The sequence below is a fragment of the Salmo salar genome, chromosome ssa19, assembly GCF_905237065.1.
Source record: "Salmo salar chromosome ssa19, Ssal_v3.1, whole genome shotgun sequence".
NCBI lineage: Eukaryota > Metazoa > Chordata > Actinopteri > Salmoniformes > Salmonidae > Salmo > Salmo salar.
This window is the reverse complement of record NC_059460.1, coordinates 76,680,627-76,804,277: the sequence shown is the minus strand read 5'-3', so window position 1 is coordinate 76,804,277 and position 123,651 is coordinate 76,680,627. Positions and strand designations below refer to the sequence as shown.

The 123,651-nt window shown below is 42.4% G+C and overlaps 2 protein-coding genes and 1 long non-coding RNA gene across 8 annotated transcripts; 2 read left to right on the top strand and 1 right to left on the bottom strand.

The window, feature by feature from the left end:
- Positions 1-11,757: 11,757 nt before the first annotated feature.
- Positions 11,758-18,221, top strand: LOC106579637 (uncharacterized). Of its 3 annotated transcripts, none has more exons than XR_001322699.2 (6): positions 11,758-11,994; positions 16,138-16,234; positions 16,416-16,574; positions 16,944-17,513; positions 17,720-17,815; positions 18,102-18,221. It is a non-coding gene; the product is annotated as an uncharacterized lncRNA (long non-coding RNA). The 3 variants fall into 3 exon arrangements; XR_006760798.1 differs by having other exon boundaries at positions 17,723-17,815; positions 18,102-18,161; XR_001322698.2 differs by having other exon boundaries at positions 16,944-17,815; positions 18,102-18,166.
- A 13,885-nt stretch (positions 18,222-32,106) lies between these two features.
- On the top strand, positions 32,107-101,088 carry LOC106579638 (guanine nucleotide-binding protein G(olf) subunit alpha). 4 transcript variants are annotated; one of them, XM_014159739.2, is made up of 13 exons: positions 32,107-32,963; positions 44,424-44,496; positions 45,576-45,630; positions 45,851-45,970; positions 57,091-57,188; positions 93,304-93,358; positions 94,455-94,528; positions 95,100-95,158; positions 96,175-96,295; positions 97,264-97,394; positions 97,561-97,629; positions 97,977-98,044; positions 99,649-101,088. In XM_014159739.2, the coding sequence occupies exons 1-13, from the start codon at positions 32,534-32,536 to the stop codon at positions 99,793-99,795; spliced, it is 1,500 nt and encodes a 499-aa protein (XP_014015214.1). In that variant the 5' UTR covers positions 32,107-32,533; the 3' UTR covers positions 99,796-101,088. The 4 variants fall into 4 exon arrangements, with proteins under 4 accessions (XP_014015214.1, XP_014015215.1, XP_014015216.1 ...); XM_014159741.2 differs by lacking the exon at positions 32,107-32,963 and adding an exon at positions 43,396-44,185; XM_014159740.2 differs by lacking the exon at positions 97,561-97,629 and having other exon boundaries at positions 32,181-32,963.
- Positions 101,089-102,642: 1,554 nt separating this feature from the next.
- Positions 102,643-117,942, bottom strand: mppe1 (metallophosphoesterase 1). The gene is made up of 9 exons (XM_014159744.2): positions 117,268-117,942; positions 116,392-116,500; positions 112,016-112,119; positions 111,733-111,813; positions 111,433-111,541; positions 110,971-111,051; positions 105,214-105,336; positions 103,895-104,035; positions 102,643-102,913 (listed from the first exon to the last, which is right to left on the bottom strand). The coding sequence occupies exons 1-9, from the start codon at positions 117,501-117,503 to the stop codon at positions 102,731-102,733; spliced, it is 1,167 nt and encodes a 388-aa protein (XP_014015219.2). The 5' UTR covers positions 117,504-117,942; the 3' UTR covers positions 102,643-102,730.
- Between the last annotated feature and the right edge of the window lie 5,709 nt (positions 117,943-123,651).

Genomic DNA, 123,651 nt, shown 5'->3' with positions numbered 1-123,651 from the left:
CTGCAATGGGATATGGCTTAAACGGATGTATCTTCCTTCTAACGGAACTATTGCATTTAAACGGTCTTGTCCACCAATTATCTAGAATAGGCCAAAAGGTTTTTCAGTTTATTCAGGGCAGCTTAGCTGTCATACCTCCAAATGCATTTAAGACCGTCTCTGTTCAAATCAAATCAAACTTTATTTGTCACATGCGCCGAATAAAGTGTAGACTTTACCGCGAAATGCTTACTTACAAGCCCTTAACCAACAGTGCAGTTCAAGAAGAAGAAAATATTTAGTAGACTAAAATAAAAAGTAATAATAAAAAGTTAAGAATAACAATAACGAGGCTATATACAGGGGGCACCGGTACCGAGTCAGTGTGCAGGGATACAGGTTAGTTGATGTAATCTGTACTTGTAGGTGGGGGCGAAGTGACTATGCATAGGTAGCAAACAAACAGCGAGTAGCAGCAGTGTATAAAATGGACTGGGGTCAATGTAAATTGTCCAGTGGCGATTTTATGAATTGTTCAGCAGTCTTATGGCTTATATAAACTAAGGCGATATGTTCGTGATATAAGTAAATGTTAAACTTTTGTAAATTGAAGCTGTTGAGCAGCCGTTTGGTCCAAGACTAGGCACTTTGTTATATTTGCGGTTGGAATATTTTAGAAATTCACACACACACACACACACACACACACACACACACACACACACACACACACACACACACACACACACACACACACACACACACACACACACACACACACACACAGAGAGAGACACACACACACACACACACACAGAGAGAGAGAGAGAGAGAGAGAGAGAGACACACACACACACACATAAATGAACTGAAACAGGCCTCTAAAGACCTAGGCTATATGCAAACCCTTTGCCTTCTTTTTTTGTTTAAACCAGCAATTTCCTATGTGACCATTACAACACCTTGCGATCTTCAAGAGAACACCTGCCAACTTGCTCTATGTCAACACCATTGCATAGTTAAATGACTTCATATGGGGCTTCATTTGAATAGGCAAACTTCCACCTGTCACACAAAATGTCCATTAACCAATGCATCCAGCTTCAAGCTGTGGTTGTTGATTTGACAACACTTTGCATTGTGCCAAGTGTTACCATAAACACATTCTCTATGGTGTCAGTCAGTACAGTTCCAGCTCTACAAGTCAATTACAATGCTGTATAATATATTAGCCTAATATGAAAGATATTATTATATCATGTTAACAGTTTATGATTTATTTATCAAATAAAATATGTAACATGATGGAAAGTGTGTGAGAAAACATTTACTATATTATTAGTTATATTTGTTATTCATAAAGTATGTGTAGGCCTACCACTAGGTCTACGTAAATGCTGCAGTGCATGCTGGGCTGAATTGTGTGTGAGCTGATGATAATGCTCGGAGGTAATCTACACTGAGTGTACAAAACATTCTCTTTTCATGACATAGACTGACCAGGTGAATCCAGGTGAATGCTTTGATCCTTTATTGATGTCACTTGTTAAATCCACTTCAATCAGACTAGATGAAGGGGAGTAAACAGGTTTAAGAAGGATTTTTAAGCCTTGAGACAACTGAGACATGGATTGTGTATGTGTGCCATTCAGAGGGTGAATGGGCAAGACAAAAGATTTAAGTCGCTTTGAACGGGGTATGGTACCAGGTGTCAGGGCCACCAGTTTGAGTGTGTCAAGAACTGCAGGGCTGCTGAGTTTTTCACGCTCAACAGTTTCCCGTGTGTATCAGGAATGGTCCACCACCCAAAGGACATCCAGCCAACTTGACACAAAGCATTGGAGTGAACGCTTTCCACACCTTGTAAAGTGTATGCCCTGACGAATTGAGGCTGTTCTGAGGGCAAACGGGGGTGCAACTGGAGATTAGGAAGGTGTTCCTAATGTTTTGTCCACTCAGTGTATGATCTGTAGCTGTGGTGGTGCTGCCGCCATGTGGATATGTAGCTGAAGGTATTGTGGTGGTTACCAGTTGACACATGCGTTGGAAGTGAGGCTAAATTAACTGTTTGGAATTAAACTTAGCCTGGTCCCAGATCTGTCTGTAGCCTGGTCCCAGATCTGTCTGTAGCCTGGTCCCAGATCTGTCTGTAGCCTGGTCCCAGAGCTGTCTGTAGCCTGGTCCCAGATCTGTCTGTAGCCTGGTCCCAGATCTGTCTGTAGCCTGGTCCCAGATCTGTCTGTAGCCTGGTCCCAGATCTGTCTGTAGCCTGGTCCCAGATCTGTCAGTAGCCTGGTCCCAGATCTGTCAGTAGCCTGGTCCCAGATCTGTCTGTAGCCTGGTCCCAGATCTGTCTGTAGCCTGGTCCCAGATCTGTCAGAAGCCTGGTCCCAGATCTGTCTGTAGCCTGGTCCCAGATCTGTCTGTAGCCTGGTCCCAGATCTGTCTGTAGCCTGGTCCCAGATCTGTCTGTAGCCCGGGCCTAGATCTGTCTGTAGCCTGGTCCCAGATCCGTCTGTAGCCTGGTCCCAGATCCGTCTGTAGCCTGGTCCCAGATCTGTCTGTAGCCTGGTCCAAGATCAAATCAAAATCAAATCAAATCAAATTTATTTATATAGCCCTTCGTACATCAGCTGATATCTCAAAGTGCTGTACAGAAACCCAGCCTAAAACCCCAAACAGCAAGCAATGCATGTGAAAGAAGCACGGTGGCTAGGAAAAACTCCCTAGGAAAAACTCCCTAGAAAGGCCAAAAACCTAGGAAGAAACCTAGAGAGGAACCAGGCTATGAGGGGTGGCCAGTCCTCTTCTGGCTGTGCAGGGTGGATATTATAACAGAACATGGTCAAGATGTTAAAATGTTCATAAATGAACAGCATGGTCAAATAATAATAATCATAGTAGTTGTCGAGGGTGCAACAAGCACGTCCGGTGAACAGGTCAGGGTTCCATAGCCGCAGGCAGAACAGTTGAAACTGGAGAAGCAGCACGGCCAGGTGGACTGGGGACAGCAAGGAGTCATCATACCAGGTAGTCCTGAGGCATGGTCCTAGGGCTCAGGTCCTCCGAGAGAAAGACAGAAAGAGAGAAAGAGAGAATTAGAGAGAGCATATTTAAATTCACACAGGACACCGGATAAGACAAGAGAAATACTCCAGATGTAACAGACTGACCCTAGCCCCCCGACACATAAACTACTGCAGCATAAATACTGGAGGCTGAGACAGGAGGGATCAGAAGACACTGTGGCCCCATCCGATGATACCCCCGGACAGGGCCAAACAGGCAGGATATAACCCCACCCACTTTGCCAAAGCACAGCCCCCACACCACTAGAGGGATGTCTCCAACCACCAACTTACCGTCCTAAGACAAGGCCGAGTATAGCCCACAACGATCTCCGCCATGGCACAACCCAAGGGGGGGCGCCAACCCAGACAGGAAGACCACGTCAGTGACTCAACCCACTCAAGTGACGCACCCCTCCCATGGACGGCATGGAAGAACACCAGTAAGTCAGTCACTCAGACCTCTGTAAAAGGGTTAGAGGCAGAGAATCCCAGTGGAAAGAGGGGAACCTGCAAGGCAGAGACAGCAAGGGCGGTTCGTTGCTCCAGCCTTTCCGTTCACCTTCACACTCCTGGGCCAGACTATACTTAATCATAGGACCTACTGAAGAGATAAGTCTTCAGTAAAGACTTAAAGGTTGAGACTGAGTCTGCGTCTCTCACATTGGTAGGCAGACCATTCCATAAAAATGGAGCTCTATAGGAGAAAGCCCTACCTCCAGCCGTTTGCTTAGAAATTCTAGGGACAATTAGGAGGCCTGCGTCTTGTGACCGTAGCGTACGTGTAGGTATGTACGGCAGGACCAAATCGGAAAGATAGCTAGGAGCAAGCCCATGTAATGCTTTGTAGGTTAGCAGTAAAACCTTGAAATCAGCCCTTGCCTTAACAGGAAGCCAGTGTAGGGAGGCTAGCACTGGAGTAATATGATCAAATTTTTTGGTTCTAGTCAGGATTCTAGCAGCCGTATTTAGCACTAACTGAAGTTTGTTTAGTGCTTTATCCGGGTAGCCGGAAAGTAGAGCATTGCAGTAGTCCAGCCTAGAAGTAACAAAAGCATGGATTAATTTTTCTGCGTCATTTTTGGACAGAAAGTTTCTGATCTTTGCAATGTTACGTAGATGGAAAAAAGCTGTCCTTGAAACAGTCTTGATATGTTCTTCAAAAGAGAGATCAGGGTCCAGAGTAACGCCGAGGTCCTTCACAGTTTTATTTGAGACGACTGTACAACCATCCAGATTAATTGTCAGATTCAACAGAAGATCTCTTTGTTTCTTGGGACCTAGAACAAGCATCTCTGTTTTGTCCGAGTTTAAAAGTAGAAAGTTTGCAGCCATCCACTTCTTTATGTCTGAAACACAGGCTTCTAGCGAGGGCAATTTTGGGGCTTCACCATGTTTCATTGAAATGTACAGCTGTGTGTCGTCCGCATAGCAGTGAAATTTAACATTATGTTTTCGAATGACATCCCCAAGAGGTAAAATATATAGTGAAAACAATAGTGGTCCTAAAACGGAACCTTGAGGAACACCGAAATTTACAATTGATTTGTCAGAGGACAAACCATTCACAGAGACAAACTGATATCTTTCCGACAGATAAGATCTAAACCAGGCCAGAACTTGTCCATGTAGACCAATTTGGGTTTCCAATCTCTCCAAAAGAATGTGGTGATCGATGGTATCAAAAGCGGCACTAAGATCTAGGAGCACGAGGACAGATGCAGAGCCTCGGTCTGATGTCATTAAAAGGTCATTTACCACTGTCTGTAGCCTGGTCCCAGAGCTGTCTGTAGCCTGGTCCCAGATCTGTCTGTAGCCTGGTCCCAGATCTGTCTGTAGCCTGGTCCCAGATCTGTCTGTAGCCTGGTCCCAGATCTGTCTGTAGCCTGGTCCCAGATCCGTCTGTAGCCTGGTCCCAGATCCGTCTGTAGCCTGGTCCAAGATCTGTCTGTAGCCTGGTCCCAGATCTGTCAGTAGCCTGGTCCCAGATCTGTCAGTAGCCTGGTCCCAGCTCTCTCTGTGCTTTTGACTACTCCACTGTCATCGTCAAGCCTAACATGTTTGCATGACAAGTCCATGAGTTGGCAAGAGAGCAGTAACAGACTGGCAACTAGGCTAGGGTAAACTCACCTGAATAATTATTCATATTTGTTCACGTTAGTTTATATTTATTTGTCCTCCATTACATTCAATTCAATGCTCACGCTTTGTTTTCATTTGAACAAGAAGAAGTATGCCTTGACTTGCAGAACTCAGGCTTGCATTTACGAAATGTCTCCACAAGACATCGTTTAGATTAGAACATGCACCAGTGATGGCCTCACCGCAGACACAGAATAGCCATTCCAGGGGAACTTTGTACTTTTGTGACACACCACGCTCTCTGCACTGGCCCATCCATAAAGCAGTGTTCCTTTTCCAAGATACGATTCATGGTTACCAATCAACGGGAGTGTATAATGTATATTCATGGTACTGTCTTGATAAGGAAGCTATGGCCCCATGGACTCTTTCTGAGAACTCAAGATATCCAAAGACAATATATCATGTCATACCATAATGTTCTGGTAAAACACCCCCAATAAATGTACAGTCTAATGCAGAGGCGTGCCTTGCCCCCTTAGATTTGTCCCGTAAAAAAAATGGGGGGGAAAATAAAATGACTCTGTAATCCTACTAGCCACTTAGCAGTTTTATGAAGTTGGCTTTAGCTAGCCCAGATAGGTTCCCAGTCTCCCAACCTCATAACTAGCCACCTAGAAGCTATTTCAGGCGATAAAGTTAGAGTAGCTAGCTTGTCTAACTATCTTCATGCTAAGGTTGGTAGACTTTAGAAAAGTAAGCAATAACTAAATACTGAGTAAGACTCACATTCCTTTCAATCTTTTACCCAGATTTTTGTGAAGATGCAGAGAAGCACATTTAATTTCATTAACAGAAGAACCACCAATCAGGAGGAGATAGAGAGCTCAAGAGGTATGCTTAGATATGCAGAATAATCTATATATATATATTGTTTTACATAGAATTAAGCAGAATAATTATGGCTCTAGATTGCATGAAAAATCTGTTTCAGGTCTTTGAAAAACGCTAAGTTCTCCAATTTATGGAGGGGAGGCATAGCCCCCCTGTGGACCAGCCCCAGCCATCCTCACGTACTTTCTTCCCCCTCAGATTTTGGGGTGCATAACATCCCTTGTCTTATGTGGAATATTAATTGGTGCCAACCACTGACTCATTTTTGAGTGCTTAGAAATGTTATATCCAAAGACATCAATGATTAAGTCTTTATACCAAAACATTTTTAGTTCACTTCATATTATACTTCAATTTTCCAATCTTTTGAACCTTCAGTTTGTTCTTCAATTCATACACCTTGGTTGAACTGTGAGATAGAGGCAGTATACTTTCCCCATTTCTACACAGACAGGCTGAGTAGTACTTCATGTATTCTCAGACCTCTTCCGGACAAAGCCAATATTTGCGGGTTCAAGTTTCTCTACTTGTCAGACAATCTCCACCTGCACAAAGCCTGCCCTGCGTTACACAACCAGCCACGCTGCACACACTAAAAAGTCAAGGTAGTAGACTAGCCATAACGTTATCGATATCTCTTTTGAGTAAAGTTCATAGCCAAGTCATCCATTCAACAGCTATCATTAGTTAGTTGCTGACACAATCTTATTACCACTACAATGTACAGTCAGCCTACTTCAGCCCTGTGGTATCAAATAGGCTTTATTTATGAACTGCCCAATAAACGTTTAGATCACCATTCAAGGCTGACAGCCCATGCTGGGCTGGGGGTGAACATTTGGTAATTTGCTGCTGTAGGGATGTTGCAGGTCTACACAGGAATCTAGACTCTTATTTGTAGTGAGAAGTGCCATTTTAGTTTTCTGGTAACATTTTACTGTATAATGCATTATGATGCTGTAATACAGAATCAGTCAAATGTTTGGACACACCTACTTATTCCAGGGTTTTTCTTTATTTTACTATTTTCTACATTGTAAAATAATAGTGAAGACATCACCACTATGAAATAACACATATGGAATCATATAGTAACCAAAAGTGTTAAACTAATCAAAATATATTTTATATTTGAGATTCTTCAAAGTAGCCAATCTTTACCTTGATGACAGCTTCGCACACTCTTGGCATTCTCTCAACCAGCTTGATGATGTAGTCACCTGGAATGCATTTCAATTAACAGATTTGTTGAAAGTTAATTTGTGGAATTTCTTTCCTTCTTAATGGGTTTGAGCAGAAGATAGCCCTATTTGGTAAAATACTAAGTCCATATTATGGCAAGAACAGCTCAAATAAGCAAAGAGAAACGACAGTCCATGAAAGTCAGTCAATCCAGAAAATTTCAAGAAATCTGAAGGTTTCTTAAAGTGGTCTCAAAACCATCAAGCGCTATGTTGAAACTGGCTCTCATTAGGACCGCCACAGAAATGGAAGACCCACAGTTACCTCTGCTGCAGAGGATAAGTTCATTAGAGGTAACTGCACCTCAGAAATTGGAGCCCAAATAAATGCTTGACAGAGTTCAAGTAACAGACATCAACATCAACTGTTCAGAGGAGACTGTGTGACTCAGGCCTTCATGGATGAATTTCTGCAAGGAAACTACTACTAAATGACACCAATAATAAGAAGAGACTTGCTTGGGCCAAGAAACATGAGCAATGGACATTAGACCGGAGGAAATCGGTCCTTTGGTCTGGAGTCCAAATGTGAGATTTTTGGTTCCAACCGCCGTGTCTTTGTGAGACGCAGAGTAGGTAAACATATGATCTCCGCATGTGTGGTTCCCACCGTGAAGCATGGAAGAGGAGGTGTGATGGTGCTTTGCTGGTGACATCGTCAGTGATTTATTTAGAATTCAAGGCAAACTTAACCAGCATGGCTACCACAGCATTCTGCAGCGATACGTCTTCCCATCTGGTTTGCGCTTAGTAGAACTATCATTTGTTTTTCAACAGGACAATGACCCAACACACCTCCATGCGGTGTAAGGGCTATTTGACCAAGAAGGAGAGTGATGGAGTGCTGCATCAGATGACCTGGCCTCCACAATCACTCAATTGAGATGGTTTAGGATGAGTTGGACTGCAGAGTGAAGGAAAAGCAGCCAAGTGAAAAGCAGCCAACAAGTGCTCAGCATATGTGGGAACTCCTTCAAGACTATTGGAAAAGCATTCCAGGTGAAGTTGGTTGAGAGAATGCCAAGAGTGTGCAAAGCTGTCATCAAGGCTTTGAAGAATCTCAAATATAAAATATATTTTGAGTTGTTTAACACTTTATTTGGTTACTACGTGATTCCATATGTGTTATTTCATAGTTTTGATGTCTTCACTATTATTCTACAATGTCGAAAGTAATAAAAATAAAGAAAAACCCTTGAATGAGTAGATGTGTCCAAGCTTTTGGCTGGTACTGTATATATTGTGTGATTTGTCATAACCATGTATGACAGCCATACTGTCTTTATATCATCTCATAACGTGTTAAACAACAGCTTTTTTCAGATTTTTACCTCTGGGCCAGGTACAAATGGAAACTAAACAGGCAACAGGAAAGCTGATGATCTCTCATCCAAGATCGTATTGCTGTGTGTGTGTGTGAGGTTGAGTATTGTGACAGCAAAATTATGAATTCCCATTGAAAAATGGGCAGTAAAGTATCTAGTCTGTTCTATTATATGGGCCTATGACTAGGTTTAGAAAAAGATAATATGGGCTCATACAAATAACAAGTTATAAATAATTGTATTTTTGTATGGAGGTCAACGAGGGAGTGTTAAATTTGGTTAATTTGATCGAATAGAAGCTTCGTAATGGTTAGGTTGTTATGCATGCACTGATATACATGGAAGCACGTGGCAACCCTGTTGTCATAGAGATAGATAGAGGACTCAGATATAACCCATTTTAGCATTGCCATTGAGGGCTTCAAACGTTTTAAATTAGTGAACTGGGTGGGGATTCCTATGAGTTGGAAGCAATCAGTCAATGAAGAAGAAGAACAGTTTTATTTACTGGATATTTTAGAAATGTACAACCAATATGCATTGATGTGATTAAGGCTTCCACCAATGGTGCTCAGAATGACAGAAATTACATATATTTTATGGTAATTCCTCTTAACAGAACATGCAAGTCGAGGATGCAACAATGTGCATCCTCCTTACCGAATTCCGATGCACACTTTGAAGATTTTAGAATAACTGTCCACATTTACTTTTCCTCAGCCAACAAGACAGGTAACGAACAGCAAAATCACTAGCCTATGTCAATCTACTATCCCCTATAGTAGAAAAATGATCATATTCTATTGGTCATCTTGTGGAGAAAGAAAAAGCCTATTCCAAACAGACTCTGGGACAGTTGTGGGATGATAGATCCCTAATTCATACAACCAGTAGGCCTAGGCAACACAAACAAATAAGTTAAAAGCAATGAGTCTGATGCAACAGATCAGAATGTTTAGCTTAAAATAAACTATTATTTCTTTACATTATAAACGTAGCAATGCACAGAAGGCAGTAGGCTACTCATGAATGTTCATCCCATTATGCAATTAGTGGGAAAATATCATTGTCAAAAGCGCAACATACATGCGAGTGGTTTCATGTGACAGAGATGAAAATACCGAAAGAGGGGAGATTTAAAGATGCAACAACTAGCATGGGTTTCTAATATGACTAGGATTGTGCCTTTGTCTACTGGACAATGAAAGAAAGAACAATAGAACAGGAGATAAATAGGCTACTGGTTTCAATGGCATATGAAAGTACAGTGGCTTGCGTAAGTATTAACCCCCCTTGGCATCTTTCCTATTTTGTTGCCTTACAACCTGGAATTAAAATATATTTTTTGGGGGGTTTGTATCATTTTATTTACACAACATCCCTACCACTTTGAAGATGCAAAATATTTTTTATTGTGAAACAAACAAGAAATAAGACAAAAAAACTGAAAACTTGAGTGTGCATAACTATTCACCCCCCCAAAGTCAATACTTTGTAGAGCCACCTTTTGCAGCAATTACAGCTGCAAGTCTCTTGGGGTATGTCTCTATAAGCTTGGCACATCTAGCCACTGGGATTTTTGCCCATTCTTCATGGCAAAACTGCTCCATCTCCTTCAAGTTGGATGGGTTCCGCTGGTGTGCAGCAATCTTTAAGTCATACCACAGATTCTCAATTGGATTGAGGTCTGGGCCTTGACAATTCCAAGACATTTAAATGTTTCCCCTTAAACCACTTGAGTGTTGCTTTAGCAGTATGCTTAGGGTCATTGCCCTGCTGGAAGGTGAACATCCGTCCCAGTCTCTAATCTCTGGAAGTCTGAATCAGGTTTCCCTTCAAGAATGTCCCTGTATTTAGCGCCATCCATCGCTCCTTCAATTCTGACCAGTTTCCCAGTCCCTGCCGATAAAAACATGGTGTTCTCGGGGTGATGAGAGCTGTTGGGTTTGCGCCAGACAAAGTTTTCATTGATGGCCAAAAAGCTCAATTTTAGTCTCATCTGACCAGAGTACCTTCTTCCATATGTTTGGGGAGTCACCCACATGCCTTTTGGTGAACACCAAACATGTTTGCTAATTTTTTTTCTTTAAGCAATGGATTTTTTCTGGTCACTTCCGTAAAGCCCAGCTCTGTGGAGTGTACTGCTTAAAGTGGTCCTATGGACAGATACTCCAATCAGGTTATCGTTGGTCTCTTTGTTGCCTTTCTGATTAATGCCCTCCTTGCCTGGTCAGTGAGTTTTTTGAAACAAGTAATTTTTTTTCATTTCACTTCACAAATTTGGACTATTTTGTGTATGTCCATTACATGAAATCCAAATAGAAATCGATGTAAATTACAGGTTGTAATGCATCAAAATAGGAAAAACGGGGGGTTGAATGCTTTTGCAAGGCACTGTATTTTCCAAAGTAATTGCTTCTAAGAATATGGTTGGATTTTGCCTAGGCTACTTTGAAGCAATGTAAAACATGCCTCATAATATGTAGTAAAAAGTTAAGGTTTCAAACAATTAAGTATATGTTTTCCAAATGCATACTGCCTCCAGCTTATTGCAAAGTGGTGTGTGACGCGCTGATGAAGCCTGCCTTCCGTTGCCTATGCATTTCAATGGCAAATGGGGAAGCATGCTTCAATTACCAGTTGAGAAATAAAAACAGTAGCTCTTTTTATGGCCATCAAAACAAGCAATTACATTTATAATTTTTGCACAAAGATTGGGCTTATAAAATCACTTTCACTCCAGGTGCAAAGAACTAGCTATTTGAGGAGCTGTAGCAGCAGCTATTGAGCTGTCTGACAGATTTTCTCTCAAAGGCTCTGTATATGTATGTTGTAAATGTGTGGTAAATAAGATACATAACGAATATACACACCGCCAATTTAATTTCACAAAATGATGCATGACCATTCAAATGTATTTACATCGACTGGTATTTACATCAATGAGTAGGCTAAAAAGCATTATTTCGCAATGGGATTATTTCCTTTGCCCGGACAATTCTATTTATCGGCTTTGCAATTTTGTTATTGGCCAGAAGCCGGCAATTACTGGCTAACGGAAACCATAGCACAGATACAAAGATGAGTCTTCTACCTAGCTCTATGGCCTGTTGTTGACACATGTATTTGCCCTCTCGTTGGCTAGAATGGTCCCACCTGATCTCGCCTCCTCCCGTCTGCCTTCCATCTTTGAGGAAAGGTATTTCCATTGTCACTTCACTATCTTGTCACTATAATAGACCATATTTCTTTTAACACTGAAGCCTCACACGTGAGGGGGACGCACACACGCTGCATTTGAGTGGTAAGGCTGAAGCAATCGACTGTAGACATAAGCTGAGAAGTGAAGTCGGGGAGGTGCATCTGCTACAGACGAAAGTCGGACACTGATGTGGTTTTCCAACGGTAAGGCTCAGTGCAACATGGCAGTGTTGCCATTGCTAATAAAAGTAATTTTTAATGTCAAAATAAACATGCCTTCAATCCCCATATCACACAAACTGTAAATATATCAGTTGGGGAGAGAGAGATTCAAATATCACATTCATTTGTACATATCCACTGTATAGATATGAATCGCTGCAGAGAGGAAGAGGTGAAGCGAGAGGATTTACTCCACCCATTATCTGTCCACGTGAGATAAGCTCTGTATTGTATGGAGGTCTATGAGAGTGTTGAATTACGTGAGGCTTATTTGATCGAATAGAAGTTTCGTAATGTTTAGGCTGTCACACATGTACTGATATAACTGAATGCACGTGTCTTTCCGGTAACTTTGAGAAAAACATGTTAGCTGTGCTTGTTGTTCACATGCTTATGTGCCCTCTCATTGGCTAGAATTGTTCCTCCTGATCTCGCCTCCTCCCACCTGCCTTCAATCATTGATGACATGTATTTCCATTTTTAGAACGGTCACTCGGTTATATTGTCAATATAATAGATAATCTTTGATCGCGGCAAAGTTGCTTCCTATTTGATTCAAGTCTTCCCGTTCGCGTGGGTCAAACAAACATTCAAATGATTAGTTAACAAATAGTGCCTCCCTCAATGCAGGCTATGGCTGCAAGTTGCAGCGGGTGAGGAGCAACTGCAGAAAATGTAAGTAAACTGCAGACGAAACTTCATGACCTTTGGTCACATGGGTGTTGTAAAGTGCATGCAGTCCACATCAGTGGAGGCTGCTGAGGGGAGAACGGCTCATAATAATGGATGGAATGGAGTATAATGAATGGAATGGTATCAAGCCCATGAAAACCATGTTTTTGATACCATTCCATTTACTCGATTCCAGCCATTATTCTGAGCCATTCTTCCCTTATCAGCTTCCACTGGTCCACATATAGGAGCAAGTCGGACAATCTTTATCCCCATATTACAACACCCTTGGTCACCGACTTGACAAAAGTGAGCCACCCACACTCTCCCTTGTGTATTCTTTGGGTTGTGCTATATATTTATTTACAGTAGCAACAACGTCGGCAACTACAATCAGGTGATCCAACCAAGTGGCCAAGATTCTGGTTAGAAAGCACTCCATACCATGTACCTAGAGGAGACTGGCAGTACTGCACTTTAACGGACGCTGAGCCCAGAAAGACCATTTCCATAGAGAAGTCTGAAAATCACCTTTGTGCCAAGAATATCATAGAATTTTTCCATGAATTGTCTTCGAGGTCAATTTTCTTTCCATCGCTCACAGCCGAAGTTATTTACGTTTTATATTCATGCTGTTACGTGGATGAGCTTGTCACATGCAATCACAGAAGGAAAAACTACAGAAATCACTCACACGCTCTCTTCTGGGACCTGCTCGTTCAAGGTGCTGGATTCCTTATGCTTGAGTCTAATGACGTATTTGCAGGTATTTCAATAATGTTCTCATAACATTGTTGAAATAAAATGTGTATTTTCTTTAGTGTGTCTGTGTCCATTTATTCTTAACTGACTTGCCTAGTTAAATAAATAAGTACAAATGTGTGGGTGAGTGAGTGCGTGCGTGCCTGCTTCCAGTGTAAATATGCTTCTAAACTAAGTGTAAATATAAACATGTACAGAGTTACCTTTTTCCATCCTTTACTGGTCTCCAAGCAATGGAAATGTTCACTATATGTTGACATACAAATTGGAGTAGAATGAGTATAATGCTTGTCAACCTCAATCTATGTTAAAGTTATCATTACCAATCAACTGCATTACAGTTAAAAACTCCTCATTACCACCATTGATTTGTTTTGCATACTAGCTTCTAAACCTGATTTCTAAGGACAATTTTATAAATGTTATGCATTGAAAACAGCCAAACATACCCAAATCTGACTTCAGTAACCATATTGTGGGCCTGTTGCTAAACATAAATCATGACGGATTTGACTAATATCTACTTTGTTACATTATATTTGTTGAATGTGAGTCAATGATGGCATCCTGCCTTTCCACTGACATCTTTACCACATCTACTATGCTCTTAACTAACATTGTCTTTGTCTACTAACAACACTCTTAACTAACATTGTGTTTACTAATAACCCACTCTTTGTAACGATGACGCTGTGAGTCGAGAAGCAGGTGCAAGTGAAACGTTTAATGAAACAAACATAAAACAAGACAACGTAACAGAAGCGAGATAGCATGAACACAGGATCAATACCAACTGAGAAATGAACAAAAGGAAGGGACCTATAAAAGGGAGGTAATGAGGTCCAGGACCGGTGGTTAGTATTCCGGTGATGTCGCACGCCGAAGGGAAGGAGAAGTAGACGTGACACTCTTAACTAACATTATCTTTACTAATAACCCACTCTTAACTAACATTGTGTCACGGGCGGATAGAACAGTTTAAGGGTGAGTCAAGCGCAGGAGACTGAGGTCCGTTGGAACAAACGTGATTTAATAAATCCAAGGGCAAAATCCATATAAGGCTGGGAGCACAACAGTCAAAAGGAAGCTCCGCTCAAAAAGGCAGACGGGGCGCAGCCCGGCAACCCTAATGCCTAGACAATAAGTAGTAAACCAACGACATAAAACGAACACCACCTCTACCACACGTAACAAAGAACAATCCCGCACGAAGCCTAACTAAACACAGACAGACTAAATACCCCCCCACTAATGACAAACACGAAACAGGTGCATTCAAAAAACAGACATAACTAACAGACACTGAAACACAGATCGGTGGCAGCTAGTAGGCCGACGACGACGAACGCCGAGCACCGCCCGACCGAGGAGAGGCGCCACCTTCTGTGGACGTTGTGACACATTGTCTAATAACAACACACTCTTAACTAACATTGTCTTTACTAACAACCCACTCTTAACTAACATTGTCTAATAACAATACACTCTTAACTAACATTGTGTTTGTTTACTAATAACCCACTCTTAACTAACATTGTGTTTGTTTACTAATAACAATACACTCTTATCTAACATTGTGCTTGTTTACTAACAACACACTTTTTTTCCTTCAGATTGCAACCTCTCACTTTCGGTTATCTCCAAAATATTCCTATTTTTAAAACAAGCCTTAGAAAGTTGGTTGAAATTTCAGTTTAATTCACAAAAAAAGACAGAACAAATATTACCACAAATATTATGGTTAAACTCCAAATAGGGAGGGATGGTAGGGTTAGGAAACTGGCTCTAACCAGAATAGAAAGAGGAGTGGGAGGCCCCGGTGCACAACTGAGCAAGAGGACAAGTACATTAGTGTCTAGTTTGAAAAACAGACGCCTCACAAGTCCTCAACAGGCAGCTTCATTAAAGAGTACCTGCAGTCTCAAGGTCAACAGTCTCAAGGTCAACAGTGAAGAGTCGACTCCAATTAAAAGAAAAGATTAAGATAGGCAAAAGAACACAGACACTGGACAGAGGAACTCTGCCTAGAAGGCCAGCATCCCGGAGTCACCTCTTCACTGTTGACGTTGAGACTGGTGTCAGTCTTTTCTTGGTAATTTCTCGCATGGAATAGCCTTCATTTCTCAGAAGAATAGACTGATGAGTTTCAGAAGAAAGGTCCTTGTTTCTGGCTATTTTGAGCCTGTAATCGAACCCACAAATGCTGATGCTCCAGATACTCAACTAGTCTAAAGAAGGCCAGTTTTATTGCTTCTTTAATCAGTTCCAACAGTTTTCAGCTGTCTTATAACAACCAATTCTTAACTGACATTGTCTAATAATAGCACACTCACGGCCTGTACCTTGACATGGTGAGTGGGCTTCAAAACAAGACAAGCCATTGATTTCAGCATTTTTTTTTTTAAATGCTCAGATAACCACCTGTGTGGACACCTGCAGGACTACTTTCTGTATGGATCCAGGTGTGAATGTCACAGCTGCAACATAGCTTTTCAACATGACAGAGTGACTAGTTATTGGACATGGAGTGTGTCTGTCTGTCTGGCCTTACTGTCTTTGAGTTGGGTTTAGTTCTGCATTGATTGAATATATCTTTATCATTGAATTTAGTTTTGCTCTAAATACATAGAGTAAATGACATGTTCAGTGTTCTAGTGTCCCTGTGTTGTCTGTTCCTACTGTCACTATGAGGTTGCTGAGCCGCTGGTGAGAAACGGGGCATCGGTCAATGTAACTAATTGATTTCACCCCTCTCTTTGAGGCTGCAGCCAAGGGCAATTAGCTCAAGGTTAGTCTTCCCACATTTCATAAAGGCTCTTCAAAAATAATTGCATTTGATTAACTGATGGCTACTAGGATGCTTTTTTTATAGTCAGTACCGTGCAGTATGTATAATGATAACTTTTTACTTCAAATGCTTCTCATGCATTTGAATTACTCATCTGTCTGTATGTATCCTCACCAAGAAGAACTGTGATGGTAACATGTCTTTGGGCATGGTGAAGGAGAGAGACAAGGGCATCCTGGACATGCTGGAAGGAGATGCTGCCCTCCTGGAGCACTGGGATGACAACAACGCTCAGGTCAAAGGAGGCCTCATCTCCCTGCACAACGCAGACTCATACGGGGTGAGTCCATACAAAGATTACATCAGGCCTTTGACAACATTTTACATGCTGTACAATTTGCCATAAGGTTTTTACATAGACATAGACAATGCATACAAAACACATATTCTGTGACATTGAGGCCTATGTAACAGCTTGGATGTCATCAGGCTTTAGAATATATTGTATGAATTGTTTAGTTGACATAACCTTACAGAAAACCATACATCAAATAAAATAACTCTCACTGTGATGAAAGAGACCTAGTGGATGTTCTACAAATTTATTTGTGTGGATGTCATCAGTCTTTGGGCAAATCATGAGGATGTTAAATCATGTCCTCTGTCTCTCTCGCTCCTCCTTTCTGTCTCTGGTGTCTCTCCACTACAGCACATGCATATTTCAGTCCTCCTGATCAACTTTCATGCAGTGGCCCAGCACCAGTCAGTATGTAGCCTGACACCACTGGAGGTGAACTGATGAACAATGGCCCAGCACCAGTCAGTATGTAGCCTGACACCACTGGAGGTGAACTGATGAACAATGTCCCAGCACCAGTCAGTATGTAGCCTGACACCACTGGAGGTGAACTGATGAACAGTGGCCCAGCACCAGTCAGTATGTAGCCTGACACCACTGGAGGTGAACTGATGAACAGTGGCCCAGCACCAGTCAATATGTAGCCTGACACCACTGGAGGTGAACTGATGAACAGTGGCCCAGCACCAGTCAGTATGTAGCCTGACACCACTGGAGGTGAACTGATGAACAGTGGCCCAGCACCAGTCAGTAAGTAGCCTGACACCACTGGAGGTGAACTGATGAACAGTGGCCCAGCACCAGTCAGTAAGTAGCCTGACACCACTGGAGGTGAACTGATGAACAGTGGCCCAGCACCAGTCAATATGTAGCCTGACACCACTGGAGGTGAACTGATGAACAGTGGCCCAGCACCAGTCAGTAAGTAGCCTGACACCACTGGAGGTCTTGATGGTACAGTATTTGTGTAGAATAAGAAAGAAAACCAGTAGGTGACCAGTAAAATGCAGACAACTTTAGTGAACTATTTAGACATAACATATACACAAGAATCCAGTATAAGTAGGAGCAGATCAGTCTATAGTTTACAGCAACATGAACATGACCATATCCCTGTCCAACGGCAGTAGCTCAGACACCTCCATCCCAACGCCGATGTCCACGCACCCCAGAAATCCCTCATCCTCATACCACTCCTCTTCCTCCTGCATGTCCAGCTGATGGTAAGTTGGTGGTTGATGATATCCCTCTAGTGGTGTGGGGGCTGTGCTTTGGAAAAGTGGGTGGGGTTATATCCTGCCTGTTTAGCCCTGTCCGGATATCGGATGGGGCCACAGTGTCTCCTGACCCCTCCTGTCTCAGCCTCCAGTATTTATGCTGCAGTAGTTTGTGTCGGGGGGCTAGGGTCAGTCTGTTATATCTGGAGTATTTCTCCTGTCTTATCCTGTGTCCTGTGTGAATTTAAGTATGCTCTCTCTAATTCTCTCTTTCTTTCTCTCTCTCTCGGAGGACCTGAGCCCTAGGACCATGCCTCAGGACTACCTGGCATGATGACTCCTTGCGGTCCCCAGTCCACCTGGCCGTGCTGCTGCTCCAGTTTCAACTGTTCTGCCTGCGGCTATTGAACCCTGACCTGTTCACCGGACGTGCTACCTGTCCCAGACCTGCAGTTTTCAACTCTCTAGAGACAGCAGGAGCGGTAGAGATACTCTCAATGATCGGCTATGAAAAGCCAACTGACATTTACTCCTGAGGTGCTGACCTGTTGCACCCGCGACAACTACTGTGATTATTATTATTTGACCATGCTGGTCATTTATGAACATTTGAACATCTTGGCCATGTTCTGTTATAATCTCCTCCCGGCACAGCCAGAAGAGTACTGCCCACCCCTCATAGCCTGGTTCCTCTCTAGGTTTCTTCCTAGGTTTTGGCCTTTGTAGGGAGTTTTTCCTAGCCACCGTGCTTCTGCACCTGCATTGCTTGCTGTTTGGGGTTCTAGGCTGGGTTTCTGTACAGCACTTTGAGATATCAGCTGATGTAAGAAGGGCTTTATAAATACATTTGATTTGAAGCTCCCTGATCTGACTCTTCTCCTCCTGTACTCTGGCCTCTAGCGACGCCAGCACCTTGTGGTAGAAGCTTGGGCTGTAGCGGGCTTGACTAGGTGAGGCTGGGGCTTGACGAGACGCTCATACAGGGCCTGGAGACTCCTGCTGGCTACCAGGGCTCCGATGTACCTGTCTGGAGGTGAGAGGTGCACCAACTTTTAAATGTAACAGGCACAAACTATTATGTAGGACCAACATCTCCAACAGATTCATTTACATTTGTGTCATTTAGCAGAGGCTCTTATCCTGAGGGACTCATAGGAGAAATTAGCCTTGCTCAAGGGCACAGACAGATTTTTCACCTAGTCGGCCCGGGGATTCGAACTAGCGACCTTTCAGTTAAGTTCAGATTTTATCAATAGAAATAGCAATACATGGCAAGCATCAAATAAAAATGTCTGAATTTCTTGACGTAATGACATTATTTGGAACCATTGACTTCACAGTCAGTCTTCCAGTTTCATCTTCCAATCTCAGGAATTCTGCACCTTGAAGGAGCAGGTCCCCGGACTAGAGCCAGTGAATGATTTCCTCAGTTTGTCCTTCTGTGATTGTATGTGACACAAGCTCATCCGTGTAACAGCATGACTATACAACATTAATAACTTTGGCTGTGATCAATGGAAAGAAGATCAACCTCGAAGACACTTCATGTAAAAATTCAATGGTTATTTTTGGCACAAAGGTGATAACGAAAGTTTTTTTTATCTTTATAGACTTCTCTATTGGAATTGTCTTTCTGGGCTGGAGTGTGGAGGGGCAGCGCTCCCTCACTTTTTTTTCGATTTGAGAATACAAGGAGCTGGTAAAACTATTTCAGGAAAATGTATTCTGATAAATTCAAAATAAATTATATTTAATTACCACTTAAATTCCATGAAAGATGATGACAAACCAAATAAATATGTATAGCAGCCTAGAGGTAAATTATGGTTTCTTCCCCGTCTTCTCTCTGGTGGTGGTAAGAACTATGTAGGCTACCTGTTATGAAGAACTATGTAGGCTACCTGTTATGAAGAACTATGTAGGCTACCTGTTATGAAGAACTATGTAGGCTACCTGTTATGAAGAACTATATAGGCTACTTAAGAACTATATAGGCTACCTGTTATGAAGAACTATGTAGGCTACCTATTATTAAGAACTATATAGGCTACCTGTTATTAAGAACTATGTAGGCTACCTGTTATGAAGAACTATGTAGGCTACCTGTTATGAAGAACTATGTAGGCTACCTGTTATGAAGAACTATATAGGCTACTTAAGAACTATATAGGCTACCTGTTATGAAGAACTATGTAGGCTACCTATTATTAAGAACTATATAGGCTACCTGTTATTAAGAACTATGTAGGCTACCTGTTATGAAGAACTATGTAGGCTACCTGTTATTAAGAACTATGTAGGCTATCTGTTATGAAGAACTATGTAGGCTACCTGTTATGAAGAACTATGTAGGCTACCTGTTATGAAGAACTATGTAGGCTACCTGTTATTAAGAACTATATAGGCTACCTGTTATGAATAACTATATAGGCTACCTGTTATGAAGAACTATGTAGGCTACCTGTTATTAAGAACTATATAGGCTACCTGTTATTAAGAACTATATAGGCTACCTGTTATGAAGAACTATGTAGGCTACCTGTTATGAAGAACTATGTAGGCTACCTGTTATTAAGAACTATGTAGGCTACCTGTTATGAAGAACTATGTAGGCTACCTGTGTATTCTGCAGAGGACCATCAGAGGCTTGACCACCGTGGCCAATCAGAACATTGAAAAAAATATATCCTAATTCACCGTGTGTTGACCCCCTCTTGAGCAGTGGAACCCAGAACCATGTGACCACTTGGTAATGGTGACACCTTTCTGCCAAGGACACCCAAACCAGAGTGGGCTCCGCAAAGCCCAAGGAGCCTGACCCTCTGGAAGTTGCTGTAGCCCTGCTTGGGATACTTAGTCTACATTGGCTATTGGTTGCGATGCAGGGCCCGTTCTAGCTTGGCATGTCAGGGTGGGTAATTGGAAATGTGAATTTGGCCAAGTTGGAGGTAATAATGCATTTAGATTCTAGTTTATTGAGATGCATGAATACACCATACAAAAAGGTTGACAGCTGTTTTAAAACGGATTTCCTACAATTCTACATAGTAATGATTTCTGTTCACTACTTTGTCAATTGATTTGATAGCATGTTGAATCGATGCAAATACATTCCATAAATTGATAGTTCACCTCTGTTTTTTATTATCTTGTAATAGGGTAGTATTGTAACCATGTGTTCAAGCTAATCAAATCAAAGTTTATTTATGATACATCCTGTAAGCTACACAATACAAAGACATCGACTCACAAATAAAGCTCTCCTCTTAAACAGTGCAATGATATTAAGCTATATGTATTTGTATTTACATTAGGCTGTAGTGTACAAATGGCTATACCATGTAGTCTTAGACCTATTAGGCTTCACTGCAAATTATTGTTGTTTGTTCCTGAACTGGCCGAATGGCAGAGCTATTGTTCTTAACTGACTTGCCTAGTTAAATAAAGGTAAAATAAATATCATTCAGATATCCTTCAGCACCACAAGTTGGTTCAACTTCTTTAATAACCTTTTATTGCAGTGGGCTAAATCAGGGTCACAAAAAGTGATTCTAGGTATTCTTAAGCAAATCTACTTAAAAAAATAAGACACCTGTACCATGTCAGATATAGAGTTGAAATTGATCAAATGTTGAGTTTACATCCCAATATTACACTTTATATACATCACAGAAGACTGAAATATAACAAAACATTTTGACATAGAAACACCGGATTTGCATCTTTAAAAAAAAAAAATCTTTATTAATGATGAAATTCTGAAAAATATTAATAACATTCCACCCATGAGGCCAAAGAGGGCGCTTTTGGTCAATGACTGCAGGAAAGGGATCTATATTACGCAATCCTGACACTGTCCTTTTAGAACCCGGAAGGGTGCTCCAACGGTTTAAAATAACACTCATCAAGACCTGTTGCCTACTCCTAACAGTCCTACTCATCCCCTATTATTATTATTATTACTACAAATAGAAGATTATCACTTCTCACAATGCTGCTCGTTTAGTAAAGTTAGATCAAAGCTGAATCAATGTCTCACAAGGTCACATAACGACAAATTAGTATTTTACATAACTGAATATAATAGCATAGCTAGTAGGCCTATAACGCAGGGGCAGGAAATCCCGGGGGGGACACGACCCCCCCATCCTGGGAAAAATATGATTTGTCCCCCCCAATATATCACTGAAACATAACTATGTAATTTAAATAATATTAATAATACGCAATGAAAGCAATTGTGCTGATTATAGACACTTAATAGCGCGTATTTAAGTTTCAAAAGATTGCGACACCCCCACCCTTTGCCTCACAATGGTTTGATCCACTGCCAGTTCCTTAGCTTGCTAGGTAACAGAGAGGTCGTATCTACTGTCTGAAAGGCACTCAATGAACGTAACTGACGTGAGGTTAGCCAGTCAATCGCGCACACACACTAGCTGAATATGCAGAGGTAGCGCGCAAATATGAACTATTAAGCTAGCTAGTACCTATTCCATTTATGTGGCCTCGTCAAAGATGGAATCTTTGCTATCGTCAATTTATTCCGAAATCAGCATGCAGATGATGTAAGTTAGTGCTTCAAAGTCCCTGATAAGGTTAGCGATAAACTGAAATCCAAACTGAACAGGTTCTAATTTTAAGACAATGGTCTTAAATATATTTAATGGTCTCGTTGCAAAAGCTAAATTGTCGCAAGGGAACTTTTATTTATTTTATTTCAACTTTATTTAACTCGGGTAACAAAGATTATAGCAAACACCACTGAAACGGAATTGGCGCTCACTAGCTTTGCAAATTCAGCTATTGTTGGAAGCCAGCCAATATGAAACAAACTATTAAAATTACAAAAGGTTGCAGCATATGTTGTGTAAATGGTGAACTCATACAGCTGTCAACTCTTGTCATTTTAATCCGTTTCACATTTGCTAGCTACCTTTTAGATCGAAGTCCATATAGAATGATAGAAGATAAGATGATAGAAGCCCATCTCCTACTGTAAATAACCTACACACTGTGTGTGTAGCCAGCCAGCCAGCCAGGTAGAAAAATGGCAGAAAAAAGACGGACATCAGAGTATTTTTCAGTACACCAAAACGCAAAGTAAGAACCCTAGTAGCCTAATATCTCAAAGACTAGTTGATAAAATTTTAATAAGAAAGAAGTGAAATGCTAATAGAAATGTTTCACATTGATGTCATTAGGCAGAGCAGGCAACAGATGGCACACAGACAGCAGAGTTGGGGACAGATATGCAGGGACAGACTGGCAGAGACAGGGAGTCTCAGGTAAGTTTGTTGAGTCTTTGTTTGGCAATATTATGAAAGGTTCAAATTTTTTTGTTATCTTGTAAAATAGGGACATAATTGGAAAATGCCATAGATACCCCCACTCTCAACTTAAACTGGTGACTGAACTAAGATTTGTTTAAGGCAATGGTATTGCTGTTTTGATTAATTGTGTAGTTTTGGGTACCGGTAGTTAGGAGTACAGAATGAAATTCTGAACATCATGGCCAATACAGTCATTCAAGGCATTGCAGCTGAGATTAGGTCTCTTCCGATTGTACAATTTTCAGTAATTGTTGATGGTACTCAAGATGTCTCTGGTGCTGAACAGGAGAGTGTCTGCCTGCGTTATGTTGACCATGACCTTGTCCCTCACAAGGAGTTTATTGGGCTATACAGGGTGTCGGAGACAACAGGCGAGGGCATTGCGAAAGTGGCAACTGATGTGTTGTTGAGGCTCAATTTGCCCATGTCTGGCTTACGTGGGCAGAGCTACGATGGTGACTCTAAACATGGCAGGAAAATACACAGGTGCACAGGCAATTGTGAGGAGGCAGCAGCCATTAGCCCTCTATGTGCATTGTGGAGCACACTGTGTAATCTGATTACACAGGCTGGCTGCACAGCCTCCCCACTGATCCGGGATTCCCTTTCTTGGGTCCATCAGTTAGGTGTCCTCTATGGCCAGTCAGGAAAGTTTAAGAGCATGTTTGAATCAATTGCCACGTCCAAAGATACAAATCTGACCACCCTGAAACCCCTATGTCCAACGAGGTGGACTGTGCGGAATACTGCTATTAGAGCTGTGCTAGGGCAGTATGAGCGGGTACTAAGCAGCCTAGAGGAGATGGCAACAACTGCATCCAAGACAGCTTCAACCGCCAGTGGCTTATTTGAGCACTTCAGCAAAGGCAAGACTGTGTTGGGCCTCACACTTGCCTCTGCTGTTCTTGGAGAGCTTGAATGTCTAAACATTTCACTGCAGAAGAAAACTCAGACTGTCTCTGGTATGCAGGCTGCAGTCGAGTGTGTGCGGTCATCTCTTAGGGGCAAGAGAAATGACGAAAGCTACCTTGCACTGTATGAGAAAGCAACAACATTGATTGACTATTGAATCCATTGAGACACACTCAAGACGATTTGCTGGCAAAGCAGTGGATCACTATAGGGCAGAATTTTTTTGTGTTGGATGGTGTGGAGGTTCAGTTTGGCGACCGTTCTGACCAGGACAGTCTAAACGTCCTGCAAAAGTTGGAAAGAGCGCTTCTCACGGGGGAGTTGGATGAGTCTCTAGATCAGTACCCAGAGCTAAACATAGATTCTCTTTCAGTGCAGATCCCTCTCTTTCACAACAAATACCCCTGTAGCAGCAGTGGAGAGGCAGCAGAGGTCCTCAGGAGGCTTTAGTACATGACAGTACACTTACTAATTATTTATTTCATGTTATTTTATTTAAAATGTCATACTTTGTGTGACATACTTGTCCATAGCTGCTGTTTGAAGAGTTGAGACACAGACTGAAGGATATTTTGGTTGATTTATTTGGGTTATTCATTGAAGTAGTTATTTTGCTTTTAGAACTGTACTTATTTTTAGCTTTTTGTTCTTGTAAAGCTATTGTAGTAGACTCAGGCCAGTGGCACATATTTAATGACTTTATAAATGTATCAGAAAAAGTAAAATTAAAAGGTCAATTCAATACGGAGAACAACTTTGTGATGTTACTCAATGGAGATTATTTTAGACGAGATCACACCATGTTCATTGTATTTACGAAAACTGCACCCATACAGTGTACAGTACCATTGCCACCTACTGGCTTTTCTTGGTATTGCTGGTTGTAAATACAAATACCTGCAGACATACTGGACTGATAAGGAACACTGCTATAACTATTATTAGTAGTAGTATTATGATGATTTAAACATTTGAACAAGTTGGGACAACCCTTCTGTTAACTACTGTACCTATCAATTATCCAGTAGTAGTAAGTATGGTTCCTCAATATACATTTAACATATTACAACGTAGGCTATGTGTTACAGCACTACTTTTGGTGTCCCCCTCAAGAATTGCTCTTGAGAAAATTTAATGTAATTGTCCCCTCCAAAGTTGATGTCAGATTTTTGCCCCTGCTATAACGTACTGTTAAACTAAAAAAAACACCTAATTTCGAATTAGATTTTAGGATTGCCACTACGATGATGTCTGCTTTGATTTAAAACAAAAATACAAGGCTAAAAGTTTTAACATCATCTGCTCTAATTGACTCACGAAACAGTAATTCTAGAAGATGGAAATGCATAGGCTGTTCCCATGAAACTGATCGAGATCAATCAAATGATTGGCATGCACATGCAGTTTCACCGGTAAAACGATTTACAGTGATTATGGTCTATTTTGAAATGAGGTATGTAATTATGTGTTTGAGGGTATTAAAAATAGACAATTTTCTTGTTGAGACAATATGTGTGGGCACAGGCAGACGTTGCAATTAGAGGATGCATTTAATGCAAATTCTACAGCAGGGCTGTCCAACCCTGTTTCTGTAGAGCCCTTTACAGCAGAGGTATTCAACTCAAAGCCAATTTATGCTTGATCTGAAAATGTGGTCGGAGGCTTCATATGGAGGGTGTGACGCAATTTCGGAGCCTCTGGAGGCATGCAGAGGCCAAATCAAGCTCTGTACTGCATGGCCATGTGCCTCTCAAATGTTGTAACAATGTGGAGGGCTCCATATAGCTCCGCATTGACATGATTGGTTGACTGTAGGTGATGGCGGGAGGTCCTGTATTAACACAAACTCATTTCCTTGACAACTTCCACAACAGCTCTGCTCTGCTTCTTCCATTTAAGAATGATGGAGGCCACTGTGTTCTTGGGGACCTTCAATGCTGCAAAAAAAATGTTGGTACCCTTCCCCAGATCTGTGCCTCGACACAATACTGTCTCTGAGCTCTACGGACAATTCCTTCAACCTCATGGCTTGGTTTTTGCTCTGACATGTACTGTCAACTGTGGGACCTTATATAGACAGGTGTGTGCCTTTCCAAATCATGTCCAATCAATTGAATTTACCACAGGTAGACTCCAAGTTGTAGAAACATCTCAAGGACGATCAATGGAAACAGAATGCACCAAAGCTTAATTTTGAGGCTCATAGCAAAAGGTCTGAATACTTATGTAAATAAGGTATCTGTTTTTTTAATACATTTGCAAAAAAATCTACAAACCTGTTTTCACTTTGTCATTATGGGGTACTGTGTGTAGATTGATGATTTTTTTTTATTGAATCAATTTTAGAAAAAGGCTGTAAAGTAACAAAATGTGGAAAAAGTCAAGGAGTCTGATTACTTTCCGAATGCACTGTATGTACACTACCGGTCAAAAGTTTTAGAGCACCTACTCATTCAAGGGTTTTTCTTTATTTTAGTATTTTCTACATTGTAGAATAATAGTGAAGACATCAAAACTATCAAATAACACATATGGAATCATGAAGTAACCAAATAGTGTTAAACAAATTGAGATTCTTCAAATAGCCACCCTTTTCCTTGATGACAAATGTGCAAACTTTTGGCATTCTCTCAACCAGCTTCACCTGGAATGCTTTTACAACAGTCTTGAGTTCCTACATATGTTGAGCACTTGTTGGCTGCTTTTCCTTCACTCTTCTGGTCCGACTCAAACCAAACCATCTCAGTTTGGTTGAGGTCGGGGGATTGTGGAGGCCAGAACATCTGATGCAGCACTCCATCACTCTCCTTCTTGGTAAAATAGCCCTTACACAGCCTGGAGGTGTGTTGGGTCATTGTCCTGTTGAAAAACAAATGGATAGTCCCACTAAGGGCAAACCAGATGGGATGGCATATCGCTGCAGAAGGCTGTGGTAGCCATGCTGGTTGAATTATAAATCACTGACAGTGTCACCAGCAATGCACCCCCCACACCATAACAGCTCCTCCTCCATGCTTTACAGTGGGAAATACACATGCAGAGATCCTCCGTTCACCCACACTGCATCTCACAAAGACACGGCGGTTGGATCCAGAAATCTCCAATTTGGACTTCAGACACATTTCCACCGGTCTAATGTCCATTGCTCGTGTTTCTTGGCCCAAGCAAGTCTCTGTCCTTAGTAGTGGTTTCTTTGCAGCGATTTGACCATGAAGGCCTGATTCACACAGTCTGATTCACACCTCTGAACAGATGATGTTGAGATGTGTCTGTTACTTGAACTCTGTGAAGCATTTATTTGGCCTGTAATTTTTGAGGCTGGTAACTCTAATGAACTTATCCTCTGCAGCAGAGGTAACTCTGGGTCTTCCATTCCTGTGGCGGTCCTCACAAGAGCCAGTTTCATCATAGTGCTTGATGGTTTTTGTGACTGCACTTGAAGAAACCTTCAAAGTTCTTGAAATGTTTCATATTGACTGATCTTCATGTCTTAAAGTAATGATGGACTGTCGTTTATCTTTACTTATTTGAGCTGTTCTTGCCATAATATGAAATTGGTCTTTTACCAAATAGGGATATCTTCTGTATACCACCCTTACCTTGTCACAACACAACTGATTGGCTCAAACGCATTAAGAAGGAAAGAAATTCCACAAATTAACTTTTAAGAAGGCACACCTGTTTATTGAAATGCATTCCAGGTGACTACCTCATGAAGCTACCTCATGCCAAGAGTGTGCAAAGCTGTCATCAAGGCAAAGGGTGGATATTTTAAGAATCTCAAATAAATAATATATTTTGATTTGTTTAAACACTTTTTTGGTTGCTACATGATTCCATATGGGTTATTTCATAGTGTTGATGTCTTCACTATTGTTCTACAATGTAGAAAATAGTAAAAAGAAAGACAAATCCTTGAATGGGTATGTGTTCTAAAACTTTTGACCGGTAGTGTATATTTAGAACCAAATACTTTTACTCAAGTAGTATTTTACTGGGAGACTTTCACTTGAGTCATTTTCTGTTCATGTATCTTTACTTTTACTCAAGTATGACAACTGAGTACTTTTCCCACCACTGAGTGTATTGAGAGTGACTGTGATTATACAACGGGTGGGTCTAATCCTGAATACTGATTGGTTAAAACCGCATTCTAGCTGGTGTCTATTCCACAAGTTACCAACAGCTAAATCTATGACGTTAAGATGCCCATTTACTCTGTTCAATCTGACTGCGCAATCCACGGTCTCATTATCCCAGCCAGGCAATTTATAAACTTGATCTCCACTATAAAAAGCATCAAGACATTACCGTAATTTCCGGACTATTAAGCGCACCTGAATATAAGCCGCACCCACTGAATTTTAATTTTATTTTGAACATAAATAAGCCGCACATGTCTATAAGCCGCAGGTGCCTACCGGTACATTGAAAAAATTAACTTTACACAGGCTTTAACGAAACACGGCTTGTAACAAAAATAAATAGGCTTTAACGAAACACGGCTTGTAACAAAAATAAATAGGCTTTAACGAAACACGGAATGTAACAAAAAATTAAAAATTAGCAGTAAGCTTTAGTTGTCTTTTTGCACTGAGTCAATTCCTCACGCTGCTGTTTCCAAAGTCTTATCATCGACTCATTAAGACCAAGCTCCTGTGCAGCAGCTCTATTTCCTTTTCCAACAGCCAGATCAATCGCCTTCAACTTGAAAGCTGCATCATATGCATTTCTCTGTGTCTTTGCCATGATGAGGGTGACAAAATGACTACCATAATCAGAATGATGGGAAGTTTGAGAGCGCTCGATTTAATCTAAACAGTAAACAAAAAAGTTGTTTGACCTTAACCCGTTCGGCAATTTCATTGGTCTAATGAAAGCTTCATGCCGCCAAAAAACTGAGCACGTCACAGAATGTGTTTTTTTGGAGAAAAAAAATTGAAAGCGGGACAAATCCATATATTAGCCACGTCATTGTTTAAGCCGCGGGGTTCAAAGCGTGGGAAAAAAGTTGCGGCTTATAGTCCGGAATTTACAGAGCTCACATTTCTATGTTCGATGTATTCAGATAAAGTCAAAACAGACATAAATATGCCCTTAAATCAGAATGTACTATTCTGCATTAAATAATGACTGTCTTCTGCATGGACATACAAACTTCTGAGCCTGACAGATTCTCTCCAGCGCAGTCTAAGGATGAAGGATATATAACCAAATTGAATCGTTTTTTGTTCGTATAAACATGTATCATATCTAGATATCTATTGGATCTTCCTGAAAGAGAAAGATACCCCCCCCCAGTGGATACATAGTGTTTTGAAATTAAAATTGTTTACCTATTAAGGTTACCCAGAGTAGCTAATGCTACAATTAGCTGCTAGAGAAAAAAAATTGCTAACGAAAGCTAGCTACATAACTAACGTTAGTTAGCTACACGCGCGTACACACCAATGATTAGCTAATCCCCAGCAGTAGCTACAGTTGAAGTCGTAAGTTTAAATAAACTTAGGTTGGAGTCATTAAAACTCATTTTTCAAATACTCCACAATTTCTTGTTAACAAACTATAGTTTTGGCAAGTTGGTTAGGACATCTACTTTGTGCATGACACAAGTAAATTTACCAACAATAGTTTACAGACAGATTATTTCACTTAATTCACTATCACAAATCCAGTGGATCAGAAATGTACATACACTAAGTTGACTGTGCCTTTAAAAAGCTTGGAAAATTCCAGAAAATGATGTCCTGGCTTTAGAAGCTTCTGATAGGTTAATTGACATAATTTGAGTCAATTGGAGGTATACCTGTGGATGTATTTCAAGGCCTACCTACAAACTCAGTGCCTCTTTGCTTGACATCATGGGAAAATCAAAAGAAATCAGCCAAGACCTCAGAAAATAATTGTAGACCTCCACAAGTCTGGTTCATCCTTGGGAGCAATTTCCAAATGCCTGAAGGTACCACGTTCATCTGTACAAACAATAGTATGCAAGTATAAACACCATGGGACCACGCAGCTGTCACACCACTCAGGAAGGAGACGCGTTCTGTCTCCGAGAGATTAACGCACTATGGTGCGAAAAGTGCAAATCAAATCCCATAACAACAGCAAAGGACCTTGTGAAGATGTAAAGGTACAAAAGTATCTATATCCACAGTAAAACGAGTCCTATATCGACATAACCTGAAAGGCCGCTCAGCAAGGAAGAAGCCACTGCTCCAAAACCTTCATAAAAAAGCCAGACTATGGTTTGCAACTGTACATGGGGATAAAGTTCTTACTTTTTGGAGAAATGTCCTCTGGTCTGATGAAACAAAAATAGAACTGTTTGGCCATAATGACCATCGTTATGTTTGGAGGAAAAATGGGGAGCCTTGCAAGCTGAAGAACACCATCCCAACTGTGAAGCACGGGGGTGGCAGCATCATGTTGTGGGAGTGCTTTGCTGCAGGAGGGACTGGTGCACTTCACAAAATAGATGGCATCATGAGGAAGGAAAATTATGTGGATATATTGAAGCAACATCTCAAGACATCAGTCAGGAAGTTAAAGCTTGGTCGCAAATGGGTCTTCCAAATGGACAATGACCCCAAGCATACTTCCAAAGTTGTGGCAAAATGGCTTAAGGACAACGAAGTCAAGGTATTGGAGTGGCCATCAAAGCCCTGACCTCAATCCTATAGAAGATTTGTGGGCAGAACTGAAAAAGCATGTGTGAGCAAGGAGGCCTACATACCTGCATCAGTTACACCAGCTCTGTCAGGAGGGATGGGCCAAAATTCACCCAATTTATTGTGGGAAGCTTGTGGAAGGCTACCCGAAACATTTGACCCAAGTTAAACATTTTAAAGGCAATGCTACCAAATACTAAATGAATGTATGTTAACTTTTGACCCACTGGGAATGTGATGAAAGAAATAAAAGCCTAAATAAATCACACTACTATTTATCTGACATTTCACATTCTTAAAATAAAGTGGTGATCCTAACTGACCTAAAACTGAGAATTTTTACTTGGATTAAATGTCAGGAATTGTGAAACACTTTAGCCAAATACATTTAAACTCAGTTTATGTAAACTTCCGACTTCAACTGTAGCTATCTAGGTAAATACATTTGGCCAACTCATTGTCTTCATCTCCCTTCTTAGTGGCTTATTAATGCCCCTCACAAACTATGATATCTAGCTATTTAGAAAGCTAGTTAACCCATACAGCACGTTAGATAGCTAGCTGATTTGCTAACTATGTTTTCCCGCCTTGTATCTAGTCTAGATATTTAGCTATCCACTTCTGTCTGTGTTGTAACGTTAGCTAGCATCTGCATTCTAGAGAGAAGTCTAGTTTGCGACCTGAACAGATTACAAAATGTTTAGAAAATTATTCCGACAAAAATGTGTAGTTACAGTCCCCACTCACGCTTGTCCTCAACCTTTTAAAAGTCGTCGCTGTGCTGTATGGCTACTGTGTGGTCGTGAGAGGAGTAAAAGGTGCAAATGTCTCCAAGTCGCGTGTCCCCCTAGCACTTGTGCAGTAACGTTGTCAAAGAAGAAATGGCGTTTAAAATATCTAATTCAAATTGTTATACATTCAGTTGTTAAATTGTGCACTCATAAGATTACAGGCTGTTTTCAGTCATATTCTGCCTGTCAGAACATGTGACAATTTAACAAGATAAATATTATTTTAAGATTATTTTACTGTGGATATATCCATTAAGACACCATAATGTAATCAATATAGGCAATGCAATAAATTATTATTTTATGGATCTCGTGTTTTCAATGAGCACAGTAAACTAGCGGATGAACTAAACATAGACCAGTTTGGGAAACTGCGACCAAGACAGACGGATCTAATAACACACGTAATTCTATGTCCATGGACGTCAGGTGCTGAGTGGAGTAGCTCTCCAGGAACAGGGTTGGAGAGCCCTGTTCTATAACGACATGCTGTTAAATAGGCTATATCTGTCGGTACAAACTTTGATTGAGGAAATGATGGCATCATTTACATTTTAAAAATGTGTCACTACACCACTGGATCCACTAACTCTGCTGGAATGCAGTCCCTACTCCTGCAGGCGTTGGGTTCTAGCTGGGCTTGGCTCCAGTGCTAGTGCGCATGTACTAATTGGCTCCTGAAACCGGAACTAGCAAGATGTCAGCCCCCACGAATCGCCGTATGGGACACTGAGTAGAGTACTTGAAAACAATGGTCGGCCATCTTGGAGGCTGTCTCTAGTTCTTATTATAGCTCAGCGGATCCAATTACGGCCTGACTGTCATTAACAGACGGGACAAAATGCAATATTGTCCAGAACCGTGATTAGATATCATCTCCAGTTGAAATTCCACACACATCCCAGGACGGGAAATACCGCAATGAGTACAGGAGGACAGGTGTCATCTCTTGAGGAATTTTTTGCTTTTCATCTGATTTATTCGTTTCCATTTTACTAAGGAACAAACACGACAATGGGACTGTGCTATAGCCTGCGTCCTAGTCTTGACGAACCCGGTGATAACGATCAGGCGGTGGACACCTCTATACCGTTACGCTCCAAGGACCTTGTTCACGAGGATACAGAGGCATATAATGACTTGTCACCGTGCCGTCGTTGTTTGTGTCACCGCAGGGGCCCTGGCAAAGGCAAACCATTTGCGGGAGATGCCGGTCGAGGGGACACGACTGACGGCGTGCCCATACAGAATGGGGGCGGTGGGGGAGCAGACCGCAGTCAGCGACAGCAATTGCTGCAGAAAACGCTCAGCAAACAGACAAACAAGGACAAAAAGTTATCGGAGGAGGTCAAAAAACAGGCGAAGAAAGTCAGTAAACAAATCGATCTAACTCTGAAGGAGCAACAACGGGAATACGAGCAGACTCATCGTCTGCTTTTACTTGGTAGGTGGGAGATGGTAAGGTTGGGGCCAATAAATTGACCAGCCAAGTGCTCTTGTGTATCACATTTCAGCCCTGAAATAACGATTCCCGCATTTAACATTTAATTTCGGATGTCCTGACTTAGGTCAGGTGCGAACGGAAGGCTGTAGGGTAGGCTTATGAGGTATGCTATGTTATCCTTCTGCAATCAACGTGCCACAAAATCAAACCAATGAGATATATGATTTGACTATATTAGCTCTATCAAATGGAACAGATTAGACGTATGGGTGTGAGTAGCTTCTGCCTATCATATCCGCATATCCAGTTCGATAACCTCTCAACCCTGGGCACAATTCGCGCGCTATCAAGATATGGTACACGTCTCGGGCAATTAATGCATGGGCTACCTCTAACACGTGGTGTCTTGATGGTCACTAGTTCTCCTCTACCAATTAATGAATCTGTTATATTCAAAATATGTAGCCTACCAGTGATGTACTTGGAGTTAAATGTAACAGGCCTACATAATGTAAAGGGGTCATCATTGTCAGTGCACCAATGCTATACAAGAGGCAACAGAAATAAAGAGACACTTCACCCAGCAACTTGAAATAATATTTTCAGTCACTGAAGCCCATAAAGATCATAATTATACCCTGAAGTTGTGGCAGAGCCTTATATTGACTATGTATATGGCTTAGCCTAGTGGTTAGAGCATTGGGCCAGTAACCGAAAAGTTGCTGGATCGAATCCCCAAGCTGACAAGGTAAAAATCTTTCTTTAAAAATATATATATTTAACTAGGCAAGTCAGTTAAGAACAAATTCTTATTTACAATGACAGCCTAGGAACAGTGGGTTAACTGCCTTGTTCAGGGGCAGAATGACAGATTTTTACCTTGTCAGCTTGGGGATTCAATCTAGCAACCTTTTGGTTACTGGCCCAATGCTCAAACCACTAGGCTGCCTGCTGCCCCTGAACAAGGCAGTTAACCCACTGTACCCCGGTAGGCTCTTTGTAAATAAGAATTTGTTCTTAACTGACTTGCCTACTAAAATAATAATAATAATAATAATTTTTAAATATAAGGCTCAGTGTTTCCCCTATATTCATTTAGCAGCGAAATCGTTGCCGCCACTCCCAAAAATATGATCATTGTTTGTAGAATTGCAAAAATAACAACTTCGAATCTTGCAATACAGACATTTGGAACATCGCGCTAAAACATGCATTCAAATTAATTAAATATATCGCCCAGCCCTACATGACAACATGCGTGCCACTTTTAAAGTATTTCAAACTTAATTTAAAACCAAAGAACACAAGACTACTGTAGCCTACCACATGCATCCACACAGATACTTTCATCCAGTCCCATGTATTCCAAATCAAGCATGGAATCAGTGCTTTCTAACAATGTCACAATGACAGCCCCTTGTGTAACCTAGCCTGGTCCCAGATCTGTTTGTGAAGTCTTGCCTTAATGTGACAATGATCATATCGGAGTTGGCAAGACTGCACTGACAGATCTGGGACCAGAATATGTGTAACCGTCACAGTGGTATCTCAGCATTCCAAAATTTTGTTTATCAAAGACCAAGAGGCACACATCAAATGCTGCTTAACTAGCAGTGGTAGTAGGCCCAGTGAATGTGACCAGCAAGTGTCCTGGAACGTCAGTCAGTCAGTTCCCCTTATAACCTCAGATGTAGTCTAGATTTCAAATGAGGGTAGCAATCTGTATTTGCTGTTTTTGAATCAAAAAGTAATTTGTTTGTCCAATGACAGAATTATCCTTTTTATTGACAGCGGGCAGTAAAGATCTGAAAATACTTGCTGACCATAACACTCACAACTATCACATGATAGTTGATGTTATTATACAGTGTAAGCTGTAGCAGTTTACTGCTGAAACGACAAGCACACTAGATTTGACACCATTCCGTTGCTTTTTATTTGGAAGGGAAGTCGAAGGAAGGTGAGAACTTCACTTAGGGTTATATGACTGGCGCCTAGCAACCAGAGGTATCAGGGTGTGTATTAGTCTAAGGAATTTAACGTTTAGGTAGGTCGGAGGTGATCACAGCTAACAGTCAGGTAATGTTTTGACCGTGTCAGACTCACAACAGCATCAGCACTGATTCTAATCAAAAGTGTGTGTGTTATTCACAGTCACACTGAGGCATCCTATTTAGAATGTCAGTCAGTTTGCCATGGTAGTTTAGTTTTATTAAAAGGCAATCAAAGTTTTAGGCCTACCAATGGCAATTTCTTTGAATGATTACATAAAAGACAATCGGCATCTTCTTGCGTAACCTTCAATCATCCTGAAGTATTCCAGCATTCTTGATGGAGGCTGATCATCATTGGGAGCGCAGGCATCATATGCCCAACACTCATCTGCTACATAACCCTTTCCACACTACTGAGCCAAGCTGAGCTGAGCCAAACCAAGCTGGACTGTGCAGGCCTGGTTATGTATTCACCATAGTTGCTGAAACTGAACAATGTGAAAAGAAAACGTCACAGTATGGTTCGTGTCAGCATAAAAGTGTGAAAATGGTACGTGACCTGTTGGTAGTTTGCTGCTATCCAATCTCTGGGCTATCCTATGTGCATCTGAGCCAATTTTCAACCCCCACATGTACTTCCAGGTGGGGGACCAAGGCCTCGAAAGCAGCCTCTGGGAAAACGGACAGAATTTTGAATACACACACACACACACACACACACACACACACACACACACACACACACACACACACAGGCGTGTCCAGATTCTACTACCCTGCTAGAACTCTATGATCATGTATTTAGGTACTACCCTTCACAGCATACACTTGCCCTGGCAGGTAGTATCACAGTTCTACAAATATGAATATTATACTTTGCTACTGCTAGAGTACTTTACTGCTGGCATGTTGGTCTGTTTATAACCAAATAAGGGCTGAGATGATTAGGATTAGTTCTATTCTCTCCTTGACCAACAACTCCTAACTCTTCTACTGTATGTACGTCTCATCCCATCTTATGATATCCTGTTTATTGAGAGTGAGGTCCATCCTTGTGTCAAGTTGCCATATATAGAAGCAAGTGGGAATAGTCCAAAGTCTGTGCTATTTTTGCTGCCGGTCCGTCCCATAAAACCTTCACTATCTTGCTTTCTCGGTCTCGTGGCCTGATTATGGCAGCCACGTTTTCAGGTATTGGGGTATTTCATTTCTGGGATGGCCAATGATAAGAGATAGAGGGAAAGGCTTTACCTTAGAGCACCGTATGTTCATTGCTTATTCATACAGCACGTATCCCTTAGTTATGACGATGGGAGAGTTTGAGTTCAAGTGGTGTGTGTGTGTGTGTACATACGTGTGAGTGTGGTGGAGCAAGTTTGTGAGGCAGCAAAAGGAAGTGTGCACATATGTGTACAGTGTTACATGTCTCTGTGTGCATGTTAGTTTGTTTGTGTGTTTTCTGCATGCTAAGTGGCAGGTTGGCTCTGTTATCATTCCATATCAGAGCAGCAGTGAGAGGCACAGAGCGAGAGAGACACTCTCCAGGAGGCTATTTTTAGCCCATATTCAGATAGAATCTGGGTTACGGAATTTCAAGAAATGGAACAGAGATGCTCTCAAGCAGGTTCAGGTTCTATCCAAATATGCATATGTTCTGAGGTCAGTGGGAAAATATCCTACGCCCTCAAGTAGCTGTGATTCACCTGAATGGATATAGCGGCCATCTTTTGAAAATGTAACACTAAAGTCATATATGTTGCATTTAACCTTCTACGTGAGTAAGAATTCCACAATTGAGAGCTCTTAAAAACATGATATCTTCAGGGTTAGGGTAGCCAATCAGTTCCGTTCTTCCCGTTTTCACCTAAGTGTAATATTCATTAAGGATCATTCTGAGGTAAGAACATGCCGTGTGAAAAGGCCAAACATGTCCCCAAAAGGTTTTATCTACAGTACCAGTCAAAAGTTTGGACACACCTACTCATTCAAGGGTTTTTCTTTATTTGTACTATTTTCAACATTGTAGAATAATAGTGAAGACATCAAAACTATGAAGTAACACATGGAATAATGTATTAACCAAAAAAGTGTTATATACACTGTTCAAAAAAATAAAGGGAACACTTAAACAACACAATGTAACTCCAAGTCAATCACTTCTGTGAAATCAAACTGTCCACTTAGGAAGCAACACTGATTGACAATAAATTTCACATGCTGTTGTGCAAATGGAAAAGACAACAGGTGGAAATTATAGGCAATTAGCAAGACACCTCCAATAAAGGAGTGGTTCTGCAGGTGGGGACCACAGACCACTTCTCAGTTCCTATGCTTCCTGGCTGATGTTTTGGTCACTTTTGAATGCTGGCGGTGCTTTCACTCTAGTGGTAGCATGAGACGGAGTCTACAACCCACACAAGTGGCTCAGGTAGTGCAGCTCATCCAGGATGGCACATCAATGCGAGCTGTGGCAAGAAGGTTTGCTGTGTCTGTCAGCGTAGTGTCCAGAGCATGGAGGCGCTACCAGGAGACAGGCGAGTACATCAGGAGACGTGGAGGAGGCCGTAGGAGGGCAACAACCCAGCAGCAGGACCGCTACCTCCGCCTTTGTACAAGGAGGAGCAGGAGAAGCACTGCCAGAGCCCTGCAAAATGACCTCCAGCAGGCCACAAATGTGCATGTGTCTGCTTAAACGGTCAGAAACAGACTCCATGAGGGTGGTATGAGGGCCCGACGTCCAAAGGTGGGGGTTGTGCTTACAGCACAACACCATGTAGGACGTTTGGCATTTGCCAGAGAACACCAAGATTGGCAAATTCACCACTGGCGCCCTGTGCTCTTCACAGATGAAAGCGGGTTCACACTGAGCACATGACAGACGTGACACAGTCTGGAGACGCCGTGGAGAACGTTCTGCTGCCTGCAACATCCTCCAGCATGGAAACCGGTGGGTCAGTCATGGTGTGGGGTGGCATTTCTTTGGGGGGCCGCACAGCCCTCCATGTGCTTACCAGAGGTAGCCTGACTGCCATTAGGTACCGAGATGAGATCCTCAGACCCCTTGTGAGACCATATGCTGGTGCGGTTGGCCCTGGGGTCCTCCTAATGCAAGACAATGCTAGACCTCATGTGGCTGGAGTGTGTCAGCAGTTCCTGCAAGAGGAAGGCATTGATGCTATGGACTGGCCCACCCGTTCCCCAGACCTGAATCCAATTGAGCGCATCTGGGACATCATGTCTCGCTCCATCCACCAAAGCCACGTTGCACCACAGACTGTCCAGGAGTTGGCAGATGCTTTTGTCCAGGTCTGGGAGGAGATCCCTCAGGAGACCATCCGCCACCTCATCAGGAGCATGCCCAGGCGTTGTAGGGAGGTCATATAGGCACGTGGAGGCCACACACACTACTGAGCCTCATTTTGACTTGTTTTAAGGACATTACATCAAAGTTGGATCAGCCTGTAGTGTGGTTTTCCACTTTAATTTGGAGTGTGACTCCAAATCCAGACCTCCATGGGTTGATAAATTGGATTTCCATTGATTATTTTTGTGTGATTTTGTTGTCAGCACATTCAACTATGTAAAGAAAAAGGTATTTAATAAGATTATTTCTTTCATTCAGATCTAGGATGTGTTGTTTAAGTGTTCCCTTTATTTTTTTGAGCAGTATATTTTATATTTGAGATTCTTAAAAGTAGCCACCCTTTGCCTTGATGATAGCTTTGCACACTCTTGGCATTCTCTCAACCAGTTTCATGAGGTAGTCACCTGGGATGCATTTCAATTAACAGGTGTGCCTTGTTAAAAGTTAATTTGTGGAATTTCCTTCTTATTAATGTTTGAGACAATCAGTTGTGTTTGTGACAAGGTAGGGTTGGTATACAGAAGATAGCCCTATTTGGTAAAAGACCAAGTCTGTATTATGGCAACAACAGCTCAAGTAAGCAAAGAGAAACAGAACAGTCCATCATTATTTAAGACATGAAGGTCAGTCAATCCGGAAAATTTAGTTCAATTTTTTTGTATATCGTTCAAGCCTGGGTGGCATTTCTCTGTTTGGTAATAGGAAAACTAGGACTATCATTCTCTTTACATTTTGGTCAGCAGACACTGGTCAGGTTATTGGGACAAAAACCTCCTCCTAACTACTGATCTCTGCTAACATCTTTTAATGTTCCTTGACGGCAACGTCCCTAATCAGTTTTCTCCCTCAGTCACTAGACCAGTAGATCTGACCTGGGAGTTTACTCAAAACCGGAGAAAATGATTCACTATATAGAGTGGCGAAGTCAGCAGCCAAACGTCTGGTGGTTACACTTAACTGGAGACATAAGTTACAAGGGTTACATATTGCTTTTATAATAGTGATGTAACAGATTATTTTTTTTGTGTGTTTGTCAACTGACTCATCAGATAAAATGTCACGAGGTAAGCAAGTTGGCTATCGTTAACCTTAGTTTATTTCCAGTTTATTACCAGTCCAGCATCCAGATATATTAATGACATCCGTTGCATAATTACCACGACATGTAGCTCTTTCTACAAAGGGTTCAAGTTAAGGTGACTTAATTATGGTGTGCTGTTTGTAAAGATATGTCATTCCTGGGAATGGTTTCACTTGCTCAGTCCTGTGTCCAACTCTGGCCAGACAGACAGTGGTGGTGATGACCTCATCAGACCTCTCTTACACCTACTGTTATCTGGGGAGAAAATGTGCGTCCTGTTTTCTGGCCATATTTTTACTCTCGCTTTCTAAATTGGGCCCCACCGTCCTGCGGATACTAGCCCGGGGCTGTCCAGCGGGATTTGAAAGTTCATCTTGAACAAAAACAAAAAGAAAGATCACACACCAGGAATGTGTGACAAAGGACAGTAATATCCCAAACTCACTCATTTTGGCCACTAGCCTACTGACAGACCGCACTGTTTTTAGCCTACTGACAGACCGCACTGTTTTTAGCCTACTGACAGACCGCACTGTTTTTAGCCTGCTGACAGACCGCACTGTTTTTAGCCTGCTGACAGACCGCACTGTTCTTAGCCCGCTGACAGACCGCACTGTTTTTAGCCTACTGACAGACCGCACTGTTTTTAGCCTACTGACAGACCGCACTGTTTTTAGCCTACTGACAGACCTCACTGTTTTTAGCCTACTGACAGACCGCACTGTTTTTAGCCTACTGACAGACCGCACTGTTTTTAGCCTGCTGACAGACCGCACTGTTCTTAGCCCGCTGACAGACCGCACTGTTTTTAGCCCGCTGACAGACCGCACTGTTTTTAGCCCACTGACAGACCGCACTGTTTTTAGCCTACTGACAGACCTCACTGTTTTTAGCCTACTGACAGACCGCACTGTTTTTAGCCTACTGACAGACCTCACTGTTTTTAGCCTACTGACAGACCTCACTGTTTTTAGCCTACTGACAGACCTCACTGTTTTTAGCCTACTGACAGACCGCACTGTTTTTAGCCTACTGACAGACCGCACTGTTTTTAGCCTACTGACAGACCGCACTGTTTTTAGCCTACTGACAGACCGCACTGTTTTTAGCCCACTGACAGACCGCACTGTTTTTAGCCCGCTGACAGGCCGCACTGTTTTTAGCCCGCTGACAGGCCGCACTGTTTTTAGCCCGCTGACAGGCCGCACTGTTTTTAGCCCGCTGACAGGCCGCACTGTTTTTAGCCCGCTGACAGACCGCACTGTTTTTAGCCCGCTGACAGACCGCCCTGTTCTTAGCCCGCTGACAGACCGCCCTGTTCTTAGCCCGCTGACAGACCGCCCTGTTCTTAGCCCGCTGACAGACCGCACTGTTCTTAGCCCGCTGACAGACCGCCCTGTTCTTAGCCCGCTGACAGACTGCTCTTCTCGTAGATGCACTCTCAACTCGCTTTTGCAATTTGCAAGTTTACCTGATCAATAGTAACCTGCGGATCTCCTGGGTCGAGTTCAGTAGGGCACACCGTAGCGAAGTGTTTTGGAAAAAGAAGTCTGATAAGTAACGCAAATTTTGGTTAAGTCCAGGTAGTCCCTCCCTGTGTCAACCCGTTTTCTTCCATTTGGTGCCTAAAGAATATGGCCCTGTACTGGGCCTGTTGGGAATCTCATATGGATAACTTTTAGAAAGCTAGTTAGCATTCCAGATATCTTCTTAATCTCTAACCATCTCTGTGTACTCACTGGAAACAGAAAGAATGCACCTGACTAAAGATAGACTGGAAACCTGTTTTCCAGTCTAAGGTAGCCTATGACCTGAACATATATTAACCTCATACCCAATACACTTTTATCCAGGTAACGAGGAGGAGGAGGGAGGGGGAGTCATACAATCATGGCTCTCTAGTAAAGGACCCCTGTTTTTCTTGACCATTTCCTTGTTGTAAATGCATATTGTCATCATGCATGCACACACACATTGAAGTGTAGTATTCATGCAAACCACAAGAGGGAGACAAAAGCCAATCTAAGACAACATGCAATGTGCTGATTTACATTGACACTGGCATTAAATAGATGTGTTTTGTTACTTAACTCCTTGTGCCAAACAGGAAAAAAACTTGGGCACCGTAGCACACATAGTTGTATCGAAAAAGGTGAACTAAAACCAAAATGAGTGACAGCAAAGATTGTCTTAACTTCCCATGACCACTGTAGGGAGACATACAGTACATGACTCACTTCTGAATACATCTCTCAACAGTGCACTCAACCAACACACATTAACAGTTAGGAAGCTCAGTGGGGTAAATTTGCATCCAGAGGAGCCACATGCTGGTCAACTCACCCTATAAGATCACATTTGCATCTTGTTTTCATATTTTGTTTTTGGTACTGGAAAATCTTTCAATTGTTCTGGAGGCTGTAATGTTCTCGCCAGTGACACATCACGACAGATAACCATCTGGTCTCGGTTGACAGTTTTCCTCACACTACTTTTGGTATAATCCATGTTTTGATATGAGGTCTGAATTCTGTTTTTGTCTTTTTTGGAAATCAATCAATCGTTCAATCGATGTAATTCATTCTAGTCCTTCTGAGTCTAGTTTGCCACTGAAACGGTCAAACACATCTACCCCACTTACTTCAGATCACAAAGTACTACTTTAATCAGTGTACCTGTTGTCTTTTCAATTAGTTCACTACATTTTATTGGGGTTTGAAAGGACTTCGTTAGTGATTCATTTCCACAACAATGCTTTCCTTTGAGGATGGCTTTTATTGGTTGTCAGAACATTTGTCTATTCATCCAACCTACCCTTAAAATGACCCAGAAAGCTCCTCCATCCTGTCATATTAGGAGGTTGTCTTGGGCTCTCACTCACTACATGGATATCTGCTGGGACACTGATATGCAAACTCCAACTTGTTTGAATATATTTCATTACATTTGCATTATGTCTTTTTTTTTCCTCAACGGTTGAGGTGCTTTTTCTGTTATAGTCAACCTTTACATTCTGTAATATTATTATTGTTTGCCGTTTTGTTTTGCTACAGATTGAAGATCATATACAGTAGTAGGCTATAGTAGGCCTATGGCAACTTAATACTTCAGAGAACTTTGAATAGCAGCCAACTATACTTTTTTTTTCTTTCTTATTTGTTCAGATTTTGTAACTGTGTTATCATTTGGTCTCGTAATTTCAATATGGTTTGTGTGGTTATGCGTCTGATGTGTGGCTTAGTGATATCCGTGATCCTTGGGACGTCCCTACCCTAAACGCTAACCTTAACCCCTACCCATACCCTTTCCATAACCCTTCCCACTGGGCATAGATGTCAAGGTATAGTTGTGGTTGACATTTGGTTGAGTTGTCAACTAACTTGAATTTAAAGTGAAATCAACAAAAAAATGCGCCATGCCATTGGATTTAGGTTAAAAGTTGGGTAAAAAAGAGACGAAATAACCTTATGATGTTGACTTTTTGCAAATCCAATCAGTTTTCCACGTGAGTTAACTTAAGCATTTGAAATTACGACTGCAATAGAGTAGGGATCCTGTATAGTGTGCAGACCTGTCTGGTCGCGCGCTCTAGTTTAGCTCCATTTACCGGTGTTTGCGGGCACCAGTGAAATGATTTACGCGCGTGAAGTGTATAAGGGAAACTATTTGTGGAAAACGCCATCAAGTGTCTGTCTGGTGCATCTTCTATTCTAGGTAGCCTATTCAATAATAACACAAATATAAACACGTTTTTGTCAACTATATTTAACTATATCAATTACCATTTTTTTTTATGTTGAACATTCATTAGGCTATCAGATGGGCCATTAGAGAGTTTGCAATACATTCATCAAGGCTTTGAATTATTCTCATGTTATTGCAGCCAATGTTTTTAATAGTGTAAATATGTAGGCTATATGTAAATACATGATATCATTAACATAATATATAGATAGACCCGCCCATTAAAGAACTAAAGGGAAGCCAATGCCCCTCTATAACAGAAAGAGGAAGGCAAATATACAAACCATATCAACGGATACTCTTAACTTTCCCTGGGGCCCCCATCCTATTGAAGCGAAAGCTTTTGACGCACATTTACTAGATTAACGTAGGCTGTCATTTTTGTTTGTTCTACCGGTAAAAATCAAGATAAGATCGTCGATAATTTTTTTTGTTAAACTGGGTATTCAAACAGTGGTATGGTGGCGCGCGCTTTGAGGTGTTTCTTATTCGGTTCTGTGTGATTTCCTGGTGCTACAGAGAGAGGCAGTGCTGAGTTAAAAAGACAGAAACACAAACAGCATTTTAGAAAGGAAAAATAGAGAGTGGGAAGCAGGAGCGAGAGAGAGGAGCAGTTGGCTGTCTTCCAGATTCAGCCCCGCTCCACTCTTTGCATATTTATGAAATTAATGTATCTTTTTGTTCTATTTATGATGCACATATTTATTAGAATCGACTGAATCTACTGGATTGGGTTTGACAAGGGGTTAAAACGAAATTGTAACGGGAAGGTTTTTCTCTGAGCGACGGAGAAGTGGCGCACGGATTTTTCGCCCCATTTGTTCTCATTTTATATTGAAAGAAGGATTTACATTAGCTGTTATTTTATACTTTCTGTTTACGAGAAGAGGTCAGCGGAAGATGGGTTGTTTGGGCAACAGCAAGACTGAAGATCAACGCATCGATGAAAAGGCACAAAGAGAAGCGAATAAAAAAATAGAGAAACAATTACAAAAGGAAAGACAAGCATATAAAGCCACACATCGACTGCTTTTATTGGGTAAGGTCCAGAAGGTGGATTTGATAAATGATATGTATCATGTATGTTTTCAGAGATTCGCACCCCAGCCCACATACGTTGACAGGTCTCGCAAGCGAGCGCTGACTGAATCTTCAGATGGATTGTAGCCTAATTCTCATGGATTTTAAACACCAGCATATGCGGCACCCAAGTATATTTTTTTATATTTTAGTGATATCTCCAGGTCCTTACGCTAGATCTGTGTTTTATGTCGAAGGGGCCGGAGAGTCTGGGAAAAGCACGATTGTCAAGCAGATGCGGATTCTGCACGTCAATGGCTTTAACGCAGAGTAAGTACACGTTCTTTCATATATTTGACCGCATTTACGTGCCAAATGTTGACGTATTCCTATTCTATGTGGATACTGTTGTGTATTAGAATATGTTTTCTTGTGGTCATTTCAATTTGTTCCATGCAAGATAAGAAAATGACCGAGTGTTGGTTAGACGTTTCTTTGCGCTGTAGCACTGCAGTGTCCATCGGGAGTCATCGGGCCCAATGGTTTTAACAACAGCATGGCGACCAGCCTGCTATGTCCAACTGATTTCTAATATCTGTCACAGAGATAAAGACGTCATATTATGTGGTCTAGATTCTGTGTGCCAAAACACTGCCAGATAAATGTTAGTCTTACAGTTGCTATTACATTATAATGCGCAAGCCAACAAAAACATCTAAAAACTGAATTCATTGGCTGAAAAAACGGTTATACAAAAGTAACGTGTGCAGTGGTATTTTACAACGATGCTGAAACAATGTATCTGTAAGCCTTTCTATGGCCTATAATATCCCATCTAGACTTGGTTACATTATCGTTTGATTTGGTTACATTGTGCAATGTAGTATAGTATTCTGTATAGACTGTAGAGGTGTAATTAATACGTTTTTTGAAAATCTGTCCCCTATTTATCTATGTAATAATATCTTTGATATTATTTCAGCAAATGGACCAAGAGACATATAGTCAATGCTTAATGTCCATCCACTTTTGTTGCTGAATGGTACAAATCTCTCAGAATATTGGTGTAGCGCTAACAGCCCACTGAATCAACTTGTTTCAAAATGACTTTGAACCAACGTGGAATAGACGTTTAATTATTGTCTGTTCCCAGTGGGAGGCTACTGTAATAGTATTAAAAAGTAAACTTTCAAATAATATTTTAGCCCAATAACATAATTTCTGTTAATTTACAAATGGTAAGTATGACCTAACAACCTATTATGTCTCTGATGGTTTACATTAGTGGTCTGTGAGACATCTTCTTTTTACAGGACAGCATAAAGGTTCCTTTAATGAATCCAGTCACCACTTTCCCACTTTTCATTAATACCTAACAGTCCTAATTGTATATGTTGTTTCTCCACCAGAGAAAAGAAACAGAAGGTCCTGGACATCCGGAAAAATGTGAAGGATGCCATCGTGGTAAGATGTAGGCTGTATGTAGGCTGTATGTAGGCTGTATGTAGGCTGTATGTAGGCTGTATGTAGCCTACTCAAATAAAAAGATGTGCTGAGATTTGTATGATATAATGTACATCGTCACACCCTCTGAGACTGTTTCCTGCAATCCCATTTGACTGAGACTGGCTTTTCCCATGTATCCGGCTTGATGTCTGTGTTTTTGTTTTTATCTGCTTTGTAGACGGTAGTTTCGGCGATGAGCACGTTAATACCCCCAGTTCCAATAGGTAACCCAGCGAACGAGTCCAGAATTGACTACATCAAAAGTATAGCACCTCTCTCGGACTTCGACTACACAGAGGTAAGGGGCGACTGTCTGTCAAACTCTGACTGATCTGTATATACATACATACATACATACATACATACATACATACATGGAGAGTGAGCTCTTTACAGCTTGTTAGTTATGCCCTGAGAAGCAACCTCGAGGTATTGATCAGGTCTTTGCTATTCATAGATTCATAGTGTATCCAACTCTGATTTGAATTTACTCATTCAGTGGACAATCAAATACAAATGTTGTCTAAGTCTATTTGTAGTCAGGTAGTTTAAAGTGGAGTCTGTTTAAATGCTGATGCCAAATATACTGTGACTATGAAAAAAGTTATCTAAAAAAAAGCCACATTCACTAGTGTCCACTAGCTCCATTTGCAATTTCTTCCTGGAGGAAACAACGAGAAGCGAGGGATTTTACGTTTGTTCTGAGAAATGTTCAGATCCTACATACAAAGGATAAGAGTCCATTCAAAACCATCACCTACTGGGACATAAGCTATATGATTAGGCAATTTAGAAATGAATTAACCATGGCAGGGTTTTAGTATATTTTTGAAGTTGTAAATGCTTTATTAAATTGTGAAATGTGTATGATTACCTGAGCTCTGCAACACGTTCTGCAAACACCCAGTAGTAAGCCACGGTGGAATTACCTTAGATGATTTCTTTACTTTGGATTTGATTGAAAGGGCCTGACGTGGGCAAATAGATGTCATTACTTCTGGTGTTTGCTTCCAGTGATATCGCCCAGCTATGAATAGAATTTTATGAGTACACAATAAAACAAATACTTTGCTATCTTTGACTACCTGGAAATATACACTACATGACCAAAATGATATAGACACCTGCTCGTCGAAGATCTGATTCCAAAATCATGGGCATTAATATGGAGTTAGTCCCCCCTTTGCTGCTGTAACAGCCTCCACTCTTCTGGGAAGATTTTCCACTAGATGTTGGAACATTTCTAAGGGGACTTGCGTCCATTCAGCCACGACCATTAGTGAGGTCGGGCATTGATGTTGGGCGATTAGGCCTGGTTCGCAGTCGGCATTCCAATTCATCCCAAAGGTGTTCGATGGGGCTGAGATCAGGGCTCTGTGAAGGCCAGTCAAGTTCTTTCATAGCGATCTTGACAAACCATTTCTGTATGGACCTTGCTTTGTGCACAGGGGCATTGTCATGCTGAAACAGGAAAGGGCCTTCCCCAAACTGTTGCCACAAAGTTGGAAGCACAGAATTGCCGTATGCTATAGTGTTAAGATTTCCCTTCACTGGAACTAAGGGGCCGAGCCCAAACCATGAAAAACAGACCGAGACCATTATTCCTCCTCCGACCAAACTTTACAGTTGGCACTATGGCTTTGGGCAGGTAGCGTTCTCCTGGCCTCTGCCAAACCCAGATTCCTCCGTTGGACAGCCAGTTGGTGAAGCGGGATTCATCACTCCAGAGAACGCGTTTTCACTGCTGCAGCGTCCTATGGCGGCAAGGTTTACACCACTCCAGCTGACACTTGGCATCTGCCATGGAAATCCATTTCATGTAGTTCGTGACGAAGTCTTGCACTGACGTTGCTTCCAGAGGCAGTTCTGAACTCGGTAGTGAGTGTTACAACCGAGGACAGCCTATTTTTACGCTCCACAGTTCGGCAATCAGTGGTCCCGTTCTGTGAGCTTGTGTGGCCTACCACTTCGCGGCTGAGCCGTTGTTGCTCCTAGACGTTTCTACTTCATAATAACAGCACTTACAGTTGACCGGGACAGTTCTAGAGGGGCAGAAATTTGACTATGACTTGTTGGAAAAATGGCATCCTATGACGGTGACACATTGAAAGTCACTGAGCTCTACAGTAAGGCCATTCAATTGCCAATGTTTCTCTACAGAGATTGCATGGCTGTGTGCTCAATGTTATTCACCTGTCAGCAACAGGTGTGGCTGAAATAGCCGATACCACTAATTTCAAGGGGTGTCCACATACTTTTGTGTATATATAGTGTATCTACACACAATATACCCTGTAAGAGTTCCTATTGTCTGTTGGTCTTTGTTATTTTTCACTCCCATTGGAATGTCCACAAAATCGGACATGGGTCCAAAAGTTTGCTCCAATCAGGAACCTTGTTTTTTCAGACAGTGAATAAGGGTAAGCTAGCCCAGTGCGCAATCTGGACACATCTGTTGGACTAGATAAATACTAATCAACTGTTACATGATGAGTCGGCTTGCTAAAAAAAAAAGCTTTTAGTAACCTCATTTTCTGTTTTGGGGGGAGGGCGGAGTTTGGGGGAGCGCATCATTAGCAATTTAAATCAAAGCCGTCCCTTCTCCCTCAAAAGGAATTGTTTGATGCCTTTTCTGAGTGCAGTGGGTCAACACAAGGCAGACAAAGCGTTGGTCTGTTTGTGCTGAGGTGTTACGAAAGATTCCAAACAGTCGATTCTTTTAGTGTCTCAGATTCCCTGTGTTGGGTCAGCGACGCTGCAGACGACATGAAACCATGATGAGAATAAGGCCAGGGTTTGTTGATACTCTGTTATCTAATGCTTTTAACTGTGTACTCTGCAAGCACTGATGAAGGTTGTTGTGATGTTGACAGTGGATTGCTAATAGTAAACACTGATTTGTGAGTGGACCACAAACATGAAATATGGGACTTTCAAAAGTTTATTTGACCCCGAGATGAGGAGATCTGTGACGTACAAGCTTCCATTTCCACTGTGCAGATTTTTTTTTTATTTGCTTTTTATAAGGGACCAATATAAGAAGTAGTGGTACATGAAGTTTATTGCGTTGTGTGTGAAAAGATCCTCCTTAATGTTGTTTTGAGTTAGATCTGGTGCTTTTGCTTTAACGTTCAAACTAATTAGATGTAATTCATTAATTTATATCTTTTTTTGTATTTCTTTAATTAGTTGAATTAGTCCTATTGTCTCTGGTTTTGCCCAGTTGTTGGAGGTCTCTGTCCCGTCTCCATCCATCTATCCTTTCGTCTGTGTATTCATACTAGTGGCGATCCATACTGTATACCAGTCGGTCAAAGATGGACAGTAGAAGCACTAGATGTATTGGCAGCAACACATGTTTTCATTAATTAGGCCTGTTATGTAAAGGCACATCGATTTCTGTTAGTAAACCAGCTGGCTAGTGGCTCAGACATGTGGACAAAGAGAGGCCCTCACAGCATTCAAACAAATGAATATTTTCCTCTAAAGCAGGTCCGTGTTTCATATATGGCTTCCTATGTCACATGTAAGCCCCTGTTTCTGCCGGGACTCAAAACACCCTTTGTCTACCACAGCAGAGATTTCAAAATACAACTTCCCCACAAACCGTATAGGAAAAAAATGACAAAGAATAACTTCTAGCCTTGGCCTCTGCTGGCGATTTGACATTTGACGTGATGCCTTTGCGGCCATGCTATGCTACCTTAGGCAAATGTAGATTGGTATCATTGCCACCTGCATGTGTAACTTGTTAATGTTGCAACAAAAAAAGGTGCATTTCTAAGAAGAGCACTTGTCCGGTGTTTAAGTTGTTTAGCAAATGGGTTTGTTTAACCTCACGTTTTGTTGAATTCCACTTGAATTAATGAAATTATGCAGAGAGAGAGAGAGAGAGAGAGAGAGAGAGAGAGAGAGAGAGAGAGAGAGAGAGAGAGAGAGAGAGAGACTTTCAAAATGGTTCCCTTCAGATTATTAAGACAACAACAAGTAGAGTTTCATACCATATGCTTTAATCACTACCCACCTGCACTCGTTGGTAATTGATAATCACAACCAGTTTATCATGCAGCATGATAAAACAGAGTGAATGTGTCTTTATGTCTATCTCGTTTTTCAGAGATTGCTTGGCCATTATTTAGGCTAAAATAAATATGGCAAAATCTATGGCTCGTGTTGCTGCTGCCCCGGCTCAATGCTTATACTGGCAGTAGATGACATACCCCTGGTCATAAAACAATGCATCAGCAGTTGATTGCGGTTACATAATTGAAAAGCATACTTTTTTTTTTTTTTTCATCCATTCCAGGATTTGTTGACATGGTGCTAGTAGCAGCTAGACTAGAATAATCTTGGATTGTTTTGGGGCCTGCCACTTGGCTCCAGTACATTCTCATGTCTTCTGTTTACTAGGCCTTTTTTCATCTGCCCAAAGCTGACGTTTTGACACTTCAATATGCAACATCACAACTATTCCTTCAAACATTTCATCTACTTGTGTCTATCTATTCTATGTAAACTATTTATGCCAGATGCAGGTATTAAACTGTAACAATCAATTATATAAAACACACACTCCTGTTAATATCTCATGTAAATGATGGCAGCTACCAATGAAGACATTTACCTGAGACGACTACGGAAATGTCAGTACATTGGATTAATAAGGTTTGGCCAATATGGTGAGAGCGCGGTATAAGGCCATAGGTATGAAACAGTTAAGGACCTGTTAGTTATGTGCACAACGTCCCGGTTGCACTCTTTCATGGGCCAGTCCATTAGAGGCAGTAAACTGCATACTGCATTTATTCACACTGTGTCATGAGCCTCCCTGAAACTGAGCCCTGAGGAGTGTCTCCTGCATCTTTATATACACTGCTCCAAAAAATAAAGGGAACACTTAAACAACACATCCTAGATCTGAATGAAAGAAATCATCTTATTAAATACTTTTTTCTTTACATAGTTGAATGTGCTGACAACAAAATCACACAAAAATAATCAATGGAAATCCAATTTATCAACCCATGGAGGTCTGGATTTGGAGTCACACTCAAAATTAAAGTGGAAAACCACACTACAGGCTGATCCAACTTTGATGTAATGTCCTTAAAACAAGTCAAAATGAGGCTCAGTAGTGTGTGTGGCCTCCACGTGCCTGTATGACCTCCCTACAACGCCTGGGCATGCTCCTGATGAGGTGGCGGATGGTCTCCTGAGGGATCTCCTCCCAGACCTGGACTAAAGCATCCGCCAACTCCTGGACAGTCTGTGGTGCAACGTGGCGTTTGTGGATGGAGCGAGTCATGATGTCCCAGATGTGCTCAATTGGATTCAGGTCTGGGGAACGGGCGGGCCAGTCCATAGCATCAATGCCTTCCTCTTGCAGGAACTGCTGACACACTCCAGCCACGTGAGGTCTAGCATTGTCTTGCATTAGGAGGAACCCAGGGCCAACCGCACCAGCATATGGTCTCACAAGGGGTCTGAGGATCTCATCTCGGTACCTAATGGCAGTCAGGCTACCTCTGGCGAGCACATGGAGGGCTGTGCGGCCCCCCAAAGAAATGCCACCCCACACCATGACTGACCCACCGCCAAACCGGTCATGCTGGAGGATGTTGCAGGCAGCAGAACGTTCTCCACGGCGTCTCCAGACTCTGTCACGTCTGTCACGTGCTCAGTGTAAACCTGCTTTCATCTGTGAAGAGCACAGGGCGCCAGTGGCGAATTTGCCAATTTTGGTGTTCTCTGGCAAATGCCAAACGTCCTGCACGGTGTTGGGCTGTAAGCACAACCCCCACCTGTGGACGTCGGGCCCTCATACCACCCTCATGGAGTCTGTTTCTGACCGTTTGAGCAGACACATGCACATTTGTGGCCTGCTGGAGGTCATTTTGCAGGGCTCTGGCAGTGCTTCTCCTGCTCCTCCTTGCACAAAGGCGGAGGTAGCGGTCCTGCTGCTGGGTTGTTGCCCTCCTACGGCCTCCTCCACCTCTCCTGATGTACTGGCCTGTCTCCTGGTAGCGCCTCCATGCTCTGGACACTACGCTGACAGACACAGCAAACCTTCTTGCCACAGCTCGCATTGATGTGCCATCCTGGATGAGCTGCACTACCTGAGCCACTTGTGTGGGTTGTAGACTCCGTCTCATGCTACCACTAGAGTGAAAGCACCGCCAGCATTCAAAAGTGACCAAAACATCAGCCAGGAAGCATCGGAACTGAGAAGTGGTCTGTGGTCCCCACCTGCAGAACCACTCCTTTATTGGGGGTGTCTTGCTAATTGCCTATAATTTCCACCTGTTGTCTATTCCATTTGCACAACAGCATGTGACATTTATTGTCAATCAGTGTTGCTTCCTAAGTGGACAGTTTGAATTCACAGAAGTGTGATTGACTTGGAGTTACATTGTGTTGTTTAAGTGTTCCCTTTATTTTTTTGAGCAGTGTGTGTGTATGTATGTGTGTGTGTATGTGTGTGTGTGTGTGTGTGTGTGTGTGTGTGTGTGTACACACACACACACACACACATACATATATGTGTATGTATGTATGTATGTATGTATGTGTATATGTGTGTGTGTGTGTGTGTGTGTGTGTGTGTGTGTATATACACACACACACACACACACATATATATGAGTTTGATCATAGTAGGCCTCCTTTGTTAAGCTGCTGGAAGAGGAGAGAGCCATTGACGTTTCTAAGTCTTTTTCAGCTTGACGGCTGGACGAACCCGCCAGAGTTTAGTGGACAGGGTTGAATGGCGGACGAACCCACCACAGTGTAGGGGACAGGGTTGAATGGTGGACGAACCCGCCAGAGTTTAGGGGACAGGGTTGAATGGTGGACGAACCCGCCAGAGTGTAGGGGACATGGTTGAATGGTGGACGAACCCGCCAGAGTGTAGGGGACAGGGTTGAATGGTGGACGAACCCGCCAGAGTGTAGGGGACAGGGTTGAATGGTGGACGAACCTGCCAGAGTGTAGGGGACAGGGTTGAATGGTGGACGAACCCGCCAGAGTGTAGGGGACAGGGTTGAATGGTGGACGAACCCGCCAGAGTGTAGGGGACAGGGTTGAATGGTGGACGGGATTAACACCATACACTACAATATGGAGTAGTCTGGCTCTCTGTGACTTCATTTGGCCGACAGCATACATAGCATTTGTAAACAAAGTGAGATCAGTTATATGTTTTAGTTAGTAGGCCATTGATAGCAAGATGAAGACCGATAGGCGTTTTAATCCAAATTAAATGGGGCAGCAGGGAGCCTAGTGGTTAGAGCGTTGGTCTAGTAACCGAAAGGATCGAATCCCCGAGCTGACAAGGTAAAAATCTGTCGTTCTGCTCCTGAACAAGGTTCTTAGGCCGTCATTATATTTGTTCTTAATTTGTTCTTAACTGACTTGCCTAGTTAAATAAAAATTAAATAAAACATTTAAAAATGATAATTTGAGTCGCAGACCTCCAGTGATTTCTGGGTAAGCCCGCCCTTCAGACAGACCTCAGCAATGACGTTTTGTAATGCTTGCTGAAGACACTGAATGCTACTGTGTAACTGTCTCCCCACCCAAACATCCTTAAACCAAAATAGACCATTGATAATTGCAGATTAATCCGATATTTATCTGTTTTAGTTCTAAGAAGCTTCTCTGAAATGCCGTGTGACATGTTTGTCAACTTTTTTGGTGTATGGGGTGTTTATTGTCAGGCTAGGATTTCAATACATTCACAGATACAGTTTCTGATCCATTCTTCTCTTTGTCAGCCAGTGACAAAATAATACAGCAGAATTGGTAACAGGACCAGATTTTCTCTTTCCCTTTCTTTCTTACTCTCTTGTCTCACTTGTTCTCTCACTATCTCTCTGTCTCTCTCGCGATCTCTTTCGGTGAATCCTTTGTCTGGGGCTCATTTGCTCTGGGCTGCATCACCATTTCCTAACAGCAGAGATTTAGACCAGATTAGTCTACTCTACAGCATGGCATGGCACAGATAGGCAGGCAGTCAGGCAGGGAGTCAGACAGACAGACAGACTTGCAGGCAGGGAGACAGGCAGGCAGGCAGTCAGACAGTTGAGATTTGCTTATGTTTTTCGATCAGAAAGTGGTGTGTTGTGTGTGTGTGTGTGTGTGTGTGTGTGTTTGACAGGAAGGGAGGTTTTGAAGTGTAACAGGACGTAGCTGAGAGACGCAGGATCACGCCTCACTGGCGTTGTGACCAGCGCTGTGTCTCCCCTGACGATCTTGTCTGATGGTGTGTGTGTTTGAGAACTATTCATTCTGTTGATGACTCATCGTAGCCTTATGTATGACAGTAAAGCTATACCTGTGCCAGAAACTCAGGCTCTGTAAAATTGCTTAGTGCATAGCTGTGCATTGGAAAATATATCTAAGAATCCTTTCTCTCCTTGTGTTCTCCAACTTGGTTTCTAAGGTGAAATACATTCAAGGGGATCATTCATGGGACTTGATGAACCATTGTATTCAAAAAGGGATGACCATGAATAACAATGTGGATATTGCTGCATTCATGGTTTATGGAATATGTATCCACACGCACAAACTGAAACACTGGGGCATTTAATGGAGCGTTTAGTGACAGCAAACCGTAGCTGACAGGCAGACTACCCAAAGGGCTTCATCGAGTGAGTTGATTACTCTTTACACGTGACTGAGAATGTCGTCTCAACAGAACTTTGTCTTTTGATTTGCCTGTGGTTACCATAACACAAGTGTTGCAGAAGACACAGGAAGAACCCCCCCCCACACACACACCAACACACACACACACACACACACACACACACACACACACACACACACACACACACACAGTTGTTTTGAGCTGAACGTCCACAGCCTCCCTGTGTTCTAGGTCAGGTGTCAGACCACCCTGAACATGGCCTTTACATGACTGTGATGTCACCCATCACCTGGACAGAACTGTGGCCCAAACAACTAACAGTCACATCCACCATAGATTGACCCTGTGTTGTGGCACTAAAGACAGCGGTATTCTAGCACAATCTCCCTCTCTGGTCCAATGGTGGGTATACAAGGGATAGAGTTGATACCCAGGGGTGGGTGAGTGTGCCCAGGGAATCTGAGGTGATCGCACTGGTAGCGGTGTGGAGGGACTGGAGGATGCCTGAAAAGCAGCCAGGGATGTCATTAGCCACAGCCCCATGGGCTAGCTGTTTCTAACCTAACTGCTAATGACTCTTTTTTTGCCTTCGCCGCGTCACTAATGAAGGCTTAGGTTCAGTAAAGGACGTGCTGGTTAAATGCAAGGGCTCCTAATGGGCTTCAGTGTTTTGTTTACGTGTTTTTGTGTCACCAGGTGTTCCCCAGGGCTCAGTGTTGGGCCCTGTGAGTTTTGACTGTGGGGAACCGCAGGGCTGCTTTAGTATTCCCCATCCCTGTGATAGGCTGCCTGTCAAGTAGGCTACATAGGTTCTCTACAGCTGTTTAGTTTTTTTGCTCAAGTGTTTTCTTTCTTCAGGAATTGAAACTGGTGCAAATTTTGGATTTCATAGTGGTGAATTTCACTTTATTATCGTGGATTTCAGTAGGCTGGGTACCTCCCCTTTTTTACACTCCACAATTAATTAACCTTCTTAGACAATTTTGGGGTTTCAAAATTGTAGAAAAGTATAGGCTGTGTGCTTGTCAGTAGTTATAGAACGTTCTAGAGCACCCTCATTGCAATCCCTGTGATACTGACAGTCTTAGGTTGAGTCGACAACAGTGCAAGTAATGACTCATATGGGGGAAAAACATCCGATTTTCCTCAGTCACGAGACCAACAGGACCTGGCTCAGTGTTATTGTAACGTAGTAACATGGCACACGTTAAAGCAACATCCCCATATCTTCTCCATTCTCCCTGTAAACACATAGTACAGCAGCGTCTGGACTGATACGGGCAGCAGAGCAGATGAACTGTCTCTGTGTCCTCCTCTCTGCTTAGCGACTTCCTGTTCTCGCGGTGAGATCATCAGCCTTGGCCAGGAAACTGCCCTGGCAGGCAGACACACTCTGCTTTGCATGTGGAGAGAGAGATCCTGACTCGGTGCATCAAAATGTCACCTGTAACTAATGGGAGCAAAGAGGAAGTCCGAGAGGTGCGGTTGTGCTCATATACACAGCTGGATTTCAGTGTGTGAAGGGAGACATTCACAGTAAACCTGTTAAGTGAAGCTTATTAAGATGTAGTTTTGAGGTGTAGGTTATTACCATGAGAACTATCTTGCATATTTTGCATATTACAGTGTGTGGAGGAATTGTTTTTCTGATGGTAGAATTGAGGTGTGAAAGTAAAAAAGTAAACTGTCAAAATCAGTAAATGGCCTCCTACTGTGTTTTGTTTCTAGAAAATGGTTGACACATTTTTGACAATAGATACACGGTCGATACTGCACAATAGTTCAGCGCAGACTGTTTAGCTGAATCGTGAACAAGCTGCCATTTACAGGGTTGTTCAAACTTCACTCAAGGCGTTGTTGCATCTGCGTTAGCGACTTTAGCGTCTGAGTTTGTTTTGCATCTCTGTTGCCATTTGTTTGCCTGTATTGTGGTTATTATGCGATGACCCTACCAGGGGACTAATTATTGTAAACCCAGCTCTCGGCTCTCTCTAAGGAACAAGCGGGTGGGAAAACAAGTCTTCTCTTTCTTAGAACCTCACTCCCTCTGTTCGCCTTCCTGCCTCCACTCGTCCCTCCCTCCCTCTCTCTTTCCTATTGGTATACTTCTGAGGCAGAAGACGGCAAACTGTTTGTTTGTGTTGCATCAAAAAAAGCATTTTGGATTTTAGTGCTGGTTGGTCCCTAAAAGTTCAGCTTTATATTGTCATGTCTTTCTCAGTTTGGATATTTAAAGTTAATCTTTATATTGGCATGTCTGTGGCTGTCTAGAAGGCACCAGTGCCATGTTAGATTAGCCCGGTCCTCATATGAAACAAGTTCCCTTCCCACCCTCCTCCACTACACACCTTCTCTCCATAGTGGAAGAGCAGTCTATCATTGAATAGGTATTTATGGGGACGTTCTTTCTCAGGGAAGGGTATAATTTCCCTCCCCCTTATTCTTGTTTTTTGTGTTGACGTCGTGAACGGATCAGACGTTTTCCACCGTAGTTGTATTTGTCATCCTATAGGACCAGTCAGTTCACCCGCTGCAACTCCTGAGTAATGTACAATGATTATCTAACATGCTGCTACAGAGGACACACATCAAATGTACTTTCATCTATCATGCAAATGTACAGCAAAGCCAACGTGATGACAAGTTCTCTCTCTTGTCTGAAACCAAAGCTCCTGTTGAAGACGCCGTGCTCCCTGAGCTGTCACGTGTCTCTCCTTCTCCTAACCCCGTCTCTCTCTCTCTCTTTTCTTCTCTTTCATGAACAACAGGAGTTCTTCGAGCATGCCAAGCAGCTGTGGGACGATGAAGGCGTGAAGGCTTGCTTCGAGCGCTCCAACGAGTACCAGCTCATTGACTGCGCACAGTAGTGAGTACCCCCTGGGCCCCAACCCCATCTCTCTCTTCCACTCTCACCCTTCTTTTCCCATCCACCTTTCTCCTCTCTACCCTTCTCTCCCCCACGCCCCTCTCCACCCTTCTCTCTTCCTCCCTGTCCATTTTCTCCCTCTGTCCTATCCCTTTATCTCTATCTCCCCCATCCCCTTTTCTCTTTCCATTGCTCTCTCTCATCCCCATTCCCCTTTCTCTTTCCATTCCTATACCTCTCTCCCCATCCCTCTTTCTCTTTCCATTCCTCTCTCTCATCCCCATTCCCCTTTTTTCTTTCCATTCCTCTCTCTCATCCCCATTCCCCTTTCTCTTTCCATTCCTATACCTCTCTCCCCATCCCTCTTTCTCTTTCCATTCCTATACCTCTCTCCCCATCCCTCTTTCTCTTTCCATTCCTCTCTCTCATCCCCATTCCCCTTTCTCTTTCCATTCCTATACCTCTCTCCCCATCCCTCTTTCCATTCCTCTCTCTCATCCCCATCCCCATTCCCCTTTCTCTTTCCATTCCTCTCTCTCATCCCCATTCCCCTTTCTCTTTCCATTCCTATACCTCTCTCCCCATCCCTCTTTCTCTTTCCATTCCTCTCTCATCTCATCCCTCTTTCTCACTCTCCATTCTTCTCTATCCATCCATCCCTCCTTTCCGCTTTCCTCCTATATCCCACTCTCCCTCTCTCCCCATCCCTGTGGACTCTCCATCTCTCCACTGAAGTTGCGTGTCCTGCAGTCTGCTAACCCGAACCCCCAGAAGCCCACGTGCCAGGTGCCCTGTTGTGACGACCAAAAGACACGCACAGTTGTGTTCAGATAGTACCCTTAAGACCATATGTGGAGACGCACGCTCCCGGTGAAGAGAGGAGAGGGCTTTTAGCGTTGTTCACAACACGTGTCTTTTACCCTCCACTGAGGTAACCGTGCTTTCAGGCCATTTCACCCAGTCACATTGATGTCCCCAGTAAGGTAGCGCTACCTGGGGTTTAACATGTAGATCTCTTGGAAGCTTGGTCCATATAACAATGTTTGTGTTCCATCTCAGGTTGCTGGCAATTACCGACTGAAATTCATACCACCCCAATATCATTTTTCTGGTTAGCGGTGCGTGAAGAAAACACACGCAGGCACACATGTATTGTTATGCATAACTACTCATCCCCAAGTAACAGGTGACAACCCCTGTTGGAAGAATCCAGTGGAGAGGTTGTTGAAAGTACCTTAATTAAGCCAGTCCAGTTGTTTTACGTGTGAGGATATTCATTGTGTGTTACTCAAGCTTCCTCGTTAATGAAAGGTGGATCCCTCTGAGAGGCAATTTCCATCCCATCACAGCCCTGGTTGCTCTCTCAGCCAATGGTGTGTCTCCGTTGACTCTCCTCATGTGTCCTGGGCATTCTGATTGGCCTTTTAGACCTCATAAAATCACCCATGGAGCTCAGACAAAGTCTTCCAAGTCCTCAGAGGTGCTCTTCAGGGAGTTTAATGGCACATAATGTTTTGTATGTGTGTGTGTGTGTGTGTGTGTGTGTGTGTGTACACAGTACCAGTCAAAAGTTTTGACACACCTACTCATTCAAGGGTTTTTCTTTAGTTTTACTATTTTCTATGTTGTAGAATAATAGTGAAGACATCAAAACTATGAAATAACACATAGTTGTAGTCGGAAGTTCACATACACCTTAGCCAAATACATTTAAACTCAGTTTTTCACAATTCCTGACATTTAATCCTAGTAAAAATTCCCTGTCTTAGGTCAGTTAGGATCACCACTTTATTTTAAGTGAAATGTCAGAATAATTGTAGAGAGAATGATTTTATTTCATATTTCATCACATTCCCACTGGGTCAGAAGTTTACATACACTCAATTAGTATTTGGTAGCATTGCCTTTAAATTGTTAACCTCTCTGGGGCGTCCCACCCGCGGGACACACTATTCAACAGCCAGTGAAATAGCAGGGCGGCAAATTCAAAACAACAAAAATCTCATAATTCAAATTTCTCAAACATACAACTATTATATCCCATTTTAAAGATACACTTCTCGTTAATCCAACCACATTGTCCGATTTCAAAAAGGCTTTACGGCAAAAGCATAACATTAGATTATGTTAGGACAGCGCTGAGACAAGAAAAACCACACAGCCATTTTCCAAGCAAGGAGAGGCGTCACAAAAACCAGAAATACAGCTAAAATGAATCACTAACCTTTGACGATCTTCATCAGATGACACTCCCAGGACTCAATGTTACACAATACATGTATGTTTTGTTCGATAAAGTTCATATTTATATCCAAAAAACCCATTTTACATTGGCGCGTGATGTTCAGAAAATGTTTTGCCTCCAAAATCTCCGGTGAATGAGCACATCAATTTACAAAAATACTCATCATAAACTTTGATAAAATTTACAACAGTTATTGAAAGAATTATAGATACACTTCTCCTTAATGCAACCGCTGTGTCAGGTTTTCAAAATAGCTTTACGGCGAAAGCACATTGTTCAATATTCTGAGTACAGAGCTCAGCCATCAAAGCAAGCTATACAGTTGCCCGCCAAGTTCTGGAGTCAACAAAACTCAGAAATAGTATTATAAATCTTCACTTACCTTTGCTGATCTTCGTCGGAATGCACTCCCAGGACTCCCACAAGAAATGTTCATTTTGTTCGATTAAACTCCATATTTATGTCCAAATATCTCCGTTTTGTTCGTGCTTTCAGATCACTATTCCAAAGGCATAATGCGCGAGAAAAACCCGAGACGAAAAGTCAAAAAGTTCCATTACCGTTCGTAGAAACATGTCAAACGATGTTTACAATCAATCCTTAGGGTCTTTTTATCATAAATATTCGATAATATTCCAACCGGACAATAGTGTATTCATTACAGAGGGAAAAATAAGGAACGGCGTGCTGGTGTGCCTGCGCAGTAAACAACTCATTGGTCTCAGGCAGTCCACTTGTTGAGTCAGCTCTTATTCTCTCCCCAGTAACAGTAGAAGCATGAAACAAGGTTCTAAAGACTGTTGACATCTAGTGGAAGCGTTAGGAAGTGCAAAATGAACCCTAAGTCACTGCATACTGTATAGGCAATCACTTGAAAAACTACAAACCTCAGATTTCCACACTTCCTTGTTGGATTTCTCTCAGGTTTTTGCCTGCCATATGAGTTCTGTTATACTCACAGACATCATTCAAACAGTTTTAGAAACCTCTGAGTGTTTTCTATCCAAATCTACTAATAATATGCATATACCTTCTGAGCCTGAGTAGCAGGCAGTGTACTACGGGCACGCCTTTCATCCGGACGTCAAAATACTGCTCCCTACCCTAGAGAAGTTAACTTGGGTCAAATGTTTTGGGTAGCCTTCCACAAGCTTCCCACAATACGTTGGGTGAATTTTGGCCCATTCCTCCTGACAGAGCTGGTGTTACTGAGTCAGGTTTGTAGGCCTCCTTGCTCGCACACACTTTTTCAGTTCTGCCCTCAAATTTTCTATAGGATTGAAGTCAGGGCTTTGTGATGGCCACTCCAATACCTTGATTATGTTGTCCGTTAGCCATTTTGCCACAACTTTGGAAGGATGCTTGGGGTCATTGTCCATTTGGAAGACCCATTTCTCACCAAGCTTTAACTTCCTGACTGATATCTTGAAATATGAAATAAATCATTCTCTCTACAATTGTTCTGACATTTCACATTCTTAAAATAAAATGGTGATCCTAACTGACCTAAGACAGGGAATTCTTACTCGGATTAAATGTCAGGAATTGTGAAACTGAGTTTAAATGTATTTGGCTCAGGTGTATGTAAACCTCCGACTTCAACTGTATACTGTACTATTTACTGCATTTACTGTTTAGTACTGTAGTGTTTCTGTGGAAGGTAGTATTTACGGTAGTGTCTTTGCAGAATGTAGTGTACTGTAGTATTTACTCTAGTATACTGTAGTGTTTCTGTGGACTGTAGTATTTACGGTAGTGTCTTTGCGGAATGTAGTATACTGTAGTATTTACTCTAGTATACTCTAGTATACTCTAGTGTTTCTGTGGACTGTAGTATACTGTAGTATTTACTGTAGTGTTGTTGTGGACTATAGTATACAATATATGGTCTATACTTGCCATGTAGGTTTCTATGTGTGGAACATATTGGGATATGGGGAGGGGAATGGGCAGGGTATATGCAAATTAAATACTACAGAATTCTATAGTAAGTACTGTATTATTCTATAGTAAACGGTAGTGTTCTATAGTAAGTACTGTAGTATTCTATAGTAAACTGTAGTATTTTTTTTGTGGGTCTGCAGAACCCGACCCCTTATTAGATCATTATTTGACCCTCATTAATAACCATGCCATTTCCATAGGCGACAGTAATGCCTATTATGTAACATACAGTGCAACATGTTGTTGTCAATGATGTGCTTGAATGAGAGTAGACAATATGTGACTCAAGGTTATGATTTCCATAGCTTTTGTTTAAGAGGAGCACTCCAGACACCACTTGGCTTGCTGGCTGAGTTCTAGTCTCTGATTGTGCTCCCCTCTTCGGTGTGAAGCAGTGTTTTATACCACCGGCAAGTTCTGTGACCATGAAATACACACAAGTTGTCCCTTTTCTAATCTCCAGTCAGTCAGAACGTGGCTGTGAGGTGATTGGAGTGGCATGAAATATGTGACGTCAGACCCCCTTGTTGTTCCTCTCCCAGGAAGACACACATTATGCTGAGGCTTACAGAAGGCAGACACACACCCGTCTAGTGTTTGTTCTGGCTAACTGTGTGTGTGTGTGTGAGTGCGCATGCACATATCGCTCAATGCCATGACGCACAGTAACTCCACTGTATCCATGTTTAACAGCTCTATCTCGTTTCCATTGACAATATCTCTGCCTTCTGTATACTGAAACAAAGTGACACCCGTTGGGGCTAGGAGGAGGAAACTGTTATCTGTCAGGGTCCATAACTGACGCTTAGCTCTAAGTTAGCATGACAGCGCATTTCAACCTCTGTTCCTGTCCATTTAGCCGTAGCTAGCATGATAACGTGTTGTTTCTAGTCTGCTCACTTTGTTTCGCCTCAAAGGTAGATTCAGCGATATGTCATTGTACACAGCTGGTGGACAAATGTCAACTCTGCCAAGGCTGCCACTATTGGCTGTTTAAAATCTGTTGATATAGCGGTAAGCACTAAGTCGCTCCTCTGTTTTGATGATGTCATATTGCTGAGTCTTCCTTTAAGTGGTGATTGTCCATTGGTGGCTGGTTCAGAGCCACCATCAGAATGGTGCTATTCTTAGGTCCTCCAATGAACGTGTAAAGCAATGGAAACTGCTGAGCAATCAGTGCTCACTAGCACCCCCTTGTTCAGTTAGCCGCTGCCATCTCTCCAGCCCCAATTGAAACTCAAAATGATTATGGGCCGATCCAAGTGCTTGTGTCAAAGAGGAGGCCCATATTGACGTTCCACAATCCTATAAGCCAGTCAATACCGACTGTATATTGTACATGTAGGGCTGTTTTGGGAGGAGGGGTAGATCCATTTTCAGCATTTGAATTGATTTCAATGTTCTGTTCCATTGCCCAGTCCGTTGGAGCCTTTGGGCCATGCAATGAAGCATCGTTGTTTGGAAAAGCCCATAAATGTCATGGAATGGCTCGTTTGTTTCATTCCACTTTGTTTACTCATTAGTGTTTTGTCCAGAGTTTGACTCAACTTGTTCTAAAGTAAAGTGTCTTGACGTTTTAACTTGTAGCACCCTGTATCAATACAAAACACTGTCAGCTGTGGGTATGTTACACTGTATTAAAACAGTCAACTCCCGAGATAAGGCTGGTGTAACCGATGTGAAATGGCTAGCTAGTTAGCGGGGGGCACGCTAATAGCCTTTCAAACGTCACTCGCTCTGAGACTTGGAGTAGTTGTTACCCTTGCGCTGCATGGGTAACGCTGCTTCGAGGGTGGCTGTTGTCGATGTGTTCCTGGTTCGAGCCCAGGTAGGAGCGAGGAGAGGGACGGAAGCTATACTGTTACGCTGGCAATACTAAAGTGCCTATAAGAACATCCAATAGTCAAAGGTATATGAAATACAAATCGTATAGAGAGAAATAGTCCTATAATTCCTATAATAACTACAACCTAAAACTTCTTACCTGGGAATATTGAAGACTCATGTTAAAAGGAACCACCAGCTTTCATATGTTCTCATGTTCTGAGCAAGGAACTTAAACGTTATCTTTCTTACACATATTGCACTTTTACTTTCTTCTCCAACACTTTGTTTTTGCATTATTTAAACCAAATTGAACATGTTTCATTATTTATTTTAGGGTAAATTGATTTTATTGATGTATTAAGTTAAAATAAGTGTTCATTCAGTATTGTTGTAATTGTCATTATTACAAATACATTTTAAAAATCGGCATTGGCTTTTTTTGGTCCTCCAATAGTCGGTATCGGTATTGACGTTGAAAAATCATAATCGGTCGACCTCTAATACACATAACAACCATATGTTGTACTCTCAAATCTACACGGTAACTCCTGTCGGCTGTGTCACTGATACAGGTAGCTTAGTGGTTAAAGCGTTGGGCCAGTAACCGAAAGGTTGCTGGATCGAATCCCTGAACTGACAAGGTAAAAATCTGTTGTTCTGCTCCTGAGCAAGGCAGTTAACCCACTGTTCCCCAGGCCCCGAAGATGTGGATGTCCATTAAGGCAGCGCTCCCTCCGCACCTCTCTGATTCAGAGGGGTAGGGTTAAATGCAGAAGACACATTTCAGTTGAAGGCATTCAGTTGTACAACTGACTAGGTATCCCCCTTTCCCTACTCATGTGGTCATGTATTCGATAGCTACCACCTCCAAAACATTAGCGCTAGCATGGTAAGTGTTAGCATGATAGGTGTCATCATTAGCTTAGCACAGTAAAGCTGTGTGCGCTAACTGCAGATCCTGGTTTGTGTGCTCATTAGCATTAGCATGCTAAAGCTGTAGATCCTGGTGTGTGTGCTCATTAGCATGCTAAAGCTGTGTGCGCTAGCTGCAGATCCTGGTTTGTGTGCTCAGTAGGCAGTAGGAAGCAGAGGACACTGTTGATGTTGCAGACTGATAAGGCCTTAATATAGTCCTGTGGGAGCACAATAGGTGCCCTGTTCTGACTGGCCTGTTCTGTTTCTAGCTCGGCGAGAGCATTGTGCGTACACAAACCCTGCACTCCCTCTCCCTCTCCAGGCCAGCCCTAGTTAATCTAGATGGTCCAATGTGGAGACTCCTTGTAAGCAGCCTTTAGTTGAGTTTACGTTTCTGTCTCAGCCGTATTTCAAACTGCGCCACTGTCCGCCCAATGAACGTTATTGTTTTTGTTTTGTTGACGAAGTGGAGGTGAGGAGCATTGCACAATTACAGTACATATTCTGTTGTTCTATCAGTGATGTCATGGGGGAAAAACATTGTTTGTTGTTTGCAGTAACTTCTTTGTTGTTGTAATATTGCAAACAGATGTGGCAGTTTGACCATTAAGAATTCCAGCTTTAAAGATATTCTCCAGTACTTTTGTATACCTTTTAGCCAGTAGTTCTGAAACTAGTGCCCACGAGCCAAAAGTGGTCCCCTAAAATTGTGTACTACATTACCTATGTGCACCACATCATTGCTCTCTCTCTCTCACTCTGCTGTGTGGGTCTTGCTAGCTGTGACTCAAATGGCGAGGGGCTGAAGCCCATTGGCTGAAACTCGAATTGCTAGAGGGCTGGCCAACATGGGGGAAATGTAAGGGAAAATGGCACCGCACACCTTCCAGAAAACAGATTCTTTCAAACTAGGAATTTCTTGGCTAATTGAAGCACAGATGTAGGATCTTAATTTGATCACCCTGTTGCAGGAGAACTTTATCATTTCCACTTTGGCATTTCAGACTTGAAAAATGTATCAACCCTACAAAAATGTCCATTATTATAATCCACATAATTCCTGTTGCTGCAGGAATATTTTCCTGCTGTATCAAACTGTCTTAAATTAAGATCTTAGATCTGTAAAAATGTTAATTCTGCTTATAGATTATGCATGTATGAACTACACATTTAGACATCCAGCCCAAAACGGGAGGTTTAAAAAAAACGTACTAGTCACCAAAGTACCAGAGCATGTCACCAACTCTGGTGATCTAGTGCTTTTGGAATTGGCTTTGACTGAACACGTATACCCTAAAAAACTAGTATTGAGATTTCAATTTGAGATCAATTATTGTTCTAATTGAGGTGTGGCGTTCAGCAATTATGTCAATGAATGCAGGAATATCAGACTTCCTATGCACATTTGCCATACAAGGGCTTCCTAGAAGATTGTGCAATGCAGCCAAATTGCTCAGTACAGTTGAATTCAACCACACACTGTGTCATTGTTCTATGATACAGATGCCTTATCTTAATTTGGTCATCCTGTTGTAGCAGAAAGCTCGCTCAAATTAAGATCTTACATATGTAGTGTTCATGTGGTTCTGCCATTGTGCTGGATTTCTGCCAGATTATACAACGAGGAGCACCCAGGGTCAAGTGTGTAGCCTGGCCACCGGAGGTCCTCTGAAGATCAGTTCGTAGAGCATGACTCTTCCAATGCCAGGATAGTTGGTTCGTTTCCCAGGACCACCCATACATAGAAACTGTGTGCACGCGTGACTGTAAATAACTTTGGATAAAAGCATCTTGCTAAATGGCATATACTGCATAATGTCTTATTGCCCTTATTCGGTCTGTCTTGTTTTGATGACCATTGCCGTTGTTAGTTCTATTTAATTCTGTGGTTGGACCCTGGTGCTTGCAACACTAGGGTAGTTCTGACCCCCTGCATGAGCCACATATACTGGACATACAGTTAAATACATAAAAATGACAATATCATGATAATGAAGTATTCTATGACCCAGTATAAATGGTAGAATCTGTCGGGGGTCCAATGGGTAAGATTATGTTAATTATGTAGATACTCCTCTATGAAAACGAATGTTCTAAACCTCATGTCTCTATCATAATCCGTACAAAAGTTATTGGAGTTTTTCCCTTGTAGGATGGCTAGAATTAGGGTGACTAAATCATTGGAGGCCAGAGAAAGAAAGTGGTAAAAAATGAGGAAAATAGCGTTGAGTCAGCTAGGCTGGATGCTGTGCGAGAGTTGATGCTGACAGGCTCACTGTTGAACTCCTCTTTCTTCTCCAATCCAGAGGACATAAAACAATATAGAGGTAAGATGCATATACAGTAGATTTTAGATTTTGCAAATCTGTCTGTTTTAAGTTAGAGATATGTTTTCTTGCATGGGCTGCATCTCAATCTGCCAATGTCGGCCTTCCGCATCTGCAGTGGAAGGTGGCAGAGCTACAGCTCTTGTTTGTCAGACTAGGAGACATCCCGGAAATCGGTCTTCTCACAAAAATGTCTGTAGCGTCCATTTGGGCTACAAAATAATCTGACCCCTCTATGAAAAGATGAAACTCTCACAAACATGATGGTGTTCTCTGTTTTGCTCTATGACCCCCACAAGTGTCACGGGAAGGTAACCTGGTGAATGGGGCATTTTCACATCAAAGGTGTAGGGATAATTCCACAAATTAATTTTTTTCTGATCTTTCTTTATATCTCTCAGATTTAGGACAGACGCTTCAAAACATACTTCCTTTTGATTTATTTTTAAACTAACTGTTTTTCCATTTATGAATCTGTTAACCTCTTGGGGCTAGGTGGGACGCTAGCGTGCCACCTGTGGTGCACTCCATCAACAGCAGGTGCATTTCAAGAGCGGCAAATTTGAATCCAAATAAATGTCAAAATTCAAATTTTTCAAAAATACAACTATGTTACACCATTTGAAAGATAAACATCTCCTTAATCTAACCACGTTTTACGATTTCAAAAAGGTTTTACGGCGAAAGCATAAATTTAGAGTATGTTAGGACAGTACATTTACAAGAGTTGTGTGTAATGTTTTGTCAAGTCAAAGACAGGGTCACCAAAACCATAAAACCAGCTAAAATGATACACTAACCTTTTACAATCTCCATCAGATGACACTCCTAGGACATTATGTTAGACAATGCATGCATTTTTAGTTCTATCAAGTTCATATTTATATACAAAAACAGCGTTTTACTATGGCATTGATGTTGAGGAAATCGTTTCCCTCCAATAACCGGCAGTCAAGTCAGCGTCACAAATTAAATAATTAAAATTAGAAAACATTGGTAAAATATTATATTGTCATTTAAAGAATTATAGATTTACATCTTTTGAACGCAATCAACTTGCCAGATTTAAAAATAACCTTACTGGGAAATCACACTTTGCAATAATCTGAGCACTGTGCCCAGAAAAATACGCGTTGCGATACAGACTAGACGTCATGTTGGGGAGATCTAAAATCGAAAATACTATGTAAATAATCCATTACCTTTGATTCTCTTCATCAGATGTCACTTCCAGGTATCACAGGTCCATAACGAATGTAGTTTTGTTCAAAAAAAGCTCATCATTTATGTCCAAAAATCTCCGTCTCGTTAGCACATGATGTAAGCCAGCCGGACTTCTCGTCATGAACGAGGGGAAAAAATATATTTCCGTTCGTTCAAACATGTCAAACGCGTTGTATAGCATAAATCATTAGGGCCTTTTTTACCAAAAAAAAAAAAATATTCAAGGTGGACGAATGCATAGCCTTTTATTGGAACGAGGGTACCCAACATGAAGTAGCGCCAGGTGTCTAATGGGACATCACCGTTCCATGGCTCTTGTTCGGTCAGATCCCTCCAGAAGACTCAAAACACTTTGTAAAGGCTGGTGACATCTAGTGGAAGCAATAGGAAGTGCCAAAATATTCCTAAACCCCTGTGTTTTTCAATGGGATAGGTTTAAAATCAATACAACACATCAGGTATCCACTTCCTGTCAGAAAATGTCTCAGGGTTTTGCCTGCCAAATGAGTTCTGTTATCCATAGAAATTATTAATAAGTTTATAACTATTCTAGTTACTGGGTAGGATTAGTAAATTTCGGTACATATTTAGGGTATTAGAGAGCGAAATGCGCCCCTAGACCCAACCAGGTTAATCAATGTGTTTCTATGGGCTAATAGCAGTAAGGCCAAATTCAATGTTTCTTCAAATAATTGATTTTTTTATATATATATATATATAGTAACCTACAGGGGTCTTAAAATTAAAAGTCAAATAGCTAAAAGATCCATGGTATGACCATCTTAAAATAATTCCATATGTCAGTTTAGTATAAACCCAACCCTGGGCCTTATTACTGAATGATATGTTAGCTTAGGATAAATCTAACCCCGGGTCTTATTAATGAATGATATGTTAGGTTAGTTTAGTATAAACCCAACCCTGGGCCTTATTACTGAATGATATGTTAGCTTAGGATAAATCTAACCCCGGGTCTTATTACTGAATGATATGTTAGCTTAGGATAAATCTAACCCCGGGCCTTATTACTGAATGATATGTTAGCTTAGGATAAATCTAACCCCGGGCCTTATTACTGAATGATATGTTAGCTTAGGATAAATCTAACCCCGGGTCTTATTAATGAATGATATGTTAGGTTAGCTTAGGATAAACCCAACCCTGGGCCTTATTACTGAATGATATGTTAGCATAGGATAAATCTAACCCCGGGTCTTATTAATGAATGATATGTTAGGTTAGGATAAATCTAACCCCGGGTCTTATTAATGAATGATATGTTAGGTTAGCTTAGGATAAACCCAACCCTGGGCCTTATTACTGAATGATATGTTAGCTTAGGATAAATCTAACCCCGGGTCTTATTAATGAATGATATGTTAGGTTAGTTTAGTATAAACCCAACCCCGGGGCTTATTAATGAATGATATGTTAGGTTAGTTTAGTATAAACCCAACCCTGGGCCTTATTACTGAATGATATGTTAGCTTAGGATAAATCTAACCCCGGGTCTTATTAATGAATGATATGTTAGAGAAAACCCAACCCGGGCCTTATTACTGAATGATATGTTAGCTTAGGATAAATCTAACCCCGGGTCTTATTAATGAATGATATGTTAGGTTAGGATAAATCTAACCCCGGGTCTTATTAATGAATGATATGTTAGGTTAGCTTAGGATAAACCCAACCCTGGGCCTTATTACTGAATGATATGTTAGCTTAGGATAAATCTAACCCCGGGTCTTATTAATGAATGATATGTTAGGTTAGCTTAGGATAAACCCAACCCTGGGCCTTATTACTGAATGATATGTTAGCTTAGGATAAATCTAACCCCGGGTCTTATTACTGAATGATATGTTAGAGAAAGACCCCACTGAACTGTTCAGAACATGAAGAATCATATTTGTCTTGGTGAAATTTATTTTCTAACGTTTATATAGATATTTTTTTATTTTACCCTTATTTTACCAGGTAAGTTGACTGAACACATTCTCATTTACAGCAACGACCGGGGGAATAGTTACAGGGGAGAGGAGGGGGATGAATGAGCCAATGGTTAAATCTATTTTATAACACAAGGAAGGGAAATTTCATCCCTAAAGTGCATTTTTGCACACTCTGGGCGGGGAATTGCCAGGGACCACATGATACAATTATTATACAATACTTTGGTGCCGATACAATATGTATTGAGATTCGATACTGTGATTTTATTGCGATTCGATGTTCCAAACATATTGCTCACCATATGTCTGCAAGAGACAGCCATGAGAAAACACTTTTTCTTTTTTTTTTTATCATTCATGGAAATAAAAGTTTAAAAAAATTAAATAATTGGCTTGCTTTCAAAAGAAGATGGAGAACAGGCTATGAAGGAAAAATACTGGCGTTTTTGTGCAGTTACAGCCAACTAGTGCAAAAAGAACAATTTGATACGCTATATTATCCAAAATAATATCCCGATTTGTAACTTTATCATCTTTTTTTTTTAGCACTACTTTGGGCAGAGTGAGGTGCACACCCTACAATATGGCCTAGAATCAGAATCAACAAGTACATTTACACATACTGCACTCCGAATTTTACTTGGTGACATGGTGCTGCTAGTGGTAGACAACATTTAGAGACAGAATATTCTCACAGAGGAGTTTACATAAAGTTTACATACATTATATACAAAATAATCTGAACAAACATATAAAAGCAACATGGAACAATTTCAACTATTTTACTGAGTTAGTTCATATAAGGAAATCAGTCAATTGAAATAAATTTGTTATACCCTATGGATATCACGGCTGGGAAGGGGCGCAGCCATGGGTGGGCCCGGGAGGTCATAGGCCCACCCACCAGGCTCAGCCAATCAGAATATGTTTTCCCCCACAAAAGGGCTTTATTACAGACATAAATGCTCCTCAGTTTCATCAGCTGTCCAGGTGGTTGGTCTCAGACGATCTCACAGGTGAAGAAGCCGGAAGTGGACGTCCTGGGCTGGCGTGGTTACATGTGGTCTGCGGTTGTGAGGCCGGTTGGACTTACTGCCAAATTCTCCAAAACGACGTTGGAGGTGGCTTATGGTAGAGAAATTAACATTAAATTCTCTGGCAACCGCTCTGGTGGACATTCCTGCAGTTAGCATGCCAATTGCACGCTCCCTAAAAAATTTAGACATCTGTGGCATTGTGTTGTGTGACAAAACTGCACATTTTAGAGTGGCCTTTTATTGTCCACAGCACAAGGTGCACCTGTGTAATGATCATGGCGTTTAATCAGCTTCTTGATATGCCACACCTGTCATGTGGATGGATTATCTTGACAAAGGAGAAATGCTCACAGACAAATATGTAAACAAATTTGAGCACAAAATTTGAGAGGAAAAAAAGAAGAGATTAGAACCACAGTTTAGGACTATAGCATTTCACCATTGGGTAAAAAAAGACTGTAAAATCACAAGAAATTCAGCTAAAAGTGTGTTTAATTTAGAAAATCTGTTCCCAAGTATTCCCACGAATAAAACAAGAGACATGATCGTGTCTCAATATAATCAAGATATGAAATTATTGTTATTTTGAAATAGAATCTATTTTGGGGTTTAGTTGTGGTCAATTTGCAGTGTTCAAATTATTATAACAAAAAAGATTGTCCCGCGGCTGAATCTAGTTTCTACCCCTGCAATACAGGTATACACAAATGATCCTCTATGTTTAAATGATATACATGATATGGCCCTCTCTACTTCATACGCTATGTTACCACTAATCTGACACACTAATTCTCATTCATGTAAAGTTAGTCAACAACCATGTCGGTAGCAGTCTCTGGTAAAGTCAATGCTATCTCTAAGGGGTGATTCAATGACTAGTCTAGCTAATCACAGTTTAACACTTTGGCACACCAGCCAACCACACAATGCTTACTGTCAGTGTATGACAGTTTATGACAACATACTTTACTCCGGGCACGATACAAGCTAGTTGGTTGATTGGTAGAGACTGACAGTTGTGATACATTAGTGGTGTGTGATTTGGAGGCAGAGGACCATAGCATATCACCATAAAGACAGATTTGGACCATAGCGCCATAAAGACAGATTAGGGCCATAAAGACAGATTAGGAGCATAGCATATCACCATAAAGGTAGATTAGGACCATAGCATAGCACCGTAAAGATAGATTAGATGCATAGCATGGCACCATAAAGATAGATTAGGACCATAGCATAGCACCGTAAAGATAGATTAGGATCATAGCATAGCATCGTAAAGATAGATTAGGACCATAGCATAGCACCGTAAAGATAGATTAGGACCATAGCATAGCACCGTAAAGATAGATTAGGACCAGAGCATAGCACCGTAAAGACAGATTAGGACCATAGCATAGCACCGTAAAGACAGATTAGGACCAGAGCATAGCACCGTAAAGACACATTAGGACCAGAGCATAGCACTGTAAAGACGGATTAGGACCATAGCATAGCACCGTAAAGACACATTAGTACCATAGAACCATAAAGACAGATTAGGACCATAGCACCATAAAGACAGATTAGGACCATATCATAACCCTATAAAGACACATTAGCACCATATCATAGGACCGATTAGGACCATATCGTAGGACCGATTTAGGACCATATCATAGGACAGATTAGGACCGTATCATAGGACAGATTACGACCGTAACATAACACCATAAAGACAGACTTGGAGATGACTACTCTGTGACTCATTCAGTATGAGGGCTGTTTCAAAGTAGCTATGTGTGTACATGCGTATCTGTGCCTGTCTGCTTCTCTGAGTGTGTTTGTGTACGTGTTTCTGTGTCCGTCTGTGCGCATGCGTGCATCAGGCACCAGAGTGAGAGAGAGAGGACATGCAGGAACAGCTGGAGAGCAGAACAGCTGGCAGCAGCACTGTATTTTAGGCCCCAGCCAGCGCCTGTGGACTTCTGTCCACTACTCCTCCCCTTTCTCATCCCCCCTCCTCTCCTCGGGGTCTCTCCCCCCAGCTCCTCAGAGCCTATGTAAACGAGCTGTGGAGCTGGGGCAAGCTGGAGCTATTTTTAGCAGTGCGGAGTTGCAGAGCACAGGCTGGCTGCAGGGTCACGTGGCGCTGTGGCCAAATCAAAGGGAGGAACCCACCAATAGGCTGTAGACAAAGGAAGGTCAGGCACACACACACACACACACACACACACACACACACGCAAAGAGAGAGGTGGTCTGCACACACACACATCTAACACACACACACAACACACATACTAGGTACTGTAGTAGTACATGGGTCTTCGAGCACACACACACACACACACACACACACACACACACACACACACACACACACATACACATATGTGTGTGTGTGTGTATAATATATACATGCATACTGTACACACACACTCATAGACTGTACTACTTACATACACATATAAAATGTTCTCTGGTCTTCAGTGCAAAAACATTCACACACACACCCTTACTCAGAAGGTGAGACAGTGCACATATAGATTGCTTTGCTTTTGCACTCACACAGTCCTCACACAGTCCTGACAAACATTCAACTCAACCAAGCCACACGGGCTGAAGGCTTAGGAGAGGATATCATTGTGACACCAGCTCTGATTATAGCAAAACACACACACACACACGTTTGTGGTGCTACTGGATAGGGATAGGAGGCCCCTAGAGGAATGTGTGTGTGTGTGTGCTTGCAGACAGCTCATCCTTGTGTGAAGCCCCCAGTGCCTTCCACCCCCTCCTCTATCAATCAGGTGTGTGTGTGTGTGTGTGGGGGGGGGGACGGCACCACACAGACTAGACACAGAGCAGAGCATTTGTCATGCATGTAACTCGCGCTAATACACAGTCCCACACCGATGCTCTGAAGATATTCTGCTTCTTAGAATTATATAGTCGTGGCCAAAAATATTGGCACCCTTGCACTTTTTTCAAATAATGCACCATTTCTTCCAGAAAACGGTTGAAATTAAAACGTCTTTTGATATCCACGTATGTGTCTTTGGTTTGCAGTTCAACAAAACCAAAATATCTGAATAATTTACTAAATGTTAGCTTATTCCACAAAGAAATCCTAAAATGGCCCGGACAATATTATTTGCACCTTCTAGAAGTGGTTAGAAATAATTTGATTTCAAGCAGGTGATTGTCCTTTACTTTGGAATTGAACTTACTATGGCTCTCTATGGTGAGTTGCAGGTGCCTGCAATATAAAAATCGCTAATTCAACCAGTTTGAATAGAGAAATGGACTCATTCTTCTGTTTTGTGTCACTGTGTGTACCGCAATGAGCATGATGGAGAAAACAAACACAACCAGAGAATTATCTGAGGAGGTCAGACACAAGATTATAGCCAAGCATGGACAATCTCAAGGCTACATGTCCATCTCCACAGACCTTGATGTTCCTGTTTCCATTGTACGTAATGTTATCAAGAAGGCCAATGCCACTGTAGCCAACCACACTGGACGTGGCCGCAAGAGAGAACTTGATGGAAGATTACAGCGAAGGATTGTTCCAATGGTGGAGAAAGCACCTTGATCAACTGCCACACAGATTCAAGCTGAACTTTAGACACAAAGTACGACTGTTTCAATTCTTACCATCCGTCGCCAGCTCAATGAAAGGGGGTTATATGGTAGGAGACCCAGGAGGACCCCACTGCTGAGAGAGGGACGTAAAAAACTTGACTGCAATTTGGAAAAACGCATTGGAACATGTCAAAGTCCTTCTGGGAGAATGTCCTGTGGACAAAAAATTGCTTTTTGGTAAAGAACACCATTTCTATGTTTACAGAAAGCAAAATAAAGCTTTCAATGAAAATAACACCTTCCCTACAGTCAAACATGGAGGAGGTTCAGTGATACTTTGGGGTTGCTTTCTTCCTCTGGCACTGAGTGCCTTGAACATGTGTATGGCATCATGAAATCAGGAGAATACCAAGGCATTTTGGAGCGCAATGTCAGACCCAGTGACAGAAAGCTGGGTCTCCGTCAAAGGTTATGGGTCTTCCAGCAGGACAATGACCCCAAACACACTTTAAAAAGTACCCATGAATGATTCAAGACCAAACGCTGGACTTGATTGCAGTTATTTTGACCAAAGTTTGTGCTACCAGATATTAAGTCTAGGATGTCAATTTAAATGGATATATTAAGTTCTGAATCAAAAACAAAGGTTCTGTTTTATTAACAGTGAAATAATGAATTGTGGAGACCAAATACTTTGGTCAATTTCAACTTATTTTTAGGGAAAATTGTGTGTAGCATCACTACTCTGGACGGTTCTGAATTAGAATATGTGGACAACTACAAATACCTAGGTGTCTGGTTAGACTGTAAACTCTCCTTCCAGACTCATATTAAGCATCTCCAATCCAAAATAAAATCTAGAATCGGCTTCCTATTTCGCAACAAAGCATCCTTCACTCATGCTGCCAAACATACCCTCGTAAAACTGACTATCCTACCGATCCTTGACTTCGGCGATGTCATTGACAAAATAGCTTCCAACATTCTACTCATCAAATTGGATGCAGTCTATCACAGTGCCATCCGTTTTGTCACCAAAGCCCCATACACTACCCACCACTGCGACCTGTATGCTCTCATTGGCTAGCCCTTGCTTCATATTCGTCACCAAACCCACTTGCTCCAGGTCATCTATAAGTCTTTGCTAGGTAAAGCTCCGCCTTATCTCGCTCCAGCAGGTATATTTCACTGGTCACCCCTGAAGCCAACTCCTCATTTGGCCGCCTGTCCTTCCAGTTCTCTGCTGCCAATGACTGGAACAAACTGCAAAAATCACTGGAGCTGGAGACTCATATCTCCCTCACCTACTTTAAGCACCAGCTGTCAGAGTAGCTCAGAGATCACTGCACCTGTACATAGACCATCTGTAAATAGCCCATCCAACTACCTCATCCCCATACTGTTATTTATTTTGCTCCTTTGCACCCCAGTATCTCTACTTGCGCACTCATCTTCTGCACATCTACCATTCCAGTGTTTAATTGCTATATTGTAATTACTTTGCCACCGTGGCCTGTTTATTGCCTTACCTCCCTTATCCTACCTTATTTGCACACACTGTATGTATACTTTTTCTATTGTATTATTGACTGTATGTTTGTTTATTCCATGTGTAACTGTTGTTGTTTGTGTCGCACTGCTTTGCTTTTTCTTGGCCAGGTCTTGGCCTACCTGTTTAAATAAAGGTAAAATAAAAAAATGTATATGGCAACTTCTGTATACATGCCTGTATGGCAACTATACTAAATAGCTCCAATCCTGGTGGTAATGCATCTAAAATGGAGGATAGTTGAAGGCCCATCCTTCTTCTCTGACTGCCTTCACCACTAGGTCCTCGTCAGACATTTTGATTCCTTCTCTAGTTTGTCACCTTCATTACTCAGCACACAGCCTTTGGTCATTGTTTGTGCATGTGCAGAGGTTTCTAGACAGATACAATTTGAAGACTGTGTGTGTGATGTACTCTGATTCTTTAGGTAGTTTATGACTTCTCTCCCCAGTCAGTTAGATCCAGCTGTTGTGACTTCTCTTCCCAGTCAGTTAGATCCAGCTGTTGTGACTTCTCTCGCCAGTCAGTTAGATCCAGCTGTTGTGACTTCTCTCGCCAGTCAGTTAGATCCAGCTGTTGTGACTTCTCTTCCCAGTCAGTTAGATCCAGCTGTTGTGACTTCTCTCCCCAGTCAGTTAGATCCAGCTGTTGTGACTTCTCTTCCCAGTCAGTTAGATCCAGCTGTTGTGACTTCTCTTCCCAGTCAGTTAGATCCAGCTGTTGTGACTTCTCTTCCCAGTCAGTTAGATCCAGCTGTTGTGACTTCTCTCCCCAGTCAGTTAGATCCAGCTGTTGTGACTTCTCTCGTCAGTCAGTTAGATCCAGCTGTTGTGACTTCTCTCGTCAGTCAGTTAGATCCAGCTGTTGTGACTTCTCTCGTCAGTCAGTTAGATCCAGCTGTTGTGACTTCTCTTCCCAGTCAGTTAGATCCAGCTGTTGTGACTTCTCTTCCCAGTCAGTTAGATCCAGCTGTTGTGACTTCTCTCCCCAGTCAGTTAGATCCAGCTGTTGTGACTTCTCTCCCCAGTCAGTTAGATCCAGCTGTTGTGACTTCTCTTCCCAGTCAGTTAGATCCAGCTGTTGTGACTTCTCTTCCCAGTCAGTTAGATCCAGCTGTTGTGACTTCTCTCCCCAGTCAGTTAGATCCAGCTGTTGTGACTTCTCTTCCCAGTCAGTTAGATCCAGCTGTTGTGACTTCTCTTCCCAGTCAGTTAGATCCAGCTGTTGTGACTTCTCTTCCCAGTCAGTTAGATCCAGCTGTTGTGACTTCTCTTCCCAGTCAGTTAGATCCAGCTGTTGTGACTTCTCTTCCCAGTCAGTTAGATCCAGCTGTTGTGACTTCTCTCCCCAGTCAGTTAGATCCAGCTGTTGTGACTTCCCTCGTCAGTCAGTTAGATCCAGCTGTTGTGACTTCCCTCGTCAGTCAGTTAGATCCAGCTGTTATGGGAAGAGGCCTAGGCACATACACACATCTCTGTAAATTGTGTGTATGTGCGCGTGCGTGTGAGCGAGCGAGCGTAAGCCAGCTAAGGAAGAGGAGGAGCGCTCTCTATCGACCCCGCTGACAGGGGTTGCCATAGCAACCCAGCTGCAGCCCAATGCAGTCACAGTCGGTCACCAAAGGAGGTGTTCTCGCTTCACCCATCAGAGGGGGCGCCACCCAGAGGCCACTAGAGGAATAACACAAATGGAGCCTTACCCCGTCTGCTCAGTTCAGTCAGTATAGAGTCAAGAAGCTGCATTGGCTTGGCCCCGTTCCTTTTGGAGGAATAAAACATCCTATCAGAGCTCTGCTATTATATATTTGTCCCCGTTTTACTTAGGGAAGTTAACGATTGGAACAGCTGTAGACGTTTAGACAGACCTCTCTCGTCGTGAGCAGTTCCTCAAAAGTTTGCACATAAATCTACTCGTGTGTGTGTGTGTGTGTGTGTGTGTGTGTGTGTGTGTGTGTGTGTGTGTGTGTGTGTGTCACACTGCTAGGTCCTGCTGAGTGTATGTGCTTAGCTGTCCCCCCTCCCAGGTACAGTGTGTGTGTGTGTGTGTTTATACGCCTGCTCCTGGCTTGTATAATCTGAAGATCCATTCCCAGGGTTATTTTTAGCACCAGCTCCCCTGCAGCTGGGTCTGTCTCTGTGTGTGTGGTGGGGGGTGTATTTGCACGTAAGTGTTTCCTCTGGAAAAATGTGTAGCAATGGGGGGGTTGTTCTGGGAGTGGGGTTCCCCCCCTGGATTTTGTTTATTATGTGGAAGAACTGAGAAGCTCAGTTCTGGTGACTTTTAAAATGACATTCTACTCCAAAATAAATGAAAAGAAAATTATGCTGACATATAAAATATAATTTCCACCTCCAGAAATGAGCCCAATAACATATTGGTAAATGTAAACTCAGCAAGAAAAGAAACTTCCCTTTTTCAGGACCCTGTCTTTCAAAGATAATTCGTAAAAATCCAAATAACTTCACAGCTCCTCATTGTAAAGGGTTTAAACACTGTTTCCCATGCTTGTTCAATGAACCATAAACAATTAATGAACATGCACCTGTGGAACAGTCGTTAAGACACTAACAGCTTACAGAGGTAGGCAATTAAGGTCACAGTTATGAAAACTTAGGACACTAAAGAGGCTTTTCTACTGACTCTGAGAAACACCAAAAGAAAGATGCCCAGGGTCCCTGCTCATCTGCATGAACGTGCCTTAGGCATGGTTCAAGGAGGCATGAGGACTGCAGATGTGGCCAGGGCAATAAATTGCAATGTTCGTACTGTGAGACGACTAAGACAGCGCTACAGGGAGACAGGACAGACAGCTGATTGTCCTCGCAGTGGCGGACCACGTGTAACAACACCTGCACAGGATCGGTACATCCGAACATCACACCTGCGGGACAGATACAGGATGGCAACAACAACTGCCCGAGTTACATCAGGAACGCACAATCCCTCCATCAGTGCTCAGACTGTCCGCAATAGGCTGAGAGGCTGGACTGAGGGCTTGTAGGCCTGTTGTAAGGCAGGTCCTCACCAGACATCACCGGCAACAACGTCACCTATGGGCACAAACCCACCGTTGCTGGACCAGACAGGACTGGCAAAAAGTGCTCTTCACTGACGAGTCGCGGTTTGCGTTATACCGAGGCCTGTACTCTGGAGCAGGATCGATTTGGAGGTGGAGGGTCCGTCATGGTCTGGGGCAGTGTGTCACAGCATCATCTGACTGAGCTTGTTGTCATTGCAGGCAATCTCAACGCTGTGCGTTACAGGAAAGACGTCCTCCTCCCTCATGTGGTACCCTTCCTGCAGGCTCATCCTGACATGACCCTCCAGCATGACAATGCCACCAGCCATACTGCTCAGTCTGTGCGTGATTTCCTGCAAGACAGGAATGTCAGTGTTCTGCCATGGACAGCGAAGAGCCCAGATCTCAATCCCATTGAGCACGTCTGGGACCTGTTGGATCGGAGGGTGAGGGCTAGGGCCATTCCCTCCAGAAATGTTCGGGAACTTGCAGGTGCCTTGGTGGAAGAGTGGGGTAACATCTCACAGCAAGAACTGGCAAATCTGGTGCAGTACTTAATGCAGCTGGTGGCCACACCAGATACTGACTGTTACTTTTGATTTTGACCCCCCTTCCCCTTTGTTCAGGGACACAGTATTTAATTTCTGTTCGTCACATGTCTGTGGAACTTGTTTAGTTTATGTCTGTTGTTGAATGTTGTTATGTACAAATGTAAATACAAATTTATACACATGTTAAGTTTCCTGAAAATAAACGCAGTTGACAGTGAGAGGACGTTTCTTTTTTTTGCTGAGTTTATTTGTAACATATGCATGGTCCGCATGGTCCGCATAGTACTAGCAATAAACATTATCAGCTGAAGCCCAACTGATGCAGCATAGTGGCTAAAAATATGTAGGCTGAAGCAAGGAGTTTCCTATCTGCATTTACTCTATTGGGCTAATTATTAGCCAGATCCCAAATGTGATCTTTAACCTAGTTAGCATCCTAGTGATACATTTTATCTCCCAACATTTTTTACATAGGCCTACATTATATTCACTGTGTCTGTCTGTTAGGGTAACTTCAGTACTCACTGAAACCACTTCATGTCACCTTTTTTTCTCCCAGCTGTCCCTGGTTGCCACTACTTTTGCTCAACTAAAAATGTTGTCTTGTCTCATCACAATTTAAGTCACTCAAAAACAATATATTTTGAGGTAGGGTGGAGTTTTACCCCAAGTTACCCTACAATTGACCTGTGTTACATTTAACCCCTGGTACATTTATGCGCTCACATCCAATTGCTGCAGAGCAGTAACCTGCTTAACAATGATGCTGCTATAAACTCCAGATTTAAAATGGTGCGGTTCTCGCATATTTAAGAGTTAAGAAATAAATAAAGCAGGAATGGAAAGCTGGGATCCCCCTCTGTTTAACAAAGGCCATTAAAATAGCTGTTTTCACCACGATTGCATTGACTGCTTGTCAGAATGCATGGTTTCCTCTCTGTGGCACTCGTAAATTGAATGTGCCTCAAGGAATATTTCTCTAGCATAGAACATACATGAACAAGCTGACTAGATAAATAAATCTACTATGGTGGTGTCTGATTTTTCTATTTATTACTTGTTTTCTTTGCAGTGAAAATGGAAATGTTATAGCATCTTAGAAGTGCGCCTCCGAATTAATATTTTTTTTCATGTTCCATATTTTTTGGCCGTGGCGGCAATGATTTTGCTGTAGCGCGGCACCACAGCAAAATAAGTGCAGCAGAAACACTGGTGCAAGTCTTAATCTGTTTAATGTATCTGTCAGGATGCAAAATGGCCCTGTCTTTCCTCATAAAAACTCTCTCCATTGTCAGGCAGAAGAAGAGCTCCTATCATAGGCTCTAGTAGTATTTACAGCACTCCTAACATCAATCTAGTAGTACTAAGAACACTCCCTAACACCAATGTAGTAGCAGTACTAAGAACACTCCTAACATCAATGTAGTAGTAGTAGTAGTACTAAGAACACTCCTAACATCAATGTAGTACTAAGAACACTCCTAACATCAATGTAGTACTAAGAACACTCCTAACATCAATGTAGTACTAAGAACACTCCCTAACATCAATGTAGTACTAAGAACACTCCCTAACATCAATGTAGTACTAAGAACACTCCCTAACATCAATGTAGTAGTAGTACTAAGAACACTCCTAACATCAATGTAGTAGTAGTAGTACTAAGAACACTCCTAACATCAATGTAGTAGTAGTAGTACTAAGAACACTCCTAACATCAATTTAGTATCAAATCAAATGTATTTATATAGCCCTTCTTACATCAGCTGATATCGCAAAGTGCTGTACAGAAACCCAGCCTAAAACCCCAAACGGCAAGCAATGCAGGTGTAGAAGCACGGTGGCTAGGAAAAACTCCCTAGAAAGGCCAAAACCCAGGAAGAAACCTAGAGAGGAACCAGGCTATGAGGGGTGGCCAGTCCTCTTCTGGCTGTGCTGGGTGGAGATTATAACAGAACATGGCCAAGATGTTCAAATGTTCATAAATGACCAGCATGGTCAAATAATAATAGTCACAGTTGTCGAGGATGCAACAAGTCAGCACCTCAAGAGTAAATGTCAGTTGGCTTTTCATAGCCGATCATTGAGAGTATCTCTACCGCTCCTCCTGTCTCTAGAGAGTTGAAAACAGCAGGTCTGGGACAGGTAGCACGTCCGGTGAACAGGTCAGGGATCCATAGCCGCAGGCAGAACAGTTGAAACTGGAGCAGCAGCACGGCCAGGTGGACTGGGGACAGCAAGGAGTCATCATGTCAGGTAGTCCTGAGGCATGGTCCTAGGGCTCAGGTCCTCCGAGAGAGAGAAAGAAAGAAAGAGAGAATTAGAGAGAGCATACCGTAATTTCCGGACTATAAGCCGCAACTTTTTTCCCACGCTTTGAACCTCGCGGCTTAAACAATGACGCGGCTAATATGGATTTGTCCCGCTTTCAATTTTTTTTCTCCAAAAAACCCCACATTCTGTGACAGTGCTCAGTTTTGTGGCGGCATGAAGCTTTCATTAGACCAATGAAATTGCCGAACGGGTTAAGGTCAAACAACTTTTTTGTTTACTGTTTAGATTTAAATCGAGCGCTCTCAAACTTCCCATCATTCTGAATACGGTAGTCATTTTGTCACCCTCATCATGGCAAAGACACGGAGAAATGCATATGATGCAGCTTTCAAGTTGAAGGCGATTGATCTGGCTGTTGGAAAAGGAAATAGAGCTGCTGCACGGGAGCTTCGTCTTAATGAGTCGATGATAAGACGTCGGAAACAGCAGCGTGAGGAATTGACTCAGTGCAAAAAGGCAACTAAAGCTTACTGCAAATGTTTTTATTTTTTGTTACAAGCCGTGTTTCGTTAAAGCCTATTATTTTTGTTACAAGCCGTGTTTCGTTAAAGCCTGTGTAAAGTTCATTTGTTTCAATGTACCGGTAGGAACCTGCGGCTTATAGACGTGCGGCTTATTTATGTTCAAAATAATATTATTTTTAAAATTCAGTGGGTACGTCTTATATTCAGGTGCGCTCAATAGTCCGGAAATGACGGTACTTAAATTCACACAGGACACAGGATAAGACAGGAGAAATACTCCAAATATAACAGACTGACCCTAGCCCCCTCACACATAAACTACTGCAGCATAAATACTGGAGGCTGAGACAGGAGGGGTCAGGAGACACTGTGGCCCCATCCGATGATACCCCCGGACAGGGCCAAACAGGAAGGATATAACCACACCCACTTTGCCAAAGCACAGCCCCCACACCACTAGAGGGATATCTTCAACCACCAACTTACCATCCTGAGACAAGGCCGAGTATAGCCCACAAAGATCTCCGCCACGGCACAACCCAAGGGGGGGCGCCAACCCAGACAGGAAGACCACGTCAGTGACTCAACCCACTCAAGTGACGCACCCCTCCTAGGGACGGCATGGAAGAACACCAATAAGCCAGTGACTCAGCCCCTGTAATAGGGTTAGAGGCAGAGAATCCCAGTGGAGAGAGGGGAACCGGCCAGGCAGAGAAAGCAAGGGCGGTTCGTTGCTCCAGAGCCTTTCCGTTCACCTTCACACTCCTGGGCCAGACTACACTCAATCAAAGGACCCACTGAAGAGATGAGTCTTCAGTAAAAGACTTAAAGGTTGAGACCGAGTCTGCATCTCTCACATGGGTAGGCAGACTATTCCATAAAAATTGAGCTCTATAGGAGAAAGCCCTGTCTCCAGCTGTTTGCTTAGAAATTCTAGGGACAATTAGGAGGCCTGCGTCTTGTGACCGTAGCATACGTGTAGGTATGTACGGCAGGACCAAATCGGAAAGATAGGTAGGAGCAAGCCCATGTAATGCTTTGTAGGTTAGCAGTAAAACCTTGAAATCAGCCCTTGCCTTAACAGGAAGCCAGTGTAGGGAGGCTAACACTGGAATAATATGATCAATTTTTTGGGGTTCTAGTCAGGATTCTAGCAGCCGTATTTAGCACTAACTGAAGTTTATTTAGTGCTTTATCCGGGTAGCCGAAAAGTAGAGCATTGCAGTAGTCCAACCTAGAAGTAACAAAAGCATGGATTAATTTTTCTGCATCATTTGTGTACAGAAAGTTTCAGATTTTTGCAATGTTACGTAGATGGAAAAAAGCTGCCCTTGAAACAGTCTTGATATGTTCTTCAAAAGAGAGATCAGGGTCCAGAGTAACGCCGAGGTCCTTCACAGTTTTATTTGAGACGACTGTAGAACCATCAAGATTAATTGTCAGATTCAACAGAAGATCTCTTTGTTTCTTGGGACCTAGAACAAGCATCTCTGTTTGGTCCGGGTTTAAAAGTAGAAAGGTTGCAGCCATACACTTCCTTATGTCTGAAACACAGGTTTCTAGCGAGGGCAATTTTGGGGCTTCACCATGTTTCATTGAAATGTACAGCTGTGTGTCATCCGCATAGCAGTGAAATTTAACATTATGTTTTCGAATGACATCCCCAAGAGGTAAAATATATAGTGAAAACAATAGTGGTCCTAAAACGGAACCTTGAGGAACACCGAAATTTACAGTTGATTTGTCAGAGGACAAACCATTCACAGAGACAAACTGATATCTTTCTGACAGATAAGATCTAAACCAGGCCAGAACTTGTCCGTGTAGACCAATTTGTGTTTCCAATCTCTCCAAAAGAATGTGGTGATCGATGGTATCAAAAGCAGCACTAAGATCTAGGAGCACGAGGACAGATGCAGAGCCTCGGTCTGACATCATTAAAAGGTTATTTACCACCTTCACAAGTGCAGTCTCAGTGCTGTGATGGGGTCTAAAACCAGACTGAAGCGTTTCGTATACATTGTTTGTCTTCATGAAGGCAGTGAGTTGCTGCGCAACAGCTTTTTCAAAAATGTTTGAGAGGAATGGAAGATTCGATATTGGCCGATTAGTTTTTTTTATATTTTCTGGGTCAAGGTTTGGCTTTTTCAAGAGAGGCTTTATTACTGCCACTTTTAGTGAGTTTGGTACACATCTGGTGGATAGAGAGACGTTTATTATGTTCAACATAGGAGGGCCAAGCACAGGAAGCAGCTCTTTCAGTAGTTTAGTTGGAATAGGGTCCAGTATGCAGCTTGAAGGTTTAGAGGCCATTATTATTTTCATCATTGTGTCAAGAGATATAGTACTAAAACACTTTAGTGTCTCCCTTGATCCTAGGTCCTGGCAGAGTTGTGCAGACTCAGGACGACGGAGCTTTGGAGGAATACGCAGATTTAAAGAGGAGTCCGTAATTTGCTTTCTAATGATCATGATCTTTTCCTCAAAGAAGTTCATGAATTTATCACTGCTGAAGTGAAAGCCATCCTCTCTTGGGGAATGCTGCTTTTAGTTAGCTTTGCAACAGTATCAAAAATACATTTTGGATTGTTCTTATTTTCCTCAATTAAGTTAGAAAAATAGGATGATCGAGCAGCAGTGAGGGATCTTCGATACTGCACGGTACTGTCTTTCCAAGCTAGTCTGAAGACTTCCAGTTTGGTGTGGCGCCATTTCCCTTCCAATTTTCTGGAAGCTTGCTTCAGAGCTCGTGTATTTTCTGTATACCAGGGAGCTAGTTTCTTATGACAAATGTTTTTAGTTTTTAGGGGTGCAACTGCATCTAGGGTATTGCGAAAGGTTAAATTAAGTTCCTCAGTTAGGTGGTTAACTGATTTTTGTCCTCTGATGTCCTTGGGTAGGCAGAGGGAGTCTGGAAGGGCATCAAGGAATGTTTGGGTTGTCTGAGAATTTATAGCACGACTTTTGATGCTCCTTGGTTGGGGTCTGAGCAGATTATTTGTTGCGATTGCAAACGTAATAAAATGGTGGTCCGATAGTCCAGGATTATGAAGAAAAACATTAAGATCCACAACATTTATTCCACGGGACAAAACTAGGTCCAGAGTATGACTGTGGCAGTGAGTAGGTCCAGAGACATGTTGGACAAAACCCACTGAGTCGATGATGGCTCCGAAAGCCTTTTGGAGTGGGTCTGTGGACTTTCCCATGTGAATATTAAAGTCACCAAAAATGTGCATATTATCTGCTGTGACTACAATGTCCGATAGGAATTCAGTGAGGAACGCTGTATATGGCCCAGGAGGCCTGTAAACAGTAGCTATAAAAAGTGATTGAGTTGGCTGCATAGATTTTATGACTAGAAGCTCAAAAGAGGAAAACGTAGTTCTTTTGTAAATTGAAATTTGCTATCGTAAATGTTAGCAACACCTCCGCCTTTGCGGGATGCACTAGTGTAACCAGGAGGTGAGGCCACATTTAAGACAGTAAATTCATCAGGCTTAAGCCATGTTTCAGTCAGGCCAATCACATCAAGATTATGATCAGTGATTAGTTCATTGACTATAACTGCCTTTGAAGTGTTTAGTTTTGCCCAACCTAGGTCGAGGCACAGACACGGTCTCAATGGGGATAGTTGAGCTGACTACACTGACTGTGCTAGTAGCAGACTCCAGTAGTAGTACTAAGAACACTCCTAACATCAATGTAGCACTAAGAACACTCCTAACATCAATGTAGCACTAAGAACACTGCTAACATCAATGTAGTACTAAGAACACTCCCTAATGTCAATGTGGTACTAAGAACACTCCCTAACGTCAATGTAGTAGTACTAAGAACACTCCCTAACGTCAATGTAGTAGTACTAAGAACACTCCCTAACGTCAATGTAGTAGTAGTAGTACTAAGAACACTCCCTAACGTCAATGTAGTAGTAGTAGTACTAAGAACACTCCCTAACGTTAATGTAGTAGTAGTACTAAGAACACTCCCTAACGTCAATGTAGTAGTAGTACTAAGAACACTCCTAACATCAATGTAGTAGTAGTACTAAGAACACTCCTAACATCAATGTAGTAGTAGTACTAAGAACGCTCCTAACGTCAATGTAGTAGTACTAAGAACGCTCCTAACGTCAATGTAGTTGTAGTAGTAGTAGTAGTAGTACTAAGAACACTCCCTAACGTCAATGTAGTAGTAGTACTAAGAACACTCCCTAACGTCAATGTAGTAGTAGTAGTAGTACTAAGAACACTCCCTAACGTCAATGTAGTAGTAGTAGTACTAAGAACACTCCCTAACGTTAATGTAGTAGTAGTACTAAGAACACTCCCTAACGTCAATGTAGTAGTAGTACTAAGAACGCTCCTAACGTCAATGTAGTAGTACTAAGAACACTCCTAACGTCAATGTAGTTGTAGTAGTAGTAGTAGTAGTAGTAGTAGTAAGAACACTCCTAACATCAATGTAGTAGTAGTAAGAACACTCCTAACATCAATGTAGTAGTAGTAAGAACACTCCTAACATCAATGTAGTAGTAGTAAGAACACTCCTAACATCAATGTAGTAGTAGTAAGAACACTCCTAACATCAATGTAGTAGTAGTAGTAGTAAGAACACTCCTAACATCAATGTAGTAGTAGTAGTACTAAGAACACTCCTAACATCAATGTAGTAGTAGTAGTACTAAGAACACTCCTAACATCAATGTAGTAGTACTAAGAACAGTCCTAACATCAATGTAGTAGTAGTAGTACTAAGAACAGTCCTAACATCAATGTAGTAGTAGTAGTACTAAGAACAGTCCTAACATCAATGTAGTAGTAGTAGTACTAAGAACAGTCCTAACATCAATGTAGTAGTAGTAGTAGTACTAAGAACAGTCCTAACATCAATGTAGTAGTAGTACTAAGAACACTCCTAACATCAATGTAGTAGTAGTAGTACTAAGAACAGTCCTAACATCAATGTAGTAGTAGTAGTAGTAGGAACACTCCTAACATCAATGTAGTCCTAAGAACACTCCCTAACATCAATGTAGTACTAAGAACACTCCCTAACATCAATGTAGTACTAAGAACACTCCTAACATCAATGTAGTACTAAGAACACTCCTAACGTCAATGTAGTACTAGGAACACTCCTAACGTCAATGTAGTTGTAGTGCTAAGAACACTCTTAACATCAATTCCAGCAGTCAGCATGTCAATTGCATGCTCCTTCCAAACTTTAAACATCTATAACATTGTCTTGTGTGACAAAACTGCACATTTTAGAATTACCTTTTATTGCCCCCAGCACAAGGTGCATCTGTGTAATGATCATGCTGATATGCCACAGCTGTCAGGTGGATGGATTGTCTTGGCCAAGGAGAAATGCTCACTAACAGAATTTGAGAGAAATCAGCTTTTTGTGCATATGGAGAATTTCTGGGGTCTTTTATTTCAGCTCATGAAACATGGGACCAACACTTCATGTTGCGTTTTATATTTTTCAGTGTATTTTAGTGCCCTGCTTTGGTGTTACAAAGTGTGTGTGTTATGTATACAGCATCCTATTGTGAAATGGCTTCATACTCCATCAAGCTTACAGATGTGCCTTTAGGTCATAACTTGTGGTCTAAAATGTTTCCATTCTCTTCTTTGTAATTTTAGCAGTCATTAGGAGAGACTACAGTATAAGCCTTCCCAATCATCCATATTTCTTTCCCTGCTATTTTGAAAGCGTCTGGTTCTTCTGGTAAAGCCATTCTCTGTGTGTTGTATCGTGAGTGATCATTTTGTTGAGTGACCCGATTTCCACACTGACCACCACAGACACTCAAAATGTGGAAACTATTGATCCCATCTTTCCATTCGACCAATTAATGGCACCAGCCAGTAGATTTAGGCTGTGGACAAGTCCATGGGTCAAATTAAAACAGGGCAGCACTGGCCTGTGTTTAGTGGAGTAACAGTTCAACCTTGCATTTAAGAGCTGAGTGTTAGTAGCAAGGGATGGGGGTCACTCAGTCAGGGAGAGTGAATTATGAAACGTGGCTGTGTTTGGTAGTGTTTACAGGCCCAAACTCTACAGGATACTTTTTTGTTTTGGGGTTTCTGTGTAACTTGTATAAGAGGGTTGGTAACATCTTATTAACTATGGTTCTTACTAAATAATTCCATTGGTAACTGCCTTGTACCAACTGGTCCATTATAAAGGACTAACCAGGTAGTTACATCAGAATGTATTTAACCAGGTCCATTATAAAGGACTAACCAGGTAGTTACATCAGAATGTATTTAACCAGGTCCATTATAAAGGACTAAGCAGGTAGTTACATCAGAATGTATTTAACCAGGTCCATTATAAAGGACTAACCAGGTAGTTACATCAGAATGTATTTAACCAGGTCCATTATAAAGGACTAACCAGGTAGTTACATCAGAATGTATTTAACCAGGTCCATTTTAAAGGACTAACCAGGTAGTTACATCAGAATGTATTTAACCAGGTCCATTATAAAGGACTAACCAGGTAGTTACATCAGAATGTATTTAACCAGGTCCATTATAAAGGACTAACCAGGTAGTTACATCAGAATGTATTTAACCAGGTCCATTTTAAAGGACTAACCAGGTAGTTACATCAGAATGTATTTAACCAGGTCCATTATAAAGGACTAACCAGGTAGTTACATCAGAATGTATTTAACCAGGTCCATTATAAAGGACTAACCAGGTAGTTACATCAGAATGTATTTAACCAGGTCCATTATAAAGGACTAACCAGGAAGTTACATCAGAATGTCTATGAAGGCAATAACACAGTAACAACCTTATATTCTGTTTTTTTTATGGGACTAATTCAAACTAGCACCAGTAGGTACTTACTTACTGACTTTATTGCCCCCATGGGGAAATTTTGTTGCAGTGTCATGTACACTTTAAACGTGGACCTGGTTAAATACATTCTGATGTAACTACCTGGTTAGTCCTTTATAATGGACCTGGTTAAATACATTCTGATGTAACTTCCTGGTTAGTCCTTTATAATGGACCTGGTTAAATACATTCTGATGTAACTACCTGGTTAAATACATTCTGATGTAACTACCTGGTTAGTCCTTTATAATGGACCTGGTTAAATACATTCTGATGTAACTACCTGGTTAGTCCTTTATAATGGACCTGGTTAAATACATTCTGATGTAACTACCTGGTTAGTCCTTTATAATGGACCTGGTTAATACATTCTGATGTAACTATGGTTAAATACATTCTGATGTAACTACCTGGTTAGTCCTTTATAATGGACCTGGTTAAATACATTCTGATGTAACTACCTGGTTAGTCCTTTATAATGGACCTGGTTAAATACATTCTGATGTAACTACCTGGTTAAATACATTCTGATGTAACTACCTGGTTAGTCCTTTATAATGGACCTGGTTAAATACATTCTGATGTAACTACCTGGTTAGTCCTTTATAATGGACCTGGTTAAATACATTCTGATGTAACTACCTGGTTAGTCCTTTATAATGGACCTGGTTAAATACATTCTGATGTAACTACCTGGTTAGTCCTTTATAATGGACCTGGTTAAATACATTCTGATGTAACTTCCTGGTTAGTCCTTTATAATGGACCTGGTTAAATACATTCTGATGTAACTACCTGGTTAGTCCTTTATAATGGACCTGGTTAAATACATTCTGATGTAACTACCTGGTTAGTCCTTTATAATGGACCTGGTTAAATACATTCTGATGTAACTACCTGGTTAAATACATTCTGATGTAACTACCTGGTTAGTCCTTTATAATGGACCTGGTTAAATACATTCTGATGTAACTACCTGGTTTGGCCTTTATAATGGACCTGGTTAAATACATTCTGATGTAACTACCTGGTTAGTCCTTTATAATGGACCTGGTTAAATACATTCTGATGTAACTACCTGGTTAGTCCTTTATAATGGACCTGGTTAAATACATTCTGATGTAACTACCTGGTTAGTCCTTTATAATGGACCTGGTTAAATACATTCTGATGTAACTTCCTGGTTAGTCCTTTATAATGGACCTGGTTAAATACATTCTGATGTAACTTCCTGGTTAGTCCTTTATAATGGACCTGGTTAAATACATTCTGATGTAACTTCCTGGTTAGTCCTTTTATAGTGGACCTGGTTAAATAGACTTGATAATGGACCTCCCTAATGCTCAACGTGTGATCATTGTAATCACACGCAGGCCTATATATCCGTCAGTTCCTATAAGTGAATTCTTAAGTTAAAACACAACCTCAAATAAAACTTTACAGAACTGACTTTTGTGGTGGTTACCTCCTCAATGTAGAATAGAAGACAGCAGAATATAGTAAAATAGAATTGGGATGTTTAGGGTGGTATCTGCTGGTTCAGCGGTTACAAATGTGTGCGTGCATGGGGTTTGGGACCGCAGGGACACACACACTCAGGGAACATACAGCTCGTGCACACCAGAGCAAGATGGTCTGATCAAGCTCTATGGCAGGAACTAACTGCTGTCTTTAATAATGGAACAGGAAGAGGGGGACGCCCTCTGCTGGGGAGGGATGGTACAGCCTGGGGATGAGATCTGTAGTAGTGTTAGTCAGTCAGCATAGCGATATCTCCTAGCGTTATAAACTCAGCAAAAAAAGAAATTTCCCTTTTTCAGGACCCTGTCTTTCATAAAAATGTAATTACAAATAACTTCACAGATCTTCATTGTAAAGGGTTTAAACACTGTTTCTCATGCTTGTTCAATGAACCATAGACAATTAATGAACATGCACCTGTGGAATGGTCATTAAGACACTAACAGCTTACAGACGGTAGGCAATTAAGGTCACAGTTATGGAAACTTAAGACACTAAAGAGGCCTTTCTACTGACTCTGAAAAACACCAAAAGAAAGATTCCCAGGCTCCCTGCTCATCTGCGTGAACGTGCCGCAAGGAGGCATGAGGACTGCAATAAATGCCAATGTCTATACTGTGAGACGGCTAAGACAGCGCTACAGGGAGACAGGACGGACAGCTGATCGTACTCGCAGTGGCAGACCACGTGTAACAACACCTGCACAGGATCAGTACATCCGAACATCACACCTGCAGGACAGGTACAGGATGGCAACTACAACTGCCCGAGTTACACCAGGAACGCACAATCCCTCCATCAGTGCTCAGACTGTCCGCAATAGGTTGAGAGAGGCTGGACTGAGGGCTTGTAGGCCTGTTGTAAGGCAGGTCCTCACCAGACATCACCGGCAACAACGTCGCCTATGGGCACAAACCCACCGTCACTGGACCAGACAGGACTTGCAAAAAGTGCTCTTCACTGGCGAGTCACGGTTTTGTCTCCCCAGGGGTGATGGTCGGATTCGCATTTATTATCGAAGGAATGAGCGTTACACCGAGGCCTGTACTCTGGAGCGGGATCGATTTGGAGGTGGAGGGTCCGTCATGGTTTAGGGCGGTGTGTCACAGCATCATCTGACTGAGCTTGTTGTCATTGCAGGCAATCTCAACGCTGTGCGTTACAGGGAAGACATCTCCCTCCCTCATGTGGTACCCTTCCTGCAGGCTCATCCTGACATGACCCTCCAGCATGACAATGCCACCAGCCACACTGCTCGTTCTGTGCGTGATTTCCTGCAAGACAGGAATGTCAGTGTTCTGCCATGGCCAGTGAAGAGCCCGGAACTCAATCCCATTGAGCACGTCTGGGACCTGTTGGATCGGAGGGTGAGGGCTAGGGCCATTCCCCCCAGAAATGTCCGGGAACTTGCAGGTGCCTTGGTGGAAGAGTGGGGTAGCATCTCACAGCAAGAACTGGCAAATCTGGTGCAGCCCATGAGGAGGAGATGCACTGCCGTACTTAATGCAGCTTGTGGCCACACCAGAGACTGACTTACTTTTGATTTTGACCCCCCCCCCCCCTTTGTTCAGGGACACATTATAAAATTTCTATTCATCACATGTCTGTGGAACTTGTTCAGTTTATGTCTCAGTTGTTGAATCTTATGTTCATACAAATATTTACACATGTTAAATTTGCTGAAAATAAACAGTTGACAGTGAGAGGACGTTACTTTTTTGCTGAGTTTAGCTATGTAGTGAAGTGACATGTTCAGAATGCAGTAGATTAGAAATACAGTGAATAGAGCGGACTCCGTTATATGTCTTACATGACATACAGTCATATATATATATATATATATATGAAACTGCCAAAATAAAGGAATCACCAACATAAAGTGTGTTAATAGGGCGTTGGGCCACCACGAGCCAGAACAGATTCAATGGACCTTGGCATAGATTCTACAAGTGTCTGGAACTCTACTGGAGGGATGTGACACCATTATTCCATAATTTGGTGTTTTTGTTGATGGTGCTGGAAAACGCTGTCTCAGGCACCACACCAGAATCTCCCGTAAGTGTTCAAATGGGTTGAGATCTGGAGACTGAGACACACACACACCCTTTAACCCCCTAAGCTCCTTTGAGTCCCCTCTTTCAAAGTCCCTGAGATCTCTTCTAGCCATGGTAGCCAAAATAATGGGTGTGTTTTATACATGACCCTAAGCATGATGGGATGTTCATTTCTTAATTGACTCAGGAACCACACCTGTGTGGAAGCACCTGCTTTCAATAGACTTTGTATCCCTCAATTGCTCAAGTGTTTCCTTTATTTTGGCAGTTAGAACAGATATAGCTATGTAATTAAAGTATTGTTCCGTGCTTGGCTAGACCTCTGATCCACTGTCTGTTTGATAGAAAAACATTATGTTGTAGTGTGTATTTCTCTAGAGTTCTCACTGTCCCTCCCTCTTCTCCTGTCCCTAACCACTGACTGTCTCAGAGCCCCAGCTCCAAAACCAGCCGCCATATCCAGCCATATGCTGCATCTATCCAGGAACACACTGGGGTGCGTGTGGGCGTGCGTGTGTGTTATGCGTGCGGTATGGGAGTGATTTAAAGACACCATGGCAACAGACACAAGAAAATATGACTATTTCTTAGTGCTTTTCCTTAGTTAAAATGTGTAGAGTCAGATCTTTATCTATTCTACTGTAATGGCAGTGATATGTGCTGTTCCTTAGATCCAGGCCAGTGTCATATAATTATGTCTTTTGTTTTGTGTTTTGCAGCTTCTTGAACAAAATTGAGTCTGTGAGGTCGAATGACTACACACCAACAGATCAGGTTAGAAGACTTTTCAACATTCTAGAGCATAGCTCTAATGTACTGATCAATGACATGTTAAATGTTGTTTTGCTGTATTATCTGAAGCACTGTGTAGGAAAACATTACTCTTTCTCTCTCTCGTTCTCTCTTTCTTTATTTCTCTCTCTCGCTCTTTCTCTGTCATAGAGAATAGACAATAACAAAAGGGAAATAAACAAGGGAAACATTAGTACATTTAATTTGAAATGTTATATTGTTGGCAGTGTACAGTGTTTTAACAATGTGATAATAGTTGAAGTATGAAAGGGAAACTCAACATAAATATGGGTTGTATTTACATTGTTGTTTGTGCTCCACTGGCTACCCTTTTCTCATGGCAACATGACTGCACACTGTGGTATTTCACCTAACAGTTATGGGAGTTTATCAATGTTTGATTTATTTTCAAATTCTCTCTTACTTCCTTTCTGTTTCTTTTTGTGCATCTCTTCATCTCTGTGCTCCTCTTCATCTCTGTGCTCCTCTTCATCTCTGTGCTCCTCTTCGTCTCTGTGCATCTCTTCATCTCTGTGCTCCTCTTCATCTCTGTGCTCCTCTTCATCTCTGTGCTCCTCTTCGTCTGTGCATCTCTTCATCTCTGTGCTCCTCTTCATCTCTGTGCTCCTCTTCGTCTCTGTGCATCTCTTCATCTCTGTGCTCCTCTTCATCTCTGTGCTCCTCTTCATCTCTGTGCTCCTCTTCGTCTCTGTGCATCTCTTCATCTCTGTGCTCCTCTTCATCTCTGTGCTCCTCTTCATCTCTGTGCTCCTCTTCGTCTCTGTGCATCTCTTCATCTCTGTGCTCCTCTTCATCTCTGTGCTCCTCTTCATCTCTGTGCTCCTCTTCATCTCTGTGCATCTCTTCGTCTCTGTGCTCCTCTTCATCTCTGTGCATCTCTTCGTCTCTGTGCTCCTCTTCATCTCTGTGCTCCTCTTCATCTCTGTGCATCTCTTCATCTCTGTGCATCTCTTCATCTCTGTGCATCTCTTCATCTCTGTGCATCTCTTCATCTCTGTGCTCCTCTTCATCTCTGTGCATCTCTTCATCTCTGTGCTCCTCTTGTTTTAAACCCCAGGACTTGCTTCGCTGCCGAGTTTTGACTTCAGGTATTTTTGAAACAAGATTTCAAGTCGACAAAGTGAACTTTCAGTAAGTGTTCCCTTTCCTTCATTGTGATGTAACGTTACACAGCATTGTCTGTTGTCTTAACTGTATGGACAATGTACTGTATGTACATGGCTATGGTGGTTTCCTGTTATCATGGAAATGTCCCCACCTTGTGGTCATCTAGGGTAGTTTTTAATTTGTCTCTAAATGGCTGTCAACAAAGCTTTGCTTCTGTTTGTGTTAGGTTTTTGTTTGTTATATGGACATAATTTGTTCAAATACAAATGTAGCTAAGTGAAAATCAAATGTGATTAGTATCATACTATTTACAGTCAACCACCAACATTTCTTTGGAAGAGTCTTTTCTCTTTTCCTTTTTGGAAATGAACATTTTGGTTGTCTAACAAATGCACACTAAATGGAAAGAAGTATCTGCACTGAAACACCATGACATGGCAAATCAACATACTGCCAAGTAGCACCATCACTCCATGTAGAAAACTAGGCCAATAGACTGTCTCTCAAGATTTGAGATCAAGACATGGTTGAGTTAAATGGGCTTCTCCACACATTGGACCATACAGAACTTAACAGGTTTGTCCCTCTCTCTCAGTATGTTTGATGTAGGCGGCCAGAGAGACGAGAGGAGAAAATGGATTCAGTGCTTTAACGGTGAGTTTGGATTCTGTGTACGGTTCTGTTACCCACAGTGCTGTTCTCCTGCCCACCGTGCTGTTCTCCTGCCCACCGTGCTGTTCTGCTCCCCACAGTGCCGTTCTGCTCCCCACTGTGCCGTTCTGCTCCCCACTGTGCCGTTCTGCTCCCCACTGTGCCGTTCTGCTCCCCACTGTGCCGTTCTGCTCCCCACTGTGCCGTTCTGCTCCCCACTGTGCCGTTCTGCTGCCCACTGTGCCGTTCTGCTCCCCACTGTGCCGTTCTGCTCCCCACTGTGCCGTTCTGCTGCCCACTGTCCTGTTCTGCTGCCCACTGTGCCGTTCTGCTGCCCACTGTGCCGTTCTGCTGCCCACTGTCCTGTTCTGCTGCCCACTGTCCTGTTCTGCTGCCCACTGTGCTGTTCTGCTGCCCACAGTGCTGTTCTGCTGCCCACAGTGCTGTTCTGCTGCCCACAGTGTTGTGCTGCGAGTGTAACTATGGTGGTTCAGTGAATGATGGTCAACGAGTAACCTTTTCGAGTAAATTTTTCTGAAACCGGAAGACTCATGTTACCACATATGATAATGCCCAGGCTTTAGCTTAACAGGCTAGCTTGAGGTGGGACAGACGACTGTGTTGCAGTAGCTCTGCGTTGTATACCATATCTGGATCCACATTTTATACGGAAGGATTCATTAGTATTACATGATGTGGTTTGCGAGGTCTCAGCATCTGGTACTCACTCCCGAGTGGCACAGCGGTCTAAGGCACTGCATCTCAGTGCTAGAGGTGTCACTACAGACCCTGGTTCAATTCCAGGCTGTGTCACAACCAACCGTGATTGGGAGTCTCATATGGCGGTGCACAACTGGCCCAGCATCGTCCTGGTTAGGTTTTGGCCGGGGTAGGCCATCATTGTAAATAAGAATTTGTTCTTAACTGACTTGTCTGGTTAAATAAAGGTTACATTTTTTAAAGTTTTTTATAAATGAGTACTGAAACAACCCATTTCACTGTGCTCCTATTTCTTACAGACGTGACGGCCATCATCTTTGTGGCGGCAAGCAGCAGTTATAACATGGTCATAAGGGAAGACAACAGCACCAACAGACTCCGGGAATCACTGGATCTCTTCAAGAGCATCTGGAATAACAGGTTGGTCCACATTCACCTCGTCTGTCTCTCGCTGCCCTCTGGTCCACAGTCACCTCGTCTGGCTCTCTGCCCTCTGGTCCACAGTCACCTCGTCTGGCTCTCGCTGCCCTCTGGTCCACAGTCACCTCGTCTGGCTCTCGCTGCCCTCTGGTCCACAGTCACCTCGTCTGGCTCTCGCTGCCCTCTGGTCCACAGTCACCTCGTCTGGCTCTCGCTGCCCTCTGGTCCAGAGTCACCTCGTCTGGCTCTCTGCCCTCTGGTCCACAGTCACCTCGTCTGGCTCTCGCTGCCCTCTGGTCCACAGTCACCTCGTCTGGCTCTCGCTGCCCTCTGGTCCACAGTCACCTCGTCTGGCTCTCTGCCCTCTGGTCCACAGTCACCTCGTCTGGCTCTCGCTGCCCTCTGGTCCACAGTCACCTCGTCTGGCTCTCGCTGCCCTCTGGTCCACAGTCACCTCGTCTGGCTCTCTGCCCTCTGGTCCACAGTCACCTCGTCTGGCTCTCTGCCCTCTGGTCCACAGTCACCTCGTCTGGCTCTCGCTGCCCTCTGGTCCACAGTCACCTCGTCTGGCTCTCGCTGCCCTCTGGTCCACAGTCACCTCGTCTGGCTCTCGCTGCCCTCTGGTCCACAGTCACCTCGTCTGGCTCTCTGCCCTCTGGTCCACAGTCACCTGTAGCTCAGTTGGTAGAGCATGGTGTGTGCAACGTCAGGGTTGTGGGTTCGATTCCCACGGGGGGCCAGCACATAATTATTTTTTATTTTTTTAAATAGAAATGTATGCGTTCACTACTGTAATTCGCTCTGGATAAGAGCGTCTGCTAAATGACTAAAATGTAATGTAAATGTCTGGCTCTCGCTGCCCTCTGGTCCACAGTTTTATTTTTAAACCCACCCGTTCACATTCCACTAACTCTGACGCAATGTGATTGTTGAAATACCTGTCTAGTCACGCCATTCTTTGTTTTCAGGTTTCTACGGACCATTTCAGTCATCCTGTTCTTAAACAAGCAGGACATGTTGGCTGACAAGATCTTAGCAGGGAAATCCAAACTTGAAGACTACTTCCCTGAGTATGTTCGCTATACAGTACCGGCTGAAGGTGGGTACTAAGATGGACGGAAAACACCCCGTTGTTTAAATCATGGTTGATTTTACTCGTATTCAATATTTATAAGCATTTATAATTGTTCATTATTTAAAAGATATTATATACTGGATCATAATGAATTATTCAAATGTACTAACCTATGGTTCACACACTCCAGAGACGAAGCACCGTTGTTGTTGCTTCACAGTGAAGGACTTCCAAACCGATCCTCAAGATGTATTCAAAGGTTAACCCATTTTGGCAACTCACACTTTTGAAAATGTGAATCAAATGGAATCATTTGCGCTGGCCCTGGAATCAACCTAATTTAGACTTCCTATGACACTATTACGTATAGATATTCCAGGGACTCTATTGCAGTATGTGAACAATAGCATTAACATGCCTTTCTTCCTATTGTGAAATGAGAATGGTTTGGAGCATGGAGAACAGTGGTTAGATATAAACATTTGATTGCAGGCACTGCCATCAGGCACTACACTGATTACATCCAGTCCTAATGATATCCTTCTTCTGATGACATGAAATACTGTAGTCTTTAAAACCCTGGACCGTTTGTCTCTTTGTGGTCAGCCGTTCCAGACCCTGGAGAGGACCCTAAAGTGACCCGGGCCAAATTTTTCATCCGAGATGAGTTCCTTGTACGTACCGTTTTCATTCTGTACTGACTGTACACCCTTGTTTCCTAGTGTTGTAGACCCTTGTTTCCTAGTGTTGTAGACCCTTGTTTCCTAGTGTTGTAGACCCTTGTTTCCTAGTGTTGTAGACCCTTGTTTCCTAGTGTTGTAGACCCTTGTTTCCTAGTGTTGTAGACCCTTGTTTCCTAGTGTTGTAGACCCTTGTTTCCTACTGTTGTAGACCCTTGTTTCCTAGTGTTGTAGACCCTTGTTTCCTAGTGTTGTAGACCCTTGTTTCCTAGTGTTGTAGACCCTTGTTTCCTAGTGTTGTAGACCCTTGTTTCCTAGTGTTGTAGACCCTTGTTTCCCTAGTGTTGTAGACCCTTGTTTCCTAGTGTTGTAGACCCTTGTTTCCTAGTGTTGTAGACCCTTGTTTCCTAGTGTTGTAGACCCTTGTTTCCTAGTGTTGTAGACCCTTGTTTCCTAGTGTTGTAGACCCTTGTTTCCTAGTGTTGTAGACCCTTGTTTCCTAGTGTTGTAGACCCTTGTTTCCTAGTGTTGTAGACCCTTGTTTCCTAGTGTTGTAGACCCTTGTTTCCTAGTGTTGTAGACCCTTGTTTCCTAGTGTTGTAGACCCTTGTTTCCTAGTGTTGTAGACCCTTGTTTCCTAGTGTTGTAGACCCTTGTTTCCTAGTGTTGTAGACCCTTGTTTCCTAGTGTTGTAGACCCTTGTTTCCTAGTGTTGTAGACCCTTGTTTCCTAGTGTTGTAGACCCTTGTTTCCTAGTGTTGTAGACCCTTGTTTCCTAGTGTTGTAGACCCTTGTTTCCTAGTGTTGTAGACCCTTGTTTCCTAGTGTTGTAGACCCTTGTTTCCTAGTGTTGTAGACCCTTGTTTCCTAGTGTTGTAGACCCTTGTTTCCTAGTGTTGTAGACCCTTGTTTCCTAGTGTTGTAGACCCTTGTTTCCTAGTGTTGTAGACCCTTGTTTCCTAGTGTTGTAGACCCTTGTTTCCTAGTGTTGTAGACCCTTGTTTCCTAGTGTTGTAGACCCTTGTTTCCTAGTGTTGTAGACCCTTGTTTCCTAGTGTTGTAGACCCTTGTTTCCTAGTGTTGTAGACCCTTGTTTCCTAGTGTTGTAGACCCTTGTTTCCTAGTGTTGTAGACCCTTGTTTCCTAGTGTTGTAGACCCTTGTTTCCTAGTGTTGTAGACCCTTGTTTCCTACTGTTGTAGACCCTTGTTTCCTACTGTTGTAGACCCTTGTTTCCTAGTGTTGTAGACCCTTGTTTCCTAGTGTTGTAGACCCTTGTTTCCTACTGTTGTAGACCCTTGTTTCCTAGTGTTGTAGACCCTTGTTTCCTAGTGTTGTAGACCCTTGTTTCCTAGTGTTGTAGACCCTTGTTTCCTAGTGTTGTAGACCCTTGTTTCCTAGTGTTGTAGACCCTTGTTTCCTAGTGTTGTAGACCCTTGTTTCCTAGTGTTGTAGACCCTTGTTTCCTAGTGTTGTAGACCCTTGTTTCCTAGTGTTAACTTAGAGGCAACCATTTCAAGGTTGGAGTCATTTCCATTTCTGTTCAATCAATTCATGAAATGAAGTGAAATGTGGATGTGTCTCTCCACCACCCCACAGAGGATCAGCACGGCGAGCGGCGACGGCAAGCACTACTGCTACCCCCACTTCACCTGCGCCGTGGACACGGAGAACATCCGCCGTGTCTTCAACGACTGCCGAGACATCATCCAGAGGATGCACCTGCGCCAATACGAACTCTTGTGATTGGTTGCAGCCCACCATCCAGTCAGTGCTCTGCCAATCCCGGCGCAGTTTGATTCCACTCCCAAAACACAAGGCCCTGTTACCAGGGGGACCAGGAGAACTACTGAAGCATCACAATGCTGTCATTTTGTTTGCCATTGTTGGTTTTTTCTATTTTGTTTTCTCCTTCCTTTGTTCTTTTATTTATGGCCCATCTTGACTTTATTTTGTAGGTCTAAGCAGGGATGGGACATTGTGTGTGTGCCTCATCTTTTATTTCCAATGCCTTTATTCTGTTCATTCCACTAAGCCTTTTTAGACATTTTTTTTTTTGACTAGTCTTCTGTCATTTCTGTTGTTTGATCTGGACCAGCTGAAGTTGTTAAGAGGGTGTGTGTGCGTGAGAGTTGAGGGATCTCATGGACTCCTGTGTATGCTGGTTCCTCCCAACACTTTTCTCTCTCTCTCCCTCTTTCTCTTTCTCGAGTACTTGATGAAGGGGTGGGTGGGGCAGGCAGCAGATGTATCAGGTAACTTAATGCCGTCAAGGAAGTATACACATGATGTAGCACCGTGATATTTATTACTCTGTCACTTTTTGTTTATTTTGTATCATTTTATTGCAGGATGATGGAGTGCGAGGCTTTCAGGCTGTAGATTTAGCATAGAGGGGGTGGGGCTTGTGGGAGAATAGGAGGATGCTGGGAGTTTCAGTCCTATGCACCTCCGGCCTAGATGGAAAGAGAAATACCACACTCACTTTGATTTGCCCACAGATGGTCCTTTTTTACTTAGATCCTCTTGGGCAAGAGTTCTATCTATTATATATATATAGATCTGTTTTTGTTGATTATCTTGTACAGACTGCAAAATGTAATGTTATTTTGTACAACTTTATTGAGAAAAAAACTACTTGTAGAAGATCTTTGTGCCTTGATAATGGCTGTACCTGTAAATTGAGCTCTGATGTATGTTGTTGACTGCGCTGTACAGCTTGATGTCAAACTCTATCTGACAGTAGAGACTGCAGGTAGGGCGTCTCTCTCTCTCTCTCTCTCTCTGTAGAGGTACATTTTTCTGGTTTATAAAAAAGGAAAATGTTCTTTAGTAGAAAAAGGAGGAAAAATTTGCGAGGGGTTAAAAAAACCCACACGGAAATCCTGTATACATTATGCAAATTAACCACTTACCTACCGCAGTGACCCCAGGTCGCAGCCAGAGACATTGCCTTCATCCTCCTTCGTTTTGACGGTGAACATTTCAATTTTTGTTTCTGATTCTCAGCTTTAATACATTACAAGATCAATTGACGTGTCCAAATCGCAACCTGGTGTTGTTTTACTACAGTAGGAAGCAACTTTTTAGATATGAAGTGTGTATGAGATGTATACATACGCGTGCCAGTAAATGTGTGTGTGTGTGTGCTTTGAAGCATGCATGTACTGTAAAACATATACACACATGCACTCATGTATTGTATATGTACATTGTACATATACATTTTATATTAATATATATGTACATATACATTTATAAAGATATACATATATTCTATAAATCTATATGTACAATTATACATAGTGAGCCTATGTATATTCATATTTCTGAATGTCTAGAACGTATGTATGCATACACATGCATAGGCATCAACTTATATAGAATGAGAGGAGAAAGTAGGGGTCACGTGGGTCATGGACATGGAGAGCCCTTCCCATTGCCACAGGCGTGAATGTGTGAACCCAGTTAGATGGGCTGTTCTTTACACCGAACAGCAGCGTTCAATGTGCAAGTCTATTCTGAGAGCGAGGAGGCAGGAGTGATACGTTTGTGTCAGGCCTTTATGGAATACGGAAAAATATTTTTATTTTAATAAAGAGGCACATCAGAATACTTTTTTTGGGGGGGTTGTCTAAACTGAATATGCGGGAAAATATGACAGATTATGTACACTTTGTATATGCATAAATTACAGTTACAAGAAACCCAGTGTCACCATTTTCCCTCGACTGTTTTCGTCCAGGTCACATTTAAAAAGCTCAAATATGGCCCTGCCATAGCTTATTCACCAGTAGATCAGAGATAAAAAATTAAAACATTCAAGTTGCCAATCATTTAAAAAGGGAAACAACAACGGATAAAATCTCAGGGCACGTAATTGATCAGTAAAAGCTATCCCAGAGTGACCCAGGCCCTCCCTGTAAAAGGTGCTGTTGGGTTCTATGTCAGGACCCAGACCCTCCCTGTAAAAGGTGCTGTTGGGTTCTATGTCAGGACCCAGACCCTCCCTGTAAAAGGTGCTGTTGGGTTCTATGTCAGGACCCAGACCCTCCCTGTAAAAGGTGCTGTTGGGTTCTATGTCAGGACCCAGGCCCTCCCTGTAAAAGGTGCTGTTGGGTTCTATGTCAGGACCCAGGCCCTCCCTGTAAAAGGTGCTGTTGGGTTCTATGTCAGGACCCAGACCCTCCCCGTAAAAGGTGCTGTTGGGTTCTATGTCAGGACCCAGACCCTCCCTGTAAAAGGTGCTGTTGGGTTTTATGTCAGGACCCAGACCCTCCCCGTAAAAGGTGCTGTTGGGTTCTATGTCAGGACCCAGGCCCTCCCTGTAAAAGGTGCTGTTGGGTTTTATGTCAGGACCCAGACCCTCCCCGTAAAAGGTGCTGTTGGGTTTTATGTCAGGACCCAGGCCCTCCCTGTAAAAGGTGCTGTTGGGTTCTATGTCAGGAGTGTCTACACTACACAGGAGTCTTTGGAACATGGGGCCTGCGGGCATCAAAGGTGACAGGTCACACAGATTAGATGTCCTCATACAGTTACTTTGACAGGTAACCATAGGGCCTATCTCTTGCCCTTCACCTAGAACATTTCACCCTCTATTGGTTTCAGTCACACTTTACTTCAGGGGACTTTTTTTTAAAGTGGCCCGCCAAGCAAACGGTTCGATCTAGGGGAAACACTGTCAGAAGCCCTTGTGCTTGCCCATGAGATTGGTGGCCAGGAGCATGGAGGTCTTGGTGAGGTGGAGGTGGGCCATGAGCAGGAGGGAGACGACCATGGCTGTGGAACAGTAGATGGCCACCACGCTGCTCTCCTCTGGCAGGAAGCACTTGGCCAACTGGAAGTCCGTGGGAGAGAAGGTGCCCTGGAGAGAGCGGGAGAGAGAGGTAAACTTTAATTTAAAATGGAATTGACCCCAACCCTGAGACTGAACAAAAATATAAATGTAACATGCAACAATTTCAAAGAAGAGTTACAGTTCATATAAGGAAATGTGACTGGGGAATACAGATATGCATCTGATGGTCACGAATACCTTAAGCAAATGCCTAGGGGTGTGGATCAGAAAACCAGTCAGTATCTGGTGTGACCACCATCTGACTCATGCAGCACAACACATTCGTTTGCATAGAGTTGATCAGGCTGTTGATTGTTGACTCAAATTTTGTCCCACTCTACAATGGCTGTGCGAAGTTGCTGGATATTGGTGGGAACTGGAACACGCTGTTGTACACGTCAATCCAGAGCATCCCAAACTTGCTCAACGGGTGGGTGACATGCCTGGTGAATATGCAGGCCATGGAAGAATTGGGACATTTTCAGCATCCAGGAATTGTGTACAGATCCTTGCAGCACATAGCCTTGTGGTTAGAGCGTTGGCCCAGTAACCGAAAGGTTGGTGGATCGAATCCCTGAGCTGACAAGGTAAAAATCTGTCATTCTGCCCGTGAACAAGCCACTGTTCCTAGGCTGTCACTGTAAATAAGAATTTGTTCTTAACTGACTTGCCTAGTTAAATAAAGGTTTCAAAAAAAAAAAAGAATGATGGCGGCGGATGAATGGCACGACAACAGGCATCAGGTTCTCGTCACGGTATCTGTGTATTCAAATATCCATCGATAAAATGCAATTGTGTTCATTGTCTATAGTTTATGCCTGCCTATACCCCCAACGATTATCTTGGCATAGGATAAATGCTCACTAATAGGGATGTGCACAAAATTTGAGAGAAATACGTTTTTTTTTGTGCGTATGGAAAATTTCTGAGATGTTTTATTTCAGCTTATGAAACATGGGACTTTACATGTTGTGTTTATATTTTTGTTCAGTGTAGTTAATTAGTTACCAGGATGAAGCTGGGGTTGTTGCGGTTTCTCCAGCTGAAGGAAGGAACGCTGATCTCTGGGTGCTTGTTGTCATGGACCACCTTACAGGCACTGTGGGTGTGGCCACTCAGGATAAGGCGGGGCTGGAACCACCAAAGTAACTGCAGAGTGGGACCAAAAGAATCCATCATATTTCTGTAATCACATGCCTCTAAAGCCGTGTTCACATTGGCCGTTTGAACTGACTCAAATCGTATTTATTTTTCCTGCAGTCAGAAAACACATGGAATCAGATATTTTGAGACACATTTCAAAACAAGTCACATACAAATTTGATTGCTGGCCATGCAACTTGTGTCTGAATGGTCAAATCTGATTTATTTGTCATCAAGTGGTTTTAGACTGTTAGTTGGTATCTTGTTGCTTGCTAGCTACTCTGTTTTGTAATGTTTTTTTTATTTATTTAACCTTTATTCAACTGTTGACATGTGGTAGCCAACTAGCTTTTTAATTGTTTACAAAGTAATGAGTGAATATGCTAGAAAGCTAAACAGCTAGCTAGCTAGCTAGCTAGTGGACTGCTGTGGCTAGCTAGCTAGCTAGTGGACTGCTGTGACTAGCTAGCTAGCTAGTGGACTGCTGTGACTAGCTAGCTAGCTAGTGGACTGCTGTGACTAGCTAGCTAGCTAGTGGACTGCTGTGACTAGCTAGCTAGCTAGTGGACTGCTGTGGCTGGCTAGCTAGTGGACTGCTGTGGCTGGCTAGCTAGTGGACTGTTGTGGCTAGTCAAAAAGGACTCGTTTTGAAAGTTGGATCATCTTATCCTTTGAGGCTTTAAAAGTGTTAAAATGTCCATGGCAGGCATTATTGTCACCTTAGCTTGCTACAGAACTGAGTGATAGGAAGCGCAAGCACTACCACCAATCAGTCTAGACCACTGCACACACACCCCTCATTACTATGACAACTAGCATAGCCTTGTCAGCACATGACTGCTGTCTGAACACACACAATTTGGTCACTTGTAACTTGCTGTTTGGACAGTTGTCCAAAACAAACTGAACAAACAAATCTGATTTGAGCATTAAGGCATGCATCGTGAACAAGGCTTAAGAAGACCCAACATTTGTTATGGTTTTCAGTCAGAAAGATGCACTCTTCAGAATGAGCCCAAGGGCTGTATCTCAATAGCCTAAAGTGGCTTCCCCTCCTTGTCTCCTTTCCTTCATCTGCATGATCTGAATAAAATAAAACAGGTGCAAGCAAGGAGAGGAGGCCACTTTAAACAATGAGATGCACCCCAGGTGTTAGTTATATGACCGAGCGTGTGTAAGCTCACCCTTTGAGAAGCCTCCTGGGATAGCACGTCATAGCGCTCATGGAACACCTGGTGTCGCTCTTCAGGAGAAGCAGCGTCCTGCCCAGTGCACTCTGCATCGTTGGGTCGGTACAGAGGGTAGTGCTTCCGACAGAAGGTCAATACACAGTACATAACATACTGTAAGTGAACAATGCTAGGTGTTTTTGTATAATAGGTAGGCTATACACAATTTGGATTTCATTTGCAACTAACCAATAACCCCCCCCCCCGAACAGCTTCAATTCGTCAGGGCATGTTTTCTACATGGTGTTGAAAGTGTTCCACAGGGATGCTGGCTCATGTTGACTCCAATGCTTCCCACAGTTGTATCAATTTGGCTGGATGTCCTGTGGGTGGTGGACCATTCAAAATACACACATGAAACTGTTGAGTGTGAAAAGCCCAGCAGCGTTGCAGTTCTTGACACTAGCCGGTGCGGCTGGCACCTACTACCATACCCCATTCAAAAGGCACTTAAATATTTTTTCTTGCCCATTCACCCTCGAAATAGCACACAACACAATCCATGTCTCAATTTTATTTGAACCCTTATTTTTCCAGGTAAGTTGACTGAGAACACATTCTTGTTTACAGCAACGAGCTGGGGAATAGTTACAGGAGAGAGGCTTAAAAAAAATCTATCTTCAAGTGACATCATAACCTCAAAGGATCATAACTTTCACCTGGTCAGTCTGTCATGGAAAGAGCAGGTGTTATTAATGTTTTGTACTAAAAATACCTGTGAAATCAACATCGTTTAAAAAAAAATAGCTCATTATATTTACTCGACTCATTAGCACGGATAGAGAAGCTTGCTGTGGAACGCTAGTTGTTTACATGTTTGATTGGTCAGATAGGTGCAGGCGTGAGAAATTTCACCAGTGGGGAGAGAGCAAGAGACAGGGGTACACATGGATGGCGCATGGCTTGAAGCGCTAAGCATCATGACATGACGTGAACTGGAATAGGTTTAGGCTATTATAACTTCACAGAATTATGTACTAGACATACACTACCATTCAAAAGTTTGGGGTCACTTAGAAATGTCCTTGTTTTTTAAAGAAAAGCACATTTTTTGTCCATTAAAATAACATCAAATTGATCAGAAATACAGTGCAGACATTGTTAATGTTGTAAATGACTATTGTAGCTGGAAACAGCGGATTCTTTATGTAATATCTACATAGGCATACAGAGGCCCATTATCAGCAACCACCACTCCTGTGTTCCAATGGTACGTTGTGTTAGCTAATCCAAGTCCTCAACTAGCCTAGCTGCTAGCTAGCTGCATATCAAGGTAGCAGGGTTTTCTTGAGCGCTTGAACGCAGCCCGCGACGCGGTTAGCCATTGTGGCTGGGACTGCAGATTGTCCCGGGTTTGTGGCTGTCTAGATCCCTGCTGTTCGTTGTTGTTTTCAATCTTCCCTGTGACCTGCCCTACCTGGAACTGTGAGGAGTACCAGCGTAACCTACGTTGCTAGCTACCATGACAAAGACCAAAGCCGGCGGGAGTACCGTTGAGGACAGTGGTGTCTCTCTCACACGTAAAGGATCTTTTAAACAAACACAAATAGTTCTACAAGCAGTTTTTACATCAACAAGAAAATAGCTTCAAGTGTTTTGTCCAAATATCGGTGGATTCAACTAATTTAAAAAAATGGAGGACCTGACCAGAGAGGTACAGGACCTGAAGAACAGTTTGCAGTTCTCCCAAGGTCAGCTCAATGAGTTGAAACAGGAGAACAGCAAGATGACAGCAATCTGTAAGTCATTGAGAGAGGACATCAGATCTGTGTGTGAATCCATGATAACAATGACAGATTCATCGAGGGACAGTCAAGGTGGAACAACATGGTTGTGGATGGAATTGCAGAATCTTCACAAGACCTGGATGGAGTCGGAAGACAAAGTGAGGGAAATGATCTTTGAGAAATTGAAGATGGACCACAGGAAGATTGAGTTGGAACGTGCCCACGGGACTGGAAAGCCCACAACCGGCCCAGGTGACAGGCCCAGGCCAATAGTGTTCAAGTTCATGAGGTTCAAGGACAAGGTAGCTGTTCTGGAAAGAGCCAAGAACTTGAGAGGAACGTATATCTTCCTCAACGAGGACTATCCTGAAGCTGTGCGCCAGAAGAGGAAAGAACTGATCCCAGCCATGGAAGCTGCCAGAGCGTGTGGGGACATTGCTTACATCTGCTATGACAGGCTCATTGTCCACCCTCCCTCCTAAAAGCCTGGAGGGGATGAGAGAGCCAAGCCTATGGGTTCGTAGCTTCAACCCTGCAGCACACACACACCAATTGATTAATGGACTGCTGAATGTATATTTTGTTCTCTTGCTTTGTTTGCTCTTTTCAGTATTATGTCTATCTCTGATAAGCTACCCAGGAAAGTGCTGAAAATAGCCCTTATTAATATATGTAGCCTTAGAAATAAGGTTCATAAAATCAATAACTTGCTAACATCAGATAACATTCATATATTAGCCATTTCTGAGACTCACTTAGATAATGAATTCAGTAACTAAATAATATGTGTGAAATGCTTGATAGTGTATGTGATGTAAACAAAGAGGTCTATTTTCTTGGGGACCTGAATATTAACTGGTTTTCATCAAGTTGTCTGCTCAAGAGGAAGCTTCCTACTGTAACCAGTACCTGTAATCTGGTTCAGATTATTAATCAACCTACCAGGGTGTTTACAAACACTACAGGAACAAGAGCATCCACATGTATGGATCACATTTTTACTAATACTGTAGAACTTTGTTCTAAAGCTGTATCCGTACCCATTGGGATGCAGTGCTCACAATATAGTGGCTATATCTAGGAAAGTCAAAGTTCCAACAGCTGGGCCTAAAATAGTGTATAAGAGTTCATACAAAAGATTTTTCTGTGACTCTTGTGGGTGATGTTAAAAATATTTGTTGGTCTGATGCGATTAATGAGGAGCATCCAGATGCTGCGCTTGATGAATTTATGAAATTTCTTCTTCCAATTACTGATAAACATGCACCTGTTAAGAAACTGACTGTTTGAACTGTTAAGGCTCCATGGATTGATAAAGAATTGAAAAACTGTATGGCTGGAAAGAGATGGGGCAAAAGGAGTGGGTAATAAGTCTGGCTGCACATCTGACTGGCTAATTTACTGCAAATTGAGAAATGATGTGACTAAACTCAACAAAAAGAAGAAGTAACTGTATTATGAAGCCAAGATCAATGATATAAACTTTGGAGTACTTTAAATGAAATTATGGGCAGAAAGACAAATTCAACTCCATCTTTCATCGAATCAGATGGCTTATTCATCACAAAACCATTTGATGTTGCCAATTATTTTAATGATTACTTAATTGGCAAAGTGGGCAAACTTAGGCAGGAAATGCCAACAACAAACAGTGAGCCATCGTATTCATGCATAAAAAAACAAATTGCAAGTTCTGTAAAGTTAGTGTGGGAGGTGGGAAAATTATTGTTATTGATCAATAATGACAAACCTCCTGGCATTGACAACTTAGATGGAGAGCTACTGAGGATGGTAGCTGACTCTGTAGCCACTCCAATCTGTCATCTTTAATCTGAGCCTTGAGGAAAGTCTTTGTCCTCAGGCCTGGATGGAAGCAAAGTCATTCCGCAACCCAAGAGTGGTAAAGTGGCCTTTACTGGTTCTAACAGCAGACCTATAAGCTTGCTGCCAGCTCTTAGCAAACTGTTGGAAGAAATTGTGTATGACCAAATACAATGCTATTTCTCTGTAAACAAATGAACAACAGACTTTCAGCATGCTTATAGAGAAGGGTACTCAACATGTACTGCACTGACACAAATGACTGATGATTGGTTGAAAGAAATTGATAATAAGAGGATTGTAGGAGCTGTACTGTTAGATTTCAGTGCAGCCTTTGATATTATTGACCATAACCTGTTGTTGAAAAAACGTATGTGTTATGGCTTTTCAACCTCTGCCATATCGTGGATTCAGAGCTATCTATCTATCTATCTATCTATCTAATATAACTCAAACTGTTTTCTTTAATGGAAGCTTCTCTAATGTCAAAAATGTAAAGTGTGGTGTACCGCAGGGCAGCTCTCTAGGCCCTCTTTTCTATTTTTACCAATGACCTGCCACTGGCATTAAACACAGCATGTGTGTCCATGTATGCTGATGATTCAACCATATACGCATCAGCAACCACAGCTAATGAAGTCAAAGAAACACTTAAAAAGTTGCAACCTGTTTTGGAATGGGTGGCCAGTAATAAACTGGTCCTGAACATCTCTAAAACTAAGAGCATTGTATTTGGTACAAATCATTCAATAAGTTCTAGATCTCAGCTGAATCTGGTAATGAATGGTGTGGCTGTTGAACAAGTTGGGGAGAGTAAATTACTTGGTGTTACCTTCGATTGTAAACTGACATGGTCAAAACATATAGATTCAATGGTTGTAAAGAAGAGGAGAGGTCTGTTTGTAATAAAGAGATGCTCTGCTTTTTTGACACCACACTCCAAAAAGCAAGTCCTGCAGGCTCTAGTTTTGTCTAATCTTGATTATTGTCGAATTGTGTGGTCCAGTGCTACAAGGAAAGACCTAATTAAGCTGCAGCTGGCCCAGAACAGAGCGGCACGTCTTGCTCTTCATTGTGATCAGAGGGATAATATAAATAATATGCCAGTCTCTCTTGGCTAAGACTTGAGGAGAGACTGACTGCATCACTTCTTTTTATAAGAAACATTGTGTTGAAAATCCAAAATTGTTTGCATAGTCAACTTACACACAGCTCTGACACACACACGCCACCAGGGGTCTTTTCACAGTCCCCAAATCCAGAACAAATTCAAGAAAGCGTACAGTATTATATAGAGCCATATTGCATGGAACTCTGTTCCATCTCATATTGCTCAAATAAACAACAAACCTGGTTTAAAAAAAACAGATAAAGCAACACCTCACGGCACAACGCCTCTCCCCTGTTTGACCTAGATAGTTTGTCTATGCATTGATATGTAGGCTACGTGTGACTTTTAAAAATAATGTATGTAGTTCTGTCCTTGACATGTTCTTGTCTATTGACGTTCTGTATTATGTCATGTTTCATGTTTTGTGTGGACTCCAGGAAGAGTAGCTGCTGCTTTTGCAACAGCTAATGGGGATCCTAATAAAATACAAAATACCAAAGCTATGATCCCTTATTGATGTCATCTGTTAAATCCACTTCACTCAGGGTAGATGAAGGGGAGGAGACAGGTTAAACAAGGCTTTTTGAGCCTTGAGACAATTGATAAATGGACTGTGTATGTGTGCCATTCAGAGGGTGAATAGGCAAGACAACATATATAAGTGCCTTTGAATGGGGTATGGTAGTAGGTGCCAAGCGCACCGGTTTGTGTGTGTAAAGAACTGCAACACTGCTCGCTTTTTCACCCTCAACAGTTTCTTGTGTGTATCAAGAATGGTCCACTACCCTAAGGACATCCAGCCAACTTGACACAACTGTTGGAAGAATTGGAGTCAACATTGGCCAGCATCCCTGTTGGATGCTTTCAACACCTTGTAATCCATGCCCACAACAAATTGTGGGCATGGAGGACAAAGGAGGGGGGTGCAACTCAATATTAGGAAGGTGTTCCTATGTTTTGTACACTCAGTGTACAATGACACTGCAATGACCTATAATTAACTAAAGTAGTCTCAGTCACTTCGCAAGCACACACACACACACTAAACCATACCTGTAGGATGATAGGTGATGAGCGGGGAAACTTCTGCATGTCCTCCTGACAGTATGTTCTCATGCTGCTTGACCGGTTTCTCTGTGAAATCCACAATATCATTACAATCTACTTTGACATTAGCAATGGGAGTAACATCATGTTGACAATGTGTAGGGACAATCCTTCCTCTTTCGTGACAACATAATGCTTACTGCATTTCAAAAGACATTTAGGGATAACATTTCTGGGGATGTTAGTGAATAAAGTCTGGGATTAACCCAAAATATTTGACCCACATATATTTGGCGCTGAGTAACATGCAAAAGCCGTATGGTGACTCTTGATTGCACTCGGGAGAGAAAGACTTATTTATTTTGTCAATGCTCAAATCTCTGCTGTTTTCCAAATCCCAATAACCTCCATTTTGTTTGTGTGTTTGTGTGTGGCATTGATGAGGATGATGGTTGTGATTAAGATCACCAGCACTGAACAGTTGAGAGCCTGAGAGAGGCTGTACAGCTCGTTTTCCACATGCTCGCAGATGGGGCAGCGGTCTCCATGCATGGCCATACTGTTCACCAGTACAAAACTTTGTGGGAACACACACACACACACACACACACACACACACACACACACACACACACACATTAATGATGGTACAAGGATTGGAGCTAAGCTACACATCAACGTGACTAACCACAAACACATTGTTAAACTGTTTACATGCATCATTTTGAGACAAGGTTAGATGACACTATTTACAGTAAAGTGACCTACTTGACTCCCTTGTAGGTTACGATCCGGGCAGAGGTGACATTGAATACCCTCTCAAAGCGTTCAAGTTTGTACCAGCTCATTCTGTTCAAAGATTTAAAAAAAAAAAATGTTATGTCAAGAGAAAGAGAGCACAACCACAGGGCTAGGGCCTACTAACGCACACCAACTGCAGACAACATAACTCCCTATTGTTAGCGGAACTAGGTGACAATAGAGAGGACGACGTTGTTGACATGTTCTTGGTAGCCTCCATTTAACAGTGAGACTTCTGAACTTAACTTACTCTTGATGGAAGCCGATGTCATGGTTACCAATGATGGCTATAAGCTCCATGTCTCTGGGATGTCGGAAGATCTGCTTAAAGCGGCGGACGTCATCCTCCCAGTCCTGAAGAATACAAGGTGCATATTCAGATGGTCACAGAGGAACAGTTTGAGCTGGGGTATCAACATCTGCCTCAACCCCTCCTAGCACTAGACACAGTAGGGTGTTACAGTAGGGTGTGTATGTGACAGGTTAAAGGAAATACTCATAGCCTGTTATACATTAAAAAGTATTAGTAAGTTCATAGTATGTGAGGATCTTAAAACATCTAAGGTTAAAAAGATTATGCATTCAGTACTAGTTGATAGAGATTGATAACATTCATAGAATTGTGTTAAGTTAAAATCCGTCAAGCATACAAAGGGTAAGAATCGTAAAAGGAATGTGTAAACGTTATATTGATTACTTTATTTTGTGGTGCCTAATCGAAGGGGAAAAGTGTTAATCTGTGATCTACTAAATGCTCTTAATCTATGAGCCTGAGATCAATTGCTCTGGTCTCCACCCAAGTTTGCGGGGAAATCGCGGTCTTTTCCTTATTGCAGTAAAAGTTCTCAGTGAGGAAACAATACCGTATCACACTCGTGATTATTTCTCCCCTTTTTCAGGGGCGTAACATTTTTGGAGGCTCCGCTGAGATGGCTGCTCAGATGTCCAGTTTCCACATCCTGGTCGCTGAATTCCGAGCCAGCTAAATCCCCACATAACAACTCAGGCAGGCTGCAGTGAGGAAAGTGTTGCTGTTCGAGGAGAGCTGGAAGTTGGTGGTTAAGTACGTGTCAGCTGAGGCCATTGATCGACCATCAGAGACAGTAAGGACCATCTAATTCAGAGTCAACTCCTGCACAGTAAAAGTTCCTCCTGTTCTGTCAACATGACGACCGCCTTGGAAGAACTACAGGAAGAGGTAGTAGGAGAATTGCACACCCTGACTAAAGACAAGTTACTAGAGATATGTGATTTCCTTGACATCTCAGGCGAACAGAGAAGAGATGTTCAAGACAAATCCCGCATATCATTGATGACTCACATTCTGATGTTCCTTGAAAGAGAGGAAGTTGCAGAGTTAGAAGATGGCGGCATGTCAGAATTGTTGCTACTTAAAGACAAAATGACAGAGATGATCAGTGGCATAGATAACAAAACAGGGCAAACTGACCATGATATTGAAACAGCCGGAACACATCACAGAATAGAGGAACTGAGAACTGCAACCCCACAACAAGGGGTGGGAACTGAGCAGATTACTGCAGCCAAAGCCAGTGATTCTCTGCGTCAACCCCATGCTAATCTTCAGGTGAGCGTGCCGCTCTCACCCAGTGCACAGCCCAGCTCATACTGGCGCAAAGAGTTAAAAATTTCTGGTCAGATAGGTGAACCGGGCCAGAAAGATAAACTGATTTTTTCCAGCCTTGCCCATCAGATCGAGAATGGACTTAACAGAGACTATCCTGAGGTAGAAATAGTAGACGCAGTAGTCAGGGCTATTTCTCCAGGCTCACAGCTACGCAGCTACTTGGAAGGTAAACCCCAGCTAACTCTTCCCACACTTAGATGTATCCTGCATTCCCACTTCCAAGAGAAGAGTGCAACAGAGCTTTACAAACAGCTAGCTTCAGAAGCACAGCATAGCAAGGAGACCCCTCAAAGCTTCCTGATGCGCGTCTTAGATTTGAGGCAGAAAGTACTGTTTGCATCCCAGGAGTCAGAATCAGGGCTTACGTATGACCCTGCTCTAGTCCAGCGCATGTGTTTACACACAGTCCTTACAGGTCTCCAGAGTGACAGTATCAGGATAGACATGCAGCCTCTCCTGCTAGATAGCGAAACATCAGATGAGGTTTTGCTAGAGAGGCTTAACATTGCTTGTGCTAATGAGATAGAAAGACGAAACAAAAAGCGGTTAAATGCCCCACAGCCTGCTACAACTGTAAGTGTAGTCCAGTTAGAAGATACACTATCTGCAAAGTGTCCTGTGAAGGAAGCCAAAGCTAAGATACCCGCAGCACTGTTAACAGAGTTAGCTGAACTTAAGACAGGTGTAGCTTCTCTAAAAGGTCTCAGTGCAGAGATTGCTCAGATTAAGGAGACATTACAGCAGCCTATGTTTCAGTCACCGCCTTGTGCCTATGCCCCACCTCCAGTTAGGAGGCCAGATAGGGACCCCCAGCCACCTGTTTCCCAGCAGCAGTATTACAGCAACTACAGTCAGCCCCAAGCACCTGACCCTGCGCAGCATCAATATGCACCTAACCTGTATACCAACCGCTCTGCTCAAGCTCCAAGGAGGTGTTTTGTCTGCCAGCGGGCCAGAACAGATGCACGCTGCACACACTGCTTCCGATGTGGGAGTGGAGAACATTTTCAAGCTGGATGTAAAATCCGGGGAGTCAGACCATCAAGAGAGGCCCCTTTAAACGGGGAAGGGTTACCGCTGAGGGATGAGTGTTAGCCGTAGCTACCAAAAAGTCCCAGAAATGTGCAAATTGTGCCAGAGAAGATTCATTTGAGAACCTGAAACAATGTTCATCATGTAAAGAGACACTGTACTGTTCCAAAGTATGTCAAAACCAACATTGGACTAAACATAAGGAAAAATGCACTCACCTGAAAATTGACTCTACCAGTGAAAGGTTTTCCTGCACAGAGGCAAATGCCCACTCTTTACCATCCCTAGCTCAAGGTTGCCACCCCCGTAAGGTCACCTCGCTAGTCGGCAGACAGTGCCTTATTGAGTGTCACCTGAATCGCCACCACCTCCAAGCTCTATGGGACACAGGCTCTCAGGTATCGGTCATTGATGAACGATGGAAAGAGAAATCTCTCCCAAACGCAAGGCTGAGAGATGTTTCAGAAATCCTGGACTCACCTGATGATCTAAGGTTGACTGCAGCAAATGGGACTGAAATGCCGTACCTGGGATGGATTGAAACAACTTTTCGGCTAGCCTCTGAAACTGACCAAACGAAGGAACTGATCATCCCAGTGCTGGTAATGAAAGGCTGTCACTTATCGCATCGAATCATAGGTTTCAATGTTATCGAGCACATCCTGACAATGACTGAAAAGACTAAACGATACAGTACAGTAAAAACAGCTTTCCCAAGCCTCAAAAGAAACAAGGTGAGAGCTTTTATACAGGCTGTTAGCGCAGAACAGACAGATGAATATGCAGTGAAAACCAAGAAAGAGAAGGTTGCTGTACCAAAACACAGTAGCATTCAGATTGAGTGCCGTGTAGCTTCCCAGCCTTTCAAAGAGGACATGACAATGCTTTTCCAGCCAGACCTGAACCCGCAGTGGCCAGACGACCTTGAGATCTTTGACACACTAGTCAGAGTCAGGAAAGGTGTTTTTCCAGTTATCATGCTTGATGTCTCTAACTCCACTGACCACGACATTGCCCTGCTAGGACACACAATAATCGGTACAGTACAAACCATTATGACTGTGTTACCTGCCCAGGTCTTTGAAAAAACTGTCACCCCAGCCACAGTGAATCACACCAGCGTGTACTGCTACTGAACAGTGGGATCCACCAGTAGGTTTAAATCACCTAACCGAAGAGCAGAGAGAGGTTGTTAGGCAAATGCTTAGAGAAGAGTGTCACTCCTTCTCCAGATCAGACAATGACATTGGCTGTATTGAACGATTGAAAATGACTATTTCTCTGAAGGACTCTGAACCAGTCAAGCGCACATAAATGTCAGTGCCCAGGCCACTGTATCAGGAGATGAAGGGTTATCTTTATGACCTCATAGCCCAGGGCTGGGTTAGGAAGTCAAACTCTTCATATTCTTCACCTGTCGTGTGCGTTCGGAAGAAGGACGGGACCCTCCGGTTGTGTATAGATTACAGAGACCTGAACAGAAAGACACATCCTGACAAGTTTGCGGGGAAATCGTGGTCTTTTCCTTATTGCAGTAAAAGTTCTCAGTGAGGAAACAATACCGTATCACACTCGTGATTATTTCTCCCCTTTTTCAGGGGCGTAACATTTACTACTGTTATTTAATTCCTCCCTCAGGTGGATTTAGGTTACATCATACCATTACCTCATAATGAATGTAATGAACTCCCAAACACCTACTCCCATTCACTGTCTGTGTTTCTACTAAAGCACAACTGGTGGGGGTTAGTCACACCTCAAGGACAATCAAATCAAATCAAGAAAAATGAAATTGGAACGGCCAATGCTCAAATCCACGCACACACACACGCACATCCCCTTACGTGCCAACAGATAATATTATTATCTCATATCCTGAGTAGTCTAGCTGTTGGCGGTGTGTGTGGTCTATCATTTCTGATAACCGACAGTGTCCATCAACTAACCTTTGGGGAGCTCCATTTCCCCTCGTCGAAGATGTCTCCCAAAATGAAGACCACCTCTGGCTGTAGGACCCCCAGTGCTGTCTGGAAAGCTCTCTCCATCTGCCATTCTCTATCAGGGAGGAATGTACAGTACATTATGATTAGGGCAGGGAGTTTTCCTGACCATGTGGAAAGACCACAAGGAAAGACCACTAGGAAAAACTCTGGGCCCTGACTATAGTGATAGCCTATTACAGTCCAGAGTTGTCCTGATGAGGCCTCATGAGGAAATACTCCTGGCCCTGATAATGATCTGTTGGTCATGACTACCCAACACTACCAATATACAACCACCTTTGATTGAAAGTGTTCTTGTCCATCATGCTGTATAATGTATTTAATACATCCTGGTAGCATCCTCCCAAAGAAAATAACTATTGAGACTGCCCACTAGAACTCATTTTGTGGACCATGTGAACATGAAGCATTGCAGTCAAAGCTGGGATCCGGTTTAGTGCCCTAGCTGGTGAAGTTGGATGCCATCGTGATTTCATATTATCTGATATTCATTTGAGCCATCTAAGAGGATTAATTCTATTCCTGTCCTAAAAATAAAAAGCTCCCACTTTCCATGACTTATGGACGTGTTTGGAGGGACTTGTGCTGTCTGTTTCTGTTCATTGTTTTCAGATTTTATTTTTTGGAACATCTGATATGAGATGCAAATTACAGTTTTTATGAGATGCAAATTACAGAGAGGTTTGAAATGCACACATTCAACAAATGACAGTCCTACAACGGATGTAAAACACACACAAATAAACATTGTTTTTATTAATATGATAACTTATAAAATACGCATAAGCAATGAAATTGGAATAGGAATTTAAAGCCTACCTTCGTAGTTTGTCGAACCAGTGTCCCTTTATTGCGCCAAGGAGGTGGGTATCCGACAGAAACAAAGCGCGAAGCGGGGGGAGTCCCTTGCCGCTGTCTCTATTCAACTTCGGCCACGAACAACGCAAAATTGCAGAGTAATATATCAAATATTCACAGAAGATAAACACGCAAATAACAGATAAGAACAGAGTGAGAGTAAGGCCCCATTTACATTTGCAACTCAGTCCGTGCATGTCTAAAAACGAAATGCCAATCTGTTCCAGTCACTGCTGGACAAGGCGAACTAAATCCTGCTAAATCATTGAAAATAACTTGCCCTAGATAAACGTAACGGCTTAAGAATTGTACAGAGGACCCATGTCCTGCCTAAAAAAAATACGCATATTCGTCGGAATCAATAGTTTTTGGTCCGTTTAGGATTGTCATGCGACAGCAATCTCCCAAATATGACTCGCGAGGGATGTCTCGTCAAGAGAATGCGGAGGCTGAATAGTTGTTGGTAGCAAATTACTTTGTATATATCAATATTTGACTGCAATTATTGGCTTAATTTGGCTACAAAGTCCTCAAAACTAGTTTATGGCACGAAGCGCGATGCAGTTTGAGCATGTGTGTGAGAGAGAGAGTGTGTGTGTGTGTGTGTGTGCTGGAGTGCGTTCAGTTCGCGTTAACGTTTACGTTTACACTCAACCACACGTTTCCCCAAAACGGTGCGCAAAAAAACGGTGCGGACCTTTCTTCGAAAGCCTTTGAGGTAGCATACGTTTGTGCCCGTTTGGTGTGTGTGGCCTGGTCAATATAGGTGCGACCTTCTGAAATCGCAAAACTCGTGCATATGATAACTGCACTCTGAGCCACCATAATTTCAACGTTTTTCAACTGGTCGTTCAGTACAGTAAGTCTACCGTTTTCGTTGATATCAACGTTGCACACCGTTCTGTTGTACTGAACGCAACCCTGTTTGCCTTTATTTAAAAACTACTGGGCAGGACGAACCTCTATATTCCTCAGAGATTAATCAGATTCGCAATTATACAAGCCTGACTGGTACTGTATATGTCATGTTTTCACGTGCATTTTAATTGACTTGTGAATAGCTACATTGTTTTGATGGCAACAGTATAACGTTTGAATTTGTCAACCATCCACACATCTAAATTCGAATATCTATCCGTGTGATGAAATGTACTGAACGGGTAACTAAATCCAGTTGAATTCAATCTGTTTTTGAGAGTACTCCTTTTGATACAAATTTACCCATTGTAGAAGTGCACAGAAAGTGCCTTTTTTGGTGATAAAGGTGCTCAAAGTTGACACATTTTGCATCCCTCACCCTACAATTAAACATCCATGTCTTCATCACTGGAAAATATAAAAGGTTCAGATTGATATAATTTAAAAGCTTACAACAGGGTTGGGAAATTAATTTATAATTTAAGATGATCATTTATTTTGTATTATTATGTCATTTTTAACTATTCACATCAACCTTTAACGACACTAAGGTAATCTGCCTAAATGACTACCGACCCGTAGCACTCACGTCTGTAGCCATGAAGTGCTTGAATAGCTGGTCATGTCTCACATCAACATCTTTATCCCTGAAACCCTAGACCCACTCCAATTTGCATACCGCCTGAACAGATCCACAGATGATGCAACCTCTATTGTATTCCACAGTGCCCTTTCACACCTGGACAAAAGGAACACCTATGTGAGAATGCTATTCATTGACTACAGCTCAGCGTTCAACACCATAGTGCCCTCAAAGCTCATCACTAAGCTAAGGACCCTGGGACTAAACACCTCCCTCTGCAACTGGATCCTGGACTTCCTGACGGGCCGCCCCCCAGGTGGTAAGGGTAGGTAACAACACATCCGCCACGCTGATCCTCGACATGGGGGCCCCTCAGGGGTGCGTGCTCAGTCCTCTCTGTACTCCCTGGTCACTCATGACTGCACGGCCGTTCACGACTCCAACACCATCATTAAGTTTGCCGATGACACAACAGTGGTAGACCTGATCACTGACAATGACGAGACAGCCTATAGGGAGGAGGTCAGAGAACTGGCCGTGTGGTACCAGGACAACAACCTCTCCGTCAACGTGATCAAGACAAAGGAGATGATTGTGGACTACAGGAAAAGGAGGACCGAGCACACCCCCATTCTCATCGACAGGGCTGTAGTGGAGCAGGTTGAGAGCTTCAAGTTCCTTGGTGTCCACATCACCAACAAACTGACATGGTCCAAGCACACCAAGACAGTCGTGAAGAGGGCACGACAAGACCTATTCCCCCTCAGAAGACTGAAAAAATTTGGCATGGGTCCTCAGATCCTCAAAAGGTTCTACACCCGCACCATCGAGAGCATCCTGACGGGTTGCATCACTGCCTGGTATGGCAACTGCTCGGCCACTGACCGCAAGGCACTACAGAGGGTAGTGCGTACGGCCCAGTACATCACTGGGGCCAAGCTTTCTGCCATCTAGGACCTCTATACCAGGCGGTGTCAGAGTAAGGCCTTACAAATTGTCAAAGACCCCAGCCACCCTAGTCATAGACTGTTCTCTCTGCTACTCCACGGCAAGCGGTACCAGAGCACCAAGTCTAGGTCCAAGATGCTTCTAAACAGCTTCTGCACCCAAGCCATAAGACTCCTGAACATCTAATCAAATGGCTATCCAGACTATTTGCATTGGCCCCCCCCCCCTCCTTTTACGCTGTTGCTATTCTCTGTTATTATATATGCATAGTCACTTTAATAACTCTACCTACATATACATATTACCTCAATTACCTCAACTAACCGGTGCCCCCTCACACTGACTCTCTACCGGTACCCCCTGTAATATAGCCTCGCTATTGTTATTTTACTGATGCTCTTTAATTATTTGTTACTTTTATTTCTTATTTTTTAGGTATTTTTCTTAACCGCATTGTTGGTTAATAAGGGCTTGTAAGTAATCATTTCACTGTAAGGTCTACACCTGTTGTATTCGGCGCATGTGACAAATACAATTTGATTTGATCTAAAAACTCATAAACTCCGATTCTTTTCATACTCACATACTTTGTAGCTTAGACACTATTTTACATCATGTATTTGCGTTGTGCCCGCCATCGGTTGAAACACAACACGTTATTGAATACAAGGTGGGTGTCATGTTTTGGCTGATAAATGTAAAAAAAATTGAATGAAATTGTAACATTAACTTTCAAAATGGTACCACAAAGATGGTTGGAGGGCCACACAGCAGAGAAGGTTGACTTGAATAGGAATATCTGTTTTAAATTATGTCAATCCTCTATATGAAACCTATTGAAATCATAGAAATATAGATCATAGAACAGACATAACAATTTAAGTGTGGATAGTGGGTGGACCGACAGTCTTCTTTGTGGTAGTAATTAGAAGTAAAAATGTCAATTCAATAAAAATGTAAATGGTATACCAGCTAAATTGTAGTGGTCTGAAGAGATAAGTCCATTCTATGAATTATAGTTCTGTGATTGAAATGACACCCACCCTGTATTCAAAAGCATGTTGTGTCAACTGATGGCAGACACAACACAAAAACCTCAGATGTAAAGTAAGGTCTAAGCCAAAGGCAAAATTGTGGTGTAGATATTGGGGTGGATGAACAATAGATGCAGGGTCCTCCCCCACACATTTCTTTTACATTTTAAAACACATTTCCTGCAATTCCACACAGTCTGACATGACTTATGATACCCATGAGGGCTATATGAAGGGGAATTTTGAAAGCACAGTATAAGTGGAAGGAAAAATAGTAATATATTTTTTGGAAAACATATTTTAGAAAATTAGCTAACTTCCTGCATTTCAACACAACACACAAGAGAAAAATGTGCAGTTTTATAATGCTATTTTACACATTTAGTCATAAGTCGGAGAACATTTAGCAGATTTAAAGCTAATTTCCTGCAATTCTACACATTTTGCCATGGGGCAGAGAGAAAAATGTTCTGTTTTATAGCTTATTCTTCACATTTTGCCATGAGGATGAGAGAAAATGTTGCAATTTTAAAGCTAATTTCCTGCTCCTCTACACAATTTGCCATGAGCCTGAGAGAAAATGCTGCAGTTTTAAAGTAATGGTCCAGTGAAAATCTGACTTTTAAAAGTTTATATTCTGTTAACTCATACCAAATAATGCTGTTGACACATCCTATACTTGTATTTGTGGCAAAAGCATACATTTGAGGGGAAAAAACGGTATGGTTAACTGCATACTTGGAGTGTGTCTGAAAGTGAGCGTTGTAAAAGAGGTGGGTGGATCAACAGTGATGGTGTAACATCAGTGGGTGGATCAACAGCAATGGCTGCAACATCAGTGCTCCATTATTGGTTAGACCATAGCCAGGTGTACTGTGGGTCAGCTTAATGTTTACATAGCAGGTTAAGATAACTAACGTAGCAGGTTAGGATAATTAACATGGCAGGTTTGGAGAATGGGGTTAAGGTTAGGAAAATGGTTAGTGTTAGGCTTAGCTAAAATGCATAGCAGGTTAGGATAATTAATGTGGCAGGTTAGGAGAATGGGGTTAAGGTTAGGAAAAGGGTTAGGATTAGGTGGCTTAGCTAAAATGCTACAGTTGTCAACAATCGACTCTTCGAGTAGCCCAATCAGCCACACAAAACGGTCTTGAGTGGATACAAATCTGCCCAATAGGCATTCCGAGGGGCGCAGCAGTCTAAGGCACTGCATCGCAGTGCTTGAGGCGTCACTACAGACCCGGGTTCGATCCCAGGCTGTGTCACAGCTGGCTGTGACATCCATGAGGCGGCAGTCAATTGGCCCAGCGTTGTCCGTGTTAGGTGAGGGTTTGGCCGGCCAGGATTTCCTTGTCCCATCGCACTCTAGACACTCCTTGTGGCGCGCCTGCAAGCTGACTTCGGTCGCCAGCTGGACGGTGCTTCCTCCTACACATTGGTGCGGCTGGCTTCCAGGTTAAGCGAGCAGTGTGTCAAGAAGCAGCTTGCGGCTTGGCAGGGTCGTGTTTTGGAGGACGTATGGCTCTCTCACTGAGCTGATTGGCTTTCCAGACACCCACTTCTGTTGATCCTCACACCTTTTTTGACACGGCTACTTTCAGACACACTCCATGTATGCAGTTATCCATGACAAAAATAAAAAAAAAACACTTCAAAAACACCACCTCAAACTTGTATTTTAGTTTCAAAAATGCTTTTTATTTCCTCATAGAGGATGATGTCATCGTCCTAAGGAGGATGAGCTGGCCAATCAGCAGTCTACTCGTGTGAATATTTTTATGACAGGTGTAATCCCACACCATTCCAACACTGCTTTTTAACATACCCTTAAGAATATATATATATACATTTCTGACACGCTTAGTGACGTAGCAAGATTTCCCTTTATTTATGTTTTCGGAAATCTAAGTTGTTAGAGATTGTGTAGGCCTATTATTTGTATGTTATTTAATGTCATTTCATTTTGGAAATGCCAAGACCATGGGTCATATTATGTCATCTCCAGCACAAACCCATCTGTATCATCTCAGATCCAGTGAAACCAGTTATGCACTGGGTGCACAATGGGAGGATCAGTCTGTTGAGGCTCAACACCTCAACAGTATCTGGTAGAATGCATTTCAATAGAGTTAACCCAGCTACATGTGTTTCCACCTAATTCTAACCCTAGGGGAAATATCTAGCCTATCATATCTGAAATTACTCCCTAAATCTCTCTCTCTTTCTTTAACACACACACACACACACACACACACACACACATACACACACACACACACACACACACACACACACACACACACACACACACACACACACACACACACACTTGTAATCGTCCAGTCCTTTCTTAAATCTTTATCACTAGCCAGCAATATATTTTTATTTAGCGATGGCCAAGATAAAGCAAAGCAGTGGGACACAAACAACACAGAGTTACACATGGAATAAACAAACATACAGTCAATAACACAATAGAAAAGTCTATATACAGTGTGTGCAAATGAAGTAAGATTAGCGAGGTAAGGCAATAAATAGGCCATAGTGGCGAAATAATCAAAATTTAGCAATTAAACACTGGAGGGATTATGTGCAGAAGATGAATGCGCAAGTAGAGGTACTGGGGTGCAAAGGAGCAAAAAAATGAAATAACAATATGGGGATGAGGTAGTTGGGTGGGCTATTTACAGATGGGCTATGTACAGGTGCAATGATCTGTAAGCTGCTCTGACAGCTGATGCTTAAAGTTAGTGAGGGAGATATGAGTCTCCTACTTCAGTGATGTTTGCAAGTCGTTCCAGTCATTGGCAGCAGAGAACTGGAAGGAATGGCGGCCAAAGGAGGAGTTGGATATGGGGGTGA

Bases quoted from the DNA above. Each gene is read 5' to 3' on its own strand.
- LOC106579638 (XM_014159739.2), top strand. From the start codon at position 32,534: ATGGGACTGTGCTATAGCCTGCGTCCTAGTCTTGACGAACCCGGTGAT. The intron at 45,971-57,090 runs GTAAGGGGCGAC...CATGAACAACAG, and splicing joins CGGACTTCGACTACACAGAG to GAGTTCTTCGAGCATGCCAA. The intron at 57,189-93,303 runs GTGAGTACCCCC...TGTGTTTTGCAG, and splicing joins CTCATTGACTGCGCACAGTA to CTTCTTGAACAAAATTGAGT.
- mppe1 (XM_014159744.2), bottom strand. From the start codon at position 117,503: ATGCACGGACTGAGTTGCAAATGTAAATGGGGCCTTACTCTCACTCTG. The intron at 111,542-111,732 runs GTAGGTCACTTT...GTTCCCACAAAG, and splicing joins GTAACCTACAAGGGAGTCAA to TTTTGTACTGGTGAACAGTA. The intron at 111,052-111,432 runs GTGATCTTAATC...TGGATTTCACAG, and splicing joins CTCTCAACTGTTCAGTGCTG to AGAAACCGGTCAAGCAGCAT.